Source organism: Acanthochromis polyacanthus, chromosome 9 (assembly GCF_021347895.1).
Source record: "Acanthochromis polyacanthus isolate Apoly-LR-REF ecotype Palm Island chromosome 9, KAUST_Apoly_ChrSc, whole genome shotgun sequence".
Lineage (NCBI taxonomy): Eukaryota > Metazoa > Chordata > Actinopteri > Pomacentridae > Acanthochromis > Acanthochromis polyacanthus.
In genome coordinates, this window is record NC_067121.1 from 32,596,526 (window position 1) to 32,740,704 (window position 144,179).

A 144,179-nucleotide genomic window follows, 5' to 3' on the forward strand; every position below is an offset into this window, starting at 1 on the left:
TAGATGTGGCTGCGGTCCCGGTGGGAAATCACTCGCTGGTATGTCTATAGTGACAGATTAGGCCCAGGACTCACGAGCTGCTAAATTACTCCGCAGAGCTGACCGGGTCGGAGGAAAAAGGCGGGAGGGACGAGAAGAAGGAGGAGGGAGAGAGATAAGAAGCAAGGGGGAAGGAGGCCGATGTGGCGAAAAGAGACGTACAGTTAAGAGTGCTTGAAGAATGTGGAAATGGAAAAGCAAAAAGCAAAAAAACCCTCCAAAAAACAGTAACACAGTGAAAAGTTAGATGTCAAAGAATAGATGTGGATGAGGGATAAAGAAAATGAGATGATAAATGAAAGAAAAGGACAAAGAAGACACAATGACTTCCAACACTTTCCTTTAAACGTGTTGTTTTAGTAAGAAAACATGTCTGTAAACTGACATAGACTTTGGCGAAATGACTCCCTCCACATTAATTTAATTTAACTGCAATGTCTAAGGACATTTTTTGACAGTAATCAGACTACCAATAGCATGAAATTAATTAAAACATACTGAACTGCTGCTTTTATGGCCATGTGATTGAGCAGTAAAAACATGAAGGGGCAAGGTTTTTTTTTCTATGCAGCTCATAATAAATGCACATGCTATAATCAAGGAGCAACAATATCAGCAGTATTCCAGTCGATAAATGTGTCATAATCTCCCTATTTTCTTATTGATGTGGTGATAGACGGAAGATGGACCGGGCTCCATTCTAATTTATATTGATTTGTCCGTACCTTTAAAATCCATTTAAAATGTAGCAAGTACTCTGATTGAATGAAAATGTCTATTCAAGGGGAAGAAGGAGGCAGTATTCAGATCAGAGGCTGCTCCAGTGAGGCGCTCTGTAAACAACACAGAGGACTGGATTACTGGATGATGATTTTACTGGGCAGCGATTTGTTTTGTAGGTGGAAATATAAATTTCCAGCAGGGTTTAAAATGCGGTAGGCAAGCTGTGACTATGCACTTGATGGCTACTGGTGCAAAAATAAAAATAAAACTGAAGCTAAAGTTACACGTCCATATCAAATGTCCCATTTGTAGCTTCAGAGTAGACAAACATGTTGTTTAAAGCCACCCTCAGGAGAACATCTATTTTTTTAACCTTATTAACATGTCCATATGGTGTTTTTATATGCTTGAACACATATCATAGAGAAAGTGGCAGTCAGTGGACACTTTAACCTTGAAACTGCAGTGTACTGAAGAGTGTCTCAAAAACACAGATTCAGACTTCCAGGATTTGTATACATCACAAACCTCAAGAACCAACCCAATAAACTTGCAGTGTGGGACTTCCTGTATGCATATTCCTCTTTAGAATAAGTTTCTTGTCATAACACCTGGGGCTGACCAACACTACATCTTGCCATTGTGTCATGGAGAGCAGCTGTAGTGTTGTGTTTGAGCAGAGTTCAAGGTGAGCTGGTGTGCTCAAGCTGCAGTGAGTGGATAAGAGTAGATGAGATAGAAGCAGGAAGTCACTACTTTGACACAGAGATGAGTTTACAGTGGTCTGATTAATGACTCGAGGGTTGGTTGGTTGGTTGGTTGGTTGGTGGGTTGGTTGGTATTTGGTTGGTTGGTTGGTTGGTTGGTTGGTTGGTTGGTATTTGGTTGGTTGGTTGGTTGGTTGGTTGGTATTTGGTTGGTGGGTTGGTATTTGGTTGGTTGGTTGGTTGGTTGGTTGGTTGGTTGGTATTTGGTTGGTGGGTTGGTATTTGGTTGGTTGGTAGATACTTGTTGGCCTGCTCTTCTTGAAGCATTTAGCCAAATAGGTGGAAATTTCAGGAAATGAGATCATACTGTCAGACATCCAGAGCTTTTCCTTAACGCTCTGGATGTCCAATAGTGGGGTTTAGTGGAATAACAACAGATATAAACAAAGTACTGGTTATAGGTTTGTGCCAATAGTGGAGTTTTGGACATTCAAGTGCCTGATTACGGCTCTAATTGACATACCAGTATCCAGAATCCAGCTGTGAGTTCTTGTCTGTCGGTCGATTTTTACAGTAATACAGGAATGTCTGTGTACCGGTCACAGATCAGATCACGGTGCTTTAAAGCCACGCCTGACTAGAGAGCAGTTTAACTCACTGGAATAGAATTTGTCACCAGATGAATCAATCAAAAACGTTTTAGTGCCAAGTTAACTAAATATAACCCCTTACTAATCAGGACAACAGAAAGTTTTTACTTTTTTTTCTAAAGTCGTCATTCTCCAAACTCTTGGAGTTGGAAATCTATGTATCACCCATGGACACCGCCTCAACATGTGGAAAAATCCAATGCTGGACAGCTCTGCAATGGCTGAAAAATCTCTATTTGTGGGTTTAATGACTCATCAATTAGGTAATTCACAGACTGTGAAACGTTCATTAAAATCTGGCTATTGACCTTTGTTACTTGTCAGCCTCAACAGTTTCCTGTTACTCTACAGTCAAATGAACAAATGACGGTCCAAAACTTTAACAGCAGAAGAGAAAAACCAGATTAACTAAATCAATGAGCAAGAAGTACAGATGTTGCATTTTTTATGAACACTTTTATTTTGTTGTGTTTAGAAGAAGCTCACATCCATGTTCATATTTTAAATGCTAAGTTGTTTTCCTAGTTGTCTGTTTTCGTTCGGGTGCCGCTCGCTGTGCTTTGCTTCATTAAAAAGGCTCCTTTTGACAGACTTTCTTTCAAAGTTGTGCGTGCGACTTCTTCATCTTATTCTATTAATCTCAGCTCTCCCTTGACAAATCACTTCTCTTCCTCACTTCCAAACAACACAACGCTCTCTGTAATTTCACACTCCCCAATAACAGTCATGCTTATTAAATGGTAAAGCAGCTCCCTCAGGTAAAATGATGAATAATTGCATCACACTGATACTTCACAGATTTCTGCCTCCTCAGCTTGTTGCTCAGAAAACTGCTGTTGATCTGTGATGTTTCTGGACACAAACTGAGCGCGAGGCCTCACTGCACATTTGTTTTTTTCCCCCCCTCGCTCCTCTTCTAATAACACCAGCGACAGACAGTAATGACTCTCAAATGAAAAGATGATGCTTCAGGAGGGACAACGCTCCCATGAGGGGGGAACTGAAACATGTGCTCCTGTATGCCACAGAGCACGTCGCTGATGAGAAACTGAGAGCCTTGTTGCGTTTTCATTGATTCGCAGCTTCCATAATAGCAACATTTTGCTTAAGTGGAAAGTATGATTGCCTCATGTTGTGTGCTGTGCTGACATAGCAGAGGCATGGAGCCCTGCTGCTACCGCCTGCGTACCGACAGAGAAAGAAAAGCACATCCTGTGATCATATTATTGTGGTTTTATAGGTCAGCTCCCTGTTAATTTTAAATTAGACCGCAAACTGACTAGCACATATCGCTGGATGGGACAGATTTTGGAGTCCCTCCCTCTCCTTCCACCTGCTTTCTAATTGCATTCCGTTCGCTGAGCATTTTCCCGCTACTCAAACAATAGGCGAAGCCACCAGGGAGCGACCGGGATCACGAGGCCTTTTGTCCTCGAGCAATAAAAGCAAATGACAAAGCAATATTCTCGCGCAGCGTTACAGCACTTAGTAGGACGATAAATCACCCCTCCGATTTTTATGTCCTCGGTTTTCGGCTGCAATTAGCCAGCTTACTCAGCTTAATTGTGAAAAAGTGAACTGTAATGTTTGTCACTTCCGTCTGCATTTCATTTAACCACTCATCCATCCAATTTTCTAAATGAGGGCCACTGGGGGCTGATGTCTCTGCCAGCATGTCCTGCAAGCTTGTCTTTTGCTTATTCTTTACTTTAAAAAAACCCCAAAAACTTCTCTTCAGAAAGCATTTTTATACTAAGGAAAAAAGCAAGCTCACAGATGTTTGTCTTTGTAATAATGGTCCACTTTCTGTCTGTTCATCAGTGTTTTTTGTTTTACATTTTATTCCTCAGCAATTACAGTGGCCATAGAGAAGTGAAAGGAGGTGCCGGCATCAGTTAAACATGCATTAAAATGTGCATTCCTGGATTACATTAACATGAGCGGTCACTTCAAACATCTGTATTATTAATGTTGGTGTTCACCAGATGGACTGACAATGTAATGGCCTACACTATAGCATGATGACAGATATAATCCATCAAGTGCTTCCATCATTATTCAGCGATGAGGTAGGTGATTGGGAAGCTGGGGGGCTTTCTGTGTCCTACATTCAGTTATCAGTCTTTTCAAATTGGAACACTGTGTTACAGTTTCTGAAGGACACGGGTCAGATGGACATCGCTGTCATTTTTATGGCTCAAACCCACAAGCGCCTCTTCAACGACTAATCACCAAAGAGCATTTAAAGGCCGGATCTATATTTTTCACTTTGCTCGTAGCACATTTCATCCGTCTGTTTTGTAGTTTGTGTGGAAAGAATAGCGCTGCTTCAGAAAAAAAGTGAAAATGCATATAAATAATGATACACTACCGTTTAAAAGTTTGGAATCACTTAGAAATGTCTATATTTTTGAAAGAAAGCAACTTTTTTCAATGAAGAACACATTAAATTAATAATAAATCCATTGTTATTGCGCTAAATGACTATTCTAGCTGGAAACAGCTGATTTTTAATGGAATATCTCCATAGGGGTACAGAGGAACATTTCCAGCAGCCATCACTCCTGTGTTCTGATGCTACATTGTGTTAGCTAATGGTGTTGAAAGGCTCATTGATGATTAGAAAACCCTTGTGCAATTATGTTAAGACCTGAATAAAAGTGTGAGTTTTCATGGAAAATATGAAAACGCCTTGGTGACCCCAAACTTTTGAACAGTCGTGCATGGCCTTGTGTAGTTCTCTCTTTTTTTTGTGTGGAAGAGATAGCATACACAGCATCATTCAGTACAACCATTACACACTTACACAAATATTAAATACATAAATATGAGCTTTAAAATCTCTCTGGGGAAGAGTGTCTCCAACATGAAACTGTTTTGCAGCAGTTAACATGGAAACTAGTTTGTCTCAGCTCAAACTATTTTAAAAACTTGCAAAGTCAATCCATCCTGTGATCTGTTGTCATGGTTATTAGTTTTGAACCCAGCTAAGAATGTTAAATATCTCAAAAATGAAGACACTGATGCCTTCTAGATGCCTGTGATAACTATCCAACCTTTTCATATAACTCTCAGTGGTGACTGCGAAAGCTCCTTATATAACAAATCGAATTCCATTGTGGTAGAATGTGGACTGCATTGATTAGACGACACTTTAGAACATGGAGAGATTGAGAGCATCAATGCTACATGCTCTTCTGAAACGCTTCTCTGAAATTCTCTTTTTGCATCAGATGTGGTAAAATGTCTTCCAGGCTTTCCTGAGGTATATATACAATTGCCTAAGACTGACTCAGTCAAGTCCAAGTGAACCTCTGTGTCAGATGATGAGGCATCACTGATGTGTACCAGAAAGAGACACTTGGTCAACAGAAGTAAGACTATGACGACTCCACCCATGATGAGGTGGTAGTCAATTGTAATGGAAAATGACCTAAACCGAGTCGAGTCGAGTCGAGTAGGTGCGAGTAGAAAAGTGCCTTCAGTGCTGGTGGTTGGAACACTGCCCTTACCTCACAATGCGCTAAGACAAATTAATCTACCCAGCAGTTCGCAAATCTGTCTTTGACTTGTATGATGTAACTGTTGTAACATTACTTCTTCTTCTTGGTGCATTTGTCTAAGCTGGGGTGTCTAAAGAAAAATTGCTGCCACTGTTTCTCTAAAGTAAAACGTTTAAACTGTGAGCACTTCCTACTCTGCGGGGCACTTGAATTGACTCCTGATTGGTCAATCAAGGCATTCAGAGTCAGATGTTTCAAAGAAAAATATATTGGTTTCAAATGTGTACTCTGAATATAATTCTTCATTGAACTAAATAGCTGGGCAATGGGTTATATCTGACATAAATATACACTGTATTTTTAATTATTTATTTCTGTCTATGACTTTGAACCTATCCGACAAAAAAAATCCACTGGTCCCAGACAAGCAGAGAAGCCTAAATGCTGAGTTTTGCTTCCAGTCAGTGTTCGTATCAGAAGCTCTCGCCAAACTGACCAAAGAATCCAATAAGAACAGCAGGAGGGGAGAACAATCATCAAACTCCATTTTATCAACCTAACTGCAACTTTAACAGCTGATAGCTGAAGAAGAAGTGGTGACAGGATTCTGACCTTAGTAAGATTAAGGCTAAAGAGGAAAGGAGCTGGTATTTGTGTGAGATTGAGGAAAGGCTACAACATAAATTCTGTTTAGTTCCTCAGGTATAGAACAGATGAGCCTGGGCCAAACACATGCAGCTTTTGGATGCACACTGGCTCCGGGTTGCTTTAGTGTGGCTTTACACACAGACAACAACATGGTGACTACAGGAAAATCACAGTGCAGCAAGGCTGGTACAGTTCCTCGAGTAAAATGAGTCTGCAGAGAGAGATTCTGGACCCCCTGTGTGGAATTATTGACACTTTCAGTGCTGATGCTGAACTGTTTCATCTGCAAAAACAGGGATAAGTGGCGCCTAGGACCACACAAAGATCAACTGATGAGGCAGAAAGGTGCTTTGAAAACACTGATTAAGGAAAAAGAGAAATTATGCTCAACCCTCTTTAATTTGCATGCAGACACAACGGTGGAGAAGTGGAAAATGCTTACACTACTTAGCTTTATCTATAAATATCTGGAACGGGCCAAAACACACACCCTCTTGCAATGAAGAATTTTCAACAGCATTCTCCTTAATTTAGCCTCATGTTTTAGTCAAGAAGTTATTGTTCAACTTTGATATAGATAGCAAATCAACACAATGAAACTTCTGAAGAAACAGCTTTACTTATTCTGATAGAACCAGTGAGTTCCAGCAACCAATGACTTAGGTAAATATTGCCCTGAAACAGACATTACTAATTCAGCATGCTTGTTTTATGACTCCTTCAACTGTCAAACAAGTCTAGCATTATACCTAAATGCCAAATAGTAAATAGTAGGTGTAGCGCACTAAGGAGCAAAATATTACAGAGCAAGACACAGAGACGCTTTCTCACAGCTGTAAATTTGGTAAGAAACCATTTCAGAAGACAGCTAACCCAAAGCTCACATCCAAGTGGAACATTTTGTTGATGTTTACTACTAAAGGACCACTCACAGCTCTCTTGCAGAAAACAAGATGCCTCCTAGCTATGGAGTCACAGAAGTGCCACAATAAAATATAAATCTGTTTAAAAATAATTAAATAAATGTGTAAATATTAGAGAAATAAATAAATATATCTAATGAAAAATAAGAGTCCTTTCAGTGTCTGCTGGTAGAATGAAAATTAAACAAAGGAAAAAACAAAAGGAAAAAAGGGAAAAGCAAAATTTACCTTTATATTTCCATATTTATTTATTTATTCTTTTATTTTTTTCCTCTTTATATTTACATGTTTATTTCCTTATTTTTTAACTGATATATTTATTTATTCTTTTATTTTTTCCTCTCATATTTACACATTTCCTGATGTTTTAACAGACTTATTTTTATTATTGATCTATTCTCTGTATATTTACATATTTATTTACTTGTTTTTTTTAAAAACAGATTTATATATTATTGTGGCACTCCTGTGACTCCATACCTATCTCCGCCAGAATGTGAAAAAGGTCATAAAGTGTGAATTGTCAGAATAACCGCACTTCTGGAGAAGAAGAGACTGTATTCTTCACTGTGGCCTCCTGAACTTTCTTTAAAACGATGAATTTAACAGTTTTACATCCTCAAAATAAAGAAATTTAGCAATAGTGGAGTGATGATGCTGAAATCTGGAACCAGGTTGAGTAGGACCAGTATGGAAGAAGAACACAGAAAATCTGAAGTGTTTATGGAGAAACACACACGAGACACTAACTCTCTGCACAGCAGTTTAGCATTTAGCATTATTCCATAACTGTGGGCTGTAGTTGCAAAGATAGTGATACTGATCAGCAAGAGATGTTGCAAATAACATAAGCAAAAGAAACATGTCTCTTCACTAACAGCGACTCCTCTTAAGTTATAATTTTTGTCAAACAGCAGGTTCTAATAACAGTAAGAGCCTGTTTCTGACTTTCATGAATGTAGTTCCTGTTTATAATGACTTTTCTGCTGTTATTGTTGCTTTTGACAACAAATATCTCACATTACACTTTTAGGGGATCTTCATGTTTTTACTTGGGCTCCTATTTCCACACTTATTTCATTATAGATAGATGCATCTACCGTTTTTGACCGTGATTATGTGAAAACTGGTGATGCCAAAAGGATGACTAAGAGTGCTGTTATAAAAAGGTAGTGCATCAAAACAGCTAAAACAGGCATTGGAACTAAATGTGAGCTGACTGAAACCCAAAATATTACCTCCATCTAACTACTGATTATACATGCATAAGTAAATATGTATTTTTTGATCTAGCGTGAACAGAGGTTTTCCTACAATTACCACCCAAAGAGGCACTTCTCAGCGTTTAGTGCCTCTCTTAGACTTCTTCATTTGGCTGCCGCTGACCTGAAAAAGGGTTCAACTGACAACGATTTACGAGACACCTCGTGAGCGTGATCTCGAAAAAGGTTTTAATGATCAGCGGAATGACAGAAAACATAATGTGCCGGTTGCTAGGCTAAAAGGTGAGAAGACTATAATTAAGACACCTAAAAGCACAGACTTCAGAGGAAAATCAAACCGTGTGCTGGTATGTTTATGTCTTTAAACTGGCTCTGATTGCTGGAAAAGCCTGATATTTCATTTTTAAAACCCCAAAGGCCACTTTTATATAAAGTATGAGCATCAGAAGCTCTACAAGTACTTCAGAAGTAGTTAGAAATAACAATAATAATGTTAGAAATGTCCTTTAAGGTGTCTGAGGTCCAGCTGGATTTATAATAGTAACTGAAGTCTGTCCAGAACAATGACCCAGTTCATGTCCCTGTGATGCTGCCACCTTGTCATGATAAATGACAGCGACACAGAACCACTTTGAAGGTTTCTTTTGTTCAGACATTCTTTGTAAAGAGAGATAAGACCAATCAATAGTGTGTCATCTCACCTACACTTTTATTGCAGTGCTGAGTTATGTTGCATCTCGCTGACATTAATGCACCCCATCAGCGCATGTTTTGTTATCTACATAGTGCGGTAAATCTTTTCATAGTCTGAACTAGAGCTGGGGCTGCACAGTGGAGTAGTGGTTAGCACTTTCACCTTGCAGCAAGAAGATCCCCAGTTCAAACCCCGGGGTGGGCCTGGGATCTTTCTGCATGGAGTTTGCATGTTCTCCCTGTGCATGCGTGAGTTTTCTCCAGGTACTCCGTCTTCCTCCCACAGTCCAAAAATATGCTGAGGTTATTTGATAACTCTAAATTGCCCGTAGGTGTGAGTGTGTTTGTTCGTCTGTATATGTAGCCCTGCGACAGACTGGCGACCTGTCCAGGGTGTCCCCTGCCTTCGCCCGAGTCAGCTGGGATAGGCTTCAGCACCCCCCGCGACCCTAATGAGGATAAAGTGGTGTACAGAGAATGGATGGATTAATGAACTACAGCTGCATCTTTGTTTTAACAGTCACTCTGGCCCCTTGTGTTTGATTCCTTTAAGAAAAAAAGAAAAAATTATGAGAAAAACAATCATCGCGTCTTTTTTTGTACACCAAGGAAGTTTTTGCAAAGCCTTTGATATTCATCAGTCCCTGAGGTCCCAGTTTCATTAGCCGTAAAAGCGTTCACACACTGCCCCGTCTTTTCTTTCATTCTAGCTGATTTAAAATAAAAGACCTCAATATTTTTAATAAGAAACTGCCTGCAAAATGCCTTTCTTTGCCAAACAGCCCTTAACCCTTGGCCCAGCCTCGAATGCACTGGACTTTGCTGTAGAAACTGATAATGGTACGACTGTAAAATGGTGTCATAACTTGTCTGAATGGGAAAAAATTTCTTTTTAACTGTTGGGAAACTAAATTAAGCCTATAAATATGGTGTTTGATGGTACATTTCATGCCTTTATTACAGTGAGAAGGTGCCACTCACAGCGAAACAACCTGGTCCTGGTTTCTGCTGTGATTCTTTCATTAGGCCTTGAGATTAGGGAGTTTATTCTAAACGCTGGGATACAAAAATGCTCTTGTGAATATCAATGAGAGTGTGCACCTTCCAAGATTAGAAATTTTCAGGGATGGAAAACAAATGTATGAATTACATCAACAGGGGATTATTTAAAGAATAACTTAGCAACACTTAGACAGAGGGTGTTTTCCTGTTTAATGAGGCAGCCTCCATGACCAGCTGCCATTTTAAAGCAACTAAGACTAATCCCTTGTTATGATGCTTGGTTTGAACTAAACAGTGAGCGTTTGTCTGTTAAATTTTCCACAAATTGTACTCTTCCATCCATCCTCTGGCCTAAAATCTGTCCTTATATTGGCTGTTGTGAAATGTTTTATGCTAAACTGGAGAAAGGGCAACATTTAGAACAGCAAAACACACTGATTTGACACTTAACGCTCCCTCATTGAGATCTACTGAGATAAATCCAGTTAATTTAAAGCTAGAGTTTTACATATAAATGAACATCTGCTACATTCAAACCTTTGCCAAATGAGTTCACACAATGCTGATTAAGCACCATTTACATCTGGTAAAGTGTGGCGGCATTTCCACGCTGGCATGCTGGCAGCGATGTTTTATGGGAAGCAGAGATGATTGGTTTGGGATCATCCACAGCGATGGAGACGAAATAGGCTAAAGCAGCTATTGGTATGGAAATGCCAGAAAACCTAGAAAGCGTCCAAGAAAAGTTTCTGATGCTCCTGATAAAAACGAAACTCTACATTCAGAGGAAATATTACAGCCTCAAAAAGAAAGGTATCAACTTGTCATAAGCATGTATCACCAGTGTTTCTGTAATTACTCTCACTGCCAGAAGGGGGAGACAAACGTTCTCCACTGCAGGTTTAATCTGAATTAGCTGTGTGCTATCTGCAGAGTTAAACTCTGATTCCTATACATTTTCACCTTAAAATAACACATTAAATATTCAGCCTGCTGTTTGTAAAAGGTTATCAAGTCATATTTGATGCAGCATTGTCCTCCCTTCTCGCCTTATATTCTAGATCAGGGGTGTCAAACTCATTTTAGTTCAGGGGCCACATTCAGCCCAATTTGATCTTAAGTGGGCCGGACCAGTAAAATCACAGCATAATAACCAATAAATAACCACAACTTCACATTTTTCCTTTGTTTTAGTGCAAAAAAAATGTTCACATTTAAGGAATTCTCTTTTTACAAAACATTATGAACAACCTGAAATTCTTGGAAAAAAAATACATTTAATTTCAGCAACATTATGCCTCAGTTTATCATTTACACATTACAACTTATAGATCACAGAGTGTCTGCAAAGGAACAAAACATTTAGTCACAGCTATCTGGAACTGAATGATACAGTGTTTTACTTTATGATCAAAATGACAAAAGTCAGACAAAAAAAACAAAATACAACAAAAACAAGACAAAATATAACAAAAACGAGACACAAAATGACAAAAGTGAGAGAAAAAAGTTACATCGTGACAAAAAAAGGACAAACTACAAAAACAGGACAAAATAATGACAAAAGCGAGAAAACAAAACAATAAAATAGTACATAAACAATGCCAGCGAGACAAAAAGTAAACACAAAACGGCACAAACGATACACAACGAATAAAGTGAAACACAAAATGACAAAAATAAGACAAAAAACACAAGTGAGAGAAAAGGGAAACACTAAACGACAAAAACGAGAAACAAAATGTCAAAAACATGAGACAAACGACAAAAGTTAAAAAAAGACAAAAAACAACAACAAAATTCATAGTTTCAAAAATTTACAATTTGCAGTTAATGTCTTCTCTGTAATGTTTACACTTTACTAAGTCGTCCCGCGGGCCGCAAAGGACCCTCTGGTGGGTCGGTTATGGCCCGTAGGCCACATGTTTGATCCCCCTGCTCTAGACAGTTATGGTTGGTTTAAAAAAAATACAGACAAGCCAGCATTTCTTTTACCTACTGGAGCATTAAAATGGGTACAAAAAGACTCCAGCACTGATGCAGTGTTGTGGAGACAAATCTGACTATATGAGCCACCTGCTGTGAGACGATTAATTAGGATGAAGTGCTATAGCGTGGCAAAAACCACAGTTAGAAATAGAAGCCAAAGCAGAATACCTGAGGGTTACTAGGTAACAGACTCCAAAAGACGTCTGACTTGAATAGACTCAACTTCTGCCGTGGAATACTAGGTCCATTCATGTTTCCAACGAGTCATAATGATAGATTTTTGCTGAATTCTTACCTCATGGTCAGTGTGTTGGTGGTCCTTTTTTACACAGCTTATAATTTTATTGCATTTTATATTTAATGTTTGCATTAAGTACAATGTCTACAATGCATCTTGACTGTTAGCTAAAACACTGTACTGTACAATGCTGTATGCTTCAGCTATGTGCTCTAGCCAGATTTCAGTGTCACTCCCTCTGCCCTAACTGCTCCCCATATTTGAAAAGTCCTGGCTCCAGATGGAATAGATGGCATCAACCATAAAGCCAGACTCCAGGATTCTATTCCAGTGCAAACCAAAGGGCGAAGTGACTGATTGCTCTGTGCATCTTTATAAGCAGTCTGGGTGCCATGTATTTGAAGGTTTCCAGCATCAGAGAGCAGTGTAGCAGCAGTTTCCTGCCTTATAATGATGTACTCAAGAACAGGATTGCTTCTCGCTGAATCACAGACAAAAACAATTTACACCTGTCAAACCAGCTCACATTATTGCCAGGTCCACCTGAACATCCCAGAAAGGGTTGATAAAGGACACAGGAACAGAACAACCTCCCATTCTGCACTCTGTAAAAATGAAACTGGCTTTTGCAGCAAGCGGTGATATTACATTTAGGATATTTCCATTCAGAGTGTATGAAGTCACAGCCACTTGTTTGCTCTGTCTGAATATCAGCCTGTTGGCTGCACCACAGGGGTTTACGCCTGTGGCAGGTGTGACCATGCCTGGACAATTTTCACACCGGGGAGTGAGATGCTCTTTAATGGCAGGAGGAAACGGTCACCATTCTGTTTAACATGTGTTTTATCCCATAGTAGTATGTCACATTTTCCCTTGTGCTTATTATTGCTCTCTGTGGAGTCGGAAGGCTAACTCTGTTGGAAAATCTATGACAGCACATGGAAAACCAATAAAACTGAAGCCTTATACAGTATGTCCTTGTCTTCCTAATTGATACAACTGAGCCCTGTGAGGCTGGAATGAAAGCGAGAGCATTAATTGTTACTGATATATTGTTACTGAATATCACTTCATCTCCTCAGATTCAAAAAGTAAAGCAACCCTATGAGTTTGATTACAAAAACAACAGTGTTAAAAAAATTATATATCCGGGCTGGACACGAATATTCGAATACCCGAATATTCGGTCGTGACCAAATATAAATTTTTAGATCCGACTATTCAGAGTGTGTTGGACGATGGGTATTCATCTCGTCAATTCGCCTGACGCCACCCACGTCAGATGTTACGATATGAACCGATGCTAATATTTGGCTAGTACCCCCAAACTTTTTTACTTCTATTCACGTTATTTTTCTCCTCCTCTTGAATCCTTTTCCCGGCACATTACATGGACCAGTGGGCAACAGATGGCTTTTAAATGTGAGAGGAAATTTTTATTTTCTGCACTAGCCTCACTGTTGAATGCATCTATCAGATCTACTGAAGCTATCAGGTTGATGCAACACGAGCTAGTTGCTACATAAGCTCATAGCACATTACCACACTCTGACATCCGCAAAGTGCATCATACATGTTGACAAGTGATTTATGGAAAACACAAAAATAACTAAAAACGCTGACAAGATTGCATTTGACTACAACCATTAGAACTCCAAACACACCAGCGGAGTTCAGCTTTCAACTGAATCTAATATTTTTTTCTTCGGTGATAGAATTTGCTCAATTATTTTCAAGGTCAAGATTGGAATTAAAAACAGCAGTCAAAAGCTCCACGGTGTTCATTTAAAGACACATTGTCTGTCGGTTCAGAAGATGTCCTAAACCTGAAGCTCAGGCCTGCTCTTGGTTTGACACCTGTCAGTCACACTGCCACCAGACGCTGTGCTGCATTATGAATTGCCTCTCACTGGCCTCTCACAATCTATTCTCAGACAGCGTCTCCTCCCCACCTCTCCCCACAAATCATCCAAGATACATTCCCCTCTCCTGTATCATGTCATGACAGGCTGTGTGTGGAGCATTCAAAGCATGGAGCTCGAGTGACACACGTGCACAGATAAACTCGGGGCTTTGGCCGACCCACGTATTAGGCCTCTGGACAATAAATTTAGATGATCCACGACATCGCACCTCATCCGAGCTTTCCTTAAAGCCTCGGGCGCATTAAGTTGCAGGGCGGCAGCGGCCACTCTGCCAAGGTCAGTGTCAGAGGGGAGGGCAGTGATGATGTGGAGGAGGACGGAGGGGAGGGAGGGAGGAGGAGGGGGAGGAGGAGGAGGAGGGGGGACGGAGCTGAGAAGAGGTGGTACAAAATGGCAATGCGATGGGTGGTTTAAAAACACAGCTTCACGGGAGAAAAATAATGTGCCACAGAAACATTTGCGTATCCACTGTAGCACACTGTCTGACACAGCCGTAAACCCCCCCGTGTTTGTTGACCTTTCATTCCTCTGCCTACACCAGCTCTCTGCGGTACGCGTTTTGCTCTTCATCCCTTTTCTCCTCTTTGACTCTGGGAGATGTCATCGTGTTTTCTGTATCCGACAATATGGCAGTCGTGTGGCCGCTTGCATACAAAGATCTACTGTACGCGCTCCACTAGTGAATTATTTAAATGCAGGGCAGCGATACCTGGTGACACTTTTACCTTGAGTTGCGCACCCTTCGGGGCCGGCATAACATCGACACAAACAAAACACCAAGGCTTCCATAATCTCTCTGTGAGGGAGGATAAACAAATCAAATGTACTGATGCCAGGCCTGATAGTGAAACGCTGACAGTCTGGGAGGAGGGAACATAAAGATTTGCAGAAATGTACAAAGATATGAAAACAAACTCAGGAGAATATTTCCACAAAACTGTATAACCACCAAAAACAAGAAAACAAGCCTTCCAGGGCCACCACCACTTGTGTATACGCGGCTATAACAGTAAATACCGTGGACTGGACTGGAGGTTTATACGCGGATCGAAACCTATAAAAAGCACTAAAGGATGAAACTGTGTCTTTTATCCTGACACAACTAATCTGTGAGACAAAGAGACAGAAGAAGTTTAAAGCAGTGTGATAACTTGTGATGCCCTCAGCTGAAAAAACTATTTAGCCACGCTTCTAATGCAGCTCTGGGGACTGTTCTGGCTGATCAGTCAATCAATCCACCACTTTCTACGAGGTGTTCCTGAAAAACGCACCGATGCACAGCTCCCACTGCTTCTGCAACACTCTCCGGAAGCCATGTTGTGGCCACTTGGAGGTGTAGATTTGTAACTTCAGCATGGAACTCAAACGTGCACGAAGAATAAACATTAAACTGTGAGTTAAGCTGATCCAACCTTCATGTCTGGTATCATTACTGGTGATGAGAGTTGTGTCTGTGGCTCTGACCAAGACACCAAACAGTAGCTGTTAGTAGAAGTGGCCACAGTTTCTAAGACTGAAGAGGACGCAACAGGTCTGAAGTACGACCAAAAGCAAGAGGGGCATTTTGTTCAACGATGATTTTGCCTCCCTTGGTCAGACGATGGATGGATGGATGGATGGATGGATGGATGGATGGATGGATGGATGGATGGATGGATGGATGGATGGATAGATGGATAGATGGATAGATGGATAGATGGATAGATAGATAGATAGATAGATAGATACTTTACTAATCAGAAGGAAAATTCAAATTCATTTGGAGGTGTCTGAGTGAGAATATTTCCCATAAATGACTTGAACTGTGATGCCAACATGCACGTTTTTTTGGCAGCGATAACCCAATCATCCATCTCTGCAAACCATAGTCCCCAGGCTTCGCTTACGGCAATTTTTTCTTCCAAAAAACTAAAAAAAAATGAAGTTGAGGGTCACTATTTTGACACAGCAAAGAAGATCCAACATGCTTTGTGAATAGTGTTTGACATGCTTACAAAATGCTACTTCCAGTGAGGGTTCCAAATGTGGGTGGAGCACTAGGAGCTGTTTACTGCTGACGACTCCATGGAGATAGGGGCCAAATTTCAATCAGTCACTGATATTTTTCCTTTAAAAGTGCAGTAACTGAACTTCTTGGTCACAACTTGTGAAGTAAAATATCTGAACAGCTGTCACATAGATGCCATGGAAATCCTGTTGACTCTGGTGTTTCCTCTAGTACCACTAGCAGGCCACAATTTCATTCATATTATAGAATATCTGTACATGGAATAAAATATCTTTAGATGGATAAACACAAACTGCTCCCAGCAAGTCAAAAGCAAACTGATTCTGTTGATCCCCTGACTTTTTATGCTTTCTGCAGAAATCAGCCAGTCAAATTTAATGCTTTTTAATGCTTTTTAATGCTATACTGTAAAAAATGTTAAAGTCACAACTGTGAACTCACACACAGGTTTGTTTTTTTGTAATAGATGACCTTTATATGAAAACTGTCCCTACATTTTACTATTTCTGAATCCAGAAACCACCCCTGACCACCCAGCGGCTGCAGTCATTCTCTGAATTCCTTGTTTTTTAGCCATTTTTGCTGGAATTTGCATTTCCCCATTTCCCAGCTCTCCTCCACCTGGTCCAGCCTGCTGGTCACTTTCCAAACACGCATTTTTTGGCAACTGTACCCGACTGGCCGGAACAATTATCGCAATGCTTCGGCATGTTTCCGCAGATGCACATATCTGACGAATCGCAGTCTACATTTATATATTATTATTGTCAAATATTTTTCTTGAAAACTGCAGAAAAAATTGAATGACACTGAGAATCAAATTGAATGATTTTTAATTCTATTTAAGGTCTTCATTTTCGTAAAATCAACTTAATGACTATTAATGCTTTTTAATGCCCTGCAGAAACCCTGCTTTTAATGCCACCACAAAGCGGACATTTGTGGTTTTTCGGTGAAATGACTCAACAACTATTGAATGAATTCCCTTGAAAAGTGCTGCACATTCACACCTTCCTCAAGATGATTTGTAGTATTGTCTGCGATAATCTCAGTTTACACCCACCACCGTCGTCATGTCTCAAGTCTTATTTTTCCACTGCTTCGAGACAAAACTCTCTGAGTCAAGGCAAAATGTGGAGCAACAGGATAACTTCTAAAATCCCCCGTGGAGCCACAGTGCTCAAGGTCTTCTGTGAGGTTTACTGAGATTGAATTAGCTGCTGAATCCAAGACTGTCCTTTAATTCAATTTTAGGTTTAAACCTTGATGTGTAATTGCAAATTGGCCTCTTGGAAAGCACCGGAGACTACATAATCACAATAAACAAATCCGGAAACATAAAGTTGTGTAACGGCGCAACTGACTGACCAGCAGTTCCTGTGCTGCTTTATTTTATAACTCAGGGTTTTTCCTGCAAATATTAGTTTTTGGGCATCTCGAAAAGAGGTTTAAGCCAGATCAAAAGGAAAATCAGCAGCACTGCGAAAGAATAAAAATAGCAAATGGAGTTTTTTAACCAGTTTTATCAATTGGGGTTACATTTACTCAAGTGTAACAGATATTTTTGGTTTATGAAATGGTCGGAAATAACAAAGATAAGATAATTCTTTATTGCTTCCCATGCTAGATGGAAGCAGCAACAACGTACGTATAAGATAAATAATAATAAAATTAACAAATATATGTACAAGGATAAAATAATGAAAAATCCAGCACCAACGCACTGCAAAACAACAACAATACAAAAGGATTGTGGAGTGAATACAGAAGTGCAGATGCAGCAGAGCAAAAATGGCTGCGCAAATTTTATTAAGGCTGAGATGATGATATGATATACGTCTGGTTTATGTTAACATCAGCCAGTGATGCTGATGTTGTACAGTCTTACAACAGCATAGTAGGTAAAAAAAAAAAAAAAGGAGGAAAAGCATAGATTTCTGTCAAATAAGAAAATACTGACTGCTCTTTTTTTACCAGTCACATTCAGTGTTTTACACAGCACCCCCATTCTGAGCCACAAATAAACTATTATTGTTTAAATCCGAGCAAATCCAAGAGTGAGATGTTCCAGATGAGATTTGCGAAAGGACATATGGGACTTTTTTTACCAGACGGAACACACTTCAGGAAGGTGTTGACACCAGGTCTGTGGACACCTTAAATCCAACCATTTATCCATCTCAGATCGGGGTGAAGAGGTGAGATTGTGCCGCTCTTTAAGGGCAGCCGCGAGACAGAATTAACGCGATAATATGAAAATAACAGCCCACAACAAATCAAATAAATGCGATTATAGCTGTAAAACAGCATTCCTGTTCCACCTTTCTTCTGATTTACACATAGCATAGATCCTCTGCGGTGACCTTCTAACCCCATTTGAACTACATCTTCTTGGGCACCTCCTCAGAGCGCAAAGCCACCAAGTTGACCTAGAAATCCAACTAAATACCAACTTCTCGGTCCCACTGCGATGATTAAATGAGGGTGATATTCACAATGGAGCCCAAGTGTCTTAATTCAACTCAATTAGGGCCCTTATATGGGGAGGATGCTGTCAGAGTAAATGTCGCTGTACAGTTTTCACGGGTAATTACCTTGCTCCAGTGTGACGAGGGGCCTATTCGGGGGGACGGGTTAGAAGACACCATGAAGGGGAAGCTTAAGTTTCCATGAAGGGGAAGACTAAGTTAAGATTCTGTAACTTTCCATACAAAGTCAAGAGCTGCAGAGGGCACACTGTGAACCCCACCACGGATAATTAAGAACGTTTGCTTTCACACCAAATGCCAACGGTTTGACCACGAGGATTTGCTTTTAATTATCAACTAATTGCTGACATTTTGAACCTGTGCTCGACTTTTTCTTTTTTTCTTTTTCTATCATCGCATCATATGCTGGGTGTCTGCGCTGACACAGACACAAAAAAACAAACGAGAGACACTTGAACTTCTGTGCTCCCCGTTGCCAGATGCAAACTGTTCTCTTAGGAAGTCATTAGAGCGCTTTTGTACCTGCTTACCGCTTGAATTCAGAATTTAGAAATAATTAAGCTAGGGCGGGGCGTTCCTTCCCCAAGACATACAACGGCAACTACATTCCACAGCTTTGCATGTGTGAGCAACAGCTGAGGGGTTAGTTTAGCAATACGGTGAACAAGATTATGCTTGTTTGGCTCAGAAGGGAGCAAAGGTTCAGTAACGCAGGGTTTGCTATCCGCACACAAAGACTGCAGCTCCTCTCAGCCTGCGGTGGAATATATGGACATCACTAGGAAAGATGCCTGGCACTCCTCATGTTTTAACATTTCACTGCTCCTCATTATTCCGGTCTGAAACTGCAATCCCTGACGTATATATTTTCAGGGCTGGCGGATGGAAAAAAGCAAAGAAAGGGAAAAAAAAAAAAAAGGTGATTATATTTGACAGAATGGGGGAAAAAAAGTAATTGGACAACAGAAAGTCTACTTAAATCGATTTTCACGCGGGAAAAAAAAGCAAGTTAAATGCCAAATATCCAAACAGTAGACAGCAGAGTGTCACGCAGAGTTTACTGTTGTTTCTCCTCAGCCAAGTGTTGCCTCGTTGTCATGTTAAGAGGCTGAAACAACACGAGATGAAGTCACCTGGAAACCTCATCTTTAACATGGGACTAATTCAGCTGATTGCGTGTGGCTAAATTCAGACAATGAGTCAGCGGCTCATTTCCTTTCCTTCCTTTCAGAAGAGAAATACTGCCGAACATCGTCAGACTCCCCTCTGTGAAAAATAATGAACAAATTCACTCAGTGGATGCTGTAACTCAAATACCTTCATTTTTACTTTGACCTGCACTGAGGAAATCACATTTGAGCTGTAGTTGAAGTCATGTACAGTTTTATAAGAATCTCATGCATCTTTCTTCATTGCTGAGGACTGTTCTTTATTCTATCAACTTTAAATTGTAATTTATCCCTTTAAATTGTATCTCAAGTGTCAAAATCAAGTTTACTGCTCCTTCAGATCGGTGCATCTGACGTCACAATTTCTGCTTTTCTTGTAAATTTTCTGCTGCAGTCCAGCCACTGTTTCTTCAACTAAGATTTCACAGTAAGTCTAACAACTAAAACAGGTTTTGCATGTTACATTTGGTGACGCAAATGCTTAAGTTGAAATAATGGAAAGCTTCAAATTGACTTAACTTAAAATGAAGTTGCAAAAATGCCAACTGCTCATTTGAAAACAATGAAAGGACTTAAGCACGCTGTAAAAAAGTAAATTGTAAATTGTGGTATCTGATCTGTTACATGTATTACTTATTAAGTTAGTAGTATAGAATCTGTTTTGTTTGTTCTAGTATTTGATATGAGTTGCTTGTTATATGTAGTGTCTGCTCTGGTGTCTCTGACCACAGATGGAACCTGCATTATACACACGTGGACAAAATTGTTGGTACCCCTCAGTTAAAGAAGGAAAAACCCACAATTCTCACTGAAATCACTTGAAACTCACAAAAGTAACAATAAATAAAAATTTATTGAAAATTAAATAATCAAAATCAGCCATCACTTTTGAATTGTTGATTAACATAATTATTTAAAAAAACAAACTAATGAAATAGGGCTGGACAAAAATGATGGTACCCATAACTTAATATTTTGTTGCACAACCTTTTGAGGCAATCACTGCAATTAAACGATTTCTGTATTTGTCAATGAGCGTTCTGCAGCTGTCAACAGGTATTTTGGCCCACTCCTCATGAGCAAACAGCTCCAGTTGTCTCAGGTTTGATGGGTGTCTTCTCCAAATGGCATGTTTCAGCTCCTTCCACATATGTTCAATGGGATTCAGATCTGGGCTCATAGAAGGCCACTTTAGAATAGTCCAACACTTTTCTCTCAGCCATTCTTGGGTGTTTTTGGCTGTGTGTTTTGGATCGTTGTCCTGTTGGAAGACCCATGACCTGCGACTGAGACCAAGCTTTCTGACACTAGGCAGCACATTTCTCTCCAGAATGCCTTGATAGTCTTCAGATTTCATCGTACCTTGCACACTTTCAAGACACCCTGTGCCAGATGCAGCAAAGCAGCCCCAAAACATTACTGAGCCTCCTCCATGTTTCACTGTAGGGACAGTGTTCTTTTCTTCGTATGCTTGGTTTTTGCGTCTATGAACATAGAGTTGATGTGCCTTACCAAAAAGCTCCAGTTTGGTCTCATCTGTCCAAAGGACATTCTCCCAGAAGCTTTGTGGCTTGTCAACATGCATTTTTGCAAATTCCAGTCTGGCTTTTTTATGAGTTTTTTCAGCAGTGGTGTCCTCCTTGGTCGTCTCCCATGAAGTCCACTTTGGCTCAAACAACGACGAATGGTGCGATCTGACACTGATGTACCTTGGCCTTGGAGTTCACCTTTAATTTCTTTGGAGGTTGCTCTGGGCTCTTTGGATACAATTCCAACGATCCGTCTCTTCAATTTGTCATCAATTTTCCTCTTGCGGCCACGTCCAGGGAGGTTGGCTACTGTCCCGTGGGTCTTGAACTTCTGAATAATATGAGCCACTGTTGTCACAGGAACTTCAAGCTGTTTAGAGATGGTCTTATAGCCTTTACCTTTAAGATGTTTGTCTATCATTTTTTTTCGGATGTCCTGGGACAATTCTCTCCTTCGCTTTCTGTTGTCCATGTTCAGTGTGGTACACACCTTTTCACCAAACAGCAGGGTGACTACTTGTCTCCCTTTAAATAGGCAGACTGACTGATTATGAGTTTGGAAACACCTGTGATGTCAATTAAATGACACACCTGAGTTAATCATGTCACTCTGGTCAAATAGTTTTCAATCTTTTATAGAGGTACCATCATTTTTGTCCAGGCCTGTTTCATTAGTTTGTTTTTTTAAATAATTATGTTAATCAACAATTCAAAAGTAATGGCTGTTTTTGATTATTTAATTTTCAATACATTTTTATTTATTGTTACTTTTGTGAGTTTCAAGTGATTTCAGTGAGAATTGTGGGTTTTTCCTTCTTTAACTGAGGGGTACCAACAATTTTGTCCACGTGTGTATTCAACCCATGCCATGGGAAAGTGTTCTCCTGTTTACAGAGCCCTGTTGGAGGTGTTTTTATGAGGGTTCTTCTGTCTAAAACACTGATTTAGGGATTCTTCAGCTGTTGTAGACAAGGGGGTTTGTTTGGGGATGCTCTCTGCTTTCCCCATATGGTAGGCAATAAAGAACCATTTGTTTTAACCCCTCCTATATGTTGAAAACCTATAAAACCTGATTGCTGGTCATTGTCCAGCAAGGAGGATTCAATTGGCCGACTCCTTCCAGGCAGGTTCTGTCTGTACTGATGCTGCTCTTTCTTTTATTAAAATACTTTTAAAGAAAGTCAGTGTCACGGACATTTTCTCCTTCACCTGCACATCATGGACACCAGAGAGAGAAACAACGACAAATTATAATAGAATCATTTACTGTCATTTTACAGATTTTCAAGGTTTTAAAAAAAAATACAGTGAAATAATTAAGAAACAAATATTAATTCATGTGTAAACTATGAAAAACCATGGCAAAGGCTGTGAATAATTTTTTAAAATCTGTACTTCTATACAAGGAAATTCCTTCTTTTTACAATGTTTGACCACAAAATTACAATTTTTTTTCTGTTACCCAGCAAACTAAGAAAAAAAAAGTTATTTTGGTATTTATTCTGCTGTTATACCAAAGAAAAAAAGTATGTTAAGAATCGACTGTTTTGTAATTGTTTTAAATGTTTTCCCTCAATATGTTAAATTACAGGTAATATCTTGTAAAAACTACAGAAAATATGTATTTATTTACATGCTGAACATAAAAAACATACAAAAAACAATTGTACATAATGTCCACGTGACTGTAGCTATAATTCATGCTTGTACAATGTTTAACCTTAATACTGACACATAAATATAATTATAATTTAACTGCAAATATAAAGTAAATTTAATTTTAATTTCAAATTTTAAATTTATAAATTCAATTTAATTCTGTTGTCTCGATTGTCTGTTAACATGCTGCTGTTATACATTAATTTCCTATTAAGCACCAATAAAGTATATATTCTATTCTCTCCTATTCAAATTACACAATTTTGTACTGTATTTAAATAAGAAAAAAATAATGTTATTTTATATTTACTCTGGATTGATCAGATAATTACATTTTTTACAGATTATTAATTTACAGTAAAATCACAGAAAAAATATTAATGATTACATGTTGACTAAAAAACAAACTAACAAAAAAAGAACAGGTCAAAGCTGTACATAATGTCCACATGGATAATCACTATGTATACACATTTTATTGACCATACAATAACAGTTTCAGAATTTACAGTGACTAAAATAGCATTATTTTGCTGATATTTGCTGTTATTTTCACAGTTTTTACCGATTTTTAAACCTACATCTATCTTTAAATGACTTTGTTTGACAATTTTGGTTTTCTTTACAGATTGCTTTTTTACAGTGTGAATCTAACATAAACTAGTGCCACTATTATGATGATGATGATTATTATGACCGAACAACTTCATTCAAGTGAGGTGTTACCAACTGAAGCAATAAACTGAAGTTGGTCCTACATCCCTTTATGCAGTTTATTATTAATTGTCATTAGTGTGGCAAAATGTTCTGAGCTCATATATTAAAAAGCCGGTTGTGTAACTGAATCGTGTATTTGCTTTAAAGCAGTAGTTAAATGAAGTGAATGGAAGTGGAGCTGCTGCTGTTCAGGACCCTGGACAGCGGAGCCTCACCGCTCTGGAGGAGCGGAGCTTCTCTTTTTTTTCCCTCTCTGATCTGATCGTCGGATCGGTGTGACGCTGGATCTGCTCCCGGCTCTCCTCCTCACCCCCCCGACTCGCTGCTCTCCTCCCCCTCCTCCCCCTTTACGGAACGTCAGCCGCAGCAGAGCGGGATTTAAACAGGGACGGAGAGGGAAGAGAGTGGAGCGTCTCTGGAAACAGTCACAGTGCGCTTCATAGACCGCCACACGGTGGAGCAAAGCCTAACCAAACTTTTTTAAAATCATTTTTTGAAAAAAACAAACAAAACATTTTTACCAACATCCCCCTTCTCCCCCTTCTCTTAAACTGATCCACAAAGTTTTCCAACAAACAAACTCTTTACTTCCTCACATTTCTGTTGCTGGCTCCACTTTTTTTTTTTTTTTTTTTTGACGTTTAAAGCAACAAGTGTGCCAGAGACATCTTGTCCTTTTGTTTCTTTTTTTCTTCCCCATATAGAAAAAAAGAAATGCCAACGACATATTAAGCCGCCCGGGGTGGCACCACAGTGACACTGGACTGAAATGATCGTGTCCAACGTGAACCTGAGCGGCTGCGCGGAGGTCAACAGCGCTGTGTGCGCCGGAGCCGGGGAAGGGCACCTGGGGGGCGGATCATACCGGACCACCCTCACCCCGACGGGGAACCTGGTGGTGGCCGTGTGCCTGGGCTTCATCGGCACTTTCGGACTTCTGAACAACCTGCTGGTGCTGGTGCTCTTCTGCCGCTACAAGATGCTGCGGTCTCCCATCAACCTGCTCCTGGTTAACATTTCCATCAGCGACCTGCTGGTGTGCGTACTGGGGACTCCGTTCAGCTTCGCGGCCAGCACGCAGGGAAGGTGGCTCATCGGGGAAGGAGGATGCGTGTGGTACGGATTCGCCAACTCCCTGTTTGGTGAGTAGAAATGCGGGATCTGCAGGATCGTGGAGCTTTTCTGTTGCACCCACGGGCGACTCCATCCATGTATGTATTTTATCTCGCATGTTGAAGCGCGTTTTGTGTGCGTCTGTGTGTTTCATCACTGCGCTGAGGCGTTTCGTGATGGTGAGGATTTGGAAGAATTAGAAAAGAGTGATTGTTCATTGTGCGTCTTTGTAGGGATATGAAAGTTTGATAGAAAAGCCTGAAAATGCAGGTGGGGTGAATAATGAGTCAATGATCAGTGCTTATGCACCATATTCGAAAACATAAAGCCTATTGTCAGCCATTTGCATGTCTCTGCTGGACCAGGCAAACATGCTTATTGTCTTTCTTTAAATTGATCCTGGGTGTGATCATCCTGCAGGCATCAGGAGGTGTTTGTAAAAGTGCAGATCATTTGACAATAAGCTACTGCTGCAGTTAGGGTGCAGTTCATCATTAAGTTAAAGGATGCGCTGCTGTGGTCCTGATGCTGCAGGTTTTGTCCAGGTGATGACTCCTACAGAAGCAGTGCTGTGCAGAGGCTGTGCCGGTCATTATCTCCGGATTGTTGCTGCATGACAGACTGTTGAATCACTTCCAGCCACTCCAGAGGGCTGCATGTGCATACATTCTGGTGGCACAAGGTCTCTGGGGGTGTGTAGGGGAACATATGGTGTGTGTGTGTAGATGCTTAGTCGTTTGTTCAAATGTCATTATGAACTTTGAAAGCATGTCAGAGGACTATCAGCTGCTGCCCGGTGAAGCAGACCTGCTATTAAATGGCTGCTAAATGCTTGTTACCATATAGTTGAGTGGCTGCGCCTGAGGCAAAAGGAAGCCTCATGGCTGTTCATTTAGCTGCGGGTGCAGGTCTGTGGGGCTGTCGGGACACATTCGGGTCCATGTTGCAGAATAAAATCACTCGGGGGGGGGATGTGTGATGAGAAAAGGGACGCTGCTCTACCTTCTCTCATTCAGGAGTGCTGATATCAATGCAAATGGGACACAATGCAACCAAGAATCAGGCTCTGAGTCTCACCTAGAGCTGAGCCAGACTGGGAGGAGGGACCATTAAAAAGCATTAAACACACAATAATCTCCATTTCCTCTAAGAGTTGAATTAAATAAAACTTCAGTGAATGCGATTGAGTCCTTTGGGTGGAATTTGTTTGGCGTCGAATCTAAGAAAAGCCTCATTCATGCATCAAAGCTGAAGATGTCCTTCTATCATCAGTCCTTGGCCTGACGCCTGATTTTAAAGTTCTTCAGTGAACAGTCTTTCTTGCTCTCAGTCCCACTAATTGCTTTAAAAGCTTTCCATGTCATCCAAACAACCTTTGAAGACCAGGCAGCCATAGATGTCTGAAAACACAAATTCCGCCTCTACTTCTGACATTAGCACGATGTTGTAACGGTCTCATTGCCACCTATTACACCAATTATTTCTCGCAGTCCAATCAAAGTGTGCATTTCAAAGGAAGGCTGGCAGTTCAGGACAAGAAATCAAGCTCTTAAACTGATAGTTGCAGAAGAAAGAACACGCAGGAGCAAAGATGTTGATATCAAAGTCATTTCAGTCCTGAAAATGCTGTAATTTTGGATTGAAGTTGGATTCATAAACCATTGAAGTTCTTCTAAGTTTGACCAAATGTGGTTAAGATCAGATGCAAGAAGCTCCAATCTATATGTGTCTCATATAGATCATGGTGTTGCTATTTTGCTGCTTTTGTTTCCTGCTGTTAAAGCTCATATCAGTTCATCAAAACCAATTGATTTCATTGCAGTGTTCTTTTGAAGCTCTGATGTTCATTGGGCACTAATGAAAACATGGATTTTCACCGGATTAAGAAAAGGAAGATGAAATATTTAGACCTCCACGTCTCTCTACAGCTGCAGATTGACTGAACATTACATGCTGGACGTCCATAGTCGTCGGCCGCAGCTTTGCTCTGATGAAGTTTGTGTAACGGCCTCATAAATCTTTCACAAAGTGCTCCCTCTCACTCACTTCAGTGCATCTAATCTCCTGGTGTTTAAAGCCTCACTTTAAGCGGAGCAGCCACCGGTAACCACCCACGAACTGAGCAGCACTCCAGCCAATACCTGTTGTAAGCAAAGACTTCAGGCATTTGCCCTTATCTACAGTGGGATTATGGTTTATTTGGCCACCTGTGTCAGAGCCCGGTTGCTTAAAAAGCAGCTGTTGGAACAAACCTGAACTAAAAAAAAAGCCTCTGAGAGAAAACAGACGGGTTTGTACTCATATAACCCCTCTTTGTAGCCATTTCCTGTTTCTTTGTGGCCATTTTGCATCTTCAACACTTCTTTCTTGTCTATTTTGTGTTTCTGTTGGGCAACTTTGTCCCTCCTTTAGGGTCATTTTGTAGCTAAGGGCAGCAGTTGTTCCTTTTTATTCGTTTATCTATCTTTTGTGGTACTTCTCAATCTCTTTTAGCATCATTTTGCAGGTGGAACCTTCAGGTCTCATCCATGCAGCAGAGGAAGCAACTAAAGATTCACACATATTGCACTCAGTGAGTCAAATGAATTCAGCAGGCTTGATCAGCAGCTTTCTATACTTGCCTGCTTTTTGTCACTGGGCCAGCCTGTTTCTTTCCTTGATCCGTTGCTCGAATTTTCACACAGTACACTCAACTTAACGAAATTGAAATTCCCTTTCCTTAAGAGCCTCTTAAATCTGTCAAACTTTTAAATTCAAACCAGACTCTCGAGCGCTACTTTCACTTCCTCTGGAATAAGTTGGCAATTTCCAAAACAGGATTACTTCATTTGAGGCATATCGCAGAGAAAAGAAGAAGAAGAAGAAGGAAAAAAAGAAGGCGGCGAGCCTCTGTCATTTCTCAGTATCTGGTTGTACTCTGATTGTACCCACTGTCCCGCTAACTCGAATGTTATACCAAGATTAACCGCCATCTGAAGATGTGTAACACTGACATCCAGAAGGAGCCAATTTATTAAAATCTGTCTGACAGAACTTTGGCTTCTATGAACTAAAACGTCGCAGAAAACACAGTAAGAGAGAGAAAGAGAGAGAGATGGCTCGCAGACATCATTAGAGCCTGTATTGGTTATGGATGAGTAATTCCTCAATGGGCTCATAAAAACAGAGAGAGAGAGAGGAAGAGTGAGGGAGGGTCAGAGAAGAGGAAAAGTGAAATTGATTGTTTAGATGAATAATGCCGGGTGCAGCTTTGACAAAGCAACTGTGTCTGCCTTCACCAGATCTCTATAAAGCTTCTCCCGAATGATCGATGTTCCTTCAAATTAGAGGGCATCACTGTCAATGACAAAAGACGTCGTTAGCTTGGTGCTAGCGCGTCGTATTCCTGCTCCCATGCCAACATTGATTTTTTTCTTTTTTTTTTTTTGAGGGGGCTTTTTCACTCACTGTCTTAGATTGTTGAATGACTGAACAAGTGAAGATCCACCACTTTGACTTTACGCCAGCAGCATCAACTGAAGACAATTTGTGGAGACGTGGGTTGTGTATGCGTGCACAGTCGAACCCTGTACTTTCCCCTTCCGCTGTCAGCCTCCTGGCACCCATTTAGCCGCTTCGCCTCCTCCAGCCCACCTCTTTGCATTTCCCTTCCTCCTCCCTTGCTGAACTTTTTCATTGTCTTCCATTATACAGTGTAGGAACAGCACAGGCTCTTTTTATTGTCTGACACCCGGCCTGCGTGTCTCTGCATACTGCTGCCTTCCTCCTGCCTCAAGTGGACTTTGCAAACAGTCACTGGATTAACCTTGCACCGCCGGGCTGCATACTGAAGTCACACTGTCCTCCTGCGCACACACACACTCATACAAGGCACAGCAAGATATGGGCAAAGACACGGCAGAACATGTATAGAGGAGAGGAAATGCATATACATGTGCATCACGCCGGCACAGGCGCCACCTGGTCTGACTGATGTTAATTTGTTATGACGGTACGAAGAAGTCTCAGCAGGGAGAAAGAAAGCAGAACAATGCCGCTCCACCGTAAAGGTCAGAGTGAGTGAGCCGGCTAATGAGCCAGGCTAATAAATATTGAATTAAAGATCTCGTAAAGTAGAGACAAAAAATATGTTTTAGGGATGATTTGAGTCGTGCATCCTTCTTCATGTGAGCCAAATTCCCAGGAAAGTTTTATTTCTTTGTAGACTCACAGTAGTAAAAAAAAAAAACACTAGGGTGGGACTTTTAGGGCAAACACAGCTTTATTGAATCCTGTATTTTTCATTCAAACTGTCTTTTCCTGGATATACAGTATCAGACGAGCGATACCGAACCAGATGCTTTCTAAAAGACAAATAAGAGAGAAGCAGCGAGGGAGCAACACGGAGGAAGCAGAGCAAAGATTCTGTTGGGTTTTTTTTTTTCCCCAAACATTATCAGATCATAAGATGTTTCATTTTGGATTATTAGATTCAGCTGCTGCCTTTGATCCTGCCAGAGCAGTAGAGGATGGATGGAGGATGATGTTTGATTTCAGACGCGACGAAGTTACATCCAAACTCGTGTGGGTGTTTATCACAGTGACGTTACACAGCGTCAAATAAAGACGTCCCTGTCAGTCTTTTAAAGCCCTATGTAACCAGAGACGGTGGTGTGCTCATTAAGAGGGTGGGGATCTGCTGATGTGATAAAGTTTTCATTTTTTTAAAAACTCAAGATTTTCAAACATTTACAGCAGTTTTAAAGAGCCTGGGGACAGATTGTTTCTGCAACATGATGACTGCCAGTGTTCAATTTTGATGCCTCTGCATGTGAGTCATGAAGTAGAGTCGCTAATTAGGAAATTTGAAGTGTGATTTATTTTGGCAGTCACTCAAAGCTGGTTAATAGACACTGGAGACGTTTAGAGGCATCTGTTACAAGCTCCCAGCCTGACCTGTGATGGACGAGCTGACAGGATTACTGGATGTGGCACATTGTTGGCTTCCGCTTCGTCTGTTTGTTCATTTATAAATCGGGATACCTCGCAGTGCATCATCGTACTTGTTTCACTGAACGTGTGCCAACACAATATTCTTGATTTGGGATGTCACAAGACCTGACAGTTGGGTGCCAAGTTGATGCCAAAGTTCTGAGAATGTGAGGTTGCTTATTTTCTACGGTACTGAAAGTGCTTCAGCTGTCACCAGGCCAATTTCAACTGCAGGAGATTGCAAGTCGTTTTAGTGTAGCTCAAAGCTTTATGCATGTTCGAACTGCAAGAACCGTCCACACAGAAAACCAGTCAGGGCTGTTTTCAAGAGAATAAGTGCCTATTCTGGAGTAGGGACCCCTGAATGGCCCCTAAAGACTGCAATGTGGATCTTAACACTGTTTAAATTTAGAGAGCAAAATATGTAGATTTTTTTAAACTTCAAGAGGGTCTCCTCCCTGACAGTGGCATCAGCGACATAAAATTCAGCATACAAACAAACAAAATAAATCCTCCATCGTTATATTTGCTATGTGCTCATAGAACTGGAGTTACATTCAGTCCTGAAACTAGCAGACCAGACCATAAACCCATTAGGAAAAAGTTTACTGAGGTAATAAATGAAGTAAGAAATACAGCCTTTTTCTCATGGACGTCTTCATTTTTCAACCAGAGGAGTCGCCCCCTGCTGGCTGTTAGAAAAAATGCAGTTTTAAAGCACAACCACTTTGGTTTCTCAATCCATCTTTTTTGTGCAGCTTGTGGTCGTATCATTGCTCTGCACGCAATGTTCACAAAGAACGTCGTTAGCTTGTTTAGGCTACCATTAAATAACACTATAGTCTTTTTTTATTTGAAAGCAACACCACTGTTTATTTCAAATAAAAAAGCTGATGTCAAAATACATTTATTTTATTAGTTTATTTTAGCTGTGTTACATTGGAAGGAGAAATTGTAGCATTTCAGTGGTATTGGTACCAACTACAAATTGTTTAGGTGTCGTGACAGTCCTACCGTGGATCAATATCAGCGTCAGTGTTGAACTTTTAAATTTGAGTATGAGCCAGATGTGACAAAACTGCATTAATTACAATTTCTTTAAGCTAATTTTGAAAATCAGTTTTTCTGCTATTAGCTACATTCATATTGTCTCAACAAGCTGCAGTTTTCTCTGTAAGCCCACAATAAAAACTATAGAAAGTTAAAGGAGATTTACAGAGCAACCTGTGCAGCAAACAGTGTGACATAATTCCACAGATGTATCCTAAATTACAACGACGACTGTATAGAATAGTTGTACCATTTGATTCAAACATACAATCAACTTGAGTCTGATAATGACTGACAGTGAGTACACATCTAAGCTGAAATAAAAATTCTGGCACTGACGAGTTATTTAAATATCACATACTTAATTCCTTGTCAAATTTGATAGGCAATAAGAAAAACAGTTAAACACATTTTGGGCAACAAAGTCATTGCTACTGTATCCATCCTTAGAATGGCACTGTTGCACTTCTGCATCCATCCTCTATACACTGCTTTATCCTCACTAGGGTCACGGGGGGTGCTGAAGCCTATGCCAGCTGACTCGGGTGAAGGCTAGGGGACACCCTGGACAGGTCACCAGTCTGTCGTAGGGCTACATATATAGACAAACAATCACACCTATGGGCAATTTAGAGTTATCAATTAACCTCAGCATGTTTTTGGACTGTGGGAGGAATCCGGAGTACCTGGAGGAAACCCACGCATGCACAGGGAGAACATGCAAACTCCATGCAGAAAGATCCCAGGCCCACCGCGGGATTCGAACCAGGGATCTTCTTGCTGTAAGACGAAAGTGCTAACCACTACTCCGCTGAGCAGCCCCCTCTGCATTCCATCCTTAATTACCACAGGGAAACAAATAAAGGCAAACTAAGCAACAAAATATGCCATTTGCCTTCCGAAATGACACATTAATTCACTTGAGACACCCGTATCAGCAGGGAGACATCTTTTGTCAGCACTTTTGAAAAAGTTGCAAATCAAACCCGTAAAGCCCCGAGCTATTTTTAGAAACATCCCCAGCTTCAATTAGTAACAACTCACCAACGGTAAGGTTACCTGAATAAACCTGAATAAACAAGACTGGGCTCTATGGATCAGAGACATTAATCTATATTTTTACTATCTAACCAAAACTTACAACATGAGTCATCGATGTGACTCAATCAGTTCTATAAACTCAACTGCAGCTCTGTCAAATTTGATGCAACAGAAATGATGCCTGAAAAATAGTATGTGCATTTTATTCACGCCTGTTCAGTGAATGTTCCATTTTCACAACAGTTATAGCCTGGTCCCAGTACAGATAGAAGTGGAAAAGATTTGTTTTATGGCCTTGGCACAGCGTGAGATAGTTAGGGAGAGGAAAGACTGCAGCTTAGGTAAAAACAAAACCTGTCAACTGCTGCTTTCAGAGTTGGCAATGAACAGTCAAGTTTTATTGTAGCTGTGGAAGTAGAAGTGACATAAAAAGATGGGTAAAAAGAGAAATATGATGATAAGAAGTAAACACTAAATGAAAAACCCAAGAATGCGCCAAACCTTCATTTCAATCAGCAACAAATGCTGTGTTTTTCTTCCTTCTTGGCTTTAATGTTGTAAAAATGTGTCATAAACTTCGATGAACCTTCAGCAAGCAGCAACCAAAGAAATGCTTCTGGGGATTTCTCCAGCTCAACACTTGCCTGTTTCTGGGTATTTTTTTGGAACATAAAGTCCTGCACCTCAGTGGAAACAGCACCACTATGGCTAAGAAGTAGAGAGCATTGAAATATGTCTGATAGTTACGGTGCCATAAATCATAAAAAGACATAATCAAATGTTGAATTTGGTGGTACCAATAATGGAAAACAGTGGGGGCTCACCATACTAAGGCCTATTTAGGTTTTTACAACCTCTACAAACTGGACATTTTTCACACTATGCTGCACATCAACTCTACAAAGATATTTCACATTGCTGAATCTATCTTTCAACAACTTCTGTATAATGTTTCTAAACCATGCTGCATTCATTTCATTGATTAAGTATGCTTAACTGTCCTCCCAATCTGTCATGTTATCTTCTCTCTGCTGTGTAAACACTGCCTGCAGTTAAACTGAGCAATCTCAGAGTTTTTGTCATGTCACTGTTGGTTGTCGTTAAAGCTGTAACGGCTTGACAATTTCACAACAGAAACAACATGATAGATCTTTGTGTTTTTCAGAATCTGGTGCAAATTAGTTACTTTTGGCAAAGTTTCGGATCAGACAAGTAGAACTTTCCTGGATAGCAACACAGGTTGTACATTATACTTTTACAGGCAGTCAGAAAGTTGACTGTTCTTTATGTTTTTACAGTTTCTTGCTCTGACAATAGGGGTGATTTTGGAAATTTCTTAACAAATGATGCCTTTTAATTGCACCAGCAGATTCTGTGGGAGCAGAGGGTTAGCATACTTGCAAAATCAAAACAAAATGTTGTTTAAACCATTGACTGAACTGGATTTCCTGGTAAACTAAACAGCCAATCAGAAAACAGTTTTGCCATTATTAAGTCAACTTTATTCATCAACCATTCAGAACTAATCACCAATCCAAAAGACATTTTACTCTGATTTTTACTCTCTGTTAAAAGATAATGGAGTAAAGGTTATTTCTGTAAGGCTATGGCTTAAAGATTGCCACAAAACATGTTCATAAGCATGTAAAAATTGGTATATATTGGGCTTTTTTTTCCATGTAAAAGTAACTACCTTAAACTCAGACTGTAGCTCAGAACAACTTTCCACCTTCAGCAGAAGAATTTGAAAACAGCCTCCTAGTGTTTCTGCACAGCTGAGGTCAAACATCCGCCAGTAGTAACACCGACAAAAACACATTTGTTCGTGAAAGGGGGACTTTCAAGTGCTGCTTCTGCACCACACCAGTGTTTACTGACGACACCCGGCTATAAACACCAGCGCAAAGACTTCATGTGAAATATTACATCAGCCCGTCCACCTGCTGTGAGAGGACAGTCCTCCCAGTGTTTCATCTCCAACCTCACAGAGTGCACACAGACAATAACAAAAGATGAGACACAGCGGCAAGTAGCGGAGTTAGGCGTCTTTTATCAAAAAATATGGTAAATATATTTGGGGGTTGCTATGAATCAGCCCTAGATCAAACAGAAGCATAAGTGGGTTGTTGTAAAACTGTGTCGACTCGGTGATATTGTAGTAAGAGAACTAATAAAAGCCCAGAGCTGAGCAGTCTGTGCAGGAAAAGCAACATGAGTTCAATATCTGGGGGCAAACAGACAAGAATAACACACTGTGCCACAAAGACTCTGCAGTCAGGGGTGCAGAGAGTCTGGTCAATTTGTTTGCACGATGCAAGTGCACAAAAACAAAACTATCATCTTCAATTGGAAAGCTAAAATTAGCATCCACCTTTCTCTACCGGCTCTAGTTTTTACCTTGATTCATTCATGGTTTGTGTGTAGCCACTGAAAGACATGAACCGCTTTCTTAGATGAGCATCCAGATCAGCTACCCTTCCTTAACATGGACAATCAATGAGCATTAAGGACGGCCTCATGGATCATAATGGCTTCAACACAAATAGCAAACAGGATCAAAAGGCTGTGGGCTCGAACACTGAGCTCCAGGCTCCTGCTGCTCAGACTAAAAAAAGAGAGATAAGAACAAAAAGACGTTGTGTGTGCTCACTGAGCGGTCGCAGGAAGATAAGGCAGCTTCTGAAAACTTCTGTGTTGTGTTTCACTGCACTGGTTCTGTCACACAGAGACACAGGTAGAGCCTCTGTTCAAGATTTACAGCAGAGTGGGTCTGCTGCAGGCCCCACAAAGTGAAATATTAGGCGACTCTGTTTGCTGTTGGTTTACTACGCGGCACATTTAACTTGGGCAATTATCTAAGTTCTGACATGGCCTCCCCATGAACCGATAAGACTCATTTTACCTGCACTCCTGATTTCAGAAAGAAATGTGGGGCTTTATGTCACAGGCAGTGACTGTGCCTGTTTTTCTCACTAGAGAAGATAAACATTTGGACAGGCAGTGCACTTCTGTCTCTAGTTTATGGTCCAATTAAATGTGAAATAGCACAGCGAGGGTAGAAAAACGAAAGAGCACATCTGCACATGCTGTCTGTAGCCTTGTGCTTGCTTGTGTATTGTACTTATTTCCTTTGGTTAACTGTTAATGCTACACTACAAGTCAATCCACACTTTGTCTAAACCACACTGAACCTGCAATGATTAATCAAGTAGTTGTACACTCTTACATTAATTGGTACCTATTATGATCATCAATTGATCATTTTGAATTAAAAAAAACAGACAGAATTCTTTTATTTAAGCTTTTTAAATTTGAATGTTTTCTCTTATTTAGCCTACTCCTTTATGAGTGGAAACAAATTTTGAGCAACACTGATCAATGTTCTTCACCATTTTTGGGGCTTTTTGTAGAGCTAAAAACAATGAAAATAATAGTTATTTGATGCATACAAACCTATGTATGTGTGTCCTGGATACCCTGCAGGCATCGTGTCCCTGATCTCCCTGGCTGTCCTCTCCTATGAGCGCTACAGCACCATGATGGCCCCCACTGAGGCCGATTCCTCCAACTACCGTAAGATTTCCATGGGCATCACCCTGTCCTGGGTCTACTCCCTCATCTGGACGGTGCCGCCGCTCTTCGGCTGGAGCCACTACGGCCCAGAGGGTCCCGGTACCACCTGCTCTGTCGACTGGAAGGCCAGGACGGCGAATAACATATCTTACATCATCTGCCTGTTTGTCTTCTGCCTCATCGTGCCGTTCCTGGTGATCGTGTTCTGCTACGGGAAGCTTCTTTGTGCCATCAGACAGGTGAGTCACTGTGAGGATGGGAAGGCTTGCTTGAACAGAAGAGCCGAGTTTCCTTTCCACATCAGCTTTGAGTTTATGTCTCTAAATCGGTGGTGAAAATGTGAAAGCTGGCACCTTTACTTTAAAAATCTAACAAGCTTTTATTGTTTAAAGCTGATCTAAACACTATTACATGAATAATTAATCAAATGACTGCAGCTCTACAGAGTATTTCAGTAAAGGAGTTCTTCCTTCTCACTGTCACAAAGCGTTTCCTCAGGGGGAAACTGTTGAGTTTCTGTCTACAATACTGTAAGTTCTTGACCTTACTATGTAAAGTGCCCTCAGATGACACATGTTCTGATTTGACATTATATAAATTGAATTGCACTGGATTGAATTGTCTTTGAGCTTAACGTTTTGTTTCTAGAGCCCGCAGCTTTACTGTTCTCTTTCACCGTCACCGTTCTCAACAAGTCAGGCAGCTGTCTGTAGAAAGTCTCTGAAAACTCATTTTATAAAAAGTATTCACCCTCTTTGGAAGTTTTCCAGTTTTATAGCTTTTCAGCATTGGATCGTGGCTAATGTAATTTGGCTTTTTTGACAAAGATTTGCAACAAAACCCACTTTCATGTCAAAGAGAAAACAGGTTTCTACACTGTAATGCCACTTAATCAAAAACATAAACCGCGATATACGTGACTGCTTAGCTACATACCAGCTGAGCCTGTGTGGATAGGTTTGCATGAGTCCTGCACATCCGGACACTGCAAATTTACTACATTATTCTTTGCAAAACTGCTCAAGTCCTGTCTGGTTACATGGGGATCATAAATGAAGAGCATTTTAGGAATAGGTGGAGACCATAAAAGAGAACTGCAGTAAATATTGTACTTATATTCATCAGCTGAACAGAAACTGCATATGTAAGTATGCTATTGTTATTAGATTTGGGCCATATCAAGAGTATTAGGGTGTAACAGAATAATCCGGTTGGCTTAATGGTCAATATCATTAAGAATATATAAGTTCCTCTTTCTTTTAAACTGGTGTGGCGATTAGGTCATTGTGCACTTTTGTATTATATGTGTGTTTTTATTATTTATGCAAATTGCTGTTTCAATATTTACATTTCCTATGCCCAGCTTTATTATATTATGCTGAAAAGTTGTTAAACCCAGTGGTTTAGACCAGAACACGTATGCAGCATGTTCTCATGTGCACCCTGAAGGACAGGTAGTCACTGAGGGCATTTGAAGAGAAAAACCAGGCCAGTAAAATCTTAATGGATGTCAGTCTGATGGCTGGCACACCACTGAGTCTCTTCCTGATGGGGGACCAGCAAGGGTCAGCGACAGACTGATGGCAGCATTAAGGTAGGGTCCCAGTTTCTATTATAACTTCCCAAGGACAAGTTGCCCACCGGCTGCACTTCTTCAACCCGAGTCTGGGCTGGTGTTGTTACATTGGTAAAAACTAATGGATGGGACTGGTGAGTTTTCTGATCATTATGTCCGTCTCCAACCAGGGTGCCCCACTGAAGCTGTAGCTTAAGAAACATCTTCGCTGATGCCGAGGCCAGATGGAGTCATGAGTTTTAGAGCCTTCTGATTTATATCATCAAATAACTGACAACTAAATTTGTTGGCAAACAGTTTAGCCATTGTTTTGTGTTGACTATGTCTATTATTTGTCGCACCCTGAACCCCATCGTGACGCCGTTCTACACCTATTTATTGGTGCGGGGCGCAAGACAACCTCGATCCTCCGAGAAAAGAGACGAGAAGGTGGAACCAGTCTAGCTTAATGCATTGTAAATTTCTTTAAGCTATTCAAACATGGCCGGAGTAGATCATTTTTTGACCTGACTCCCCAAAAACCCACAGAATTTTCTATGAGGCTTACCCAAACCAGCCCAACTGTGGTCGACCCTCACGTCACCAGTGTCCCCATTTGCCTCGAGACAGCTGAAGACGGCAACACATCAAACCTCCATTCACACCTCAAAAGTGCATCATCCATTAGTTGCAGCAAAAGTGAAGTCATTGTGAAAGAGAGCTGCGGGCTTTTTAGCCACTGCTGTCAAACCCACGAGGAGCTGGCATCATCTAACTATCACTGCTGCTGAATCAACAAAGCACACAAAGGACCGCCGTAAAATGATAACGAAGACAGAGTTCTCCAGTAAGACTCTAAGGAAGATGTGAGTCTATTAACACACAAGCTATCATGACCTCTATCACCAACAGCTCAGCTTGTAGGCTCCTTTCTGTTTTACACATTAATCCTATGTCTTAAGGAAATGTTAGGAAGGTATCAATGATGGATACTAAGTGGTAAAAAGACTTCTATTGGAAGTTTAATAACTTCCATTACAGCCAAAAGAGATTTTCTAACATAATGATGTATAATAATACAGCAGTCTCATAGGATGGGATCATTATTTCAGTGCCAGCTGATTCAGCAGATGCTGCAAATCTCACAGCGGAACAATAAAACAAAATCTGCCAAAGCTTCTAGACACTTGATACGGCTATAAATTTAATAAGGAATATACAAAAAAAAGAAAAACTACTTCAATTTAAATATCACAAGAGACAGTGCTTTTGTCTTTATTAGGACTCAAACTGTCACCTAAACAGTGTGGAAGTTGTTCTGAGAGATGAAAAAATGATTTAATTAGAAAGAAAACATATAAAAACAGTTATGTACAAAAGTAAATGAAGAATGCAGTAAAATTGAAAAAGCTATTGTTCAGGTAAACATAGTGATCACGGTATACAGTAACAACATTTGTGTGTTATGTAACAACGTTATTGATTATTAAATTCCTCAGCGAGGCCTAAAATAAAGACCTGCCGCTGAGTCATCTTTAAAGTGAGTCACAGGTCACAGATTCAGTATCATTTCCACAGCTGAATATATGCTTGTTCCGTCTCTCAGCGGTGAGTAAGAAAATCCACTCTGTAAAAACTCACAGTGATTTACCCACCACTGTTCTCTGGCAGTTAAAGTAACATTTTAAAGTTTGAACAACGTCCTCCAAAAGCTGTGAACCGCCGAACTGAAACCTGCAGCTGCTTCATGAACACTTCTTCTGCAGCTGATTTGAAACTGCAGTTCAATAGCAGAGGCAATTATAGCTATGAAGCACAAACGGGGGCCATATCACACTGAAATTACCACCGCTGCTCTCACTGTAGGTCCATAAAGTCAGTCTCTAAGTCTTGGGCAGTAGGTACTTTGAATGGACAACCATGCACACATCATTTAGTTTAAAAGTTCACATTCAGAACAACTTGAGCCTTATTTATTAAGCATAAAGCTATAAGAAATGCATCAGTGAGCCACAGTATCGCACCACTTTGAAATGTTTCTTCATTATGAAGACTGTGGGTGCTTAAGTTATAAATCCCACATGAATAATAACGATCACTTCCTACTGTCTCTGGAAAGGAAATCCTGTCAGGTAGAGGCCACTGCACACGAGCAGGAACATGTATTGTCAATAGTGTAACCTAATATGAGCTTGTGTTGTGCTGATAATAGCTAGAGACAACAGAGAACCCAAACCTTTGTTGTATCAGTGCCTACCAGGGTTTTAGAGAGGAGCTGACTGGGAAGGAATCCAGGAAATCTGCCACAGTTTTATTTACGCCGATCACAATTGGAGCTACAATGAAAATACAGATCATGTGCAACTACTTTCTTTTATTGGAGTGAATGGTGACCAATTTAAGTGGAGTGAAATCTGAGTTGAGCATTGAGTGATATTGAGCCGACCACTGCGGGACGCACGAGAGCAATGGGAGCAAATAGGTCCAAGAGGAAGGAGTGGAAGTTTCCAGTTCCACTCACATTCCCTGATATCTACCAGTTCAACACACTGTAGGTACCACAGAGTGTTGACAATGGTCTGACACATTAATTATTATAAAGCAGTTTTCGTTGAACAGTTAAAGTACATGTTCACATGGGAATTTTTACATGCGAGGCAACATGCTGCACTGTTTCCTCTACATTCATTTAGGAGTGGCAGGTCGCCACTTCTAAATCCTAGCCGCCGTTCCTGCAATTTTCTTTCTTTTTATTGTGGTAAATACACCACCGTTGCATGTCTCCACCTTCACAACAGAGTCCTGCTCTGGGTCGGGTACTCGCGAGTACGAAGGTAAACTAAAGATAACTATCTTGCTCAGTATCTACGACGGTAATTACTCGCAAGAGTGTGGTCTTGAAAGTGATGTCACGACACCAGGCAACAGGTCAGAGAGTCAGAGGAGTATCGTCTTGGAAAACAGGGCAGCGACTTGCCAGAGAAAAGCTATTAGCTTAAGATAATTCATAATAGATTTTACAAGTTAAATACACATTTGCAAAATATTGATAACCAGCTAACGTTCCGTAACACATCGGTAGCTTCAGTTAATTGGGCCCGTGCCAACTCAGTGTCGCTAACGTTAGTAAACTAACTGATAGCATTAAGCTAATATCTACATGCTATGATGTAACTGTTGACTGCGTTTTCAGAAGAGCTTGTTCAAATATTTTTCAGCCTTTAAAAAGCTATTTTCAGCTGGCCATTCAATAAACGGGTTGTAAAAGTAAAATCTGCAGTCAAGCGTCACTTGTTTGTTGCGCATCCTGGAGAGTCTGCCACTGCTGCTGAAAAAAATCCCAGAGGAAACACTGCGCTGTTTCCCCAACACTGATCGGGGTGTCACTAGTGGCCCACTAGGTTGTTTGATGAAAACCAGTCACCGGAAACCAGTCCTGTAAAGTCATTCGGACCAACTTGGGGGCTTGCTCGCAAACTTTCTCTTTTATTATAAAAACAGTTTAGCGAAAAGCATTTCTGGAAACATTTGAGGCAAGAAATAAGCTCTACAGTTGCTGAATCTGTCCTCATTTGAGTTTAGTTTAGAGGTCTTATGAAAGTTTTGTTCGACATCTGACCTCCACTCGATGCAGCTCATTTGCATCAAGTAGACGAGACCTCAACTTTATGCTAATGAGCAGTGGGTAGCTAGTGGATCAGACCCCCTTCACTTGAAATACAACGCTACCAGAATACAATGTGGGGAGTTTCACATAGAAAATGAATGGAAAGCGTAAAAGTGACGGATCCTGTGGACACGTACCATTATTGATGACAGATCAAGACCAGTTGGGACAGTGGATTTTGTACATCCTGAATAAGTCTTCAAAGTTGGGCTGGCAGCTCCTGCAGGTCTCTGCTGCCCTTAGTGTTCCTTCACAGCACTTATTTCAGCACTATCGCATGAATCTAACACATCTCATCCATTAGACATGAATTCACACTTGCCGCATTGATCCGACTCTGCCTCAGACATGGCAAATTTCCTAATTAATCTCAGTCTAGTCAAAAGTTGTGATAAGTCACCTAACAAGCTCTCAAAGCAGTGTAGAGAGAGAACAGTTTCCCTGAGAAGGTACTTCTACCTAAGAGACTGTGAAAGTGAACACCGATATTAGTCTGGGGAGCTGTTGTCTAAATAAACGAAGGCACACAGAGTGTTTGTAATGAAGAAAGATGTCACCCAGTGCAACAGCGGGACTCAGTGATGTGCATTTAATACTTTTTTGGACATCAGTAGAGCTCTATGGCACAGAAAAAAAAAAACTTAATCAGGTTTTGGATCCATACAAGACTTGATGGTAAGATAAATTTGCTGTTGTTTTGGTCGTATCACAGGATTTCTTGCAACACACAGTGCTGATATGAAGATATAAATACATTAGTAAAAAAGTTCATATTACTAAGACAAGTCAATAAAAAAAATACTGTTAATTCATACAATTTAGCAATCATTTCTACTCCTAAGCTTCATGCTGAAATGTAACACTTAAAATAGATGTAAGAGCAGAAACACGATAAATCTGTAGAAACATCCAGTGAAAGTTCATAATACAGGCAGAGAAATTCATTGTTTTTAACTGAATAGCTCATAGAAGAATTATGGTTTATTTCAACCTGCTGTATCTCCCATTAATGCAGCAGTTTTGGCTCTAAGTTTCAACTCTTCTCTCTGTTGTACCTATTCAGCAAAATGTGTGAACAGTTTATTAGGGGGTGCCAACATTAGCTCCCTGCAGCTTTCCAGAAAAGCTCACTTTTCCATGAATCATTTTAAACAATTGCTTTTAAGTCCGACTGAATGTAAACACAGAAATCAGTCAACTGGAACGGCATTTTGCTAATTGTATTAGTAAAGATAGGTGCCAAAATGGCCTCAGAATCAAATTAATTAAGATTAAAGACCGGAGGATCAATAAGCAGTGGTGTTATCGCTTCTTCTCTCGATACTAAAGAAATTAAAAATGCAGATGTCCTATTTATTATTGCTGCATAAAAGTTGTCTTGCACATTTTATTTCACCGGTTCCATCTTTACTTTATCTATGATCCACATTTGACATGAAACATTCATTTTGTTCTTAATTTATTTTTTCCCTTCAAAATATGTAAAAAATTATAGATGCGAGCAGCATTAAAGCATAGGATCAATAAGCAGTATTGGTAAAAGTAGTAGTGCCATTTAAATCTTATAGATAGTGATCCCAGTGTGATAGGGAATCTGAGGTAACTTGTTCCACACACACCAGTTTGTTCTACACATGTGAGGCAGTGGACTGAGTTACATTTAGTGCAGCAAAGCAGGTACAATCGTTCATGTCTGCAAGTTTCTGGACAGCAATAAGAAGCTGACACGATACACAACAAGCCGTTTTCATCGCCTGCCGCTGCTCGATAAAGAGAGACTCAAGTTATGGTTTGTTGCTCTGCAAATCGACCCTAAAACAATTACTAATGGACTCCGCTGAGCAGACGGTGGTGCATGTAGTGAACATTTCAAAAGAGATGACTCTGTGCATCCTACTGGATCAAAACAGCCAAACTGTTCCTCCTCACACAAATGTGGGAGCACAAGCTCTCAGGCCTTTTTTTAGAGTTTCTTGGGGGTATAAAACAACATTGCTAGGTCAAATCATCGACAGATGGAAGCTTGCTCCTCAGCTATCATTGATATGCAATCGCAACATTGCAATTAAGGGTTCTCTTCATAATGTTGGTCCAGACCCTAATAGCTCATTTTGTCTATTTGCATTATGTTTATTTCGGTGTAAAGTGCATATTCGTCAAACAGGAAGTGAGGCTTTTATGTATTTCAGATGCAGTGGGCTTATTTGAAGCAGGCTTCCAATATAGGCACACACAATGTTTTAATAAGAAAATCAGTTCACATTTGCTCCCAATACTTTAGTTTTTGTTGTTATAGCAAGTAGGTCTCTGCTAACATGAGGACCAAGATCAACCCAACAAGTTACTGCAATCATGGTATCACAGATTCATTAATGGAGGTAAATGAGCAACTCAGCCATAATCTACAAGACACACATAGTCCAAATTAAAAGCAGTAGAAAGCCTTACTGCTTAACATAGCTATTATTGTGAAACATTTTCAGACATAAAATATGCAATAACAGCTGGTTGGGATTGTTTATGTTCCCATCAATCCTAAGTATGATCAAAAACCCAGTATTTAACCGACTCCTGCTTTCTGTTTGACACCAGGCAGTGCTTACAAAGTAGATGGTGCATTGGCAGAATCATGAGTTATCGTTCCACAGCTGGAACTACTGTCATCCCTTGGACACATGGAGATTTTCCAAGTATCAACAGGTCCTCCAACAGAGCAGTGACCACCAAAGTACCACCAGTTTCCTAAAGTACGCTGTCTTTCAGGACGTCCTTCTGTCCGTCTGCCTCCATCGTCTGAGTCTCGTCTTGTTTGATTTAGCTCCTCAGCTGTTTCCTTAACTTCCAGCAAAGACAGACAAGCATTAAAACTAAAATGACCTCCTGTCGTCCTCATAATTGTCCTCTGGGTAATCCATCATTGTGTTTAACTGCTGCGTTTCCTCAGAAGACAGTACGACCACAGTCAAAGTCAGCCTCACGCATGTAAACAAACCAGCGTGTGCTGATGAATATGCCGGTGACAAGGTCAGCCAAACAGCCTGGATGGAGATCATTGATACTGTCATTGTTTACTTTTGGTCATGCTGAAAAGAAGTATTTAAATGATTCATGTGAAAATTTGCTGTTTTAGACATCTGCAGGAAGCTCATGCTGATGTCATTGACATTTTTTCTTCTTACGACTTCATATTTCCCCAACAAGAGTGCAAAGTTGACCCATTAAGGTACAGTGACCACATTAATCGGAAATAAACCAGGCTGGAAGTGTGAACCCTCGTGTGGGCTTAACATCCTGAACACGTCCGTGTCCTAAGGGTCAAAAAAGACCCGCCTCCCCTGAGCCTCTGAAAAAAAGCAACTTAACTGAATTTTCAACCCAAAATCTATTTTACATGAAGAAACAACTTGTCATGCATCACACACTTTGTGAATGTCTGAGGTTTTTGCTCTTCAGAGGGCAGAAGGACTGTATTTAATCAGTGGACACCTCTCCTTTTTATTATATCGTTTTCTTTACTAAAGTAGAGGTTTATTCTCACTAGTAATTCTGTTAAAGGTGATGCATAGGTGTAAAATTATTTATTTAGCAAGAGATCATATTTCTATATCCTCAGAAAGTACCAGAAAGTAGCTTTAAATGCATTTTATGAAGGGAAACAACAGTGCATATGAAAGCTGATATTTTTCTGAGATCAATTAATAGCAAACATAATCTCAGTTTCTCATTGTGTGGATTTTAGTCCGTTGTGACTGTGATCTTTTTCTAATTTTGGGAACACTTCAGGAAAATTTGTCGAATTTCAAATTAAAAAAAGGTAATTTAGAGGGGTTTCTCTGCTATTAAACATAGTGGTCGGGCCATTTTTGACCCTAAGACAACACAAGGGTAAAAAACAAGCATAGGACGCATCGTGAACAACAAAGTGTTTTTAATCAACAGTTACCTTGAAATCCGAGCAGTGGTTCTGAGACGCTGTATGAATATTGGCCCTGATGACGTTGATGAATATGCAGCAGTGGTTGTCTGCTCTGGGGTGAGGAGGACAGCAGCTCATCCTGGCAGTGTTTTCGATGATTTGCTCCTCTTTCCCCTCCTGTTGGCCGTGAACCGTGGCATGAGGTAACCCGTGTTCGGTTTTTCACACACTGTCCCACACTGACTGGCTGGAGGAGTATGAGGGGAGACAGAGTGGAAGGATGCTTGCTTTCTCTCCAGGGTAACACACATGCATGCACTAACACACATACACAGAACCGCACACACAACAGTTTGCAAGAACAGGTCGATGAGCAATTTTTCCAGGATTACAACTCGCTCAAATTCTGTGAGTATCATGTTTTCTCAAATATACAATGATGTGTGTGTGTGTGGTCGAGGTATTTCTGTTTAAAATGACTACTGAATAGGTTCACACACTGTCATTATGTGGATGTGTCTTCCTCAAGCACACAAAATGCACATCCCAATAACATAAATAATTAAATCTTATAGTGAAGATATGTCAGGGTACAGCTGGGTCAGTGCCAGTAGCTATGGCTAAGGTCAGAGTGGGGTTTTTCCATCTCAAATATCATCAGTGGCGTGCTGCTCGATCAGCTCTGATTAGCTTCAAACTTTTTTTAAATTCTAAACTATGAATATTTAAAATGGCATCTGTGAAATTTTGGCATGATATATCAAATATTTTCAGAGATTTTTTTTTAAATTTTAATTGCCCATCAACCCACTTTCAGCAACTTGACATTTAAAGCTACAGTATGTCTGGATTTCAATATCTCACAAACTATTCAAGGTAAAAGCTTGAAATTTTCAGTGTGATTCATCATCTTGGCATTAAATAAGAATAAGAAAAGTCCTATCTTTGAGCACACTTTAATGAAAGATAAATCCTGCAGAAGCCAACTAGTGATACTTTATGAACCATATGCACTTGCATGTCACAATACTACATAACAAAATGTATAGAGTGCTTTTTTAACATAAAATATGTGTTGACTAATATGAAAAAAACTTATCTTTGTTGGACATCCATAACTGATTAAGCAGATTTGACAAGTTGCATGACAAAAACAAAACAAGAAAAGCCCTCAGAGAGCGCAGTACTCCACCAAGGCAAGCTTAGTCGAATGACTTCCGATGGTTGAAATCTTGAAAATACTCGTGGCAGAAATCACAGCACTATAGAGTGTGGCCATGTAGTGTAGATGTACCCACAAACAAAATGACCTTGCATTGAGCGCAGGCGTGTGTTATGCATGTGCACGTTATGTAGGAAAACTAAATCACGTGACCTAAATATGTAGCGGGCAATGGGAATTGATGGGACTCGGAAACACCCCCACAATAATTTAATCAATCCTTTGTACAATTCCAGATGGATAAGTCCCGATAAGTCCACAACCGTCGATTTGTAGTAGGATCACAGCTGGTGTAATGTTCATTTCCTGTCACAGTTACAGTGACGCCGTGCCACTACCTCACAATGACACAGAAATCTTTAACAAATCCGTGGATCCAGACTATAAGCCGCATCACTGTCAAAGTCTAATCACTTGGTCCTTGCATCATTTCTGACCTTCCTTGAAAATTTCGTCCAAATCCGTTTGTCCATTTTTGAGTAATGTTGCACACAGACAAACAGACAGACAAACCAACCTCATTCATCACATAACTCCACCGAGGCAGAGTAAACATTGGTGATAGCCTAATCCAAGTAGAAAACAGCTCAAGCGTTTCAAAATGGTTCTTGAAATATAACTAAGAACTTCCACTTTTTTATGTGGCCATATTTTTCATTTTCTGGCCCTACTTTGTAGTCACAAACCTTAGTTTGGAGGAGACTTATGTAGTTGAATGTAATTTCTTTGGAAATGATCACTGCATTACTTGTCTAATATTCCAAATTCTTATTTAGTGGCATGAGAAAAATCTAAAGTGTCAGGCTGTTATCTTAAAAAGTTACTGAGATACTGTTATTCAAAGATAGCCTCAAATTTCAATGTGTGAAAAAAATGCACTGAGAAAAAGTCGATGGGTAACTAAAAAATGTATCCCAGGGAGTACTGGATATATCAAGCTGCAATTTGGCAAGTTTCTTTATAAATATCTACATTTTGTCCTATCAAATTGTTGCGAAGATCTGATGATTTGATATGGAAAGGAACCAGTGAGTCTCCAGAAAATGAATGTCAAGTAGAAAATAAAGTCAATGTAATGTCCTCTGAAGTCACAGATACATAATACATGTGTGTTTGTGTGTTTTCATGAACATTCTTGCTCTGTCTGCCCTGATAAATTGCTCATCAGCCTGATGTGTGTGGCACTAAAACAACTGTGAAGGAAGATGAATACCAACCGATCTAATAACAATGTGGTCCTCTTGCATGCCAGGTTTTCTTCCTCTGTTCTGATTATTTTGCATAAACAAAATTTCTGCATTTTTTTCACACCTTATCTAATTACTGTCTTTCCTCTCTACAAAGCACACACTGTTCTTTGTATAGATGAAGGAGGAGGCAGGGGAAAGTAACAGTGTTCCCTTTGTCTTTATCTGTGTTTCCCTGCTTTTCTCTCTCTCTCATATATCTACCACACGTCTTCAGTTTCTTTGTTTCTTTTTCTCACCTTTTGTCGCGTCTCTGTGCAGGATCACATGTGCATTCTTCATCTTTAGCTCATTTCAATGGCTCACCATGCTGCTCGCACTTCTCCTGCCTACAACTCCATGTAAAACAAAGGTTCTCCAGTCAGGTCACGTGTTGGAACACCAGGTGGGACAGATAAAAGAAGCCGAGCAACTTGTCCGGCAAAAAGTAAAAGTGCTCAACTCCCCTATCTAATAATGCGACGCTCACCGGAGCGGTCCACATGGAAAAGACTCGATCAAGTTGATGTGAAGGCACCAGCTCACCCTCATTGGCTGTACAGTACCAGCAACCATCAGAGGGAAAGGAGGGAGCAGGCAGTGAGAAGGAACTTGAGAATTATGTTTCCTCAACATCATAATTATGGGCTTATGTGTATCAGTTTTCAAACATGACTTGGTTCTACCTTTGCCAGGATGTCAACATATCCTCTTTGCTAAGTTAAACACTAAACTAAGCTTTACCCTGTCCATCAAATGCTCGGTGGATTTAAAGAACAGAAATGAAAAAGAGAAGAAGGCAGGCGGACAAATAGACAGAGGCTCTCTTTACTTTTTGTGCAGGGTTGTAAGTGTCTGTCAGCGCTGTCATCTCTTTTTTTCTCGCCCTGTCTCTTCCTGTAATGGGAAATTGAAGTCTTTATCAGTGCAGACAACAGATGCTGTTTGTTCATTCTTTGGCACATCAGTCACAGAATGTTAAAATGTGCAAAGCTTTCACAGGCTATTTCTGTGGTAGTTTTTGGCTTTGGCCTTATGCATGAAAAACCATGAATCTACCAAGCATTGACTCCATGACAATACAGCAGTTTACTATGTCTATTAAATTTGCCTGAGTCAATCAAAATGTGTTTATACACATATGCAACATGGCTTTAATATTAACTCAGTTATTTACAACTGTTGTGCAAACACTACTAATGATACACCCAGTCTCTAGATAACTATTTTTAACGAATATCAAGAGAGTTAACTTGTAGGGTTATCAAAATATTCCCAATATAGCACATTTAAAGCAACAGCCATGAAGTCAAAGGGCTTTCAAGTAGAGAAAGATCATTTTTTAAAATTTGGATTCTGATCCAGTCAATGCTCTTTAGTATTTGCCAGTACTTGACAGCACTTATAAGTGTTGAAAATCAGCTGTAGTACATGGCGCCACCAGGTCAAGCTTCTAACTGTTCATTACTGTTGCGACCAATAGAGGTGGAACATTAAGGGAGTTTCGCGAGTAAAAGAGCACCCTGATAGAGACCTGTACGAGGCTTAGTGACTTCAGACAAGAGAACAAGTGTTAAATCAAGCTGGAATGGAGTCAAACAGTGACCCAAATCTCAGTAAAGCATCTGAATGCCATTTTGTATTTTTTGTTTCTGGTGGTGACCTGTCCATGGTGTCCCCTGCCTTCGCCCGAGTCAGCTGGGATAGGCTCCAGCACCCCCCGCGACCCTAGTGAGGATAAAGGGGTGTATAGAGGATGGATGGAAGGACGGATGGATGGATGGATGGATGGATGGATGTTTCTGGTGGTGGTCATAAATTCTGCCAGTACTCACATCAGCATTCCTGTATTCAGCCTGGGGAAATCCCTTCTATTAATGATTTAGGATTCTCAGGATTCCCTGTAAGCAAGACTTAATGTGTTACTGCTGCAACTTCAGAAAAGTCCCCCACAGACTCATAAAACAAACCAAACCATTATCATATAAACCTCAAAGCAGCTGCATTTATGTTGAAGGTGTGAAATCACATTTTGCCAGTATCTCTGGGTACTGAAATAAAAAAAGGGCATTTAAAAGTCAAGAATAAATGTAAAATAGATATTCAAGCTTTTGTCAATATTAAAACTGCACAAGTTTACCTTCAGCAGTGTGAAATTAGATCTCTAAAACCAGTCCAAGGTCTACACAGGAGCTGCAAAACACAGTCCCTCTTAGCTGAAATCTCCACTGGCTTTATTTGCCTAGATGTATTCAGACACGGCCCCTTGGGATATTGTCTTAACACTTCAGCAGCAATATGCTAACGTAGCAAGAAAACCGGACCCACCAACAGTGGCTGAAGGTATTTTCAAAGGCCACAAATACAACAAACCTTGGAGCAGTACGGAGGACAATCAGTTGGCTGCAACCCCATCCTATTCTGTTAATTAACAATGAGCTAATTAATCAGCAGTTGTGTTATCACTGGCTGCCAGTTCAGGAAATGTGAAACTCGTTAAACCTTGAATGCTTTGTTTCTAATATTCAGGAACTGTCTCAGCGAGTCAAAGAGCATGAAGCCCAGCAGAGCACGGGGAGAAAGAGTTTGGGTATTTTTATGTCCAAAGGGACAGCATATCCTTGCATAATTGGAAATAGCCTGTTTTGGAATCAAGAGGAATAAATTATACGTATGTTCTCTTTTTCAATCCCTTCGATATAAGAGCTCTCTGCACTTGGACCAGGTTGCTGCCATTTTGCGTTACGAGGGAAACAGCAGAATGTACAGTTCTTGGGTCTCCACCACCCAAGCTGGTGTGCCGGACAATAAGTGAAAAGAAACATCCTCAACGTACTGCATATATCACTCATTCATCAAAGGCTATGATACATTTCCTTATCGCTCCATCTTGTTGGATCACACCTGAGAGGTAAACACAATATACTGAGCGTAATAGAGATTTGTGTGCTCCACTTTCTCAATGCTTTTCGTCTCACTTTGATGCATGACAAGTCGCCAAAATACTTGAGGCAAAAACATTGTGTGACGCAAGGAAAAGGCCATTGTATCACCACAAAGGCACATCAATAGTTGTGTATTTATATGACAGCGGGGCCCTTTACGCATGATTTTACATAATCTGGTATCTGCCTTGATATTTCAGTCGAAATCAAGATAATAATAATCAAATTAGATGCATAATATCTGAGATAGAGTAGCTACTAATTGCACTTGGTTTTGAACTATATCTTGGACTATCGGATCATAAAAAGGCAGCGCTGAATTAAAGTGTAAATGTCACCCCTGCACAATCGCCAACACCTATTGTGATCCAGTTACTCAAGCTACCTGCTTAGGTGGTCGGAAATCCACATATTTTTTTGTAGTGTAAATAATACATTCTAATACATCCCAGACAAAGATGTAAGTGGATAGTCTATTGTTGTTTTGGTGACTGCAAAGTGTTGGAACAGCGTCTACATGTATATGCTTTTTGGAAACTCTACGGTTTCCAAAACAAATCAGAATAAATTCATGTCTGTAATCTCCAGTCCAACAGCATTGTCTGATTGGGTACGTGCCACAAGCAAAAGCCTCTCAACACTAAATAATATTTTTTTTAACTTAGCATTCATCTCACATTAATAAGCGAAGGCATTTCTACAAAAGCTTTGTACTTTTTCTTCGTTTGTATACCACATTTTAATATATCTGTATGTCCTTCCTAAAAATCTAAATGCAGACTCACTGTTCTTACTGAAGTCTGTGACTGAAGCTCCTGCCCTCCATGCCACAACAATGACCCTCTTTCAAAATAAATCTTCCCCTTGCCATCATGATCAAAGAATCAACTGCCTGCTCACCATTTTACACCTGCCCCAGAGCACGAATAGATGTTAATTACTTAATTGCACCATGTGTTGTGGAAGCATCTCCATTCACTGTGTTTAACTAATCATTTATTCACGTTTCTTTAAATTTCTCCCCCATCTGTATGCCCTTGTGGATTTCTAGCCATACTCTCAAGTGCTACAACATTTCTCAAACATCCTGCAGGCAATGTAGCACTGAGGTAGAGATGGAGACAGGGAGGGAGATGAAAATATCAAGAGAAAGTGATGGAGGCACAGAGATTAAAGAGCAACGAGGAGGAGGGAGGAGGAAGAGTGACAGACTGTGACTGCTGGGGTCCTAATTTAGTGCTGGCCTACATCAGATGTAGTGACCTTGTGCTGATCATATGTTAAAGTGATTGGCCACAAGCAGATTTTTTCCCCACCTTTTGGTAATTTCATGACCTGCTATCATATTTCACAAAAATAGGCAGAGAGAGAACTAGAGGGGAAATTTAAATGCAAATTAGCTGGTGGGCTTTGGATTAAGAAATTACACTTGTGCCACTTTTTTGACATCGACAAAAGGTACTGGGGAAAAGTTTCTCTACCTGTTTCACAAGCAGTACATCTATTTATTGTATCTAACAAATACTCTTTCCAAAGAGTTTTTTTTTCTCTGATTTTAAAATTATTGACATTAACCTAGCAATACTAACAGCTTGATTGTTAGGGGTGCATGAATATGGCCACAATGATTATCACAGTCATTTTAATCAATACTGAGATCAAAATTATTAATTCATTTTGGGGACAAAATATTTTCAAAGAGCTGATTTCACATACATGTTGGACTACATTCCTGCTAACATCAGTGTAAATCATTGTGTCAAAAAATCAACTAAAGAAGATTCACCTATCCTAAAGGCAAAATATAAACACAGTATTCAAAATGCCAAATCGCTTGAACATCTACTCATCGAAACACAGTACAATTTGCCAATGTTTGCGAAATGTTGTACTTGTTGGCCAGCTAGTGCACAGAGAAGCCTCTAGTCTCCATTCAGTTACTGCAGCACAACTACTCAGACAAGTGCAAGACCAAAAATGAGTTTGAAAAGAATAAAAGAACATGTTGCATGTCACATTTACTCAAGTTGAGACAAAGGGATCTGTGTACATAGAAAGTTTTCTATTCTGAGAGTTTCTTTTGAAGACAGCATGTATTTCAAATGTCACTATTGCAGTTGATCATGTTAACATAACTTCAGGAAGCCAAATTTGTGATTGAGATAATCAAATCATTGCGTAGCCTTATATATTGTTTAGTTCTAAAAACAAATAGTTGATTAATATTAACTAGATTAATTAGTTAGACAATCGACAGACAAATATTCAGCTTTTACAAGTAATTGTCTCAGTCATTCCTACTCTGCAGCTTTGTAACTGTGAGGATCTATTCTACATCGGTGCAAATTGAATGTATTTCGACTTTTCCTCAAGCAAAACTGAACATTTTAGGAAATCAATCCAGGTTCTCGGAAATTGTGGTGAGCAGTTCTTCAATATTCAGCCTCAATGTTTCAAACTAAACATGAATTATAAAATATTGGATTAAACATGTAGTCCAGTGATTGAGGAAATTATCAGAAGATTTATTCATAATAAAGATATAATTTAGTTGTCACACTGTTAATGTTGGGATATTGGCAAAAAAGTAGGACTGTGTAATTGCAGAGGAGCTTCTGTTTCTGTTACACATTTTCTGCTGTCAGTACTTATGCTTCTGAATCTTTGCACACACTCTCACGCAGTACAACAACAGCCTATTTTCTGCCAGTGACGACTTCAATCTACGCTTTCGTACTTGGTCTTTCGCTATTGTCTAGGCTCTCGTAGTGTCATTCTCTTTCTCCATCTCCGAGCTCTCCATGTGCCCTGTTCACATATTCTTTCCCTTTCAGTGTGTCATTATCATCCATCTTCTTCACCTTGGTTGTCTCAGTTGCTCTTATCACTTCCATTCCATCTTCACCCCTCCACCTCTCCAGAAAGCAACAGAAAATATGACATTTTTGTCACAATGAGACAGTTGCGGACACCTGATAGTAAAATATGGTGAGAAGCCTTTATTTTGAGTGATGCGCATATGCTCAAATGCTTTGTTTGTCATGTATTCCCACTTGGTGTAAACACTGAATATGGTCATTTCTTTCACAAAAAAGGTCTATTAGAGCCAACTTTTCAAAAGGCAAAACAAAAAACAAAAATGAATGTCTGATTCTTGGTGGAATGCAGTCTCATTCAAGACATCTGAACTGTCAACAAATACAAGAAAGACAGAGCAAAAATAGCTGGAGTTCCAATGACTAACTTGTTTGTTGATTGATCAAAACTTAGAATCTCACATTTTTTCTTGTCTTAACATAAAAGTACACTGAAAATCATTGGTGTCAGTCGAGGTAGGCAGCACACTTCAAAACATTGAGGCCTTTGAGGAATTATAAAGAGCACTTTTCAGTGTGTAAAATCCTTTATACAATAACTGATTATTTCGGAAAATATCTGGCACAATCTAAAACCATGTATTCAAAGTTTTTGTGAAAATAATGGGTATCTACTTACTTTGGAGGCTTTCTAGTGATGAAGCCAATTCTGGTAATTAGATAGTATCCTTATCTTCCAGAAAAGATCACAGAAAATCAAAATTAGAAAGGTACCATAGATGGTTTCATTAAAGCTGTGGTATCTTTTGCCCTTTTGCTGAGACTATTTTAAACATAACTGTGACATTTAATTTAGCAAAAGTCCCTTTCCTTACATTCCAGACCATCTGAATTCCAGGGCATTTTTGTCATGTTATATTTACATATATATCTATATAACAGACATTATGAAACAGAGTTCTGGCATGGAGTGGAAAGAACTTGCGAAGTTACAACTTAACAGCTGCAATATGAACTCCAGCTACAGAAGTAATGTTGCACTCGACAAACTCAGACGCTGTACAAATGGGAATTTAAAAATGTGAAATAACCCACAGATATTCCTCTAACCCAACCAAAAGGTAAATTTTCTTACTTTCTATGAAAATAAGCAGTAAATAAGAAAAGATTTTTTTTTAAAACACTGATCCCTCATTAGGAAAATGTACACCCCCTGTCAAAAGGTTTAGGACACTGTCTCATTCAAATAAAGTAGAACCTGTCCTACAACTTTTGACAGGGGGTGTATTTCATCATATGGATGTGATCAGGACAGGACTCTGATCATACATGTAAAGTTTCAGGCAGATTGGAGCATGTTCAGGGCATTTACACAGCATTTGAAATTTCATGGCAAAGGATCAAAATTCCAGAGGCCGCCACGGACACGCCCTTTGAATTTGGAAAAAGATTTTAATAACTTTTGCTCATTAAGGCCTCCTGTATGTACTGGCCGAATTTGAGGTGAATCAGAGTTTCCCCCTAGGAGGAGTTTGCTCCAGAAAAAAAAATGAAAAATGGGAAAAATATGACATTCAACGCAAAATAGCTCACTTCCTGTTGGATTTGGAATGTGGCTGTCACTGACTTTTTTGTTCAGCCTGATGTGCTGCATATGTGTACCACATTTGGTAGATACACCCCCTGTCAAAGGTTGTAGGACAGGGTCTACTTTATTTGAATGAGAAAGTGTCCTAAAACTTTTGACAGGGGGTGTACATGTTACAGCAGCTGGATGCGGATGTAGACTGTACTCTGAGGTGAATGCAAACGCTACCATAACTTGCTCAGAATGGCAGTACTAAAGTGCAGTTGTTCAGCAGGTAACATTTACCATTTTCACCATCCTCGTTTGTAATGGTAGGAAAATAAGATTTGTTTATTTGCACAAAACACAAAACACTTTAAATATGGATGGGAATGATCTCAGATTTGCAGGCATTAGATCATAAACCAATGTCACTACGCTACAGGACAAATTTTAATGTATGACTTGATAGCACGAGATAAAAATCTAATCCATCTTTAAAACGACGTGGATCTCTGTACAAAGTTCATGGTAATCCTGACTGCCATCGATGCACATTAAATAGGAAATAGGAAAGTCTGGTTGCTCACAGCCTTCAGCAACCCCTTTAACCATTGTTTTTATAGTTTAATACATTCAGCATCAGTGACAGCCTTGTACTATTGCATCTTGCATCATTTGGCACCGGAAACGCTACTTAACCTATTTCACGTTAAATATGGAAGTAATGTCTGAGCTAGTGTTCGTGTTCAAGGTTTTGTCCACTTAGATTATTGCATGGGAAATTTGCATTGGAGAAACAGTGCTATAACTGGAGAACCTTGCCAACAGTCTTGTAATTTCATCAAAAAGAGTTGTAGTGAAATAACAGTCAAGTTGAAGTGAAATCAGGAATTATGCCTTTCTCCTTTCAGTCACACTCTGTTATATTTATGCCCCATATGCACTGAAGACTTTTATCTGATCCACACAATGATTACCACAGCATCTATCACTGAGGAGCACATATGTCAAAACATGGCCATCCAACAAAAGAGAGCATGTTTTTAATTGCACTCTCCACCCAGGAGTATTTGTACATTATCCGCATGACCTTAAACAGGACTGAAGGAAAACACACGGATAGAAACATACAAATCTTTGTGAGGACTGTGACTGATAATGCAAGCCCTTTCCCTTAAACTAACCATAACTCTCACAAATAACTGCCCTGACTGAAGCTCAAACAGCTCATTTAAGTTCCATCCCAAAGTGAAGTTCAAATGTCCTCATTTTGGAAAACTGTCCTCAATCCCAAGGTTTATATAATAGTCCACATAAAGATAGTCAAACAACTACATATACACACACAGCTGAGGAAGACACTGAAAAATAAATGACTCTTGGACAGATTAGTAATTGGCCAACTCATGTCTATACATTATCATGGTAGCACCAGTAGCCGGTTAGGTTTGCAGAAAAATAGTCTGTTTTACACTCAAGGTTTTGTTCAAACAAATAACGTGAGTTGAGATTTAGATGTGCTAGTGGGAGAATTTTGTTGTGGTTTTGTTTCCTCGCATCTCCAAATGACATGCTAAGCTAAGTTAAGCAGCTACTGGCTTAAACTTCTCACAGGCATGGTATGGCGTCTGTCCTCTCATCTAACTTATTGCATAGCGTGTCAAGACACAAAATTCAAATTAAAAATCAAGATATTATAAGTTATTGCTACAATCACTACACATGTCTAATGTTGAAGCTCACATTGTTCTTAAATCTGCATCGTTCTATCTTCGCCCTCCGTCTGTTCGACTAAATTCCACTTATGAAATGCGATGCCTCTAATTACACTTCATCCCTAATTACAAATTACCAATAACAAAATGCCCAGTGTGTTGCTCTCTCATCATTTACACGGAATGAGTGAGCTGCCTTTTTGTGAGCAAGCCTTTGTAAGTACAGACACCATGAAACCCCTCCAGAGTTGTGAGACCCCTTTTAGAACTGGCAGGAGGATGTATCATTAGTTTAATTCATAATTGAAATGTGCTGGTCTGACAGCAGCTCCAAAGCCATTTATTTTTCTCCAGTTATTAAGACTGATTATAACATATTTGAAAGACCTAATGGGTTTTTTTATGGCTGTGAGAATAATAATATATATTAAAGGAGCTACATAGAGAAACAGACGAGCATTTCAGATGGGTGGTATTAAAGTAAAGAAGTAATATACCACAAGCCCTCTTTATCTTAACTCCCATATGGATGTCCCTCATTACTTTTAATTGACTCTCTACTGAAACCGACGCAATGAAGGATGAGGTAATAGTCAAGAATACTACATCTTGAAGCTATTGTAATTGTTTAAATAAGTATGTCTAATTTAAAAGACAAATGTATTGCATTATTTTAGCTACACAACATATGTCTATATGCATTGTTAGTTCAGTCAGTATAACTTGGCTACATGGTAAAAGTTTTGACAGAGAGAAAAAGTTCCTTTTGTGGCCCACAAGTCTCAAATGTCCGTAATATTCCAACAGAAACAAAGTCTTTCCTGTGTGTATTACTGACCCAGAAACTCAAACCACATTGACCACATGGGTAAAAATGATTAAATTATTCATTAACACTACATTAATTATTGACACTTGAGCCATAGACCTCTGTTATGAGACAAAGTTTTGATGACAGTCGTCAAAACGCCACTTACAGTAAATGTGCGTCCTGTAATTCCCATCACAACTAAACTGGGACAGAAATTCTGAAAATATCAACCCCAATTCTGCTCGTGCTAAAGCTTTCATGTTGGTGTCCCTAAGAGGACACCAGAGTGCAGACACCAAAGTCACTCAAACACTTTGAACCACTGGCCAAAAACACTCGCTCCTCTGTAGCGCCATGCAGAGCTAATAGTACTGCTTATGTTTTCAGACCAAACTCATAACAAAACAGAACTTTCCGCAAGTGCCGACTGACAGTTGACAGCAGACTACTCATTTAGGTCTAGCCAGCATGTTATTATTTTAATTTGTACTTTTAGGTCGCAGTTCGCAGCCATAATAAAGGGCAAAAAGTTAGTGAGTGTAGCACAATCCAAGGTGGCATACAACAGGTGAATGTAAACAAAGCCGTCTTATAGCACCACGTAACAATGTATTCATCTGCTCCTCTCACCGACTAGTTCCATGTAACCAATTACGATGCAATGTGGTAGGTCAAGGAGGCTGTAAACCAAGGACCCCCTGTAACTCATATCTAACCACATTAACAATTGCATAGACTGAACACAAAGTATTAGAAAGTTTTTTTTTTCCGGATACACCACACAGTTACAGCAGAAGATCAATATAGGTTCTGTTGATTTTGTAGATTCATATGATCTGAGTCAAGTGATTCGTGCCTTGCTATTTTAGAATAAGTGTTGACCTTGGTTTATTCTTGAAATAATTTTATTAAAAACGAGCTCATAAGATAGATAAGGCATGAGATCTTGCATTTCTGTTTGTGGTAAAACAGTAGGCCTGCATTAATATTCACCGTGGCATAGCTTGATAAACCTTACAGTGAAGGTCCCATTAATAATAATTTAAAAAAGGTCTCATAAAAGTTCTAACCAAAGCTCAAAAGTTTTTTTTGTTCCACAAAAACTTGGATTATGCCCTCCAACATGACAGCATACACCTTCATTGGAAAATGTCACTGGGTAATTCTGCAGAATATTAGGCATGTGTCATTAGCCTTTGATACCTGAAAATGATTCAGTCAGAGTAAAATCAGTGCATCATAGGACATATCATGTAACTACCCAGGTTAGCTGCACTTCACTGCCCAACTGGTCTATCTGAAAACAAAAGTTTAACATGTTGAGCCACTATGATGGAGAGTCCCGTGTCCTTAAGGAGTTATGTTTGAGCAAATGTAGGCATGTAAAGTATTTACAGACAAAAAACAAACTTTCATACCTCTGACAGGATGACACAACTAGGACACTTCTGGATGCACCATACATGTTGGAGGTGTAACTTCTTTTGTAAACACAAGACAGCATGGTGGACTAGGAACAGCGGCGATTGGACCAACACCCTGATAGAAGCGCAAAAGCAGAGCAGATACCAATCGCTACTTCCAAATAAAACTTTCAGACTAAAATCTGAACACAAAGCAGAAGCAGAGAGTTGTGAGTTGAAGCTTTAATGTAAAGTAGACGGACAGGCTTTGTATATGCACAACGTGTCTGTGAAAAAGAAAGAAAGTGAGGCATCGGTATGGTTGCTGTTTTACTATTTTCTCATATCACTGGCTCTCCGCCTGTCCTGACCCAGGAAGCCATGGCCTAATTGAAGTATTTGAATGTGAGGCAGCCTCTTGTCTGGCACCACCAGCCTCTGCAGCCATCTGTCTGTAGAATGTAGCAGCATTTCATCGTTGGCTGTGACACTCACACTCATTCATTCAGCAAAGCAGATGAACAGTGATGCGTTCCTTGGAATTATGGCAGTCTTCTTTTGCCATATTTTACAGGCCACAGGTTTGCTGAGGATGGCTTCCCGCTATCATGACAGGGTGTGCTTGCTTGGCTCCACCCCGTCTGTCTTTCTCCTAAGGATATAAATCTAACATCCCTCCTGAGAGTTCTGTAACAGAAATGGAGCACCGGCCACAGATAGATTATCGCTTTGATTGGGTTCTTCCTGACCTATTTTCATGTGTTCACTTGTTCCCTGGCCACCCTTTATAAATTTTGTATGCTTATGGAGATGTTGACTTCTGCTGTAGATCGCTGTTATCAACTAATTATTACTCTTTGAGAAATCAAAAGACACAATTTGTAATCTGCCTTCTGCTGCTGCAGCGTTTTGTAGACGTTTTCTTCTTCTACATTACATTTCAGTCAGCCATTTGTAACATTTTTATTTTTCAAGTCAGTCCAATGAGATTGGGTTCACATCCTTGGGCTGTAGTGCACCTGGTTACCTTTAAAGTTTCACATTAAATGCTGGGCAGCAGAAATGTCCCACGCATGGTTGAAGAAATGCTCTTCAACCTTTGCCTCAGGGTGGAACTGCAGCATGATGACCTGCATCAACAGGGCTCTCATGATTTGTGTTGGTCCTTTGCATCCACTCTTTTTCATCAAAGTCTACCTTTGTATTTGAGGAGGCAAAAAATAATCAGTAGTAAGAGAGTCTGCATGGTACAGTTTGTCTCGTTTCATATACTGCAGTAACCAGTAGACACTGTTTCAAAAGAAATAAACTCTGTTCAAGGGGACTGGAAGTTGTTACTGCAGCACCAAATTCAGAATCCAATTCAGTTCTAGTGTTTACTATATGAGCCCTGCATGGTCAAGCACCTACCCACTTTGAAGATGTACTTTATATGATGAGTTGGCTTCTAAGGTCCTCTGAAAGCTTCCTTTCTCCCTTCTGATTCATTTCTTCATGAAGGATGCTGCCATTCATAACAACTCTGCTCCCTCCTCTTAGCTTATTAGCTTGAAGGTTCACTTCAGTTCAATTTGTAAAGTTTGTGAACAGATCTTAAGAAGAAACCCCTTATTTAGGAACATTTAGCACAATTTGAAGCCATGTTTCCTCCACAGGTACAAGAAAACATTGGAGGAAATCAGCATGCTTTCACTGCAGGGACACGGATCTAAATTAAGTTACAGGGACATTATTTTACTCTACAAAAAGTCCCTGCTCAGGAGAGGGTACCTGTGTAAAATTCAGGAACTTGGGGGGTTTGAGGTGGAGCAGTTGCAGATATATACAGCTGTCTATTTTTTTATATAACAGTGAAGAAATTTTAATGAAGGATCTGAAGTAACCCCTTATTTCCTTGAAGAAGATCCCTGTGCCTCAAAGGTCCAGGTGCTTTTGAGTGAAAATGCAGCTTAGGAGTATAAATTTTAAAAAAAATCAAGTCCAATATATTGAGATTGAGCAACTAATTACATGTCTACAAAACATTCAACTTTCAAAAGCCTGTCTACATACTTTTGTATTCATTGTATGACATGACTGTCAATGAGACACGCTAAATGCGAAAAAAGACGAGTTGACGGACTAGAGTAATGGAAACAAAAGTATTGTATTTGCTATAAAGAGGGTGTCAAATAACTATTTTTGTAGCCCCACGTTTGGAGAAAATGTAAATTCCGATATCTGCAGTGTTACATTTTGACTAATTGTCTTTTCCTGCACCATATAAAATCAAATATTCATGTAGATAATTAATTTGCTGCTAGAACTTAATGTCCCCCCGATGTATTAAACTGGAGCCATACTGGGGCAATCAATAATATTCATAGTGAATGTGTTTAAAACCATACGGCTCCTCCTGGTAAAGGTGTGGGTGTGAATTTGTGTGAGCTGGTGTTTTAGGCAGTTCCAGGACACACTGAGCGATGAGCTGTTAGCCCCCTGCCGCTAACTGATGAAACACAAGGACATAACAAACAGTGGTTCTCTGCGAATAAGTCCGTGTGTGTTTGTATACACGTGGGTGAACATGTGTACTGGAGTAACATTTAACAGCAGTACATGTAAGTATGCAAGGGTTTTATTGGACAGTTTTTTTTTTGTTTGTTTTTTATAAAGGGGCACTCAACCAATTTTCCACAGGAAGTTCACTTTACTCTTCATAAGGAGGTCTTTGCATTTACAGGGTTTTCCTGTCAGCGTAAGACCTGGGCACGGTGCCGAGGCATTTTGAGCTGTGTCTAAGCCAAATGAACTGGAAAAAAAATCTGCTGAGAGTAGTTATGGGTTTCAATATCCAGTTCCATTTTGGATACCGTTCCAAGTTGCAAGCGGTGATAAAATATGCGGTGAAGCCCGTCAGCACAGATTGGCTTTCTATTAGTGCCAGCTTGTGTCGTAATTGGTCCCTAAATCAATGTTAAAATTCCCAATTCTGGTATAAGCATGATTAGAAGAAGCTATATTCATAAATATCAATTTATATCTGCTAATATAATATACTGAGTGAAATAAAATCAGTAGTCTTCATTTACCACCAACAAAACAGTTTTGGAAGATTCAATAAGGGACTCCAAGCTGGATTTACAAATTGTGAAAAGCTGCAACCTGTGTTGCTGTTTCATTAAATATTGTAATGCTGTAATTTAAAAATGAACAGTTTTTGTCAGATGACACGAAACTTTTTGAGGAAAAGACCCCCATGTGTAAAGGCCAAATGGCTCCCATTCCTCCAATGCCGTCATCAGGTTGTAATGAAAGTTGATGAGTTACATTATGGGAATAGTGCAGATAATATCCATACTAACGACTGTATGGCTGTGGTTGACTATTCAATTTTTACACCTTGGAAGGTTCCTAAGTGAAAAGACCCAGACGTATCTAACAGGCAGCCATCATATGGGCTGGTAAATGCTAAGAGAAGGCACTTCCTTTCTTATGTCCTTTTGTATAGGACACACTGGAACATCCTCTAGGAAAGAAGAGGAGATGTCATCTCACAGTTCCTTGCAGCTGCAACATTCAAAGAGATGCACCATCAACAACAGACCCACTACGACAACATCTATCATTGTTTGATTACGTATCCAAGGTTAACCTGCATTGCAGTGGTCTTTTCCTCATGAACACTCGTTCCTCTTTCACCGTTTCCTTGACCTCATGGTGTTTACCATTAAGATCAAGAAAAGGTGTTTAGGAAGACACATAAGACGTATTTTATTCCTGATGACTGGAAAATAAATTGAAGAGAACTCTGTAACCAATCTGAGAGTACAGCACTCTGCCAAGGTCAGTGCCCTATCTTTTTACCAAAAGTCATTCAGATTTGCGCCAAAACGTAACGGACTCTTCTTTTGTCTATGCTTTTCCTCTCCAACAAGTTTCGTGAAATTTAATATAGCTTTTTTATTGCGTAACCCTATTGACCCTCAAACAGACTAACAAAGGCACTAAAACATATCTCTGTCTTGCCTCTCATTACAGAGGAGGAACAAGTGTCCTGCTATTTTTGTTTTATGGCCCAAGTCCTTGAAACTTCCCTCTTAAAAACTCAATGGTCATTAAATCTCCTCCATTTGCAAGGTGCTGTCAGTCTTCCAGATTGTGCGTCTTTGGCATTTAGTGTGCGAGTATACATGTAACAGATTGTACAGATGCACCACCACTGTGTCAAAATAAGCTTCAACTTTCCACTTATTCTGCCTAATTTACCTCTCAGTGATGCCAGTTTTGTCATTTACACATTTCATGCCACTGTAGAACCAGAAATATCAACATTCGTGCTGCATACATGAGCGCACAATAAAAGACACTGACTGTTTCTCTGGTTTATTCAGTTGTGTAATAATGTTTTGAATGAGAGCGTGTGTCCATGACCAAATGAGTGCTTTGAAATCGGCCTGTGTGGGAGTTCATGTGGTTGTGTCACCGCTTGTGTCAGTGAGTCTGATTGAGTCAGCCAGCTATCGACAAACAGTACAGACCCATCAAATGAGTTGGAATAAGACACTCCGTCTTTCAACAAATCCTGTCACACAAATAAATGCCTTCAAGGGCCCAATTTAGTTCAGTGAGGTGAGAATTTCCCTGTGGAGTTCCACCTTAAATTCAATTTCTGTTTTGATGGGGTTCTCTTCTTCAATTTAACGCAGGCAGAGATTGGTACTGAATATTAGAGGCAGTTGTGATGTCAGATATGTCACTTGTGTTTGCTGAAAGCAGGCATGTGTAAGGATGGCGATGAACCCATCTTTGACACCTTTCTCACAGACAGTGGATACAATTCATTTCTCTGTCGATATTTGGCGAACTCGATAAAGACTTTTGACATCAAAGAGAACATCAGTCCTCTGATTTTTTTTCCCCTTAATCTAGAGTCCCTTTATAGCTCGAGGAAGGACAAGAGACAGGATCTCAAGACGTTACCAAAAGCAATCTAACGGAGAAAAAAACCCTTTAGGTCTACAATTCAACAGCTCAATTCCACATCACTGGTACAGTACTCCCTTCTCCTTTTGGTCCTCAGACTGCTATTACTCCAAATGAAAATGAATGTCCCGGAGCTCCACCTCAGCGTGCACACGCGTGCCACTGCACCAACCCTCCATTCCCCACATCCGCCACTGAATTCCCCCGGCAGCCTGACAGAGCCTCACCCTCAATTTAATTCCTGATTCCCTCCCTTACAAGTTATTTGTCTGCAGAAAGCAGCTGGTGATGCTTATTCCTCTGCACCGAACAGATTTACTTGACTCTCCCTCATTCAGTAAAAGTTACAATCATGCTCCTTTATAATTTTTTTTTTTTTTTTGCCCGACCTTGCTGACACCTCGATGTGGCGGCAAGGGTGGGAAGAGAGAGAAGAACGTGGGGAGATGGAAAGGTGTGCAAGAAGAGGGGGGGATAGCGAGTGTTTGTAAAGCGACTCAGTGGAGCGTTCAGGATTCTTGCTGAGAGAGGCCCTTTGATAGGCGACAGACAGACGTAGTGTTTGGCAGGCCACAGGAGGCTGTGGTGTACAGGACTAATGCAGCAGACACAAATCCTGCGATCAATCATGTTTAGCAGCCAACAACTGTGCTGGCAGAACACCCAGGCCGACTCGGAAGCTGGAATGCTGAGGCAAAACAAGCCAGTCGAAAGTGCTGCGCCTACGTCTTTTCCCCTTATGGGGGTTGTGTGTTTGCTTGTGTGTACTATCTGACGGTTTGTCTGGTGATACAGGTGTGTGTTTAGATGTAAACTGATGTGTCTGAGTTGAATGTTTGTGTTATTTCAGATCTGGGTGCCTCTACGTGTCTATTTTAATGCAAGAAAGTTTCCATGACTATATTTGCAGGGTGCATACATACATCTGAGTGCATATTTCCGTACAGTCGGTGCATCTCCTTAAGCCACATCAGCATAGGACTGGAGTTGTGTACAGCTGATTGGCTTCAGCAGCCATTTCCACTCTCACCCACTTCAAGTGAGTAATTTCAGAGGAGAAATGTCACTCGTACAATCACTGGCATGTTTTCATGTGACTCTCAGCATTAGTTGAACGTCTTGTCTCAGTGACTGCACTTTTTGCCCTTCTGGCAGAGCAGAGGGGGAATGGGGAATTGATGGAAGGGCGAAAAGTGTGATTAGATTGGTGAGGATGTAGCTTTCTGAGGCGTTCATGTTCTGGTGCCAGGATTTGACTTTGCTTTGATATCGTGGTGCAGTTTCAGCTGTCAAAGTCCTGCCAACGGGGTGAAAAAAAATCATACAGAGGAATTTTCCAAATGAGAACCAACAAGGGTGTACTTTTTAACTTGTAAGTTTTCAGCTATTATACAGAGATGCCTGAAACAAAAACGAGCCACTTTTATTACATCTACAATCCCACTACTGTAGGTCTTATGAAGCCCTGGCTTTCAGTCAAGAGCCAGAAGTCAGGGGATGTTTTGACAGAGACGCATGATACGCTTGTGTTTAATAAATGATCAGATAAAAAAAAAAATGTCAGTTATGAGAAACCGTTTTTGTGAGTGTGAGTTGCAAAAGTCAAGAGCCGTGGCATTAGGAGCTCAAAAGTTTCCTCCTCATTAAATAAACTTTAAGAGAAGAGTTTGCAGCCATGAACACACGATGTATCTACTATTTTGTTCCTCTCCACATAACTGTAGTCACATTCAACAGTCACAAGATAAGTTTTTGGCTCTCAGCATTTCAAAGTTAGACGCAGCTAACTTACAGACTTGAAAATGGGAAAACGGTTTCTATAAAAGATAGAGGGAGATATGGAGCCAGAATTTACAGTAAAAGACTTCAGAAAATGGCTTCTAATCTTTCCTTCCTGGTTGAGGTGGTGTAGTGCTGCAAAGCTGTTCCAGCTCACCTCTCCCAGGAGCTTCACGGGTGTTGACAGTGCATTCTTGCAAAAAATTCTCCAGGCGTGGCAGATACTAATTGCTTCAAATGATTTGGCTTAGGTCTCTGTTTTCCAGAAGGTCTCTGAAGCTGTGTGCGCTTAAGGACGACAGCCGGAGACGGTTATTTGTAGCGGCTTGTTTAGTGAAGTGCACCTCCGTGACAGGCTTGTCTCTTAAGGTTGAACACATGTTTGGCTGCAGCTGCCACACTTTTCTCTCCAGCCAGGTAGCACTGGCCAAGCTGGAAGCCTCACCTGCTGCTTATATCATGGGGCAAACTCCCACAATGACAGCCTATAATGAGGATAGAAAGACAAGAGCAGTAGAAAGGGAACTCTCATCAACAGCAGCACTTTAGTCTCTTGGCTAATTTGGCTCTAAAATTGGACTCACAGTCAGAGAAATCAAGTATAAAGCCACCTGCAAGCAGCTCTTACCTATATGCCTGCATTTCTCCCCCTCTGGGAAATTCACTCTCCCACCTCTCCCCTTTCTCTCTGCTGCACCAATCCACTCCTTCCTGCTGTCTGCCTTTACCTCTCAAACACCTTTTCTCTGCTATATCTCACTCTCTTCTTCTCTCACCCCAATGTCTGGCTCCAACCGCCTGCTTTCTGTTGCATCGACACCACCACCAATCTCACAGTCCAATAGCTGGTGTCTGGTGCTGCTGCAGGTGGGCACGAAGGCAGGCAGCAGCTGGGGAAGGCACAGGAGGTCTGCTGCCTGTTTTCCAGCCTCCCAAGGCTTCAGCAGCCAGTCTGGCAGCCGCCCGCTCCATTCGTGTGATCAAGTTAGCCGGCCTGAAGACTCTAAATGAACTGATTACATGGATTAATTAAGAACACTCGGAGTGTGTTAATATTGTTGCATGTGCGGGGCGGCACAGGAGATGCGAGCATCTGGTCGGATTGTGGTATAATTCTGGGTCACTGACAGTCATTATGGACGAGTTCTTTTTTCATGTATTCTGAGTGTAACTCTTTAACTATGAGGGACAGAATTTCCTAAACAGACAGTCACATACTGAGGATTTTCCCAAAGCTGGTAACAGCATTTTTACCCATTGACACTTAATGTTTGCTGCAAAACATTAGGAATTTGAAGAACAGATAAAGTAAATATACGGCTACCGGATTACAAAGCAAATACAAAAAATACTCTATTCAAAATGACTATTAAATGCAATCCTGACAAAATCTAAAATATTAAACACAACAAATGAGCTGCAGTGTTTCAGAGTAAATAACTTGTAACATTATGCATCTCTTCATAGCAGTTTGATATCAAAAAATCCTCACACCTGATCGACATGATGGAGAAACTTGTTTACTGTAGTTAACATCAGTCCAGCTGCTGGAAACAGCTGCTCGGATGGAACAGATGTCTACAAATACTGTTACAGCAACTTTGTCAGTGGCAGAAATCTGTTGGTATTAAGTGCCACCTCTAAAAAGTTTTCATACTCAGAGCAGAGTGATGTTGATACATTTCATCACTTTAGTTTGAAAGTTGTTGGTGTAGTGTAATATTTTTTGGGTAAGAAAATACATTTGGGTGTGAAGATAAATGCTTTTTAGAAAATTATATGTGGAGTACTCAAAACACAATGGTGTAAACTTAAAGCATCAGAAACACAACAGTACATAAAAGGTACTATATGCATGAAATCTGTGTCAAAATAATAGGGCAAAGTTTGAACATGTCTGGACATGTTCTCTGTAAAAGATGACCTAACGATAACCTAATGCGCATGTTTTCTGTGAAGTGAGATCTGGGGTGAAATATGATTACCTGACGCCATGATTTGACCAACAAATTTAGAGAAGTATAATGGTGTCAAGGACTCTCTTATCATACGCCCTATAAGCGTGGAAAAACGACCAACGCTGACAGCATAAAACGCAATGCACAGCTCAGTATCTTCATTTTTTTCTTAGCAGTGTGAATCACTGCTAAGAATTATTCCTGGATTTTTGTCGACAATAAATCCTGCTGCCTCCAACTTCTCTTGGTGATTTTTAGAAGATCTTTAACATCTGAACACGCTCAAGTCTTCGACCCCTGCCTATGATTTGTGACTTGATTACACTTCATTATAATGCGAGTCCTGATGTTCTTAAATGTTAGCAGCGTTAGCATTTAGGTGCTAGGTAGCGAGCTAAACAGGAAAGCTGCTGCCACTTTTTTTCCACAACTTTATGCTGCAGGGTTCATCAACACAACAGCTACAGTTAGCAGTTAGATAGCAGGGAGGTCTTATCGGTCCTAATAGTTGGTCAGCAAACATACCTGTAACTCCATCTTATTAAACTGTAAGAGGCTCCACCTGGTGGCACAACTCGCAACTACAGGAAATCTGCATGCATTTACTGACAGATCTGACCCCGAAGCAGTTTTTTTGACAATTTCTTCTACTCTCATGTTCTTACTTATAGTTACTAATACTGGAAAAATGGTAACTCTCCATAGTATAGATGTTTTACTACTTACATTTTTGTATTAATTTCTATATTTGCCCCTATTGGCTTTAACAGCCTTCAGTTCAGCCAAGAACAGCTGAAAGGTCTATGAATTTTTGCTACAGGACTGTTGTTCACTTCTGAGTCAGTTGTGGTTTCTAGTTGAACCCAAAATCTTTGTTATTTACATGAACATGGTTAATAAGGACAGTTTGTTTTTGGCAAACATAAAGGGAATTTGATGAAATACAATTATAGGCTCAGATATGGATGATTTTCCAGAGAGTTCAGGGATCATGTAAATTTGAAAATCCGACAATTCTGAGTTCTTTAGCTCTTATAAATAATCTAATTTGGGGCATTTCTTTACAAAATAACATGCTTTCCAAACCCGGTTTTTGGTTTAGAGTATTAACTGCACATCCCTCATCTACTGCCTTGTCAGCTAATATATCTTTAATCAATTCAATTATCATTTGCAGTTCATAAATAAACAACTAATCATCCTTAGTTAATTGTTACGATTTGGCTTCAATCTGGTTTTCATGCCATAATTATAGATATCTGTGAAAACAAGGAGGACAAGAGGAAAGAGAAGAGACGAGGAACATCTGGGCTTGATGGATGAAGCTGACAGGAGGGAATTAAAAGAGTGGAACTGATAGCAGAACAGAAATAAAGCTTTGTAAATACAAAGTTTGATGTAATTACTCAACAGTTGTTACAGCCTTTTTTGAAACGGGAAACAAAGGGTTGTGTGTTGATTTATTCCTCCCTTTCCTGAGCACCGTTACACCGTCTCCTCCATCCACCTGCAGACGGATGTTGTGGGTGTTTGGCACATGTTGGAGGTGACTTACCTGCACACTGGGGACCCCACACACACCTGCTGGCCTGGAATCAAACACAGACTGTCGCTTTGACCTACTCCTCCTCCAAAAAACAACTAAAGCACGCATCTTAAGCAATTGAAGGTGGAAAAAATGGTCTACCAACCAAAGTACTGGTTATGTTCTTAAAGTTTTCAAGACTCCTTTGAGTTCCAGTTCAGAATCTGTTTATCGCTTGTAGCTATATTGTCATATATTATGCTATTATCTGATATATCTGACTGATATGGAAAGCAGCTGATCCCACCAGTGTGTCATAAGGCTGCAGCGATGACGAGCACAAGAACACACAAACGGCTGCCATGCCTGAAAATACACACTCCGTACTGCATGCAAGCCCGTAATTTGAGATTTTCACGCATGATTTGAAATAAACTGCTGTTGTTTTCCTTTCGCCACATGCCTCCAAAAAAGGATTACCTGGTGCTCAGACCTGAAAAATTCATTTTTGAACCGTGACAGGATATCGTGACAGAAATACAGATTCTGAAGTTCGTTTTGGCTCAACGCAGGGCTTTTTACCCCAAACATTTAAATTTAACTTTGCGAAGATTTTTGGTATATTTTAGGCTTGAGGAAATATGTTTGCATGTACAAGTTATAGTTGAACTGGCAGTCAAAATGTGTAAGTGAGAGAAGTTGAAATGGCAGTTACAGTTTCAGAGTGAATCTGAAGTGTCTATTTAAATGTATGTCCTGAAGATAGCAGGTTTTTCCTGCACAGAGGAATGTTTGCACGAACCAAACAGTGTCTAGTCGGTGCCAAAATTCTTAGAACTGATAATGTATGTATTGTTGTTTAAGTAGTTTTGTTAATTGGGGTTTCATTTAATCTAACACAACATGCTTGTTCACCAAAAGGTTAGAAATATCAGGAAAATGTACAGATTTCTGCCAAATAAGGCAACACAGACTCACTGGAATGCAGGCTTGAGCCATGGCAAACTCTGCATACACTGAAATGAAAGTGCTTAAAGGATCTGCAGATTCGATAAACATTTAGAGAGAGTTGAAGTGCCAGTAAAAGTGAAATATTAACTTGAGCTGCGAGTCCAGAAAGAAATTATTCCTGCATCAAATGTATATATCTGCAAATCTGTAGTGTCAGTTGAAGTTGAGCGTTAAAGGCAGTATAGACGTTGGTTGTGCAGCACAAGTGCAAAGCAGAGGAACACACAGTAAAAAATAGGAAATGAAAGCAATGAAACTGTCAGTTGAGATGTAAGCACTGAAAGAAGATGAACTGTTCGCTGAAGAGTAAAAAGAAAAAAATCAAAGCACGCTGGACAGTGTACAAGGGTGGAAACACGAGTCTGAGGGTTGCCAAGCTTCAGGATCATGAGGATATAAAAGTGAGATTTGTGCCTGTTATTGTAGACTCTTACTTATTCCAGAGGAGAAATATTGATCAGCTTTAGAGGCCATATTTTCCAATGAAAAGAGGTTTTCTGGTGACCCAGTCTGTGCTAATGCCCAGTCCTCATAATTCAAATTTTACAAAGTGGAAAAGACTGGGCAGTCCAGCTGAGTAATCATGCTGCTTCTCGCTCGTTCTCCGTCATTGCTCTGTCTCATCTGGCAAATTAGAACCAAATCTTCAACATAATTTCTCTTCATGTGTCCGTCTGTGGGCTGCACAGTGGAGTAGTGGTTAGCACTTTCGCCTTGCAGCAAGAAGATCCCCGGTTCATATCCCGGCCTGGGCCTGGGATCTTTCTGCATGGAGTTTGCATGTTCTCCCTGTGCATGTGTGGGTTTTCTCCGGGTACTCCGGATTCCTCCCACAGTCCAAAAATATGCTGAGGTTAATTGGTTACTTTAAATTGTCCGTAGGTGTGAATGTGAGTGTGATTGTTTGTCTGTATATGTAGCCCTGTGACAGACTGGTGACCTGTCCAGGGTGTCCCCTGCCTTCGCCCGAGTCAGCTGGGATAGACTCCAGCACCCCCCGCGACCCTAGTGAGGATAAAGCGGTTTATAGAGGATGGATGGATGGATGGATGGATGGATGTCCGTCTGCTTGGCCACAGGAAATAAACACTAAGATAAATTTGTGCCACTCAGACTCCGATCAAATTAGCAAAAGTTAAATTCCTGACTGCAAATCAGTGAAAGTTCAATGTGTAGTTCAGTATATACAAGTTGTGGAATATTATCCTTGACAACTAATACTAAAAAATGGATGGGGTGGATGGTAAAACTGTGCTGCTCTTTCCCTTTCCGCCAGACTTTTCCATCACCTCTGACAACACGATAATGACTCCTGCCTCGAACCTGCTGGAGTCCTGACTTATTTCCAGACAAGAAACTGTCATACAAAGCCCACATTGAAGGCACAAACTGAGAATGAGGGTTCTCTCTCCCTAAAACTCATCAAATCTGATCTCTCTCCATCCATGCTCTGCCCAGTTCAAACTTTAATCATCCCTCATGCGTGACCACTGCAAGCCAGGCTGCAGAAATACTGGTTTTGGTTCATCCATGAGTTCCCCAAGTAATGCATGTAATACTTTCAACTTGAGCTAGGCTAATGATTCGAGCCGATTTCAGACAACCTGGTGATTACTTCTTTTGTCTCTTTTTCCAGTGCAGATGACCTTCTGTCTCCATTGAGCACAGGGAAAACTACTTTCCCTTTTGAATCCCTTCAGAAAGTACATCGCGTGCCTCATTATGTGCTCACTTCATGTGCTTAATGCTCAGCTACTATTGAAGGCTTGTGTAGGAACAGATTCTAGCATTCGCCAGTTGTAAGATTCTCCTCTGAACATGAAGCATGAACAGCTACATGCCAACAGGAAAGTGTAACCATCAAACTGCCTCAAGTGTCGCAATCCAGTTTATCTGTCGCCGTCACTTCACACGCTATTATTCATTTTCTTACATGTGACACGCTGCGATTAGAATAGATGGCTTTGCCGACAGACAGGACGTTTCTATAGTGGATGTAAGTGTGACAGCACAAGACCACACAGTGACTGTCTTTTCCCCACAGAGGGACACCACGGCTGACACATATTGAAAGCAGCTTCTTAATGTCAACTTCAGTGACATCCAGAAGAGCAAAGCGTCTGTGCAGCAGAGAACACACGGCCGTGCAGGCAATTAGTCAGGCACAAAGAAGCAAAATCACTGCCAGACACACTGTTTCCTCTTCAGGTGGGCATATTCACATGGCCTGATAAAAGCAGCAGCGTACAGTAAGCGTGAAGCTGCAAGCACTGACTGATATTTAAGGAGATTTGTGTGCTGCTCAGGGAGACGCTACTTAACCGGGTTGCATCACGTTTTTGTTTTTGATTTCCAAACTGTCACACTTCTTTCCCGTTGTTGGCAGTCTGACTTGCAGTACATCACGCTGCTGTTTTCTTGACCTTCACAGTCTGTCAAGTCCATCTTCTACGCATGAATTTTTGAGTTTCTTGATTTTGGAGTTTTTATCCTCAGCGGTTTGCACAGACAGCAGTTTCTGAGCTGCTGGTTGCTGCTCTGCCAGTGTCAACACTTTCTAATAATTCAGGATGTGTGTCTTTTCTGATCAAAAAAACTGTCTTACATCACTCACAATGCACCAGAGAGAGAAGAATCCGAGAAGTTCAGGGCCTGATGTTGGCGTATCGGCTTAATTGCAGGGCATATGACGCACTGGGCATCAGTACAAGAAAAACAGCTGTAACACCAATCAATGCACACATTTAGAAGAGATTATTTTCATGTCAATCATGCCGGCCAGCAGAGAACACAAGTTGGAAATGATTGAAGCTTTACTTGCCGACTGAGCAGCTTTCATTAGAATGAATGGGCAACAGCCTCATTCAGCGTAAAACACACACAGCACCGGCTCACATGAATCATCTCTGGTGGCTGAAAAATACTCACAGGATGCACAGAAAAACAGCACTTGCTATTTCTTATGGAATATTTGTCTGTTGTTCTTAAAGGAGCAATCATTCATGGGCACACAGGTACAGACCCGGTTATCTGACATGTTTAGCAGTGCAATATGTTGCAGGTTTAGGTGGAACGGTAAAATGTGTCTGGCGTTCTTGTGATATCTGCTCTTGCAATATGTGGAGGTCTGAAGACTCACAGTGAGTGTATGGGCAGAGTGTGCAGATAGGCAGGTATGTAGTTAGACAGGGAGTTAGCTCTTCCAATTCATCAATCCCTCCATTCATCCATCATCTATACATTGCTTAATCCTCATTAACCCTTTGATGCATGGGTCAAACAACATTCATTGTCCATTGAATATAGGTTACTTTTGACCCATGTTTTGTACCAAAGAGTTAAGCCTGGCTTTTGCTGTGCAGCACTCATTTCAGATAATGAGGGGATAACGTTCCCAGAGATATGATGGAGTTTCAGACGGGATGTCTAAGACATGTGAGGCTGATAGCTGGTTTGGTTCCTGCAGTGCACAGAAAGTTTCTGAAACAGCAACAGCTTCTGTGCATGTTGGAAACGATAGTTACAGATCTGTCAGAGAATCACCGAGACGAAAATGCAAACTGTGCACTGTAAAACTTCTTTTGCTTTCAAAATTCTAAATTACTCAGCTCTCTCCCACGTCTCTCATGTAGCACTGTTAAACCTAGACTAAAGTTATGACAGATCAATACTAGCAGTGTTGTGTCCTGATATACAGAAACTCTACAGTACTGAGATAACACAGTATTGCCTAACATTACCAACAGTTGGTTGCTGACCAAGACACCTGCCCTGCTCTTTACAGGTTCTCCTCCTCACTATTTAAATTCTGTCTGATGGTTGTTACTTATTCTAATCTTGGCCTGTTCCTGGACTCTGTGACGCCCAGCAGGCTCATAAGTCAAAAGCCGTGATCCATCATATGCGTATGAATATACATTTTGAACTTTGTCAGTGTTGAAACTTCTGTTAAGATCCATATTTCCTGTTGTTAAACTTGACGTAGCCTGGCTACTCTTCTTTTTGGATCATCACGACAAAAATTTTTTTGATACAAAAACAACACCAAAATACTTTTGCAGTGGGATATATTTTCTTAAATATGTAGCATCTGCTTCATTTTCATAGATATTAATTCATAGGTGTCTGGCAAGCTGCTTTTTAAACCAGTTGTATTACAAACTACTAGGATACAAGCAGTCACCTCATCCATTGCTAAGGAAATCTATTAAAAATACAGAGATGTGTTAACAATAGTACGGGTGCTTTAAATGCAAACCATAGTCCACAATGGCAATGTGAGATGCTTTGAACAACAAGCTCTGCCCCAACCTCATCCCTATGCATTGCAATGCTACAACAATGTCACTATTTTCACCATTTCTTCTCTGTCATCATTTGCACAGACATACCAGGTAATTTATCAGAAAAAAACCATTACCATAGGCTGCCAACAAAGGGGGTGAGCCGTCTCACACACACATGTGCACATATAAATACTGCAAGTTTGCAATTTGAATTTCAATGTACTTGTATGTTTGATAGGAACAAGATCAAGAAACCACCAATATGTGCAAACCGATTCCAAGCACACACAGATACATACGATGAAAGCATAATGTTTCCCTCGCCAGGCAGTTCCTTTGTTTGGTTAGAAAACTAATTTCAACATGGCAGCGCACTGGCCAGATGATCTGTCTGAGTAAGTGACAGCCCACCAGGAACTCAAGAGGAGACAATGCTCCTTCTGTCGTCGCAGAGGAAAATTAGCCATCGGATATTTAATTAAGTCGGCAAAGACTGTGAAGATAGTCTCTCTTGACAAGCATTTCCCTTCAAACTCTTCTTGACAATTTTCTTCCTGCCCGTCTATCCACACTGTTGTGAGTATCAATGCCGCGTTGGACCAGTGCCCATAATCTACAACTCTATTTCAAACTGTCACAATGCCGAGCTAAAAAGAAAGGAGCTGCGATTCTCAGTTCACTGACTGCCTGCTTAGTGCAACATCATGTTGTCCATCAACAAAAGCCTACTGTTATTTTTGATGCTCATTACCAAGCTTGTAGTCATTAGTAGACGTTTTGACAAACGGCTGTAAGGATTGGTGCCGTCACACGGCCACAACACATAAATATTAATTGCAGGAGTTTGCGGTTTAGCATACAAAACAGTTTCTCTTTAAGGGCGGTCATTTGGTAAGCTAGCTTCTGTCACCAGCCACCAAGTCTTTGATTGCAATCATTCAGCACTTACTCTTTATTTCCCAATTTGTCTGTGATCTCTGGCACTTTATTTATTTAATCAGAGCCAAGATTGAAGCTATTAGCCACCTTTTCCTGAGAGCTGACAAAAGAGAGAAAGTCTAGGACCAGAGCCAAACTGGAGGTAAACTGAAACTTTTCTGAGCGAAAATGACAGGCGACCTTTTGGTTAAACAAAGATAAACGCCATAAACTTTTGATTCAACATGGCAAGGTGGTAAAAATACCAAAAATGAGAGCACCTTAGGACAACTCACTGTTTCAGGAGTTTATACAGCTGGCACTGAACACACAACAAGAAACTCTCTCCAAAGACGTTAACAGAAAAGTCAACTGTTGCAAAAGTCTAAAGCTCTTTTAGTATGTGGATCTTGTGATTTATACTGGATGCCTTCAAGCAAAACAGATGGGGGATAGACTGATGATCAGCTATTTATTGGGGCCAATATTTGTTTTCTTTTATTTTTTACAGATTAATGGCAAGGTATTTTAATTGCAATTACCAATATAATATATTAAATAAGTTGCTTTGGCTGTAATGCAGCTGGTTCTCTCCATCTATAGTCACTCTGCAGTCTTAAGCAGGTCTCACCTACAGCACTATCTGACTGTTTATACGTCATAAGTAATAGCTGTAAGCTACTGTTTACAGAAAAAAAGGCAGAGGAGCACATCTACGGGGCAAAGTTGCTCTGGTAGAGAAGCACAGGTGCATGTCTTCATCAGCCAGCGGGCAATCACAACAAAAGTAGGCATGATAATGTGTTAACTCCACCACAGGAGAAGCTGATGTTCTCTGCAATGAGGTGGAAAAACATGCTGATACATCGGGATTGACATGCAACCAAAATCGGCTGTGAAGTATCGGCATATCCACAAAAATCTAATATCTTGCATTCCTGACAGTTCGCGACAGTCATTTTGACAGCTGTCAACTCAAAATGAGAATTTGTTTTCATTTACGTCTGTATGAAATTATGGACAGTATTTTAAACAAAGACAGAAGCTGCTGACAAACCGCGACACAGTTTGCCTGAGTGAATCTAAACTAAGACAGTTTGAAAGAAAGGGTTTAAACATGTTCCTTTGAAATCTGCTCCCCTTTGCAGAGTTGTGGAAGCCTCTTGGGGGTAAATGAGAAAAATGTAAAGAGGCTGTCAATCACTGGCATGGCTTGATTAGTTGTCTGCACAGGAAACACATTTATTTTCCTCCGTGCCATATTGTGGGAGAAATACACACACACCTTTAGGGGTGAAAGTGAGTTCTATACCGATGCGTATAGGAATGCAAATGCCACAGTGTGAGTGACAGGATAGCAGTCTGCAAGCATGTGAGAGTGTACAGTCTGGTCAGTAGAATGTGGACTGAATAATGCAGGAGAAGAGCAGCTAATCATACTTGACTGTATTGTTTAAATCCTTTCAGCATGCATAAAAACACTGTGGGTACACTGGGGATGTAGCAAGGAAACCCAGAACAGTTTTGATAAAATTCTTAATTTAGGAGTATGTCTGTAAATAAGGTGTGTTAATTCAGGAGGAAACAGTGAGCTTGACTTTGCAAAGCGATTTTTCTTCATGATGAGTTGTCATGGGAGTGATGACTGATTACTGGAGCCATGAAGTAGTTTTCCTAATGCATCATCTGCTATTTTCAGACAGTTTCTTAGAATGCAACCACCTGGCTTTAGAAAAAGAAATAATAATAAAAATAAAACCTTCCTCTGCTTGAGCATTTCTTGAAGGTAGTTTGTTGCCTTTGTGTGCGTCCATGGCAATGAAAATGAGTGGCAGCAGCAAACGCGTGGCCATTAAGCAGCAAAAAATAAACATTCAAAAAAAGACACAAGTATCATAGATTAACTGTGGTTTCTTGCTGCACCACAAGCTTCTTATTGTTTCATGCTGTAGGGAGTCCAGAGGCAGTCACTTCAGTCTTGGCAAGCAAAGAGCATTGTGGTGATGTAGCTCGTAAAGGAGCACTGTGCTAGAGACTTCTATACTTCTGTGAACCTTACTGATCTCAGGTCAGCAAACACTTGTTAAATTAAACTAGAATAAAGAAAGTTTATGCTCCTAGTGGCTGTTATCGTGGCTACTACCTGTGGTGTTGTAATGTTTCTAGATGTTAGCACTTAGGCACACCCTCTGGCGAAAATCTAATTTTTTTACCCCATTACCATATCCATACTGTGTATTTTATATATTGAATGACCTATCATGACAGTATGGTGAATTGCACCAATAATACAACTTGCCATTGTGTACCAATGAGTAGTTTTACACTCTGAGCAGTTGTAGGTAAGCTGGTGTGCTTCAGTTGCAGTGAGTGGGGAGAGACGCAGGGACTTTATAGCATCACAGTGTAGCAGCAGTGTAGACTTATTGTAAGCCATTTTAAGGCAGAAATGGATTACTGTCATGGGAAAACCTCTTAAATACGTAACTTTGATCAATAAAAATACTTTCTAGGGGTTTAATTAATTACCAGAGAAGGGCTTTAAAAGAAGTGTTTGACATTTTTAGAAATATACCACTTTGGATTTTTGCAGTCACTTTCGCTTACAGTATGACTGGAAACAGGGCCACTGGTTCAGTTTGAAAGTTTTTTAAAAAAAAGTCTACTAGCTTTGTTTGCAAGGCAGCTAACGTGCTTCCAGCCAAGGCTAGCTGCTATATAACCCCCTGTAAAGTTGTGAATTTCTGATTTTGCACTTAAGCCTTTCGTATGGACAAAATAAACAATATGTATTGTGTTAATTAAAGAGCTCTAGAGGAGCTGGTATTCATATTTAGTGTCCTTTGGACAGAGTCAACTCAGCAGTTTCCCTCATTTTTTTAAGTCTTTGTGTTAAATGTAGATTTATATCTAAGAAACACACATGGTAATAGTATCGATCCTATAATGTAACTCTCCACAAGAATGCAGATCAGCACGTTTCCCTCAAATGCCGAGCATAACCTTATAAAAGAACTTTTCAAAACCCAAATAAGTGTGTCGATGTAGAACACTCTTCCTCTTCAAACTGTTCGATGTCAGACACCTAAATGTCTAAACAGACTGTGTCATCACACAAGACTGGTGGCTTATTCGGGTCTTACTTTTCTTCCTTCTTGTCTTTTTCCCTCACTGTCTCCAGGTGAGTGGGATCAATGCTTCGATGAGCAGGAAACGTGAGCAGCGTGTGTTATTCATGGTGGTGATTATGGTGATCTGCTACCTCTTGTGCTGGCTGCCATACGGCACCATGGCCCTGCTGGCCACCTTCGGACCGCCGGGCCTGGTCACACCCGAGGCGAGCATCATCCCATCAGTCCTGGCCAAAACCAGCACGGTCATCAACCCGGTCATCTACGTCTTCATGAATAAACAGGTGAGCACGGGAGGGAGGACTGCAGCTGGGGTCAGTGTCTTTTATCTTTGGCTGTCACAGAGTGGCAGGCGGAGGTCATCTTGCCCGCTGAGGCCAGTCATCTCGATTGTTTTCAAGGTGGTTTGATACAATGGAAATGAGTTGTTGTTTTATATTTGTGTCATGTTTTTCCAGTACCTTCTTGACACTGAATAATCTAAGTTATGTACTTGTGTGTGGACGGCGAATGAAAAGGTGATTTTTCATGTTTAAGTCCAGCTATTTGAGGAAACACGCCAACTTTTGTGGCTTGTTTATAATGAATCTTTGCTTTTATCCATGTACAAAGTGTATCTAGAAGAATCGAATGGTTCAATAATCAGTCATTATGTTGGCATCAACAATGCATTACAAATAGATGAGTTACTGCTTTGGTGCTACGACTTCTTCCTGTAATTTAAATGCATCTCAGGTCATGTTCAACTAATCTAATATATTTTGTACAAAGGCCATACATGTGATTCTAACCAATTCCTTCTACTTACTTCCTGCTTGTCGCACCAGAGGGGGTATTTGCAATGTCATGAAGGCACCCGTGGTCTGGGGTGACGATAATTAAACTTGCAATGAGTCTCAGTTATTCTTGGCCCATGCTCACCAAAGACGAATCACTTTGGGTGTTATCTTTAATTGGGAGCACTTATTTTGGGGTTAGTGTCGTAAGTGGCCTGGGACTACTATCATGTTTTATTTGTGCTTCTACTTTAATTAATTAAGTTGCCTTTGAGGAACTAAATTAAACCCATCAGCATGAGCTGGTGTCATATGCCCCTCTTAGCTCACTTCATTTCACGGTAGGATTATCACAAATGTGATCTCTCTAACTGCTGAACACAAAACAGTTTTTTGTTTTTGGAATCCTTTGATATGCAGTGATATGCATAATATTCATATCTGAAAACTTTGCCTCAAATCAATCATCTATTTCTGTGTGACATTACAAGACAAGGAAAAGATTTTGAAAAATGTGCTTGTTCACTTTCTGGTGGAAGAAAAGTAGATCAATATGACTCTTAAATTTGTCCAATATACAACCCAGCCTCCTGAAAATGAGGTTCCTATACAACTAAACTGCATTCTCAAATACTTTTTGAAAGAAACATGTTTTCTCACAGTAAAGAAAAAAACATTATGACATAACAGGAAGTCACAGGGGCCATATTAGTTGGTTGCATAGGTGGTGGTGGCATAAAGCCAACACAGACTTTCACTGAGTTCGTGTCCAGTGTGGCCCCAATGCTTTCTGATATATGTTGCTGTTTGGTTAAGTTTAGGCACCAAAAATACATGAGTATATTTGGGAAAATGTCATGGTCTGGGTTAAAATACACCCTTTCCCAACATGTTTGTGACCCTTCTGCTCTAGAAATGGTGATGGTAAAAGCTGTAGGTATCCAACTAGTTAATCTTGTGCTTTCAAAATTAATCATGAGTAGGAGCAAACTTGACTTCTTCACTGTGGCTCTTGATGCACATTATAGAGTGAAAACTACAACAAAAACAGAATAAAAAAATTTAAATATATGTAAATAAATCCTTTTAACTTAACCAGAAGTCCAAAAACAAAGTTAATTACTTATGACATTGTCCCTGTGAAGCTTATAAAGTAGAGAGCCCTGCATCCAGAAAAGTACGTACTTGTGTAAAGCTAAACATAAAAATAGCAGACAGGAAGTGACAACTATCAACAGACAACTTCAAAATAAAGTTTTTTTTTCTCCAAATAAATCTACATAGATGAATTTGGCTTAAGGACATCACACCATGGAAATGAAATTAGATTTAATAAACCGCTCAGAACAGGGCGAGACGTAGGCATTTTTAGATCAAGCCGTAAAAACAGTGTAACATATTAATTTATCTTTTTGTAAAATGACTCTTACATGCATGTAAGATGGAGGGTCGTCATAATTGGTATTCGTGTCTCTTATGAAGAACTGATCAATATCGTGATGCAGGTAACAGCTTTGTTTACATATTCTTCAGAGTTAGACTTAGGGCGAAAATCGACTTACATCAATCTGTAGGAAAGAACTCGGACGTAAGTCGAGGACCCTGTATTCTGTGACCAGTATCTAAGTATTTTTACAATTCAGAGTTTTACTGGTCAATTAAATTCAATATCTTGTGGATTATTGAGGTTCACAGATGCTGGTAGGTGGATTTTGTGAACTTCAGACAGCCACACTGTTTTCTCTTAGTACTGAGCTAAGCTAACCTGCTACTAACTGTTGCTTTATATATTATATAGACTTCCACTGTATCTCCTAACAGCTTACTATCTCCATATTTCATAAAAAAATCTTAACAATTAGTAAAATATTTGGAAAAATAATCATTACACCCAAGCTATGATCATCAAAGCTAAAAAAAACAACATCACAAGTGTTTTTTTTACACATTAAAGCCTGACTATTCAGCTTCAGTGGGAGAGCTTTGACGTGATTTGATTGACAGTGACCAAACACTGCACCAGCTGTCAGTTATCAGCAGTGTATGAATATATGCAAAATCACTTTGACCTAATGGATTCACCCCAGTTTTAAACTAGACTGCAAAAAGAAAGATGTAAAATAGCCATTTCTTTCCTCACTTTCTTAGAATGGTGCTTTCATCTAGAATCCCATTAGTTTTAGTAGAAGGTGGCTGAGAAACTAAGTTTTCGAGGCCTTTAAATTTGTGGCCACATTTGTCTGTAAGTTCAGCTCAGCATTGGAAGAAAACACATATCTATACATCTGTCACGAGTTGAAGGGAAAAGACAAAGTTTCAATTCACTGTCAGCACAGGCCCCGTTTGTGCTTTTATGGCTGGAGGGCCAGAGAGACAGGAGACAGGATGAAAGCCGAAAGACAGTCAGGTTTGGGAAGTGAACTCCAACATCAGACATGTTTTATCAGTCATTCCTCGTGTTAAGCCTCCAGTGGCCAACATGTGGAGAACCACATCTGATTATAAACTAGCTGTACATACACACATTATTGATTAAGGACTGAGGGACACAAGGCCTTCGCATTCAAATAATTAATCACAGCAGACCTTAAAAGTGGTGTCACAGTGGCCATGCAGCTCTTGTTTGTTACCTCATTAATTCCACAGGCCGATGAAAACAAGCGCATTTTTTGTTGAATCATTCAGCTGCAGCGTTTTTATTTAGTCATTTCAGACTCCGTTAAGATGGAGCTTGGAGGCCACAACAATGCGTGAAATGGATCTGAGATTCTCCTTGCTGAAAATTAGATTAGGCCATTTCCAGCAAAAGTCTTTGGTGAATTTAAATCACATTTACTGACCCACATTGCCTAAGCAGTAGGAATAGTAATGCAATTTTGTCCCAAAAGGATTTGATTAGAGGGCTGGCACTGTTTAATGGATAATTCCAGTTACTTTTAACTTGGCCTTATTTGCTGGTATTCTCTATCATTGTGACTAATTGTGTTAAAATCATTTGTGTCCTTGTCATGCTTTAAACATACACTTCAGTTGTAGTGAAGTTTGCAAAAGTTAAGGATTAACTGTCATTTAAACAACTGAAGTAAAAGCGGACATCAAATAAAATAGCATTATTAAGTAATTTCTGAAAAGATTTTCATGATTATATTGATATTACGCTGATATGATCTAATGCAGTGAAATGACAAGCCTCCTCCAAAACAAGTTTCATGCCTACAAACATGGGGTCCAAAAATAAAATTTATGCCTTTAATAGAAAAATAACATTTAAAAACATCACCAGTATTTTGAGAACCAATTTGCAATGGCACAAATCAAAAAATAGTTTGGCTTTGTGGTACAACTTGTATGACCTGCTCAGTAAGTTTAAAGAGATTAACTTTATTTTCTTTTTTTGTGACCAAGTATTTCGTATTAAAAAGCATTCAATATTTTTTGTTTAATTATGGCATGCAACTACAAATGACTCAAAAAAGATCACAAATGACTGCTGATTGATTATTTATTTTGTGAATGTGTGCTTGAAAATGAGATTTTTCATGACAGCTTCAATTTTTCTTATTTTTTTTCAATTCACTCATAATTGGAGATGTTTGTATCCACCGTTGCAGTACACTCTGAATCAATGGCATGATGCAAAATAAGAGCATACATTTCAAGCTTTTATCATCTATTGTTTCTGAGATTTTGTTGTGACAGCCATACATTTCAAAGTGAGAAAAAATGTGCTAAATGCGTGTCAACATCTCAGAAAGTACTTGATATGTCAATGTAAAATTTCAGATACAATTTTAGATATTCATAGTTTATGATATAGTTTCATCAAATCTGCGACGGTAGAGCAGAAGGCCACATAGGATTTGAGATTGAATAAGCTTTTATATACTTTTAATCAAAATACTACCAGCTTCCAATTAGTTAACAATGAATCATCCCTCATTCAATCTAGCTTTAAGGCCGTTATCATTTAGTTTATGCAGGACTTGTATAGCGCATTTTGGCAAAAATCTGCCTCTTAAATTGCTGCAGACTAATCACTAATTAATAACGTTGGTACACACAATGTGTGCCGCAGAGGGCAGGAGATCAGTACAGACCCACAATTCATATTTGTCCCTGGATCCCTTTGCAGAATAATCCGACCCTCTTGCTTACTTACGTCCTTGTTTACTTTGCTTTCTGCCTTTGTGTTTTATTCAGGTTTGTTTTGCTTCGGCACTGAGGCACTGAAACACCCATCTCTACAAACATTAATTTCCGAATATTAAACCAAACACAAAGTCACTACAGCAGTTTCTACGACGACTCACCAGCCTCTGAACATAAAGCCACTAAATGCTTTTTGCTCGTGTTTATACAAGAACTTTCCCAGGTGTGTGCACGATAACAGCAGCTGCAAAATCTGCACAGATTTCACAAGCAGGTTGACACTAACGTTCTTCCCTGTCAACAGATAGTATTTACAGGACATCCTATGGGACATGAAGGCAGCATCAGCATAAATAAGCAGTACCTGCCAGCTACCTTATGCTGCAGCACATGCACAGGTTTTAAGCATAAATTGGATTCTGGGCTTCACTGCAGGATATTGTTGTAAGTTTGTGGTTGAGTTTTGGATAGAAGAACTGCAGGCGAAAGACAAGTGGCCTACTTGAAGAGACAGTGACAGAAGCTGGAAATAATATATGATTGCAGGACTTCTTGTAACATAGTTGACAGGGATCATAGTTGACATTTTTGCTGTTTTCAGGTCGAAAATCAACATGGCCGCCTGTAACCAAACACCACATGGCATTTTTAGGCAAAGATCCCTCTAAATATCATGTATACAACTGAGTAAGATTAAAATTAAAAGGTATTTTTAAAGATATTGTAGTAAACCTGTTGACATGATAAATCCACACTTGACTCACACACTACTTTATACTAAATAACTCAGAAAGCCTTGGAGTCTTCCAGTCTTTTCTTCAGGAGGAAATGACATCATGTGGAGCAGGTCATGTGATCTGGAATTAACACACTTCCTTGAGAGGTGTTTTTGTAATGGGTAACTTCGCTGAAAGTGATTTCTCGGACACAATTAGTAATCTTCCATATAAAATTATATATATTGCCAAAAAAGAAATATCTGTCATGATTATCTCAATTGAATAAAAAGAACACAATCAAAACTATCTTTGAATAAGCTCATTTTATTATTGTTTAGCTGATTAGAAGGTGGCTGTTATTAAATTCGGGCGGTTACTTGGTTGATATTTCAGTGATATTCATTCATATTAACAAGTGATTGTTTCCATAATAAATAATTATGGAATTTGTAGACATGATCATAATGAACATCAAAAACGTTAGTTTTTTTTACTTTTAATAAAAAAGTATGCAAGATATATCTCATGGACCTCAATTATATAGTGACCCTACTGGCGTAAAAATAAGAGTCTTGTTGAAAATAGTTGAGTTTTTCTTTGTGACAGCTCAAAGATAATGATTTCTACCTGCTGCTAGAGTGTCTACGGTCTATAGCCACATTTCCCCAGACGTGGGCTAAGTTCTTCAGGTGTGACACACCTTCCAACTGTCACTTCACAGCAAAGGAGACCTAAGTCATTTGTTGAAATTAATGGGCTTCCTAAATGAGATTCAAAGACTTTTAAACCTATAATAAAATGATTAATAACGCAGATCCAAAGCACAGTACTGCAGGAAACGTTTGTCCTTGGTTGACAGATGACAGCATTGCTTTTACAGACTGAACGTCTTATTGTTTAAGACATTTACCATCTGTTACTTTGATTTAGGATTAATATTTTGAATGCATAGTGGGCCAACAGTTAATTCTTCTGTTTTACTTTGTTTGCTATTCTTTCTTATCAAGTTCCTCTCTCAAGGAACTGTACAAAATAATATATTTGGACTAAAGATTTAAGATGTTTTGTTCCTTTCTGAAACACAGTTCATCATGGCGAGAAAAAAATAACACGAGATAACCACTGGGCAGACTGATAAAACCTTTTCCCCAGTGCAATCGTTATCATCTCATTCTGGTCTATTAAGTGAAGCACAAAATACTGTTTTAGAAAATATTCCCTTCAGACTCCATCAGATGGATTTCATGTACTATACAGAGAATTATATACAGTGCTGGGTATTTGGAGAGGAAATCTTATCAGTGTTTCCAAAGCCATTTAAGAGTATTACTTTGCTTTGAAGTTCAAACTTTCCTCACAGAGTTCCTCAAGGGTTAGTTTCTTTTGTGCCTTTGGAAAAAAGAGAAAGGTTCCAGGTTCCAGATGTTGCTTTCATCTGGAGGTGCTCAACTCTTCTCCTGTCAGTTTCCATGTTCCACTGAGGCTGTATCTGCTCAGCTAACTGACCTTGCAGGCGTATTTTAGACCACACATCATTGACCTCATGGCAGCCAGAGAGCGAGAGAGAGCGAGCACAAGTAGAAGAGAGGGGCACCAAATGTCCTGTATGTCATTTTCAGTCTTCAATTCCTCCCAGCCCGTTACTATGGAAACTGTGAGTTGAGGCGAGTTGAAGACTAAAAATGCTGTACAGATACAAGTAGCAGCTGGTGTGTCCCATCAACGATCATCGGCGCTAACAGCTAAGAGACCTGAGATGGATGTCAACGGGAAAAAAAAGGAATTAAGGGTAAGTACACACTGAAGGTTGTTGTTTTTCATCTCATGTAAATGCATTGTGGTTTGTGCCGTATGTTCGCTGTCAGTGCACCGGAGCTTTACTGTGAAAACGGTGGCAAAAGGGGAAATTTAAAGGGTGAACAGAGCCCAGAAAAGAAAGATTTTTTGGTGCTCCACTTGCAACTTCTTAGATGATTACCGGTATTATTGCCACAGCTCACTGCTTCCTTGTTTCACACAAACACCCCAGGGTTAAGAGAATAAACAGCCCAGTATATTAGAACAATCTTGAAGTTAATGAAGCAGAGTTTGTCAGAGCCTTCATTGCTTTGTAAGAGACTAATGCAGAGTTGCAAAAATATATTAGACACACTAAGGAAAATAATGTCAGCAGAATAGGGATATTAGAAGTCATAGTTTGGAATTTTCAGAAATATGCTTATCCATTTATGTGACTGAGTTGAGAAGATTAATCAAATCACTTGTCTTGATATGAAGCTTAGCTTACCATGAAACTTGGACATAATTAATATGAGCATAATCTACAGACCGCTAAAGTTCAGTTATTTATATGCAGTCATTTGTTTAATGAGTTTTTTAAAGGTGTAAAAAATATCCATCTGTAGTTTTACAGAGTGTTTCTATATGACTCCCCTGTCAGCTGTCTTTTCTGATAAACACTACCTACTGGCTGTAAAGGACTTCTGTAAGTGAACAAAAGTCTGTCAAGTGCCACTAAACATTTTCACTGGCTCTACCTTTGTATCTGTCTGTATGTAGTCCATCAATGTAGATAAAATCATTGGGTTTTGACTTGGATGAATCTGACATTAAAATGTTGCATTTCATTCTTTTAAATAATATTTGGTCACATAACTGAGAGCCTAAATAAACTAAATTTGTCCAAAACTTGGACAAAATTCTGCCCAAAATCACCAAATTTGTCCCTCCCAAAAAATCCCTCTAAATTAACCAAGATCATTCAGAAATATGTTAAAAATTTGTTTAAAAAATGACCGAGAGGAGACTCTGTGCACAGCCTCCCAGTGGGCTCTACTGAAGCATGTGAGGCATTTAAAGAATGTAATAATAATAATGGTTACATTTATATAGATGTGCTTTTCAAGACACCCAAAGCGCTTTACAATGAATCCATTATTATTCATTCGCTCACACATTCTGGTGGTAAGCTACATTTGTAGCCACAGCTGCCCTGGGGCAGACTGACGGAAGTGTGGCTGCCAATCCGCGCCTACGGCCCCTCCGACCACCACCACCAACATTCACACGCATTCATACACCCGTGTGAAAGCACTGGAGGCAAGGTGGGTTAAATGTCTTGACCAAGGACACAACAGCACATGACTAGGCGAGAGCGGGAATTGAACCGCCGACCATTCGATCATTGGACGACCCGCTCTACCACCTGATCCACAGCCGCCCCACCGAATGTTGGTAAATTGTAGCACCTACAACACATGTGAGATGTTCTTCCTCTCTAAACTGAGTCTCTGCAGCGCAGCGGTTACCCTCCCTACACAAGTAAATTCTCATCCGGTTGGAAACACCGGGGTATAACATGACCAACAGTATGATATATCTTTATTGTCATGCACACAAGCGTGCCCAACTCTCATGGGTTTACAAGACACCAAATATACTAGCATTGCAGCAACAGAACCAAAACAGACCTTATTCTGCTGCTCAGTTCTCAAACAAAATATGTTGCCTTATATCCAAGGCCTGGCAAAGAAATGTTGCCATGAGAAAGGTTCCTCTTCTAAAACATAACTAGTTTTTCATGGCCATCTAACCAAAAGAAATCAAAATAAGCAGAAGACATCTTCCTGAAAGCTACCTCCCTGATATCTTCAAATTCAGGACAGTAAAATCTAAAATGAACCTTATTCTAAACCTTTGCCTAAAATTACACAGCAAACAAAGTCTGTCCTTCCATGGAACAGCATTACACCTCCAGTCTCTAAAGCTAATGGTTCCTGAGTGTAACTGTGCTCACAGGGATCTCTGTATTTTGCTTAAATTATACTTAACATAAGGTTCCATACTGCATCTGTCCGTTACAAGACAATAAGTTGGTAATTTTGGTTTATTCCAAATATCAACAGACCATTTTTCTCTAAACCTAAGAAACATAGTATTCATCATCTCCTGAATATCCCTGAAAAACCTTTTATGAAAAATAAATGAGTTGTTCAAATGAAATAAAGATTTTAGCTCATTAGCTCCCCAAAAATATCTTTTTTTGTGATTCTCTGATTGGACATTTTCACCAGTCTATCCCAAAGGCTTACAAAGGAGTTTCGACTTACAGCGAAAATTGACTTACGTTAGTCTGTAGGAACGGAGCTCTGACGTAAGTCAAAGACGCCCTGTACACGTAAATGCAGCTACAATGATGCTTTTTGAAATGTTTAAACAACAATGCATTCATGTGGATGTGGCCTTAAAATCTTTTTCTTCAGTTCATCATGATAGTAGAGATTAATGTTAAACTCTCCATCTGTTACATATTTTATTAGCATTGAAGAATTGATTGCCACACTGCATGTTATCCGTTAGTTCTCTAAATGAGCTTGATCGGATTGATTATTCTCAAATACAATAACACACACGGGAGAGTGTGGAGGTGCAAGGACAGCCTAAGAGTTCAGTAGTTGTGGGAGGCTGGTACAAAGCTAGTTGTGGCCCTTTTGGTTCTCAGAGGCAGGTACCTCTATCCGTATTCAGAATGCATGAGGTTGTAGTAGGTGTGTGTGTTGTGTCCAGCTATTTGTGAGGCTGTCTTTACTCTGTTTCTTGTGCGCGCTGCTGAGCGTCTCCTGCTACCACCTGACGACCTTGCCACAGATCTTTACAGTCCTGCTGAGGGTTTTTGAGTGATGCAGAACTTCAAAGCATTAAAGATTGTGTATGTTGGACTGGCACAGAACGCAGCATGTTCTGTTGTGCTTGGCCTCATTGTAGTAGCAACCATTCTTTCAGCTGGGCTTTGCTGTTACGCCAGAGTCAATTGTGAGCTTTGTGTTGTTTATAAATTGAAATTACTGTCCGTGCTTTGGGAAAATGCACAATCAGAAATCCTTCACTAAATTTAAAAATGGTTGAAAGTGAAATTTTTGAATAGATAAGATGGAATCTAAAGCACATCTGTTCGACAGAAGCAGCCACAATTTGTATGATTGATGTTAGGGTGTATATATTTGGCTCTGCTGCTCCAGAAGGCGGAGGATGAGGATGACTGTCACGTTATTATAAAAATCCATTACAAAATTAGTTTTGTAGTGTCGTGCTATTACTTCCTGATATTTTGATGACAAGATTAGAGAGTGAACATCTCAAAATGAGATTACACATCGTGCTGCAGGTACATTTAACATAAAGTCGACTATTTCACTGCAGAGCCTTGAAGAGAGAGCGTACATAATTACATCTGTTTTCATGCTACACTCATGACGTGGTTGTCAGAGCACATTTGGATGCAGTTTATAAATGACTTACACCAGTTCATTCTCAGTTTGACCTGAATAAGAAATGTATTTGTGACACCATTTTAGGAGCCTTTAGGCTGACTTACTTCATAGTTGTACTGTTGTGCATCGTCTTCATACACGTCGATCATCCTTTTTAATTGGAAAATTTAAATAGAACCATACTTTCATTTTTGCCTCTAGCATTACACATAATCTCGTGTGTGAAATACTCGCCTTTTTTTTTTTTTTGCCTTTTATTGTGATAGTCGCAGTGAAAAGTGACAGGAAATGGGGAGAAGACATGCAGCAAAGGGCCGCCGGCAGGAATCGAACCCGGGCCGCTGTGTCGGAGACCAGCCCCTGTACATGGGTCGCCTGCTTAACCCGATGAGCTATACGGGCGCCGAAATAGTGGCTGTTTTGTTGCTCTGCTTCCATGTCCTACTTGTAGACATTTATCTGACAAGATTAAAATATTTTTTGTGACCTTTTAGACAATGGGCCGGTAGGAAAGTCCTCCACCTTCTTGTAGGCCAGAAGGAGTGTTAGTACAAACAAATGACAAACAAAGTAACTCCAAAAATGTTGGCAACCGCTTGAGGTTGTGCAAATAAGGGCATGTGAAATCGCTGGAGGAGTCGACACCCCGGGAAGCTTTGCAAGACACCAAACAATGATCGTTTTCTACACCTAACAAAAGTACCCAAACGTAACCAAATACTGGCTAAAAAGATAAGCAAACACAGAGAGAATAACTGCGACTGAAAGCAAAATCCAAAATGAGACTTTGCTAACAATAAATAAATAAATAGATAAATAAATAAAAATACTGTAAAAATGGTTCCCAAGATGGAACTCAAATGCTCCTGGATGAAAGTGAAGTAATGGCTCCAAGAATCCCTCCAACTTCCAAATGTCTATTTTCATTCCTTTTTGTAAGTGCAAAATCCAAACCAATCCAATAATTTAACACCATTAAAGAGTAGCTACTAGATGGTGAAGAAGGTCCCTCCTGACCCATATGTTTACAAATGATAATGGCCTTAGAACAGGCAGGTGGAAGTGTGACCATTTTAGATGTACATGTTACCAAAAAACTGTCAAGTCTAACTAAATATTTAGTAGTCTGACTCTGTGTCGAGTTATTTCTTATATAATGTCTTTTATGAACTTTACTGGTGTTCCTACATTCTGTTAATGGTCCTTGTTTGTATTTGCTAACTTGCAGTGCTCTGGCTGTTTCCTGCTATTAAACAGCATTATCCCATTCCATTTCATTTCTGAGTTGTAAATACTTGATGCTGATAGTCTGCATGAGCAAAATCATGTGTTTGTGAGGTCACTCTTGGTTTGGGGAAAGGTCAGCAGATTGTTTAATTTGGGAGTAGCTGGCCAGCAACTCCCAGTAATTATGAATGTACTGTTGGCCAGCCAGTGATAAACCCACCACTGGTCCCTTTTGCTAACGCCACACACATCATCCATGTACTTTCTCAGCCATTTTATAGTGTTCTCCTGTGGGAGAGGAAGTGAAGAGGCTTTTCTTAATCATTTCTTATGCATGAGACCACAGTGTGTCACAGCATCCTCTTTATAACACAACACAGGCGGCCACCAATTACTGCATGCCATAAAGCAAGGTGAAACATTTTGGCTGCTTCTTAATTATGTGCTGGTGCACCTAAATAAAAAAAAAGTTAGGCTCACTGGTGCAACTAATGTAGAAAGTTAGTTAGGAGCCCTGGGCCTTTATGCTTAACTTCTGCCTCCCACCGCCGAGCCAAACTGCTGGATGGTTCCTTTAAAGTTTGGAATTTATTACCTGATAAATGTTTCGAGCCAAATTGGCTCTTCATCAGGTTTAGAGTTATTAAATCCATGACTGAGATAAAGAGACAGTTCTGGCTTGAGACTTTGCAAACAGAGCAGATTTGCATACTGAAAAATAATGGCTAAAGTCTAACCCATATGTGCTTACATTCTGTACCTCACAGTATCGTCCAAAAGCAGAACCTTTAATTTAATCTTTGTGCATCTTGGGTAACTTAAGAAAAAGGCATCAAATTTCAGGCTGAAAAATGACATTCAGGGTGTTTTTAATGCTGCCAAATGTAAACCTTCATCCTAACAGCATGTAAGGGTTAAAGAAAGCCCCCCATCTGTTAGGAAATATTAAGTCACTGTCATAGAAAAGCGAATTTGCAAGAAAATCGAAAATGTGCTCCAGCCACTCACTTCAATGTGAGGACATGATTGACTTACAATATAAACACAGTTGCTGCTGAATTGAGAATGTGCCTGGAAATTACAAGAGGAAGTCATATGATTGTAAGTCCATTCACGCCTTCCTGCGTGACAATCATTTTCCTAGCTACAACTCTCAGATCTATTAATTTTTTTTCCCATCAAACTCTATGTTCTGGATGATACTTCACAACACTTGGGAGTTTATTGCATCAAATTAAGTCACACAATTTTTAAATGAAGCAGTGGGTTTATCTGCTGCTGCCTATAAAAGAAGTTTAACGCTTGCTGACGTTGCCTCACTTAATTTAGATCCTCTAAACTACATCAAATATAAAGCAGTGAAGTGACTGAGTGTCTGCAACTGAACTCTTCTCAGACTGCGCTGAGAGAACATTGCAAATGTCTTCGATATTAGTGTCACAAAGAACTCAATTAACGGAGGAGGTTCTATTCATTTTCCAGCCAGCTCTGGATTCATTCTACATACAGCCACTTATTCAAGATTTCAGTACAAATCCAAAACTTTTTTGGATTATGCTGTATTTACACAAACAAAATTGGCATCTATTCTTGCAAAACCAGCGTGTGTGAACTGCTAATGACTGCCTCTTTGTGTACTGTCACATAGAAACATCAGCATAAAGCATCCAAGCTGATGCCTCGTGCTTTGAAAAATAGATGAACTCCTTATTTTCTGAGATGATGCCTGACATTTGACCCTCCAGTTGTCATCCTCTACCCAAAGAGCATCAGCCCAGATCACAGAAAGCATCATCCAAACCTGATGTGACCAGTCAGGGATGACCCTTCCTGACTCATCCGCAATCCTCTCTCTCCAAAATACTCTGTCAGTGTACTGCGTTCCCTCCATCTCCCTGTCACGCTTTATTTATCTGTCACTGCCTTCACTTTTCTCTGACCTCAGCCTTGATGCCTCTGTGTCTTAGCTAACTTCATCCTCCGCCATTTGTCTGTTGTCTCTCTTCCATCCTTCCAGCCCTCCTCAGCGTGGTGTTTGGACAGCTGAGGGGAGAGAGCATGGGCACCACGGAGAGGTGCTGATTATCTTGTTTCTTTACATCTCCCCGCTAGCCTTCCCTCTTGGATGACCTGAAGGTTATGAACAGACTGACAGTGGGGACCGCTGTGTTGCTTACAGATACAGCGTGAGAAGAATTTCTGGATCTGTCCCGCGGCGTTTCTCTCTTTCCCTTCCTCTCTGCATTTCGTCATACCCAGCAAGCGTTTGACAGACAGCGATGAGAGGGAGGAATGCAACGTCGAGTCAAATAACTACAAATTCTCACAACACGAGACCGCAGTGTTACAAAAAACATGTTTGAGTTACGTTTTAAACTCCAAAATACTTTACACTCGTAAAAAGTAGAGCTCGAACGATATATCAGTCAGATAATATCAACAGCTGATATATATGTATCTTAATCGGCATTTACGTTGAGCGAGCTGCACCGATATGAAACATTTTTTGTACCGAACATAACTTTACTTGTCTGCAGCACATGCAGTAGAGAACACGTCACAGCCGGTGTGGAGTAAAGTGGTGTCTCCATGGTAACTTGCCAAGTAATTTGTTAAATACATTGCTGGAAACTTAATAAACAACGACCCAATGTATTGCTTTCTTAAAACAACACTAACATATATATATAGAGAGAGAGGTACACGTATAAAAAGAATATCCAACATGTCAATATTGGATTTTTTTTCACTGTCAAAATTGGTCGAACTGGTAAAAAGCTTTACAACTTTGCAAACCAGTTAGTAGTTTCTCTCTGAGAAAGTCTTTCAGACTAGAGGGCTGTATCAGTTTTCAGTGTCCCTCTTTTCACCTGCTGCATCACCGTGGTAACCTACGCTGTGGAGCAGGTCATGTTCATAGTCTCTGATTTAAATTGGCTGCAAAAGCATCTCCCTCTAACCAGATCGATTCTTGACGATTCTCTAGGAGTGACACAGATTCTCAGCTGAGAGAATATGTTATTTCTGCAAATATGTTCATGTGTATGTTACTAAAACCACTGAAAAGAGTCATCAGTTAGAGTATCACACACTATGCCTCAGGTTGCCATGGGATCTCAAACTTAGACTGACTTTATTAATCCCTGGAGGTAAATTAAGTTGTTACAGCAGCATGGATATTCAAAAAAAGAGTAAACAATAAGACAACACGGGTATAAAGTGAAGGAAAAATAAAATAAAACAAGATACAAATACAGAAAATGTAATGCATTCAGCTAATAATGCCGAAAAAGCACAAATCTGTTCTAATGTTTGGTCCTGATTTAGTCCCTTTTGCACTGCTGGTACTGCAACTAATAGAACAGATTAGAAAATGGATTATTGCACTGGTATCTATTACAGAAAAGAGAATTTCACTGTGATTTGGCCAAAAATTTAACTGATATCCTGCATTATGGGACAGTGTCAGACCTGAATGAACTTCAATTCAATATGTTTCAATACACAGTTTACCAGCTCTAATGTGCAGCTGTTGGTTTGAAGTAAACCAAATACAGTAACACATAGTCACTAGTATTCTACCAGCATTCCTCCACCTTCAAATTCTTTATCATTCTTCATTATAACAATCTGTTGACTGAAGTAGGCAGTACACAATCAGTCCATTTTGTGCAGAAGAAGAGCCACTTGACGTACTAAATGCCCCCTTTAATGTGAGCGTGCACTGAGTCTGAAGCAGAAAGCCCTAGTTAACAAACAAAGTTCAAAACCACCTTTGTGTATAGGCGTCAGTTTAGGGGGGGACGGTGGGGACGTACCCCCCCACACACTTTTTGTCAGGGGTCATTTTGTCTCCAACACATTCAAATTCTTCACATGTACGCCGTTGTAAACCCAGTTATTTTCAGCAGTATGGAAAATTCCGACGCTCCTGAACGCACCATCCGAACTCGGCCAAGAGTTGACAAGACACACAGACACAGACACGCAGCACACCTTCGTGAGGTTAAAAAAAACGTGCAGATGCTAAATTTGCGCCCGTGCCAAGTGGAAGCTCCGACCAGAGGCATGCAGGGGCAAAATTTCGGCCCGGGAGAATTAGTACTATAGCGGCCCACAAACCTCTCTAGCTGTGTGTACCAATAGCTCAACAGGTTGAGCCTCCGCTTTTGGTGCGGTGGTTGTGAGTTTGAGCCCAGCTTGTAGCATTTTGCCACCGTTCTTCGACATTTTCTCAAAGTGCTGTGGTCTCCATCCCCCCCACTTTTAAAAACAAACTGACGCCCTTGCCTTTGTGATACCTGTTCTATCTGTCTGGGTCTTTAGTTTTTGTTTAGCCAACTTACACAAAAAAAAGCCTTGCTATGTCAAAGTGGCTTTGTAGTGCAGCCCTCAGGTCACTATAAACTTGACTCAATTTATGAAATAAACCAAAAGCACGGCTCCAGACTGCGATCGTATTTTGAGAGAGTGTGGATTTAAATTTCTCGTGGTTACACTCAATCAACTGTATAATGATCACTAGGATGTGGAGACAAGATTGGTCGGCACTGGTAGCTACTACGTTAACCATTGTGGGTAAAAATGGGACTTTTTCATCCCCAGTGGCTCCGTCAATCTCTCCCTGCCTGACGAATGAAACAATCCATTTAGCTGTTACTGTGTTAGAAAGATGAAGCGCCTATAGCCGATTATTAAGAAAACAGTACGAGTGGAGAGAGGAGGAGGAGGCTGCTGGAGATGAAGAGGTCTGGCACACCTGATGATAAAGAGTGCAGGTGCAGGCATGAAGATACCGACTGAACAAGTGAAGAAGACGAACTCCCACATTTACTCACAGTGACTAACACAGTGCTCTGGCTGCAGAATTAAATGAATGTAACAGCGATCACGATTTCAGCTTCTCGCTATAAAGTGAACCTGATCGACTGCAGTATTGATATTTCAAATGTGCCACACTCCTAGAAAACAGCCCATAGAGTTAAAATCACTCTGTTTCAACTCGGGTGAATGCGGAATTGATCCAACATAAACTACAGCGCCCATGTCCATTGTAATTAAGAATTATGCGACCCAGTCTAAGAGTGTGGCTCATTAAGGTTTCTCTTCAATACATTTTTAGATAACAGTGGAGGTCTAGAGCAGAGACAAATGAGGTTTTAGGCTTTGACTGCACAAATACGAATTGTTAGAAGCCGTCTTTTGCTTTAAATGGGGCTCTTTGACGGTGAGAAAGACACAGAATATCACAAATTATCATTTAAAGAAGCATAAAGAAGGGAGCTTTCTACCATTTCACACTGCTTTTCATTACTGTCAAAGACCTGTGTCCTCATCACGTTATTTGTATGTGACTAGTTTCAAGAAAGGTCTTTTGAATTATTATCTACAGCATCAACCCTTTTTGTCTCTCTTTTAATATCTGTCTGCAAGCAGCATGTAATATGTTCACAGCTTTTACTGTGTGAATTTGACTTCTTTTGTATCTCTAATCTAACCAGATGCTGTTGAGGAGTTTCATCATCATTTGTACTCATGAGAAAATGTAGTAGACTATAAGTATACGTGAAACCCAGAAAGTATACTAAGTATACTACGTTTACTCAAGAGTGGCATGGTGTCTTCAGAGTCCACATTAACAGGAACTCAGGAAGAGGACTCGAAAATGGTCTAAATTGTGGTTTAGTGTCTGCCTCAGAGAATGAGAACACGTCACAGATATGGATGGAATTGCCTGGAATCTTAAGTATGGCCAAATACCCTGAATGTGTTGTTATGCTTTCAACCTGCTGCTGGGGTCCTCAATTATTTAGAATCTCCCCATCTGTCCATCAGCGAGATGAGATACCTCGATTTGAGCTGGGTAACACAGGGACTGTGCTTTGTGTAGAGGCTGGTGTAAAACAGGAAAATCTACATGAAATCATCGACTTGAGACTTCCAGATCTGTTTCATGGATTGAAAAATGCATCCAGGGGTCCATTCACTATTTATTATACCCTGACAGAAGGTGTCTACCTTCCAGTGCCTTTCCTCCGTACCTTAGAGACAACCTTTCTTCTCTTTCCACAAAATATTATGATGTGTTCTGATTCCTGGTGCTGGTTGGAATGCAGCATTTGTGGAGGTGTAAACCTGTAACTGTTCACGTGGAATCACGGAAACGATGTTATCACTTGGGGTATATATGTTTATGGTAATAGGTATTTGGCAGCCTAAGGTTTCCACAGCAGAATTTCTGACTGAAAACCTTGGGGGGGGGGGTTCTGCACATTTGAATAATGGAAGAGGCAGCAAGATGTATTTCCACTTGTACTACTGATGAGGATGCTACAATCAACTAAATAGTTCAAAAGCTTTAGTTGAATCAATTTTAAAGCTGAGAACAAGTAAGGCTTCTTTGATTGGGTCCAATAAGTGATACTTGGGCTTACAGATGAAAACCTAATTAGTGGCTGATTTTAATAAGCACTATGTTTTCAACTTGATTTGAAAGACATCCACTTTGTTTGCTTTCCAGTTCTGTCAGTAAGTTAAGCTGATTGAGTCAGACCTCCATTTTTTCCACACACAGTGGCATCATTTTTTGCTAAAATATCAGAAAGCACAAGGCTACACACTCATGACAACTCAGAACCAGTTCTGTGAGCACAGCTGGAGCTCCATAACCAGCCTTTTCATCAACTAATGCTGAATGCAGTCTTTGTTGTTGCTCTTTTTCACAGTCAGAGTCACTTCTTTAGGAATAACTGCAGCACAGTCACAGATTGGGAAAGCACAGTAACTATGGTTAAAGTTAAGCTACTAAAATACTCTGTTAAGGAAATATAAAGATAAAAGTTTCTCTGCTCTCCTCTAACCCCAACTGGTCAACACAGACAGCCACTCTCTCTAAACATGGTTCTACTGCAGGTTTCTACCGGAGTTTTTTTCTTAACAGTGGTGTCAGGTGCTTGCTCAAAGGGAATCTTTGCTTTTTTTGACTTTTTAATATAATACTGTACCATCTTATCGTTATCTAGTCATCTACTATGTCAATAGTAGATGACCAATGTCGTGAAATGACACAATATAAATAAAAACAACATAAAATTTATCACACTTTTCTCTGCAAAACCTCATGATGATCCCATTCTTTAATCGCTTATTAAATTCCTCACTCCTTCCCCAGTAGCTACTCACATTTTTGTGTGTCATTGTGTAGTGTGTTTCCTTTAAAGTTAATCGAAGCAAGAAGCTTCATTCCAATTCAGTGAGGGATTTAAGCTCCATCTCTTGCTTTAAAGTCAAATGAGAAACACCCCCAGTAAGAACACCGACCTTCACTCCTGTACCCCCAGCTGGCTACACTTACGATACACCACCTGCTGGGCTAATGCTGAAGGTTGGCAATAAATGTATAATATGAATTCTTCAATTCAGATGTAATCTTGTGGGATATTAAGCTGCAGAAACATTTACAAGGGTTTTCACCACTCTTCTCTGCATAGTATTGAGCAACTAAACCGCCTCCCAGCTGAAGTCAGAGCATGTGCCAGGGACGTATTGATAGGAGGACAATGAAAACAGCTGGAACACTAAAGGGCGAAGTGCTGACGTCTTTGCCTCCCACCTTTTAGGAAAAAGCTTTTTTATCATGGGATAGCTGCGGCTGTGCACGTCTTTCACAGAAGGCCACATTAGAGGAATAAATTGGTGACGCCAACATTCCCAAATGACCGACCCAAATAGAAACTGGTCAAAGTGCTGTCCCTCTGATGAGCAGGTCAGTGAGGAAGGGACAAAGCACACATGATCACAACCCAATTTTTACCAGCCTTCTAACCAGATTTTCAAAATCAGTGGTTGACTAAAGCATCTGCGTTAATTCTTATATTCCAGTGCTCCCTACAACTGGTACGATGGCTGAGGTAGCCTATTTTTGGACTTATTTTTTTGTGCTAGCACGTCCACTCCAGAAGCATCTTACTTACAAATAGCCCTGCACCTCACTGATGTTGTATAATTACATCTCTTCCTAACGTTGCAGAGCAGTCATCATTTGTACTGTGGTTGGCTTGTATTTTACTCCTGATACAAGAAGGGCAGAGATAGCTGTGAATGTTTGGCTAGATGTAAAATCACGCTTTTTCTGCAGCAGCAAACAGTAATAATTAACCTCTATTTCTTGATCATCAATGCTGTTGTCAGAGCCGCTAAGTCAGACTTTTTCTGGATCGAAAGTGCAACAGCCCCCTAGAGGCCCACTTTGACTAGCTAAAATGCCAGTCCTGTATTTGTTTGCTGTACTATTACATTAATATAATTAAAGTCAGAAGTGGAAGAGTGATCCTCCTTCTCTCCTTCTTTATAGTGTCTTTGGTCATACAGAGAAAAAGACACATCAGAGATCCTTATATCTCATCTCCAAAACAGCAGGAAAACTATGGAGACACTGATAACTGCTGCTGCTGCTTCAAAACTAGCCGACTGGAATTTACTTCCGTGCAATAAGTGAAGTTAATGATTCAGGTCAATATGATGGCAAGTTTGTTTGCTTTCCGAACATAAATCAGTTTCTTTCAACTTAGTTCTACTACATGTTTTTTCCTAAACCCTTTCAACACCTCTATGCCCCTCTGTGTGCCCACAACCCAGTTTGAATGTCACTGAATAATCCTACAAAAACACAGAACAAATGTGTGTTTTGACTCGCCTAAGCTGAGCTGTTTATATCCTGCTATGATTTCCATGAAGGTGGAGTCTTCCACGTAGACTATTGGTCAGCACAGTAGAGCAAGTCTGGCTGTGTTGTATGTATCACAGAGTCTTGAGGGTAAATCCCAGTGCAGTGGTGGCATAAAAAGTTACAGAAGCTGAGAAGTGACTGGAAAGCTGCCAGTGTAATTTCTAGACCACAAATCTAAACCTGGGTGCTAAGAGTGAAAAAGTTTTATAAAAAGCTAGGCCCACAACCTGCCAACTGGTTCACTAGTGTGGCTAAGGGGCCAACAGAGCAGACTGTGGTTATATTTATATCTAATCCTTATCTAATGATTAATATAGCATCTCCCAGGCTGTTCTCAAGTATCTGTAGGAGCATTGGGAAGCTTCCAGGTGTGAAACTGTGAGCATGTGTGTGTGTACCTGAAAAGAGGGCACTGCTCTCAGCCAGACTTCCCTGCTTAAAAAAAATAATCACACTTATTTTTAAAAAAAAAAAAAAAAAAGCCACCATCGGTTCAGAGATTTCCAAGGTCGCCTTTGAAGTTTTTGGAAAAATGTTGTCCTTGAGTTTGGTGAGACAGTGAATGAAGGTCTTCTCCAAACCTTAGTATTCTGTTTTACACTCAGTCTGCACTTTGTTAATAACTAGTGTATGCCAAGTGAACTGTGACCCTGCACGGTGCACATAAGGGACGTTTAGAATAACCATAGCGGAACAACATAGAAAATGAGGCAATTCTCTCCGATATCCTTTCTCAACATTCAGTATTCATTATATTTCCACCTTCTTTTCTCACAAAAGAATCCTTTGACAAATAAAATTGCACTATGAAAATGATTAAGTGCATAATGGAAATCTTGGGTGGTCGGTGTCCTCAAAAGAAACGGTCAGACTCTTTCTTTCTGACCCTCCACTTGCCAGTCTTTATAAGCACACATTAGTAACATTACTTTTCCAATTGAAAATGCAGCAACGGGTCACCCTTGGGATTAAAATCATTGTTGGTGGATTGTCCCACGTGAGATGGTAAATCACAAACTGACCATAGTGACTGAACAGTACTGTTGTATGCAGCGGTCTGATCAGTCATTATTAGGTTTTATTAGCCTAAAAGTTTACCAGAGAGACAGATGTGAGAGAGATGGGAAAATTATAAAGCAAATTTACTTCCCATTGATAAAATAGTTGCAAATATGCAAACAACTTCATGTTTGGAAGAAATCAGATGATATCACTTATGGATGTTTATATTAAATTCAGTTATATTAAATAGATTATGACAAAGTCTAAACCCTACTCCTAATAGGAAGTCTCTAATTTCTTCCACTGTGGTTTAAGCACATTTCTAATCACATGTTTGTGTTGTATGCTTGTCCCAGTTTTACAGATGTTTCCAAGCCCTGCTGCACTGTGAAACTCCTCGACGAGGCTCCAGCTTAAGGAGTTCCTCCAAGGTCGCCACCAAGGCCATGAGGGGCGCAGCGGCCACCGGTCCTCGGCGTTCCAATGATTTCCTATTTATGGTAGCCTCACTGGGTCAACCTGCTGGCACGCTGCCCCAGCTGGGCCCCTCCTGTGAACCCACCATTGATATCAGCAAAGCCCCTTCCTCAGAAAACAAACCTGTGGTAGTATCACTAGTGGCCCACTTTGATGGCTGATGATTGACTGTAACCATGAAATCCCACAGCCCCCAGCCAGGGAGTCATTAATAATGAGAGAGGTGGTACTGAGGCTTAAAGAGCAGCAACCTCCCAGTCCAGGTGGATTTAACGCAGCTCTTGCATCAGCTCTGCCCTGGCTGGTACAGATGATGGACCAGTAACAAAGGGAAACCTTGGACTGCCTCTGAACAATATGTGCAAAAATCTGAGGCTGCGAGCTTACAGAAGCCAGGAGTCTGTGTTTCTCTGCAGAAAAGAAATATACATCTGTCTCACAAAGAAAGGGGATTGAAAGGATGTTCTTGTCACAACTTTATGAGAAGGCACTGCTATTGTAATAAAAGAAGAATTGTAGGGATCATTCTTTGTGCAATACCTATAGGTCTGGTAGGATATTCATTCACATACAATTCCATAACAGAAATGTGTTTAGAGTGCAGGAGGAGGGATGAGATGTATTTTTGGATTGATTTGTAACTGACAGTGGTTACAGCGTGAGGTTGAATAACACAAGTTATTACCCCAAGCATTTTTAAATCTTTCTTAGAGTAGATGAGATTTTTAAAAAATGACAAAAAGAGTAGGCAGAGTAATGAGACTGTACTGGAAATGATTTTAATGTTTCAGCCGTTTTAGCATTCTTTCACTGTAAGTAATTCTCTTTTCAGCAATTCATCGCTCATCACTTTGAAGCTGGTTTTCAATTAAATGGTTTAATAAGTGGCTTGTTGTACATGTAGCATTGCTAGCATGCTAGCGGCATTAAAGTTTTTTCAGGAATAGACTTTAGAGCCAATGAATTAAGTGCATGTAGGAGAGTCGCTGTATAGTTTCTCAATAAAGACTGTGCATGTGCACTGTGGCAGCATACTGCAAATGAGTGTTGACAAATGAAATGTCTGATGATGTTCAGTAGACAGCACTTAGAGATAGAGGTAAATTGTACAGGGAGAAATCCTGAAAATGTATGCCTCTGATGTTTTACTTATTTTGTCATTAGACACGTCCACATGTACTTTTGTTGGCAACGTGCAGGAAATCCTCTGTATAAAAAGGATGCCTAAAAGGACAACTCCAAAAATCCATGAATCTAGTAGTTAGCGTCTTGTTCATAGGCATACTATCCCTGCTGCTCTTAATTTACACAACAATCAAAAATATTTGCCTCCTCAAGAGCCACTCTAAGATGTTTTACAGTCTGAATAATTGGCATCATCTCAGAGAATATGAACATACTGACAAACAAAGAAAAGAAAAGAAAGATTCTGTGGAAAATAAATTCTTTCACAGTATCTCCAAAAGCAAAACAAAGGACTTCACCCGAGGCAACAAATATCTGTTAGATGGAAAAAGTTAGGCGTGTATATATTATTTGCCATGTGCTTGTCAGCATCTTGTTCAATTTTTTGATAACTGATTTGACATTTTTTCCCTTCTTGCAATGCAAAGATAACAGTGGAGTTTCTGAAAGCGGTGCATCGGTGCTGTGTTGTCAGTGAACGTCTAAGCTGTAAGTGGTGTGGTACTGTTTGCTACTGCATACGGCATACAGTGTGGGATTTTTTTTGGAATTCACTTTTAGCACACAAACTGTTCTCTCTGTGCTGTCATCATCTTGTATACTATTAATGTACATGAGTTGATACCAAAGCAAAAAGACATTTTAATATTTTGGAGGGATGCTGTTCAATAAATTTTCTAAATCGAAATTAGCATGCATGGTGTTTTATTGTTTGTTTTCTGGAGTGGTCATAACAAAAGAGGTTGAAAGGGTGATATGCTGTAGATGTAAGATGGCACTATGTGTGTATACTAAACTATAATTTGTCAGTCACTGTTTAGAGCATCTGTAGTTAGAGCAATGCTGTAAATAAAGAGTTTGGGGCTGGGGTCTCCTTTATTGCCTTCCCAAAACTAAAAATACCAAAGGTTGAGTTAATGGACTGTGTATTTGTTTGCTTTAATCTTGTCAACATGTTAGACTAAGTAGTTTACATCCTACATTAACTTTGTGTTACATGTCTTACAGCATCCACTGTCCTGGATGCAAACAAAACAACCCCAGCCAAAACCATATCTGATATACTCACATTTGTGTTTGTTTATTTTTGTTTGTTTCATTTTTGTTTAACCAGGTAAGTTAGTTGAGAACTAGGTCTCATTTTCAACAACAACCTGGCCAGGAGGCAGCACACAAACAAGATGAACAACAAACATAGATTACATGTACAGCAGATCACACAATATTAAAAAACAAATTATGCACTGACTTGTCAAATAGAAAGGCTAAAAACAGGTGTAGTGGTCCTGAAGTATTACTCTGATTTTGTTAAACGGTGAGAGCAATACGGATGAGGTGAGGTTTAGGGATTGTTGCAGAGAGTTCCAGTCAGTGGCGTCATTAGTCATTTGATATTTTTTTAAAACAGACTGGTGAAGCAAAACAGATTTAATCTCATTCTTAAATGTGCTGTATACAACTGTTAGAAACACTGGATGTTGCTTGAGCACCAGCATCTCATAACAAAAGTGTGTTAATGTCTTCATTTTCATTAACAACCAAAACGGCTGTCTACACAAAAACCAACAAAACCGAATCCTGCTACAACCAACAGACCATGCTAATGGTGTAAAAAACCTTGGATGGCTGCAAGCAGTTCTCAGCTACATAAAAACGTTGTCTTCCCTTGGCCTGTCTCTTCAGTCCAAGGATCTGTTTCGTTCACAGAGTAAAGGAAACATAAACAGTACTGAGAGCACAGAAGAGCAGAGGACAGCTGCAAAATAGTTTGGAGTCGAAATAAAATGAGTTCCACATCCATCCATCCATTATTTATACACTGTTTAATCCTCATTAGGGTCATGGAGGGCCTGGAGTCTGTCCCAGCTGACTTAAGGTAAAGACAGGTTACACCCTGGACAGGTCACCAGTCTATCACAGGGTTACATAAAGAGACAAACATGCACACTCACAATCACACCTACAAACATGCAAGAATCACCAATGAACCTCAGCAGGTTTCTGGACTGTGGGAGGAAGCCGGACTACCAGGAGAAAACCCACACATGCACAAGGAGAACATGCAAACTCCATGCAGAAAGATCTCAGGCTGGGACGTGATCAGGGAACCTTCTTGCTGCAAGGCAACAGTGCCAACCACTGAGCCCTGAGTTCCACATAAATTTGGTAATTCTCGTCATAGAATATGTTGTTTTAAAAATTATTTGGTACTTAGGTCACTGGTTTAATACAGTGCTGTGTGGGTGGTCACTCTCAGTCTATAAACAGAGGCAGGGCCAACAGTTTTTAGCCTTTGATGCACAACATGGGTCAAAAGTGACCTACATCCAATGGAAAATGGGGATCTCCTGACCCACACTGTGCATCAAAGGGTTAATGGGAGGAACGTACATGCACTAATGTGCACTAACATGCTACTCTGTCATCCATCGTCCTGCCTGTGACCTGAAAATCAATCGAAGTGTGCCATCTGACGGATGTCTCAATTGCTAAAATGCATTTGGAGGAAAGAGGAGGCTTGCCTGGGGGAGGTATGAGTGAGGAAGCACTAAGTGCATCCTATATGTTTCTAGAAGTCTGATATAAAGCAGGCGTGACACACATCTGGAAAGTACAAACAATGGCAGAATTACATCATGGCGTGTGCACAGAGAACCGAGATGTCCATCTAAACAGGGGTAGCGCTACACATACCTCCTTATGTCTGTTGGTCAACTTTCAAGCAGAGAGAATCTCCAACAATTTTTTGGTAACCTTTATTAGTGTAAAATGTGTTATGTTTCATCTTAAAGTGCAGAGCATTACAATTCAAAATGTACTTGAATGCCTGAAAAATTTAAATAGAGAAAAGCCAGCATAGGCAACATAAATAGATTTTATGTAACAGTTACCTGGGGTAAACTTCTTGTGAGCTGCAAATGAAGCTAATGTAATAAACATTGATCTTTCATGGGTAAGATTACATTTTAGGGAATGTCCAAATGCATCACAAGACATGTTTCTCCTTGTTGAAGAGCCTTCAGTGGAAGCAGTGTCCAGGAATGTTGCCATCATTTTAAATTCCCAGAAACTAATCAGACAAGCTACATATTAACACAGAGATGAAGGCAGTCAAACACAAACACAGATACGCCTTTATGACACCTCAGTAATTCCTCTGAGACACCTGGAGATTAATGTGACAAGCAGCAGTCACTGAATGTGTGATAGACATCTTGTAATGAATTCATCGCTACTAAAACCATTAGAAGCAGTTATTTGTTTCATTTTCTTTAAAGCGCTCATCAACATTATTATGTTTGATGATTACGTGATTACAAACTGCCATATTATAAAACAGTTCTGGAATCAAGATAAGTTTAGCACTGGGCTTCTGGTAGGCAGCTGTGGCGCCTGTGCAACGAGACAATACTTTGATATTGGAGGATCATACTCATTACATCTGCTAAATGACTGTATTATGTTGCTGTTAAATTTAAAGCAGTTGATATTTCGCTGTGAATTATGAGGGAAGTGGCCACGATCACCCCAAAGGGTTGTCCTGAACCCTTTGTGTTTCCTGTGGAAAACAACCGAAAGATTTACAAGAACTGCACGAACTAGCCCAATAAGCCTGTCCACTGGAGACTCACCCTAAATTGGTAGTGGGGCTTTAGGTTGAACAAATCAGTTCCCAGCACAGCTTTAAAATCTTTTTCAGGCTTCGATGTGCCTTCAGGGATGTTCTGCTAATTGTTTCTGTGTCCTGCTTGGTCCTCGGTCTTCAGTGTTTATTATAAACGCCCTGGTGAGCAGAGATAAGAGATATCCCAATAACCAACATGGCTATAATGGCATTGCGGTGTTGGACTCCATTAAACCAGAGACTTGAGGTGTAATGTCTGATTAACCAGTTGAATAGCCTCAAGACTGGGCAGGAGCTGAGATGAGTAGAACCCAAATGACCTTTGTGTTGCCGGCCCTTTCAGCTTTTGTCAAAAATAAGAGCCAGTTAGTTGTCGTGACAAACAGCTCCCCACTAAGGGCCTGCAGTAAAATTGATTTTCCCCCTCTCTTACACTTTTAGCACCGCATATCTCTCTGTCTTTTGGCAAAGGGTAAAGTCAAGGGCTGTTTCACTCATTTGGTAGAGAGAAAACAGATGGAACAGGATAAGAAGTTAAGCTCAAACCAAATGTAAGCTATATCCTTAGTCTAATGTAATGTAAACTACACTGGATTACCTTCAAAAAATATTTACCTGTTTATGAGAGATTAGAAGGACACAGGCAGCTTTTGATACCCTGAATGTTTCAGTAAAACTGCCATCTGACATTCACATCCCAACATCTTTTAATCTGCGGACTTAAAACATTTGATCAATTCAGGTTGTTTGATTCAAATACTTTACAACATCCATCATCTATTCTGTGCCAGTAGCAGCACTAACAGGTGGTATAACAGGAAAAACCTTTAATTCTGCCATTATTCTGTTTTACAGTCACACTGGAGTCTGTGATTGTATTGGTAAGAGCACTACAACCCGATTAGGGAGAGCTGCATCATGTTGCTGGCTCTTATCCTCATCGTTTGCATTTACATAAGCCTTGCTGTGTACAGTGTTTCCCCTCCTATATGACCGACGAGGCGGGCCGCCTCGCTGCTATAGGCCACCGCCTCATTACAATTTTTCTGACATTGCCGCCTCACTGGTCCGCACCAAAAAAAAAAAAAGTAATGCTAAATATTAGAAAGCATTGACACATAACTCCAGTATATTCGCCGCTGAAATCAACAAGCCAGAATGGCAGCCTTTTCTCGCCGTGGCTGAAGACAGCAAGGCACATCCCCATTGCGGACAAGAAGCGGCAGCGCTCCATGGTTTCGTTTTTCGGGGCTAAAAGCAGGTGTGTATCACAGACATATGTCAAATTAAGTATCAAAACTATCGCATGTCATCAAAATAAAGTGAGCAACGCAGTGTAGGCATCAATCTCGCTTCCTTTACTGAGTTTGCTTACTGTTTTGTTGTCTGCGGCGATACGAATTGACAGTGACTGCAAAAATGGCTCCCGTTAAAACAGGATGAACATCTTTCATTTGGTGTTTTAATGATGGTGGTAGTGAGTATGCTGGTCAAAAATCTCCCACAGGAGTTCAATTAGGCTGAGGTCTGATGACTGTAAAAGTCATAGCATATGATTCACATTATTTTCATCAAACCATTCAGTGACCCCCCATGCCCTATTGATGAAGGTAGGATTTAACGATTTGGAGAAAATATCTTATTGTGATTTTTCTGGCAGCTATTGCAATTTCATTTGTGATATAATTTTTTGTAGGTCAAGCTTCAGCTAAATGTTCATAATGTAATAGATTTAAACATGTGACATAAGAAGAAAAAAAGAAAAAAAAGGGAAAAAAGGAAAAAAATAAATAAAAAATAAAATAAAATAAAACATGTGACATAGCATTATCACATGAGAAGCTTGACTGTGACGCAAAGCCAGACAGCGTGAATTTGTTAAACTATTGCCATGACAGTTTGAACCCAGGTCAGATGTGCTGCAAAATAATGTCAGATGAACCACAGTGAACCATGTAGCACACATTGATCAGTGGGTAAGCGTTAAAAGCCCTTTACGGTGTCAATAACTCCAGATTAAATAACACTGAAATACAGCAATAATTTTATTACTTAACAGCCACACTTTATAAATCCTTAACTGCAGCCTTTTACATTTAGTAATTATGTTGTTTAGAAATGTGATTTAACATCCTGAAGAGAGCCATCACATAAGTTCACCATTAGATCTTGTATAGCAAAAATTTTTTTTGTTTTTGTAGGCCACGTCTTTGCGTTGTGTGAATTTTCTTTCTTTGAAATTAGATTAATAACTGTCTCATTCACAATACCGATTTGAAATGAAAGCTTTTTTCCCAAACCACCATACTGAGATAACTTGATTGAGCGATCAGGAGTGAGTCCGAGTGACGCAGCCAGAGCAGGAACTGTTCACTGCTTAAACATTCTACCTCACAAGAACAGTGGCAGAAATGTTCCTTCAGGCTACACAGCTTAGCCAAGCGCCAGGGAAAGTACCGAGAAGAATTAAAGTTAACTGCATCATATGAGTCAAAGACAAAAACTAAAATTAATTCACAGCTGGAATCTGATTGGAAAGAAGAGCCAATTTCCTGCTGCATCTGCTGAAAGGCGACTCAGATTGGAGGACAATTAAGTGACACTAGTTACGTGTAACATTCACAGCTGTGTAACCTGTGGTAGCAGTAACCTAACTATATACTTCACTAAATACTGTAATTATAACATTTGCTAAGCACCAAGAAAGAGAACTGTGACCTGCTCTCACTGAAGCAGTCACAATGATCCCACAATGCATTCCGAGATTAGCTACACTACAAATATAGCAACCAGCTTCTGCAATGACAGCATTTATTTCAGTCCGGAGACACATTAATTTTTCACTAAGATCTTATATTGATGATGAGAGTCGAACATCCCAAAGATTCTCAGTGGGGCTGAGGTCTGGACTCTGTGGAGGTCAATCCATGGGTGAAAATGAAGTCTCATGCTCCCTGATCCACTCATTCTCAATGTGAGCCCCATGAATCCTGGCATCGTCATCTTGGAACATCAGGGAAGAAAAACTCCATTGATGTAAAGACCTGGTCATTCAGTATATTCATGTAGTCAGCTGACCTCATTCTTTGGGAACATAATGTTACTGAACCTGACCAACCCCAGATCATAACCCTAACCCCCACAGGCTGGTAGGCACTAGAAATTCCTCATTTTAGATTTCGACCTCCCACCTCACCAATCCACCCAAAGTTATCTCCTGAAATAAACTCGCAAATAAAAGCACGCAAAAGGTGTGCACACATCGATCATTTATAAATCCTGGTGTATGTGCGGGAAAAGGTGTAATGATGGTTCCTGTGCAGAAGCTTGGGCACAAATAAAGTATATATTCAAAATGTTTTAAAACCTTTTTAAAACAGCTCAACAGTTATCTACAGTATCTATTTAGACCTGCAACTTTCAGAATTGTAGATAAAAAAGGTGAGAAAAGTTGAATTGAAATAAATATCAGGTACAGACCTCAGAGGAAAGTTACACGACTTTGCAGATTACAGTCTTTAGCTACATTACATGTGCTACACATAGGCTACAACAAAACACCTGCAGTAAAATCAGTGTCTGTAGGTTGCTTTATAGCTTAGTGATGCAGCAAGCAAACAAGACGGCACCCTTCAATCTGTTTGTTTGAAAAAGAGGCCCAGGGGAGATGGGAAGATAAGGTGGAAAGACTGGTGATCAGAGCCTCACCTACTGCACGAAAGGTTTGTGCAAATTATTTATACCTTGCCTGGAACACAGTTTTCTTACTTTTTGACCTGACCCTAAAGTTCCTTGACCCTGCCTGGTTCTGGTTGCCTGACAGACCTGTGAGCTGCAGGTTGACCTCTGCATCTCTACTGCTCCAGCTGCAGGTATTCTCCAGTGCAAACAGTCTGCTGTGGAGATAGGTCCAGCTATGTGAGACTACACAATTCAAACTTGTCTCAGAGAAAACTCTGGCATCCCATGGACAACAAATCTTCATGTGGGGATAGTTTTCTCTGATAATCAGCAGCCGTATCAATCAATAGCCAATTATTCAATAACAGAAAATGGACATCATGTTCTGTCTTGATGTTTTTGTTTTAATTTGGGATATAAACCATTCCAATGGCAGATGTAAAATGTTAAAAGACAAATGATGCTTCCTTAATATAGAAGATTAGCCACTGGACCATGATGGCATTAGTTGTCACAGGAGGCTTTCTCATAGTGGCCCTTTACAAGCTCAACTCCCCCCAAAGCTCTTTGCTTGCAAACACTGGAACCAAGTGACCATGAATGAAGGTTGCTACAATATAAAACTTAAGCGGCTCCACCTGAAAGGGGAACCAGCAACTACAGCTAAGGTACTATACATTTTCTGACTTGCAAGTCCTTCATCATCTGCCTTATAAGTAAATATATTTTGAATCGTTTAAGAAATTAAATCGATTATTAATTGATAATTAACATCCCTATTGTTATGTAAATCACTTCAGCGTGAGTAACTAAATGCATATAGATGAACTGGTTGACACTGAACTCGTTATTATTGTCAAAAGGCGACTACAGTTTGCAGGAATGAATATTCCAAACAATCTTCTTCATGCCTTCAGACCTAACGCTCTGCTGTCCCATGACACCAGAAAACATCACTGTACTGTTGCTGAGAAAGCAAATCATCCTCATTCAAAAGTGGCAGCTGTAGTCCAAAGAGTAGAAAAAAAAATCCAGACTGTCATGCACACAGCCCACTACACAACAGAGGAGATACCATTCACTCTGTTTCCTGGATTTCATAGAGTGGCGAGAAACTCCCCAAGTGCTAAAATTGACCCTTTGATGCACAACATGGGTCAAAAGTGACCCAAATCCAATGGAAAATGGGTATCTCCTGGCCCACGAAATACATCAAAGGGTTAAGACAAAGCTGGTGGTGAGTATGTCACACTAAAGCTTAGCGACTAGGCCAAAATGAACACAATGCCAGAGCCAAAACAGTAGTTTTCACTTGCAGTACTTGAAAAGTGAGTGAATTTGTTCTGAGCAGCTTCATTAGTAATATATATGATGTGAAGCGGAAAAAGCTTCAACAGAAGTAGAGGAAAGCCAAGCATCTCTCGAGCCTCATATGCCTCATATCAGCTCCCTCATGACAATTGATGAGTCAACTGATGGTTGCACCACAGAAAAAGAAGCTGTCTATTCAGGCTTCAGACTATGACCAAAAAGGTCACAGAGTTAGAAGCAGACACAGATCACCTATCTGCAGGTGCAAGGCTGCAAAATGAAACAATTACTTATCACCACAATGAGTTAAGCTGCTAGCCAAAAACAATCAAATGAGTTCCTTACATTTAAAAATGGATAAAATCACTCAGTTTCATCTTGGACTAATCAGAGATGAAAACACTTTATCTCACTCTTTTCAAACAAATTTTACTCACATAACTGTCTGAGCACACCACAGCCACCTAGCAGCGTCTACCACAGCCTGCACGGTGAGGCACTTAGGGAACATTGGTAAATACAGTGTCTATCAATGAGCAAATATTCATCTAGGGAGGTGTTTCGCCTGTGACCAGGTGAAAGGTGCGACCAACTAATAATAATGGTAGCACCAGTGCGACTAGCGAAAAAGCTAGTATGGCGCCCTGTGTCTATGTGTGTTTCATGACAGATGAGGGAAAGGGGAATGCTTGTTTCTCCATTCAGGATGTTAAACAAGGGAATGTTTCAGCGATGTCTCGATCAAGGGTCCTTGTTTTGTTTTGCAACCGAACGTAAAATGCAGAATTAGTTAGATTATGCAAGATTGACCCTGTAATTTAATGCTGCTGAAATAGTATAACTCTGTCATCTTGTTTCATCCAAACTGATGCCATCTTCTTTCACTTAGAGGAGAGGCTGAGGGACTTTCTAAGAGACATACCAGTCAGTAATGTCAAAGCTTTTGATCCCTCATGCTGGCAAATGGGAGAGGTCAGCCTCCAATGCCAGTGCTAAATTCAGGAAGACTGATCAGGAGGATCTAAGGTCACTGACTAGGCACTTCAGTGTCCTCCTGAATAGGGAGGGCATAAACACAAAGAATGTCATATCGGACTTTCACAACCATAAGGTCTCTACCCAGGGGAGAACAGCTGTTCCAATGAGAGACATGTTCTTTAATATTCTGAAGTCAAATATGTGTACCACTGGAAAAATATGATACTTTGTTTTGAATTATGTGTAACGGCTCCACTGAAGAGGGCAGAGGTAACAGTGCGGCAAATTCAGTATTAAACTGTGAGCAAGCAAACGAAAGTTGAAGTCATAACCAGTGCAAGCAAATTTATTTTAAAAGAAGCCTCTTTCTCAAACAATATAAATCATTAATTGTAAGGTTTGAAAGACTCGGATGTGCAGGAGCCAAACTTAATATTATTAGCTAAATACTACCAAGACCTTTCTGGTTCTAGAAAATCAACACAATAGCAATAAAAAGGAAAACTGTTGCTCTGTTTGAATACTTACAGTAGCTAGGATAAACTGAGCATTTCACTAAAGTCCTTATACATTCAATCTGACATGTCGTGAACTTTTGACAGTTACCGGTTTCATGACACTGTCCTGCAGCTAGAAGATCCCCGGTGTGCGTCCCGGCCTTGGCCTGGGATCTTTCTGCATGAAGTTTGCATGTTCTCCCTGTGCATGTGCTGTGGATTTTCTCCAGGGTTTTACTCCAGCTTCCTCCCACAGTCCAAGAACATGCTGAGGTTAATTGGCGATTCTAAATCATCGAAGGTGTGAATGTGAGTGTGCTTGTTTGTCTCTATGTGTAGCCCTTTGATAGACTGATGACCTGCCCAGGATGTCCCCTGCCTTCACCCTAAATCAGCTGGGATAGATTCCAGCCCCACATGACCCTAATGAGGATTAAGCGGTGTATAGATAATGGATGGATGGATGGAAATGCTGTCAGCACCAAAGGTTTTCTGCTACAACCAAGCCTAACAAAACAACAATGTGATCGAACACTTTGTGTCTGCCACACATACTGCACCATCTTCCCAAAATAGAATCTTTTCATATTATACATTTTCATCATTTCAGAGAGATGTGAAAGGTTCAGGAGTTTTGTGACACTCCTGGAAGTGTGCTTGGTCCTGCCAGTCAGTGTGAGACAGAGTTCCCAGTAATAAATATTCTGCCCAGCTTCAGAGGCTTCTTTTTCTCTCTGTGAAGGGCCCACACTAGCAAGACTTTGATGCTGGATTGGCTGTAGAGAGGTGGTGGGCCTGCAGCCAAAGATGGCGTTGTCCCGGATTTAACGCCATGGGAGTCGAAGCACTGAGCTAGAGACACAGAGGAAGTTGATGAATAGCATTCCAGATGTGGCCCTGCAGCAGCTGGATGCATTCAATGACAGTTGCAGATGCCCTAAAGGTTTCACCCACAGGATGTTTGTGCATTTATACTGGCTACTGTGCCTACAGCTCCTATATGTAGGTTTACTTGAACATTGGTGATAATCACTCTGTACTGCCTGTTGTTATCTAAATGAATGTGGGAATGATTTGTTAAGATGACAATGTTACACACTGCATGGCAGTGTTGTATAAACTGGACCTGCTCAGCATTTAAATGAATGGAACAGAACATTGCTTATTTGTATCACGCAAAGCAGCTGTGTGCAAGCAGCTGCATTTGATATGGTCCTCCAGTCACTCATTTGGGTTTTTCCTTGATTTTGTCACTCGTCTGTACATCATTGCATGATGAGGGATATTTTTTATTACCTTATATTGCCAATTTATCATAGTTTGTCAAATAACAGCTTCAAACTTCAACCATCTTAAAATATGTTTCATCTGGAGCTACCACGATCAGTCAATATAATTAATGACACCGAAAATGTGTTGACATCAATATTTTTAACTGAGGCATGTTTTTTTTATTATAACAAATGTTTTTCTTTAGCATCACTACATAATTGTTGCATCATGATGTCAGCTGTTTCTGGCTGCAGTCTGAAATAGTGGCAGCAGCAAAGTTTGACTCAGTTCAGTGTGAAAGAGCAGAAGAAGAAGAAATAACCTTTCATTATTTAAACATTACAGCTCCGTGAAATTATTTTCTCCCACACATAGCAGCTTATTAGGGAGTTGGGATCAGAGTGCAGGGTCAGCCATGAGGTGTCTCTGCAGCAGACTAAGAACCTTTTATGGGTTAAGAGCCCTTTCTACTTAGGCAGAACAATGTTTCACACTCACACACCACAATGGCAGAGCTGCCATTGAGAGCAACTTCAGGTTCTTGCGCAATGCACAAGCATCTGAAGAGAAAACACAAAGAGCTATTCAGCACGAAGGGATATTACACCTGTGTGCTTCTCTCCTGGTCTCTGTGCTCACATATAGTGGGTTTTAAGACATCCTAATTCCCAATTAAATTGTTCTCATGTACATATTTTTCAGCTGATGCTGTCTGACATTCCCAAGGGTATAAAAAGTGACTGAAATGTGGCTCGTTAGGGGTACACATTAATAGGAGTAGCTTTCAAGATGCTGGTCTGTACCTTTGGAGTACTGACATTATGACCTTGATCCATCAACCTCTGTGAATTCTGCTGCATTTTCCCATATTTTACATTTACATTCAAAGCTGCTGCCAAAGTCAGAACAGTCACACAACAGGGAAAAAGAAGTTGCTTTAGCTGCTCAGTGATTGTAAAATATTCACTGTGTCAGTAATAATAAGCTTTTGTTTTGGAATTTCGAGTGTAACTCTACAGTTTTGCACCATAATATCTAAAACTGTGTTTACATTTTGTACTGTGCTGCATTATACAGTAACCCTCAGTTTGTCGAAGTAAAATGAATTTAAATGAAATGGTCTTTTTTGTTTTAATCAACTAGTCAGTAAAATTGTCAGAATAATTAAGAGAACAACAGTTGGTGGCGGTCATCGTAGTCATCTGTCCAGAACTCTTGTAGCATGTTCACATCTTTCCCATTAAGAGAACAAGGATAGAGCTACATAAAGACGCATTTGGCAATGCACCAGACACATCTGGAACATCTGTGTTATCAGAATACTCTTGCTGGTGTTACATCCATTTACAGTGTGTGCCCAACAAACTGGACAAATTATCTTTAAAAAAGTACAAGTAGTGAAGCGCTGTCTCTCTGATACTGATTGTTCCTGAGGCCCAGGTGGGATAGTGTTTGTCTGACTCCTGCCAACCTCGCCAGACTGAAGCAATTGTAATATCTGGCAGGCAGCCCTGTGACCGGTGGCCCGGCCAGCACTGTGAAGATAAAGCACACTGTAAATGAGTGCAGACAGCACAGGGGATTCCACAGTTAATTGATTAATAAAGTCCACTACCACCTGAAACCGTCCACAATAAATTTTCTCACGGGCTTTCTGACGTCCACTGTGGACCTTCATCTCAGTAATATTCAACAATAATGGATTTAAATTTCCAATTCCTACTCTGAATCAGAAATATCCAATTTGTAGATTTGTTGTGTGCTGTGTTAACATTTGATCAAAACCTTGTCTTTGTGTTTATGACCACTTATCAGAACCACCATGTTGGTCATGAGAAATTTTGAAGAATGAAACTCTGGGCTGCCTTTGTAGGCTTCAAAATCAAAGCAGACTGGGGCTGCAAATAACCGTTATTTCTACTGTTGATTAATCTGTTGATTACTTCCTCAATTAATCTTTTCATTGTTTGGTCAATAAAATGTCAGAAAATGGTTTAAAAAAAAAAAAAGCTCAAACTAACATGTTCAGATGACTCTTGTTGTCCACAACCCAAAGATATTTAAATTTTAAGTGTTGGTATCAGAAAACTGACATTTTTTTTTTCTTTTAAAAAAATGGTTATCAAAACAGTTGCCAATTAATTGACTAGTTGACAACTAATTGATTGTCCTTGCAGCTCTATCTTCAGACCACATGAAACAAAGTCAAACAGTGGTAGGGAACTCAAAGTCCTCTTTGGTTGGCCAGTCATTAATCTTCTGGAAAGGTTTAAATTAAGCAATAAGAAGATAATGCTGTTTTCTATCCTTGTAAACAGGTCGCATTTTAAGTTTATGCATTTAAAGACACTTCCTCACCAAAAGGATCCAACCTAATCTCAACATAATCACAACTGCAGAGGCATTACAATCCCAAATTCACCATGATTCACTTCTAGACTTCTCTTCTTAAAAATAAAAATGTGCAGCATGTACCACACATATATTTTCTAGCAGATGCCTTGAAATTGCTTATGTGACTGAGTGTATCATCCTTGGAACACCATCTTTGTATTCTGCAGGTATATGTGCTCAGTACAGCCTGTTTCTGGACACTGTACAGGTCAAGTGCTCAATAAGCCACCGACTGAGATTGGAAGGTGATAGGAAAAACCATGGTGTGTTGCTATAAATAATCGCCTCGCACCTCCTGTTCCACAGTTCCTCTCCAGCTGAGGGCCACTCTGTACCACCCAAGCTCTTGCTAAAAGGTTCCCAATTACTTTTTGTCACTAGCCGTGGGCCACTTCATTTTTAAGTCTGCTGATCTTTTCCTTTTGTCCTTGACTTCTGTGCCCTCTTTGACGGATCGTTTTGTCTTATTCAGAGAGAGGCCTGTTTATGTAGACTTTTTTTGTACTCGTGTCTGTTCATTTTGTCACAGAGTTTTGTATGTAGTGATAATCAATGGAAGGTCCGGGCCCTCCTTCTATTAGGCGCCTCGATTTGTCCTTGATGCTATTACAGAAAGTCATTTCTATTGATACAAATGCAGCGCTACAGTAGAGCATACATTTTAGAGGACCTTTACAGTGATGGCACAAAGACAACATTTTGAGTCACTATCGCACCCTGAAATACCAACATGTTCTGACATGACATTTCTTTTGAAAAGAGGATGGATGCGGTGTGATATCTGGTGTTCTCGATACCTCAGCGCTCTACTTGGTGACACTTCCTGACCTGGCTTTGTCAAGGTTAATTACTATATCTAACTTTAAAACTCAGGTGACAGTTCGGTCCAAATGAGATTCATTAATACAATAAAATATTAACTGTGTGGGAATTTCTCCGACAAAGAAACTCACAACTGCTGCCCACGTTGTGATAAATTGCTGCTGGAGAGGCTGGTAGGTGCCGGACTGTTAGATCTCATAGAAAAGCCCAAATCGATTATGCGGGATTGGATGATGCACATCAGTGATGATTAAATACTGTGTAGGGATGTGCATTGACACACACCCTCACAAAATGAAATAATTTCCACAGATTACTACATTATGATTTCACCGGTTAATACTGTGTTTCCAGCCACACAAGTAGAACTGGTTTCTCTCTCTGCTGTTCCTCTATCTTCTAAAGTGCTCCTATGGCAATGCCTAAGTCGGTTGCTCTGTCATTTATCTTTTATACATTTTCCACCTCATCTTTCATACACGCAAGGGGTCATTTCTCTTTTGTGTCATTTCATAGCTGGTGGGCGTAACCTGAGCCACTTCTGGTTACTGCTACCACTGATGAGGACATATTCACTCTCCAGAGATGCCTTTTCAAATAGTTTCTTGTTGCCAAAAGGTTTTTATTCAGAGGACATTAAAGCTTTCTGGTGCCTCTTTGTCATGTTTCAAGGCACTTATCTGGAGGCCTTGAGCCACCACCATCTTTTCACATTTTTTTGAATTCTGCTTCCTCGGAGCTACATTAAGTGGCGTTTTTATGAAAAGAGTCGGCCGTCTATCAGACTGAGTCATAGATCGAGCTTCAAGACGGGATTTACGTTGATGACAAGCCATTTCCAATGAAATTCAAGTTTTGGGTACACTGTGTACACTCCTCTGGCTACAAAAAATAATGAAGTGAAGGGTGAAACACAAACTGTCTGCTGAACAGTGAGCACTCAATCGACAAAAAGTGGGACTCTCAACATTAGATATGAAATCTTGGATCCGCTTTGTGGTAAAAGAATTACAGTAAATTCTGTAGATGCATAGTCAAGCATTTTACTACCATTCTAAATGACTTTTCTGAATGTGGGAAGTGACATTTTATTGGTTAATCATGCTTAAACTATAATCATTTAGATTTTAATTAAATGAAATCTATGACATAGAGCGCTTTATTGCTAAGGGCAGAGTCAGCCATTCCCGTGTGAGATTCAAATAGTTATGAACGAAGGACAAACACTGGAAACAATGTGCACTTGCAATCGAGAGTTACAGTTTGCTATTTTATCTTAAGAATATCAGCGTCACCATTTTACACCATACGAGAGCGGTCTCAAGTTGCTGCTAAGTTAATAAAAACTTGACATTTGTCACTCCATCGCAGCTGGGTCACAACAGAAGCATTCAGCCTGCAAAATACAGTGGCTTTAATTGTGGAGTGCAAAGAAATAGTGTTACAATGAAATACAATGAAAGACGTGTTTATTTTGTCGTATTTTTTTAAGAGAACTTAAACAACAAACAGATACAATAGGTGTTGTACCTGCTACATTTCTGAGAACAACCACAAAATTAATATGTAATTAAATCTTTCTTGCTGATACTACAACTAAAAGTGTCACAACATCAGCGAGGACTAAATGTTCCTTCTACTTTGTGCTAAACCGGTAGCAAGACCCGAGAACGCCAGTGCAATTTAAGTCAGCCGTTATCAGAAAGTACATGAAGACACTGTATGATTTGTGAAAAGAAAAGAGAAATTTCTTGTACTTTTAGCCTGAACTGCCTTGTAATAATTTATGATAAATATTGAACCATTACTGTTTCAGCCTGTCAGAATGGCACAGAGTCCATTCTTTGCCTTTCAGCCCACACCAAACTTTTGACAAATCATCCGTCATTAGAGCGCTGCTGTGTGCTGTAGTTAGTTTGACAAGCTTGCGGCACACTTAAGCCCAATCATAAGGCTTTAATTGGAGCCATGGGATTCAGTAAGGAGGCCAAGTGGACAGTATCGGGTCATCCTTCCGACGAGAACAAGAAGGACTATCTGCAAATAGATCCCACACCAAGGTCTCTGCTGTGAGAAGAAGCTCTTTAAATCACTCATGTCTCTCCCACACACACACACACACACACATATGTAAAAATTGACAGCGGCACAAGACTTGATATTTGCACAATATGTAAATGAGAATATATTACTTTTGTCACCAGTCTTTCCTCTGAAGTTGTCTGATAATATTGCTTTACATCAGACACAAGCTAAACTCCAAACTTCCTGAAAAGCTGCTCATCATTAGACCCTGTAGTTTACATGCAAGGCACAGTTCACACTACCTCAGTGGCTGCGGTGCTGCTCACAGAGAACAAATTCTTACTGCAACTCAAACAGATGTGTGACCAAAAATTAGTTTGAAGAGAGAGAAATAAGGTGTTCTAATGCTGCATTTACCAAGCTGACACAGAGGGATGTTCTCAGCATGGGTTGTTTTCTGTGTGCACAGTTTTCTGTGAGTTAGAAGGAGACTGACTAAGCCAGTGAGGAAGAAGGTTTACTACTTCCAACCACAATGGCTAACAAACTGTGCTGACTACAGAGGCACCACATCAGACTACAGAGCGTGAACTCACACAAATTCAACCATGTGAATTTTTTTTTTGCTTTCACAGTCTCAAAATATGCCTATATATACACCATTTTGGATGTTATCTTGACACAATAGTAATTTTAAATAGTGAGGGCCTCCTCCAGCAGAACAATGTGCTCTGCAACATGCCAGAAGTTGTTCAACAATGGCTTGAGCAACACACACACAGTTTCCTCCTATATTTGCTATATTTTGTCATATTTCCAGAGGGCTTATAACAAATATACGGAATAACCAAAATGCATGATTGCCTATTGGGACAAAGCAATGTGTTTCAATGTCTTTACTGCATACATGTACATATATACATACAGGAGGTCCTCAGTTTACGACGTCCTCGACTTACGTCATTCTGCAGATATGTTGGAACTGATTACGGGCCGGTCCTTGGTTTAACGTACGCCCTTTCGTTGGTACATCGGAACTGGTTCAGTGGAACTAGCTGGGAGCAGAGCGGATGAATACGTAGTCATGCAGTGAGGAGAGCGGATGAATACTGTATGTACAGTAGTCAAGCGGTGCTATAAGACAGCTTTGTTTACATTTGCCGAAAAATTGGATTATGCTGCATTCACCAACTTCATTATGGCTCCCAAGCGCAAGTTAAACTGACAGTTTACATTTTTGCTACTGAGATGTGTTTCAGGGAGGGCTACTGGCCGTTTGTCGTTACTGTAGTTGTACAAATGTGTAAAGTAAGCGATATCATGATGCACACAATGGCTTTGTTTGTATTTGTGTGTGTGCGTATATTTATATATACGCGCACACACTCATACACAGATTATATTGAAACTGATGCATTGTTCATTAGTGCTAATTCTAACATTGAACTTGTCTGACAACAACAGGTCAGGCCTTTGAAGGCAGATGAAATGGTAGAAACAAAATCAATTTAAAATGTAAAAGGAAAACATATGAGTCAGCTTCCTTTGTGTGTGTGTCACAGTGATTTATGTTGAGGTTGCACTGTCTTTGTAATCATCCACAAGCACAGGCCAAGCTCGGTATAGAATTTAATTACTCGGCCAGCAGCTGATAGGGATTAACTGAGGGAAAGTGACAAAAATGGAAGGTTATTACACCCGGCCATGTTTATTGTCCCATCTGGTATTATAGAAATCCATGAGAAAATCCGAGACTGAGCTCCAATTAAACTTGGACAAAATGCGACTTTCCCACATCAGCCCTGATAAAGTGGATGAATGGATGGATGGGAGATCAATAGAGAGGAACAGGCGAGCATGGACAGACAGAGGTGAATGGATGGGATAAATGGAACATTACCATATTTCAGATACTTGAGTCATGTGTTAGAGCTCGCTGTAATGGGAGCATGCTAAGAAATGAAAGTGGAGGTGAAGACTGTGAAAATAGAACAGCACTGAAGATAATTCATCACACACTGAGAAAAGATTATGTTTTCACCCCTTGTCCAAACAAGTTCAAATTAACTCAGCTAGTGAAACTTCATCACAGTAATGAATGGCACCTCTGCGCTTTATGAAGTCATGTTCATAAACCAGCAGCACTGCTCATGGACGTATTAGAATGTGTGGTACTGTTGTGAGTCTTATATTTCAATACATAAAAACAATTTTTTAGGTCATTGTTCAAGAAGACTGAGTGCTAAAACACCTTCAGTTTAAACATTAAATATAACAACATCGCTGTATGTAGTGCTTTTAGCAAGTATTAGGATAAAAGTTAAGATTTTATCATTAGCAAACCAGCATACTCTGGCAAACGTCAGAAAAATCAGAACCCAACCAATTTCAAGGTTCATGAAATTTAATTTCCAACAGTTCAGTCATTCGACAACACATAAAATTTTACATTTAGGTTGTCTGTACCATAAACCTTATAATAAATCATGGGAAATATTCTGAGTAGTAATTGTACAAGCAATGAAGTCTGGCAGCACTTCCATGATTCACATATTAAATTTGGATTACCAAAAGTTAAGAGCTGATAACAAATTTGCTTGTCTTGTATCGACAAAAAAAAAGGTCAGATTCAATCAAGATATTAGGTAGGTTTGAGAAGAAAGTGCATAGAGGCAGTGCAAAGTTCCACAAGTGTTATGCTGGAATGAAAATGTATTTTTATTTTCTCTTAAATCAAACCACATCGTTTGCTATTCTTGCTGTATGCTCCAATAGATGCCTTCTACACTTAACACCAAGATGGAATTAGCCCATGTACCATGAAAGGGTCACGACCGTTTCAAAAACTAAAACTTCTGCACCAATTCAATGATAAATTTGTGAATATGTGCTGGTGCTTATTTTGCTGTTATACCAGAGTCACTGAGGTTGCTACTGAAGATGCGGGACAACAACATGTGCAATGTAGGCAGCAAGTGCAGCAACAGGAGGGCTGGAACTTTTGGGTGAAAAAAAAAAATCAAGTGTGGATAGCAACGGTCCAGCAGAGCATTTGGAATGAAAGGAGAAAAACTAATTTAAGCAGCTATATGACATATCTGCATCTGAACACAGAATTCAAGGTGAAGAAGTTACAGGTGTTAGTTTACATTAACAAGTTGTCACACATTACAGATCCTGAAATATTACTAGTCAAAGACCACTCTGATTCTTTACGTTGAGCAGTCATCTATCCTTGAGACAACATGTGCTGCATTTTTTCCAGTAACCAAGGTTACAAGCTAAAAGCTGAGGTGGTGTAATATTTAGTCACAAATGAGGTTTTTCCCTTAAGGAAATGGTCTTGTAGGTAAACTTTGTGTGTTGTCGATCCAGTGTAGTGGGACTTACGTCGTCAGCACACCGCTGGTGGATGTCGAGGCGGGCGATTAGTTACGGTAGTCAGCCATGACGCCTCCAAATAGACCTAAGTCTCAGCGTAACAGCTATTCAGATGTTGGGTACTGTGTTCTGCCCTAAAAGGACACAAATAAAGGCCAGGTTCATGCAACACTTTTGCTGGATAGCTGCAATGCTGTGAATATATTCCAAACTGCATCATTTGCTTATTCATTCATCAGTTGTTTGAAATGAAATTAAAAATAGACTAAAATATCTTGATTTAAAAACTAATATATATGCTGCAAGAGTAATTATTCTGACAAATACATAGGGTAGCCTGACATTATGTATCCACTGGTCACTTTAATAAATACACCTGTGAAATCTAATGCATCCAACACGACAGCTCTGCAATAAATTTTGCAGTTATGAAGCTTCTACATTTCCAGTTTTCACTGTTAAGAAGATAACATTTCTACTTTATGTTTATAGGCAAGGTCATAGTGGGTGGTGCTGGACTGCATTATATTTAAAGGTGTTCCTAACATATTGCCCCGCTTGTGTTAATGTAGTGGACAAAATATCAAGAATACCTGAACAGATAAGGCAGCAAAATACACACTTACCACACACTATACCTTCTATAATAACTATTAAGTAGAATTATCACCTTTATGACAGGGTGAGCAACAAAATATGAAAATGCAGAAGCTTCATAAAAGTAGAATTTATGGCGGAGCTGTTGCATGACATTGCATTTCATCAGGCGTATCAGATAAAGTGGGCAGTGTGTGGACAGCACTGCGCAATAGTCTTCAGCCATCATTAGGTTTGTTGTTTTTAAGCAGGGTTATATTGACCATACACTGTGCATTCTCAGTCTCTGTATCAAGATCCAACCAGAATACCAGGCAATATGTGCACGGTATTAAAAAGGAAACTCAGTATGAACCTTCTCATGTATTATACCAGGTTTCCTTTAAAACATGTCAAAAGTTTTTTATTGACAGTTTGAGATACTTTTTGTTGTGGTTGTATGATTTATACACACACTACAGGAGTTGGAAGCTTGCCAACAAAGCCTCAATCACATAATTCCATTCAAAAAGCCAAAGAGTACACAATTTAGCAGGCCCAAAATCTTAATTTTGCATCACTAAGGCCACTCTCAAAGGGAAATCAGCAAAGTGGATACTCAGCATGTGGTATTCAAGTGGTTCTAAAAAAAACTGAAAAATCTGTAAAGGTTGGGGTTTAAAATAAAATTTAAAAAATGAGTGGAGGGCCAAGAAAACTGTCAGTGTCTGATGAGAAATTTCTCTAGCATCTTCTTTGAGACCAGAAGTCGTCTAACAAAGAACTTGCTCAGCATCTGGCAGCTTCAAATGGATGCCAAGTTACTTTTTCTACAGTCCAGAGAAGTTTTCTTTTGATTTGGAATGAACTCAATGAAGAGTAGCAGCCAACAAACCACTTTTTCAGAAATTAAACACAGCTACAGGCTGAAATATGCAAAAGCTTATAAAGATTGGACTGAAGGTTAAAGTCAAAAGATATGGATGACAACATTTGAGAAGGACAGTTGTAGAGACATATAAGAAAGAGTATTTTTCATTGAAATGTGTTGGAGGGTCTGTCATTATTTGTGGCTGTATTTCTACCAATGGTGTTGGAGATATCATCTAAACTGATAAAATCCCAAATGCTGAAAAGCACAGACAGATTTTGGATTTACAGTACCATTCCTTCTGGAAAGTGTCTTTATGGAAACAGCGTTATTTGTCAGCGTGATGATCCCATGCACACACTGTTATTGCACTGAAAACAGCCGATACAACACTGACAATGATGGACTGACTTCACAGAGTCCAGACGTGAATATTATAGAAGCTGTACGGGATCCTCTGGACCCCAAAAACAAAAATGAAAAAAAGACAGTCCACTCTGGGAAGTGCAGAAGGAAGCTTTGCTTTCTTTAATATACTACAACTACGAGATCATCCAGGAAAACGAAGCCGGTTCACTCCAGGGAGTTCAAGATGTGCAAAGAGCAAGGGAAGGTCAAACCAAATACTGACTTACCTGTTGTTTCCAGTCAGAAGTCATTCTGTTCTGTTTTTGTGGTATTATTTGACCAATGTCTTCTTGTATCTTTATAAAGATACTGCAAGAAAGTGTACATATGGTCATTTCACTTGTGCTAAAAGAACAATGATCTAATAGTAACCTAAGACTTTTTCACAGCAATGCACGTTTGCAAAAAAGAATGAATGTTCGAATCAGTGAATCCAATTTGATTGATAAAAATCAGATTGAGATACCTGAGGCTATTGTTTGTCAACTTCTTTTGTAAGTTTTATGAACAATAGCTCATAAAGTGCTCTCCTAAGCTGCCATCATTACAGTTTAGTCTCTCAAATGCAGCTTTTAAAAAAAATACTTCATTTTGAAAAACATTCATTTAATTGATTTATTTTTGGTGTAAACGCTGGTACTGAGAATTCTAAAATTCAGAGCTAACATGACTTCTCTAGTCACTACTATTGCCAAACCCAGGGCAAATCAACAAAAACTTCATAGACTTTAAGAAACTGTTCAGTTCTTCCAGCCTCCACAACTCCATCTCTCTAAAACTCCTCCATTTAACAGAGTTCAGAAAACCAGCTCAGACTAGTGAAGAGTAATTATCACAGAGCACTAGTTGTTGCAGAAATATGTGTATCTTCTAGCTAAGGTGACACACTCAAGGATACAACACAGGGCAAAATCGCTGTCTGTAAGTATAAGCTGCACATCACACAGAATTACAAAACTAATTCTCTGACCCACTTGAATTAAAGCTACATCCCTATTAAGCAGAAAGGACTGCTTAGCACTTTTGGGAGCTCCCCCCTCTTAGATGCTGTCAGTCCCTCTTTCATAGCGATGCAGCTCAGGGTTCTAAGATAATCCATCTACTGTCTGTCATGCATCCACACTTAGCTACTCTGTGGGAGTTTTATGAAAAACAAAAACAAGGATCCAGTGGAGCGAGGCTGGTGTTTGATCTGTTTTAGGTCTGAGGCAACAACATTTCAGAAAAATGTGCAGGAGCTCAGCTGGCAGTGGCTCGTGTTTTACTCGTAGGGACAGTAGTGAGAAAAAAAAAGTTTTTCTTTTTCATAAAACCAAAAATGTTTTTGGTGACATTTTCTTACTTTGAACAGCTCCCATGTAACGTGCTATTCAGTAGGAAAACTTAACGAAATCTAAGCATAAATTTGTTATATTTTTCCCAAGTCAGTTTATCCTGCCTCTGCATCGCAAACAGGAAGCTGTTAGTGGCTCAGCAGTCAAGTGAAAAAATTCAGGGGCTTTTTGGCTCAACTGGGTTAAACTGCAGGCTGGTTTTAGAGCAAAGAGGTTGAAAATATGGAAACAAATTAAAAATGTAAGTTGTCAAATACCCACCATTTTTGCAAAAAAAAAGAAAAAACATCAAAACTAAGGTTCAGAGGATAAAAAGATGGAATAAGATTAAATGGAAAATAAAAACATAAACCGGTTGATTGTTGTCTGTGGACTGTTGCTACTGCTCTAACATCAGGAAGACTAGCACACAAGTTTTATGGTCTGATTACACCAGTTTACTATCATCCAGCTAGAGGCGGCTGGCTTTCCCTTGTGTATGAAAAGAGCTATTTAAATAAAATGTTGCTCTGGCTTTTCTTAATTGCCTTGCCAGTTGTGCAGCTATTCCTCCAGAGGAATACGCCTGCACACCAGATGGTGGTTCCTGCCCTCACTGCCATAGGCCATGCAATGATCCTACAAACAAGTAGGAAGGATGCCGTATAATCCCCTCGTTGGGTGCACAAACAGTAGGTCACATTGCAGTGGACTTCTGTCTCTTCCCTCATTATAAATGTGCAATGTCCTCACTGGACTGGCTGTAGGCCAGCTCTACAAAAAACAGGAAGAAAGGCATTGAGGCTCACAGCTATCAATGAGTATCTCAAGGAGCAGTGACAAAAGAGCATCAGCTTTTGCAAACAGGAGGGCTGAACAAAGAGTGACTGTAGTTTACATGTTCATAGTGAGATCAAGAAGAGGAGTACATTAATTTACTGCCACGGCTCTGATGGATTATTGCACAGTGCCTCCAGCTACAGCGATACATTCCAGGATTGAACTCGATGGAAAAGTTGTGTGGAGGTAGGTCACATTATCTAGACCCTCCAGAAAAACGCGATTATGCGATCGCATGAATTCCCGCATTAATCACCAAAATGCCGCTGATTATGCGGGGGTCAATTACTTCCCAAAAGGCCGCATAATCCCCGCAAAGCAGCGCATAATTCCCGCAAGAATCTCACATTTCCACGAAAAAAAAGAGAAATATGCGGGTCCCGCTTGATTTCACAATTTCCGCATAAAATGAGAAAACTACAACCAATATAAATTGAGTTGTGAGTGAGTTTTTATGTGATGCCCGGCCTGATATCATCAGTTCGCGCATTCAACACACAAACTAGAAGCACGAGCTGATGCGGAGCGCGGCGCCAGTGTTGCCAACTTAGCGACTTTCTCACTAAATCTAGCGACTTTCCAAAGCGTCCTAGTGACTTTTTTTGTCAAAAGCGACTAGCCACAAATCTAGTGACTTTTTCTGCCGTTGTGGAGACTAACAGGAAAACGCGGATCATTCTGCAGTTACTGTCCTCAACAAGCAGCAGGTGCTGCTGTGAGCTTCTCCCCCTCCCAAAGCACAGACTGTCAGTCCAGTAACCCCACAGCAGTCCCAGTGTCTGATTAGAGGACTCATCCCTCCGCGGCCAGACGGCAGGTGAATCGCGCATATTTTTGCATATTTCACAACTATTCGCATACTTTGCAACTTTCCGCAATTTCCCTGCATAAAATGGCATAAAAACCCCGCATATTTATTCACATAATCAAGGATTTTAGCCCGCGTTTTTCTGGAGGGTCTAATTATCAGTCCACAGTGTGGTGTCATGACAGTCTGTGAGGTAAATCCCTGCAGGAATGTAAGAATATGCAGGGGAGCACTGAAAAGAAATGAGATCCTTCACTCAATAGCATCAAGTGGATTTCACTTCAGCGACTGAAGTAGTGGATATTTTCATGTATATTTTAATTCCCTCCCTCTCACACATTTGCATGGCAATTCCATGAAGCTGCGATCCATTTACAGGAGACTCAGTCCATAAATTTAGTGCCTGCATCACTCTGCTGTTGCTGTGTTGTTTGATTACTTCAAAGCGCTGAACAAAATGATATTAAAATCCAGAAATCCTGTTCTCCTTTCACACAATTCAACATCTTGAAATGAGAAGATTTTTTTTTTAAATACATAGCAGAGCACGTTTGTCTTTTATCTGGACAACAAGATAGTAATGTTTAACTGTTCCTCCTCACAGGAGTCACCCAGTGGCTGGGATTAAAGCTGCACTCAGTGACTTTAAGTGCCCACCGCTCAACAACAAAATCAGTGAAGCGGGTGGGAAAGCACATTCATCTACCTGTTTGTGGGAGAAACCACTGACACACTGTCACATTGTGCAAATCAATACATTGCGCCTCTGCATGAGGTGAAACAATTGTCAAGGTAAGAAACAGTGTATACACTTCCAGATAATTTATGTGGGCCTGCCTCTGCATGGCTGCCCTCCTGTTTGCTAAACCACAGATAAAACCACCAACAGGATATTACAGCCTTGGAAGAAAGGTGGCATTTGAGACTAACACCACATGAACGAGCAACTGTCAATACTGCCTTTCCTGTATAATATTCTTAGTTGATTCATTCTTACAATAAGCAACAATTCTACACTAGGAAATGACTTATAATTTGCCTAACAGTAATTAAATTCAGCAGCAATCACTGATGCAACGGTTACAGTCTCACAATAGACAGGTGTAGGATTCAGATTTTTAGTTCAGCTACACCTGTTGATGGCACCACGGTAGCAGGAGATGGATAAATTTTATCTGAACAGCTCATATTACCTTTTAATTTTATTCCCTCAGTAACGGTGCTTACCGTCTTCTATCCACTTTATGATGCCAGTGACAGCAGTAAGGTTTGTGTTATCTCACTGCACAGAGACCATTCAGTGACATTAGTTCTGCATGTCCCCTATCATAGAAAAGCTTAGACACAGCATTTAAGCGCTTTCTGTGGCACATTCAGCCAAATGAGCATAAAAAGGCATTCAGGCAACATGTCAAAATGAATGTAAAAATAATGAAGCAACAGTTCCATGTGTTAATGAAGAAAAAAAACGTGAGGAGAGGACATTTGTGTAATTGGTATGTGACTGATGTTCATTGTCAAGAAAATCAAACGGCAGAATGGATATTTCTCTGTACTGTCAACACGGAAGGGTAATTAGTGAAGCAAGTGGGCAGCCACCGATAAAGTAACTGTGAGAGCAGATAAAGCATGTATCCAGTGTCCAGTCGATCTGCATCCGAAGGTCAACCGGCACTCTTGATGGTCTCAGAGAGGAGTGAAAGAAGCCATTAGTGTTAAACCAGAACAGTCATCTCCAAAGAGAGGTTTGCTTCTACAGCCAAACCATCGTTGTAGGTGTACTATGTATTTATAATGCAGCTTTGAAATCTCTCCCCAAAAAGTTTCACTATAATTAACGACTTCAGTGATCCCCCCTATGGCAGTTTCACAGCCATTTTCATCTCTGGGCTTGTGACTCTTGGGTTAGTAATGGGCTATTAGCCATGTGAGTAGGAGGTTACAATATATATATTTAGGAGTCAGAACTAAAGAAGCCTCTTGGATGAGAGGTGAAAATCTTTAAAAGTCAAAAAGAGAAGTCAAGTTGATTTCTGCAGAATCTCTTCGGAAGTCATACACGACCAGTGAAAAGGTTGGCCGCACCGTCTGGTTTAATGGTTGTTCTTTGTTTTCATGACTATTTACTTTGTAGATTCTCACTGAAGGCATCAAAATTATAAATGAACACATATGGAATTATGTAGTAAACAAAAAAGTGTGAAAAGTCAAAACATGTTTCATATTTTAGATTCTTCAAAATAGCCACCCTTTGCTTTGATTACTGCTTTTCACACTCTTGGTCTTTTCTCCATGAGCTTCTTGAGGTCGTCACCTGAAATGGTTTTCCAACAGTCTTGAAAGAGTTTCCAGAGATGCTGAGCACTTGACGGCTTCTGCAACTGTACTTAGGTATACATTCAAAGGTTTTGCAATTTTCTGGATTGACTGACCTTCACTTCTTAAACAAATGATAGAGTGTTGTTTCTCTTTACTCAGCTGATTGGTTCTTACCATAATATGGATTCTAACAGTTGTCAAATAGGGCTGTCAACTGTGTACCAACCTGACTTCTGCACAACACAACTGATGGCCCCAACCCCATTAAGACGGCAAGAAATTCCACAAGACAGCCTTGACAAGGCACACCTGTGAAGTGAAAACCATTTTAGGTTCTACCTCATGAAACTCCTCCAGAGAATGCCAAGAGTGTGCAAAGCAGTAATCAAAGGGTGGCTATTTTGAAGAATCTAAAATATAAAACATGTTTTGACTTATTTCACATTTTTTGTTTACTACATAATTCCATATGTTCACTCGTAGTTTTGATGCCTTCAGTGAGAATCTACAATGTAAATAGTAATGAAAATAAAGAAAACCCATTAAATGAGAAGGTGTGTCCCAACTTTTGACTGGTCATGTACATAGCACTCAATGCAGAAAAAATGTGGCTGTTATACCACTGAGCAGTAAATTACATTGCTGACATTCTTGCATTCATGTCAATGTAGAATTTTAGTGCTGTAGTAACCCTAACCTCCGGCCCTTCAGAGAATCACAATCCTTAAAATACAAACGATACCCAATCCGACTAAGAAATAAAAATTGAGATTTCTTTTTATCGTGTTATATCGCCCTCTCTACGCTGTACCATAACTAAACTATACTTTTCATTACAGAAATAAAAAATATGGCAACTTGTCAAAAAGGTATGACTATAAAGTGAAGTTTCTGACTGTAATCACGTCCAAGACATGTCCCGTAGCTTCAAAACAGTGACTTTACAGCCAACCAATACAATTAGCTTAATAATAAATTGAAGACAATCATATGACAGTTATAGTGCAGAGACAGTTATTAAGGACCGAGCTGTGTAAGATCCAAGGAAGATGTTTGTGTGAGAGCTCCACAGAGCTACATAAAACACCACATCATTTATTTAAGAACACTTCACAATCTCCCAATCTGCAGAAGCCCTGTAATGGATGGAGTTACTGCAGAGAGAGTTAGGTCAACATTGTCCAATGACTGGTTTTTATGTGAGGAGTAAAATCTGAAAATTGATTCTGTCCTCTAGAAATCCAGTGCGAGGAGTCCTGGATGAGACCAACGTGGTCTTCTTATACTTTGATTTCTTTAATGTTAACATTCTCTGTAAACTAAACTGGAGTCATGAATACTGGTTTTTCCATGCCCAAACCATAGGACAAATTCCCCAAATGGACTTTACAGTGAAAAGGAATGGATTGTGTTTTATATTGTTCGTCACAGTTCACTGCTCCAGTAATTCTGCTGGAAGGTGATGGGAGGAATGTTTGCAATAGATGGCAATCTTTATGGCTGTTCCCTCATGCCCCGTGACCCTCAACCTTGTGTGATAACACTTCATCAATGGTCTGTCTCTTCCTCAGTGCCTTCCATCCCCCTGCACTTACCACCAATCTCTTGTGAACTGTACTCCAGTATCAGCAATAAACTGGGCTATCCCAAATTACTGATTCTGCCCAGACAGGTACAGTGGAGTGGAAGAAACACAGATTCAGTGGGAGTGCCGGGAAGGGCAATCTCTGAGCCTGGAGAGGTGAGATTCCCAGGGAGAACAGATGGCATTCCATACTTCATTAATCACAAGCCAGGATGACAGCTAGACTAAATTGGAAAGGCAGGTATACTGAGTTGGTCTCCATCAGCCTCCCTCCTCCTTTTTTCGCCTTTTCTTTTATACATCTTCCTTTGTCTTCATCAGTTCTACCTTTTCCCACCTCAGTCCCACTCCTCTCCATTTTCTTTGTCCTTCCCACACTCGCTTTGTCTTTGCTTTTCTTCCACAGTATCCTCAATCATTATAACACTCTGATTTATGTGCTTTAGAATTGCACAATTGTCGCTACATTCCAGTGGAGTTTCTCTGTTCCTTAATGGTCCAGTTTCACTGCAACAGTTTTTTTTTTCATGTTCAGAGATAGTTGATAGTTCAGTTGTGTACCAAGTATCACAGGGCAATCAGTGTGGTGCAGCGTTGTCCTGAATTAATTATGCAGCAACTATCAGATGCCATGACAGTTTGGACAGAGTAAAGGTCACTGCTTGTCCCAGCTGACCACTACAGAGGCTGCAGTAGGCTAATTAATAGAAAATGATGGTTACTATATTTATATGGCAACACAGCAGGTGTCAGACACTAAAAAAGAAAAATTATGTCAAAGAAAATGCTAGCAGTGTAAAGAAGAAAGAGCAAATGCATGAACCTCAATATTGGGTTAATGGTTTGGAAGTTTACACACAGATTAAGATTTCTATAGATCGCTTGTTTTTGCCACCACAATACTAGAAAGTCTCCAAGTGCCAATAATTCTAACAACAGCAGTTCAGGCTCTGAAATGCCGCTAAGTATTAACCCTCCTGTTGTCCTTATTTACAGGCACCAAAAAACATGGTTTCCTTGTCTGAAAATAATCTCAAAAATTTAGGAAAAAATTCCTCAAATTTCTGAAAATTAACAAAACCTTCAGGAAGAAAATTCCAATATTTCTTTAAAAGTTTCCTTTAAAAGTTTTATTTTAAGAAAATCTCCCAAATTTGGCAAGAAAATTCTTGCGAAAAATTAGTAAAAATCTTCCAAAAAAATCCTAAAAAATATTTAAAGTGATTACATATTTATCAGCAAAACTTCTAGTATTTTCTTCAAGAACATTCAGAAAAACAAATCAACCAAAATCCAGCGAATTTCGCTGGATTTTGGTTGATTTTCTTAAGAAATATTTTTAACATTTCTTTTTTCCCAAAAAAATTTTCAAAGATTTCCCAAAAATGTTGAAAATGTGGACACCAGAAGTTTTCAATGTGATTTTTTTTTGCCACAAGTTCAAACTTTAAAACGGGTCAATTCTGACCCACAGGACGACACGAGGGTTAAACAAAAAATACGGTTGTCTCAAAAAAGTGCAACATATTCACAATTAACTTAAAACACCATTTGAAGCCAGCAGTGCAGCTGTAACTTTAAAAATGTTCTCTTGTTTTTTTTAAACACCAAGGACAAAGCAGTCTCGGTTGGACAAAATGTTATTGAATTGTCATTGGAGAAAAGCAAGCAGGGACTCGTGTTTATGTACACCAACAGTGCCACGTGGTAGCCGGTCGATGGACCCTGAGCACTGCGAGACGACAATTTGAAGGTTCTGGCCTTGCAGGAAGGATGATTAAGACGTACTAACTCATCTTATGAGATCAATAAAACCACACAATGTATGCACAGTTCTTAAAGGCTAACCTTGCTAGCTAAAGACGTCACACAAGCCAATATTTGCGTTCCAAGTCAATGCCAAATTTATGAAAACTCAGTGCTTGTTTTTCAGTAGCACTATAGAACGTAAGAGGTACGGGACAATAACAACACGTGGAACAGCAACAAAAGAACAGGTGTAGCAACAGGTTCCCTGCTGCTTATGAAAAGAAAAAAAAGCACAAAAGTCCTACTCGGGTTCAGATACCCTCTGTCAGACATTTTTTGAGCACCAGCATGCCATAGCACAGTCACTCTTGTCTTAAAAACCTATATGCCAAAATCTAATTTATGAGAGCAATGCCACGACTGGAGAGAAAATGTCCCCTTGTCCATGAAAACAGCACTTTCCTGCCAAACTGTGCCAGATCCCATTTTAACTTCAACATTTACAGCATGTACTTGTCTTTCCCTGCCTCTTCTCATTTCCCCCTTTTGACCCTTATCTGCAAAAAGATGCGCAGATCTCCAGCATGCACAAGTGCTGGCTGTTTGATGGATTAAATCAGGGCTTCTGGGAGACCCTTGAACCTGAGCTCCTTTATCATCCAGAGATCATTAGTCTTGAAGAGACCCAAGAAACCGCATAACCAAGTGTTGTTAGTGCTGGTCATGGTGGGGCTGATGTTGACAGCTGTAATGATACGTTTTGGTACTGCACTCGCTCTCAAGACACCTACAAGGATGAAATCTTCAAACATTGCTGGCATGTGATTTAGCTGCCGTTTGCAATGAACAGGGAGGGATTATGCTTCACACGAAGAAAACCTGCAAAACAGAGCATGGCCCACACACTGAGCTCACAAATATGAATTATGCTTTTTATTTTGAAGTGCAGCACAGCAATGCCCAAGATTTGAATTTGACTTAGAGAACATTGTTGTTGTTGCATATTCCATTACGGATCACAATTATTTAGGACAACTAAACTATGCCTAGTCCAGCCTAGAAATCTTTACATTTTCACCCAACAATTGTACAATTTTTTAAATTTTTTACAATGAATATAAAAAGTGAGACACTGGCTACGTTTCCAATCATGCACTTTTTCTTCACTGCCATCACGAGTGCATATTGTTCCATGCAGTATGCACATAATTGGGACATAGTATTTTGACATAATAATGTGCCTTAAATCTAACCTGTAGCAGTCTGTAATACAAAGAAAGCATCATCTGTCCGTGCAATCTCTCCAGCTCAAGCTTGATTATAATCATGCAAGACACTGTGAGCTACGTCTGACATGACGTACCTGTGGCAAAGGATTGTGCAAAATCTGTCCAGAAGTAGTCGGATATCTGGGTACTTCTGGCATATTACATTTAACTTTCTATGTATTGAGGCGTGCTTAATCTTTTTCTAGCTTCCTGTGTAGTATGTTCATGTAGAATTACACCCTCAGTATTCTACTAAAAGCATTTAGTCAGGCGTTTAGGTTGCAATTTTAAAATCCAAACTGTATTTGTATTTTCAGTCGTAGTAGTAAAGGGGTAAAACCCCAAGAAAAAAAGATCCCCAGCATTGATGAAGCAGTCAGCTGCTAGATTGCATGTTGCCAGTGCTTTGTTCAGTTCTGAAAACTGACCAACCCTGGTCTCACGCTTCCTGCCTCCATTGTGTGACAAGGGCTCCATTTGAACTGTGACAAAGTGTGTTAAATCTGTGGCTTATCTGTCTGATACCCTCCTCTTCCTCACCTCTCCAGTAGCTCTTTTGGTGTCTAATCTGTCACACTCTTCTGCTCTCTCCTCATGTTCTCTTCTACACTATCCTGTCCTGGTTTTAAAAAGGATGCACTCAGCATATTCCAACCAAAATCAACCCAAATCTCCATTTTTTTTTTACTACTAACACATTACATGTCTATTTATTTTATACATAGACTTGACCAGTCATTTAAACACACCAACTAATATTAGAATATACGACAGCAAGCCATTAACGCGCTATTCCATCCCACAGGAACCAAACAGTCATCAATACCGGACAGCCACACAGCACAGGAACACTAATGGATGCCAGCTACAGGCCGGCATTCGATGCAGCAATCAGCATTCTGTTCCTATTTACAGCTTAATGCAGTGAAATCTGTGGATTCAGTTCCCTCCCTGCCTGATCTGTCTGAACAGCCTCATCCCTTCTGCTTTTCTCTATCAAGTTCTCTTTCTCGCTTGTATTGTGTGTATTAATAATCGAATGCAAAGGTGCGGAGGTGAAAAATTTGTTTTTATAGAAAGGTGGGCATTGTGACTAAAAACATTCGAGAACCACTGAGAAAGATTAGCCAACTAAAGACCCCCGTCTTCTCTGTTAAACCTCATTTTAAGAGGTAAAAATTCAAGGTCAACTAATTATGACTCCACATTTTTTTCAATTCCAGACGACATAAATTCATTCAGAATGAATTATTTTAGTATATATATATTTTTTTAGATCTGTGTCTTTTCACAAAACATTGCTTTATTAACAGGGGCTCTATTTAAAAATAACACAACGTAGAGAATAATTCAGGCTAAAAAAAGATAACTGATCAGTTAAGAATCCAATAACAATTCCAATTCTTATCTTGTATTGTGAAGCTTCCGATTGTTTTTTCTCCATTCTTCCATTTGTGATGAGCTACTATTTATATTCATGTCTCCTCTGTACTCATGCCTCATATGATGCGATACATTATTGCTCTCTGCTATCACGTGTAGAGAGACAGAAGGCTTCTCTGAAACTCTAAATGCCTGTCAGCAGAAGAGGGGGAAGTGTGAAGCTCAGAACAACAGGGTCAACGATTTTGTGGTGATCCCATAATGTATCAATTACCTGCTGACACGTCCTCTACGTGTTGACGATGGATGAAGCAAACATGTGCATGTATCATCACTCGAAGGTCTTCTTAAGGTCACTGTGAGTTATTAAGAAAGCAAATGGTTAATTATATGGTCTGTCTACCTCTGAAATGGGCAGTGATCCCCTCACCATTCCTTTGAGACAATAGAAGCCCCCATCCCCTAAGACACCACAGAAAAAATAAATGGTAACCCCCATGAGCCCTCCATGACTCAGGTAAATAACTCAATATGTTAAACCCTTCCCAATAAGTGTTAAGCCGTCTAAGATTGGAGATTGGCAAACGTTAGTCTGTAACGTCTGAAAGCTTGGCTAATTTGGCTGCATTTTCTTAAACAATTCAAACAGCCAAAGACAGCCAAAGAAATGTGAGAAATCTGTGCTGCTGATGGTGGGGAAGCTGGTTCTGGTCAGAGCACCGGCAGCTCTCCCGCAGATAATGCTACACCTGCACCCCCCACCAAGCACAGCAAGACAGGCTTTGACCCTTTTTGGCTGTCAGAGAGGAAATACTGCTGCTACTGGCTCTACAACGCCAGTACTCATAAGGTTAGATGCAAAAGTAAATAAAACTTCATTCAACTCCATGCAGTGTTTAAGCACTCAGATCACAACCCAACTCACAGCAACAGATACAGAGAAATGACTGAAAATATTTGTAAAAACTTTGTATGATGATTAAAAAAAATTACCAATTAGCACTAATGGGGAATGCCTCAGGATTTGGGGTTTTAGCAGCATAGAATAGAAAGGACTGACTTGAATAACTTATGGGTTTCTGTGTTTATTTTATTGAAGTGCTAATCTTATTAATAAAAAGTGGTAAGACTCATTGTTTAGTTTTTTTGTGTATGTGTGTGTGAAGTGGGTTATCAATCTCTGTGCTTCATGTCCACTGTCCTTACTTCATTTGAGCCCAGAATTGTCCTGAAGCATGGGGGTTTGCGGTGCATTCATCCTTGTGGGGAATCGAGAACATGATCGTCCACATGAACTCTCCAACCTTGCTGTCACACTTCACTTTTGGGCCGCCCCTACAATGAGAGCCAAAATGTAATGCTTGCTTTTTATGCTAGTTTTATCTGGTCATTGTGTTGACAAGTGTGTAATATTTCATCACTTCACAACAAATAACTTTAAGAATTCGTCAAAACAAAAGCTAGATGAAACTAACAAATATTATACCACTATTTTCACACTATTTCCCTCATCTTGTCCCCTTCCTCTGCTATGGTTTAAAAGGCACTAACTATTTATCTTGAGCCACTTGACTTTAAATATTTGACCAAATGCATCTGACTGAGGATCTATTGACATTCATCTCATGGGTTTATTTGCATAGTGAAACACTGTCAAATGGCTGTGGGCACATTTTGTCTTGTGAAAAAGGAGAGCCCAAAAACACAAAGGAGGTGATTTGTCACATTTACAGTAAAACCACCGCTAATCTAAAAATAACAAAGACTAACAGAGAAACAATCATTTGTATGACAATTAACAATCAACTATAATGGCATTATCATGACAGTTTTACTAATATGTAAAGCTCTGCAACCCTTTATCAGGTTGGCCAAACCAGCTCCTATTGATCAGACCGTATCGTTGATGACATGCTAGAAAGCCCAGCAGGAACAGTCCATACTGACGCCACACAATCACAACCAATTGACATTTAAACTGACAAGAGCACTTGTAGCTCTGTGTGTAAACATCTGGTAATCAACATGATGCAGGTCTAATCAAAGGGTAAAGTTTCACTGACGACTTTCATATATGTTGGGGAAACTGAAACTTCTAAAACTTTATCAAATGGACATTATTACATACTTGAACAAAGAGAAAACACTCTTCTGGCAGTTCCTGGATCTCATAGTCAAGCCAGATCTATTTCTAAGCACATTTAAAACAACTAGAGTTAAACTGAAGTGCTGCAGCAACGTAAAAGATTAGAACCAACAACTGCAAGGACTCAATCGCCACTCTTTTTGTGTGTAGAAACATCTCAGAACATCTGCTTGGGTACACCCAGTTAAGGGGACAGCAGATTCAATGAAGGATGTGCATGAATGTCATCCTACACACTTGACCTTTGTACGTGGAACCGACTGCAGCAATGATAGGGAAGTTAACTAGATTTCTTCTTTTAATATTTTCCTTCACATTTAACTGTTTGTTTCATGGAAAGCATTCAAGACGACAAAATGGGGTGGCAAAACAACCTATGCATCCATTCGGCTTCGCATTGGCTGGCTCCATTCTGTAAATACATTCAGAGACCACCTAGAACAGCTGTTTTATCTGTCATTGACAAGCCAGAAAAGGACACACGATGCAGCTCAGCATGAAGCTGTACAAGACCTTCTGCGAAACATTGCTACTGTACTGAGTTTTGGCAGAGGAAGTTGAGATCTGCAAATGACCTGGAGGGAGGGGATTGTACTTATTTCTTGCTACTTATCATTTCACTGCTGCCCTCCACCTGCAAGCAGATGTGCTCACACAGCTGGCAAGTCCATCTAAGCCCTTCCAAAAACAGGATGTCATATTCCTGGCAATCCAAGAGCAGGAAACTTTAATAAGCTTAATATCTATTTTGCGATACACAGTGTAGCACAACAGATGATTTCATTTGAGTTAATTTGGTTTCTTTTCCAGGTTTCTGTCACACTGGCCTTAATTAGGGGCATAAAGGACTCTGGGAATCATCAACCTGTTGGCAGACAGCAGACCTGGCAATGATTTTGATCACAGGTATGGCTATGTAGCATCTGGCTGTTTTCTACATGTATCTACAGTTTAGTTGCTGTGCAGTTTCATTTAGACTAATAGTTTATTGACATTTTTTCTCTCTCTCTCTGTTTGACCGTGTGATGGGTCCATATCTGAATGACCTGACTGCACCTCTCGAGAGGTGAGGTTGAAGTCCTGGCTGCTGTTTGACGAGAATACTACCAATCGAATTTGCACAGCACAGATGAAGACACTGGTGGGCAAGTTCTTGTCCCTTTGATTCTAGCATAATTTTTACGGCTTCGGTTAGCACAGTAAACTGTGAAAGGGACTTTTCTATGATGAACAGGGTAAGAAACATCTCTCACATAATTAACTATAATTTAATCCACACTTAATGCGGTTCACCTTTTATTGCTGTGAGCTAACAGTATTTCTGAACTATCAGCGATCACGTGTAAAGCTTACACTTTGTGCATTTGCGACTGAAGAACAACACTGACGACCGGCTGCAAGGGAAACAACTTGCAATCTCAGTATATGAGGCAGAGGTGTTTGACGTATCAACAAGGAGTCGACAGAAATGTGGGAAACCTATTGTGGTAACAAAAAACAAACTCTCTGTATGAGTAAACGAGAAGCTAAAGTTGCAGCTGTTGTGTAGTTATGCATTAGTTACACATTCAAACAGAACGGGAAAAGGCTCAAAACCTGTCCATCCGAGGCCAAAGACGAGAATGGTGGCTTTCAAACAATGAATAAACATGACTTTCTCTGTTAACCCCTTGACGCCAGCATATATCTACAATTAAATTTTAAACAAACTTTTGCATGTTTTTGCTTTCCAGCTGATGCTAAAATAAGTGGAGACTGTTAATTTGTCTATTACACATAGAACAGATATAACCGATATATAATAATTAGGTCCTACGAGAAACCATTGTTTGCAAAAGGTTCCGAAGTACATAGTGAATATGCACAAACCAGGATTTGGGGAATGGATACACCGTCTTGGCTGCAGTCTGAAAGAAAGTGGAATGTTGCATATATGCGACAATAGACGTCAAGAGGTTAAATACATGCATTCATTAATGATTTAACTGGTTCTATGTCTGGTCTAAATCTTCTGGAATATTGGAATTTTTAAAAAAAAAACACCTTCTTTAAGGGAGAAAAACAATTAATACTAATAAACACAATGAAACACTACACAATGAAAAAACAAAATAGAAGATGACAGAGAAAACTCCTGCCAAAACATGCTCAATCTATAACAATAAAACGAAAGGAGAAAGGTATCAAATATTCACATTAAAGAAGCGGTAACCAGCTATTCATTGCTATTTTTGCTGGACTGATTACAAAATTGTTGTCAATTTATCTTCTTTCCATCACCCAACTAATAAAAAAAATATATCAATTCAACACAAATGTCATGAAGTGCAATGTTGGCCATTTAATCTTAATTTATTATTCTAGTAGTTGTTCAGAAAAATGTTCAGCAGCATAAACCTTTATGCTGCTATGCTGTGTGTGCATGTTTGAGTGTGTGCTAAAGTGTTTTTCTCAGAGTGCTATTTGGATGCTCCAGCCAATGCCTCACTGTTTCTGTTCATCCGTCCGTCTGCTCTGTTTACTCCTCGGACGTACATGTCAGAACATTACATAACAATTTGCCCGACTGAATAGATTTCTGAAGTGAAAGTGATGTCGCCCCGAGCAGTGGAGCACTCGGCCTTTGGAACGGTTTTACCTAGCATGATTACCTGCTTCTAAAGTCTGAAGTCATTTCTGCTTCTAAATAACTGCATAGCACCTAAACTCTGTCAATCAACTTTCCTTTAAAGCTTCACAATGAATTCTGTCAATTTCACAACAGGCTGCAGTGACAGATGGCCAAAATCTCCTTCAATTGAGACGGATCTGCTAAGTATTCAGTGCCGTGATCACAGGCACTCAAGTTAAGGCCATTTACAGAGAAAGGAGTTGTCAGCTGTAATTTTGTCCTGTCTGCTGAGGGAATCAAACCAATTACCTACACCGTGAGTAGGATTTCTGTCAGAAGAGAAAGACAGCTTGTTCACTGGCAGACCTATTCCTCCTGTTCTCTTTGTGATCTCTATTACAGCAACCATCAAACTTGACAAATTTCTCCGTGTTGCATTTCGAATTTCCTTTAGCGCCAGGCAGGATCGATCCCGCTTTGCCTAACTTGGTTTCACTGAGTACATTCATGACAAAATTATACAACACAATCGCCTTGACAATGAGAGTTGGGTATCAAGAGCTAGCTTCAATTTGAAACCAATCTAACATCACGTCATTTGCTGCACAGGGGTAACAGCAGCCAACACTCGAAAGCTGGCTTAGCTTCACTAAAATAAATACAACAGCACAGCAAAATCTGCACACACCTGCAGTAAAACTATTTTGTGTAAGGGAGGAAGCACTTTAAATATGACAAAAACATATTTCAACACGCCATGAATACAAAGGACCGCACTGTTCGATGTGGTAGGGTTCCCCAGCTGGCTCAATTACAACACTTATGATGCTTCAGAAATGAATGGTGGTGCACTAATCCGGACACCTAAAGTGACGTCCACCATAAAATGATTATCAGACAATTTGTACAAGTCTACAATTGCTTTTTGGGAATGAAACAGTCAAAATGTGCAAACAGACAGAACCTAAGATTGTCTACTGGAAAAAGAACAGTATGTCTTTGTAAAACATTACAAACACAACCAAAACAAACAAAACCATGGTGATAATAGGGGCTAAATTATAGATGACTAGTCTAACTTTGGCTGGACTCTCAATAACAATTTTGCAGCTGATAATGTTGCTGTTGTCTCCATGTTCTGTTCTACATCTGTGCAGGCTAGTTGCTGCTTTGGTTTGACTTCGGTGCCTTCAATCATTTTTGAATATCTATGCAGCAAGATCTGGCCAAACACTTCAGACTTAAATTGTCCAGACTAGAGAAGCATGTAATCACGCTACTTACATCCATCTGAAAGGCACTCAAGTGCAGACTGACATGATGCAGCATATCTACACTTCAACTGTCATTTTTTCCGAGTGCATTGCATGATGGCAGAGCTGGCCCTCACAACTTGCAATTCAATGACACATTTATTATACAAATTTCAATAAAGGGTGCAAAATAATTAGCTGAGGGTGCAATGCATGCTTAAACACCGCGTAGAACCAAACAGGAGCAATGTCTCACATTCAGGCACAAAACACAGATGAGCTGACTTTGCCTGTTATAATGAAGGCAAACAAATCATATTTACCAAGTATTTTAATATATATTTTTCTCAGATTCGACTTCAGAGGACACCCACGTCCACTGCATCCCCAAAGACCACATCTAGTACAGAAACCCCTTTCATTATAACCATGAAGGGAAAAATGAGCAACAGAGAGTGGATGAATGTCACCAAGCGATGACAAGATTTGTGGTGAAAGGGTTCCATCCCTTTGCCACAGCTGAGTCGCCTCATTTTGGTAAGCAAATGCATTATTGATATCTGGATATTCACAGCAATATCCGCAGAGCCTTCTTTGATATTTTCCTGTCGCTGCGCATTAGAAACAGCTGACAGAATAATTAACATCATGGTCTACAGGAAGCCTTGATAAGGCCTACCCTGTGGTAGCTCTAGCATTATAACACAAGAGTAAAATTCCTCTGCAGGGAGATGATTAAGGCCCAAAATCCTGAAAAAACCCTGTGCAGTTGGCACCCCTGTAGCTCAGCAGGTTGCGGGGGTGACCCACAAACGGGGCTATAGTCCCTGACGTAGTGGCCATGGGTTCGAGTCCAACCATTTGCTGCATGTCTTTCGCTCACGCTTCTCCCAACATTTCCTGTCTCTCTCTCCACTGTAAACTATTATTTAGCAAAAAGGCCAAAAAAAAAAACCCTGTGCAGTCACTTGATACCAGCCCTGTTAAAACACAGAGGGAGAAAACAAAGTCAGATTTAGAAAAGGATAGCAAAGTAATCATGGGACAAGTATTTGCCAGAGCTGTTACATTGCAGTCAGGCACGTAATCTCACTGAGAGAAGAATGAAGGGCAGAGGCAGTAGTAGCTAAGGAAATTCAAGGCATTTTTGGGTTATAGGGACAAAGTCGCAACTATCGCGGTGAATGATGCATCGAACATGGACGTGGCAGAAAAAAAGCTGCACATCATTAAAATAGGCTGCTTCACTCACACTTAATCTCTGGGCCCAAAGTCTGTGCAATATTTCCTCAGAGGGAAAAACAGACAGCGAGATTTGGGATGTGATGATGTGCAATGTGTGGATTGCTTCAGCACTCTGCTCTTCTTCATATCAGAACTCGCTGGAACTCTCTCTCCTTCACGCTTCAGAGGTTCGTTGAGCAGTATCCTGCAATCCAAGCATCCTCGTGGGATCGATGGCTACGGACAACAATGGAGATGGACGGGTACGACAGCTTCACAGCACAGTGATGGCTTGGGGTCCACGGAGGCTTAAAGAACACTTCATAATTTTATTTCTTAACATGGAAAATGTTTTTCTGTCCAAAGCACACCTGCACATCTCACAGATGTGGACTTCAAAAAAGCAGAGATCTTTGTCTAACTCATGAGAGACTTGTCCACATCTACACCGTCTCTCAGATGAGAAGGGTCCCGCTTATGGCCAGAATTGCTCTAAAGCTGCTTTGAAAAAATGGAGAGTGTTTTTTTGTCCACCTTAAAGAAAACAGTCCAGTCTGATCTGCTACCAGGTGAAAAGATCATTTGAAAAACTGCACAGTATTATTATTCTGTATTTCATCAAGTGTCTGCATCAGAGGCTTTCCCAATACAACCACACTGAAACAAGGATTCAAGCATAAACTGGAGGATGATGACTCAACCTGTGACCGATCCAAGGACAAATTACTGGCAGCAGCACATCCCGCAGAAACAGAGCCAGTATTTACTACAGATGTAAATCGAACTTAGACTTTCACTTATCAAATATTCCTCTTCTGCATCATGTCCAGCTCCACTCCTTTGTCTAATTGCCTTCAGCAGACAGAGCATAGTGATTGTGGGAGAAATATGGGGACGGTCCAGCTGGGTGAAGAGGACAGTTTGGAGCAGTAAATGCATTATACTGCCAAAACCTGAGTGGGAATGAGATGATGATGGGGGGTCATGCATACAACTCAGACACATATTTTTGCAAAAGTTTTGAAAGCACTCCCATGCAGAATATCTCTCCTTCCAAAAGCGCCATTGCAGACTGCGAGGACAGAGCCAGGCTCAGCATTTAACTACTATCACTGCTATACTTCTCACAAAACTGCAATCTGGCTGCTTCTCATTTGGTAATGAACATTTACAGTGAAACACAGAGGCTGACCACCCAGGTCAAGTTTGCATAGCGCTGTTTTGTGATGCTTAGATGCCATATGTCAGTCCAGTTTGCCCATCATGAAGTACTGGCACGGTGATTCTATAAAGACCTCCTGTCACAATTCTCTGTTTCTGTTGCTAACATATCCAGCAGGACATTCCTGAAGCTGAAAGAAACACTCCAAACCCTCATATATTCCTTATTCATTCTATCTTTATGTCATTTGTATTTATCACACATGCAATAGTTTATTGGAGCTGTAGCCCTGACTTTGGTCACAGTGTGAATGCTTCAGGATTGTAAAGAGATGAATTAAGTTAATATTTTTATTTGCTTTACCACCTAACCTTTGCACTTTCAGCCTTGTAGAGCAAAGAGGAGTATTCGTCTCAGACAGCCAAGATGGGCCAGCATCCTCACCACTGTCACTAGATTACTGTTGGATGTGTTTCAAAAAACAAGATATTTTCGCCCAATTTTAAGGCACTTTATGTCAATGAGTATCCATCTTTTGTTTTAGATGGATTAACACTTGTTGAAAGGCTTTGAATGAGTTTTTATCAAGTCGAGTAACATTATTATCACCTCATGTGCCGTTCTTTTCTTGTTTGTTGGCAATGATGGAAAAAAAAACTGAAAAGGAAGCAACAAAACAGAGTGAGTGTAATCTGACATGTCCTTCATAAAAAGCAGAATATAAAGTCATAATATACCAGTCTGATGTGTTTCATTCAACTGGGTTATTTTCTAACAGTGGTGTTATTTGTACATGACTGACTAAAGGTAAACACAGTGGACGTTTGCACATAATGGCACCACACTCCTCTGAAGTCAGAGGCAGCACATTTATGTGACCTGCTTCCTTCAGGGATTACATGAACTGAAGCTGTTCATGTTGAGTATAAAGCAGTTGTGGACAACAGGTAGTGTCAGGGTCAATTTTATAGATCGGTGCAGACTGATTTACTGACGCTCCTGCTTCAAGCACAATAAACATATTTTTATATTCTAATTCAAACATCTTCGGGCTGGAAAGAGATTAATTAAAATGGCTTATTTATATTGTAAACATTCCAATTTGCTTTTGTTGATAAAATCACTAACGTGGCACCAGATGTG

At 40.0% G+C, this 144,179-nt stretch overlaps 1 protein-coding gene across 1 annotated transcript; it reads left to right on the plus strand.

The window, feature by feature from the left end:
* Positions 1 to 23,676: 23,676 nt before the first annotated feature.
* On the plus strand, positions 23,677 to 102,222 carry LOC110965367 (vertebrate ancient opsin-like). Its single transcript, XM_051952914.1, has 4 exons — positions 23,677 to 24,976; positions 35,493 to 35,821; positions 78,052 to 78,285; positions 100,229 to 102,222. The coding sequence occupies exons 1-4, from the start codon at positions 24,604 to 24,606 to the stop codon at positions 100,508 to 100,510; spliced, it is 1,218 nt and encodes a 405-aa protein (XP_051808874.1). The 5' UTR covers positions 23,677 to 24,603; the 3' UTR covers positions 100,511 to 102,222.
* Positions 102,223 to 144,179: the final 41,957 nt, after the last annotated feature.

Bases quoted from the DNA above. Each gene is read 5' to 3' on its own strand.
- LOC110965367 (XM_051952914.1), top strand. From the start codon at position 24,604: ATGATCGTGTCCAACGTGAACCTGAGCGGCTGCGCGGAGGTCAACAGC. The intron at 24,977-35,492 runs GTGAGTAGAAAT...GATACCCTGCAG, and splicing joins ATTCGCCAACTCCCTGTTTG to GCATCGTGTCCCTGATCTCC. The intron at 78,286-100,228 runs GTGAGCACGGGA...TGCTTGTCCCAG, and splicing joins ACGTCTTCATGAATAAACAG to TTTTACAGATGTTTCCAAGC.